General features: G+C 40.6%; 8 protein-coding genes across 13 annotated transcripts; 4 read left to right on the forward strand and 4 right to left on the reverse strand.

Moving 5' to 3' along the window:
• Nucleotides 1–36,893: 36,893 nt before the first annotated feature.
• Nucleotides 36,894–43,312, reverse strand: snap47 (synaptosome associated protein 47). 3 transcript variants are annotated; one of them, XR_014600725.1, is made up of 7 exons: nt 43,033–43,312; nt 42,417–42,932; nt 41,322–41,824; nt 40,703–40,827; nt 38,006–38,189; nt 37,522–37,557; nt 36,894–37,344 (listed from the first exon to the last, which is right to left on the reverse strand). XR_014600725.1 is itself a non-coding variant. In XM_084056433.1 (6 exons), the coding sequence occupies exons 1-5, from the start codon at nt 43,028–43,030 to the stop codon at nt 38,043–38,045; spliced, it is 1,302 nt and encodes a 433-aa protein (XP_083912559.1). In that variant the 5' UTR covers nt 43,031–43,312; the 3' UTR covers nt 36,894–37,344; nt 38,006–38,042. The 3 variants fall into 3 exon arrangements, 1 of the variants encoding a protein (XP_083912559.1); XR_014600726.1 differs by having other exon boundaries at nt 43,020–43,312; XM_084056433.1 differs by lacking the exon at nt 37,522–37,557 and having other exon boundaries at nt 43,020–43,312.
• A 68-nt stretch (nt 43,313–43,380) lies between these two features.
• jmjd4 (jumonji domain containing 4) lies at nt 43,381–47,272 on the forward strand. The gene is made up of 6 exons (XM_084056615.1): nt 43,381–43,896; nt 43,992–44,157; nt 44,415–44,540; nt 45,109–45,376; nt 46,463–46,609; nt 46,728–47,272. The coding sequence occupies exons 1-6, from the start codon at nt 43,644–43,646 to the stop codon at nt 47,061–47,063; spliced, it is 1,296 nt and encodes a 431-aa protein (XP_083912741.1). The 5' UTR covers nt 43,381–43,643; the 3' UTR covers nt 47,064–47,272.
• A 78-nt stretch (nt 47,273–47,350) lies between these two features.
• iba57 (iron-sulfur cluster assembly factor IBA57) lies at nt 47,351–49,627 on the reverse strand. 2 transcript variants are annotated; one of them, XM_084056617.1, is made up of 3 exons: nt 49,565–49,627; nt 48,215–48,564; nt 47,351–48,113 (listed from the first exon to the last, which is right to left on the reverse strand). In XM_084056617.1, the coding sequence occupies exons 2-3, from the start codon at nt 48,498–48,500 to the stop codon at nt 47,725–47,727; spliced, it is 675 nt and encodes a 224-aa protein (XP_083912743.1). In that variant the 5' UTR covers nt 48,501–48,564; nt 49,565–49,627; the 3' UTR covers nt 47,351–47,724. The 2 variants fall into 2 exon arrangements, with proteins under 2 accessions (XP_083912743.1, XP_083912742.1); XM_084056616.1 differs by having other exon boundaries at nt 49,007–49,624.
• An 800-nt stretch (nt 49,628–50,427) lies between these two features.
• Nucleotides 50,428–55,493, reverse strand: gjc2 (gap junction protein gamma 2). The gene is made up of 2 exons (XM_084057388.1): nt 55,325–55,493; nt 50,428–52,870 (listed from the first exon to the last, which is right to left on the reverse strand). The coding sequence occupies exon 2, from the start codon at nt 52,839–52,841 to the stop codon at nt 51,612–51,614; it is 1,230 nt and encodes a 409-aa protein (XP_083913514.1). The 5' UTR covers nt 52,842–52,870; nt 55,325–55,493; the 3' UTR covers nt 50,428–51,611.
• A 10,756-nt stretch (nt 55,494–66,249) lies between these two features.
• Nucleotides 66,250–68,163, reverse strand: LOC311045372 (5-beta-cholestane-3-alpha,7-alpha-diol 12-alpha-hydroxylase-like). The gene has a single exon (XM_084057217.1). It carries the CDS (start codon nt 68,149–68,151, stop codon nt 66,616–66,618), a length of 1,536 nt encoding a protein of 511 aa, XP_083913343.1. The 5' UTR covers nt 68,152–68,163; the 3' UTR covers nt 66,250–66,615.
• Nucleotides 68,164–80,003: 11,840 nt separating this feature from the next.
• On the forward strand, nt 80,004–82,385 carry h2bk1 (H2B.K variant histone 1; the record flags this gene model as incomplete). The annotated part of the gene is made up of 2 exons (XM_084057417.1): nt 80,004–80,117; nt 82,149–82,385. 2 exons carry the CDS (start codon nt 80,004–80,006, stop codon nt 82,383–82,385), a joined length of 351 nt encoding a protein of 116 aa, XP_083913543.1.
• Nucleotides 82,386–84,630: 2,245 nt separating this feature from the next.
• On the forward strand, nt 84,631–92,023 carry LOC311045864 (HIG1 domain family member 1A, mitochondrial-like). 3 transcript variants are annotated; one of them, XM_084057923.1, is made up of 5 exons: nt 84,631–84,724; nt 85,358–85,435; nt 85,576–85,710; nt 91,053–91,156; nt 91,646–92,023. In XM_084057923.1, exons 2-4 carry the CDS (start codon nt 85,363–85,365, stop codon nt 91,130–91,132), a joined length of 288 nt encoding a protein of 95 aa, XP_083914049.1. In that variant the 5' UTR covers nt 84,631–84,724; nt 85,358–85,362; the 3' UTR covers nt 91,133–91,156; nt 91,646–92,023. The 3 variants fall into 3 exon arrangements, with proteins under 3 accessions (XP_083914049.1, XP_083914048.1, XP_083914050.1); XM_084057922.1 differs by lacking the exon at nt 91,646–92,023 and having other exon boundaries at nt 91,053–91,322; XM_084057924.1 differs by lacking the exon at nt 91,646–92,023 and having other exon boundaries at nt 84,637–84,724; nt 85,363–85,435; nt 91,053–91,341.
• A 2,952-nt stretch (nt 92,024–94,975) lies between these two features.
• On the forward strand, nt 94,976–102,431 carry ccdc13 (coiled-coil domain containing 13; the record flags this gene model as incomplete). Its single annotated transcript, XM_084056866.1, has 15 exons — nt 94,976–95,080; nt 95,456–95,670; nt 95,943–96,091; nt 96,176–96,318; nt 96,523–96,606; nt 96,711–96,824; nt 97,218–97,322; nt 97,449–97,619; nt 97,852–98,028; nt 98,449–98,658; nt 99,223–99,323; nt 100,074–100,135; nt 100,332–100,428; nt 102,085–102,267; nt 102,365–102,431. Exons 2-15 carry the CDS (start codon nt 95,459–95,461, stop codon nt 102,429–102,431), a joined length of 1,875 nt encoding a protein of 624 aa, XP_083912992.1. The 5' UTR covers nt 94,976–95,080; nt 95,456–95,458.
• Nucleotides 102,432–126,216: the final 23,785 nt, after the last annotated feature.

Genomic DNA, 126,216 nt, shown 5'->3' on the forward strand with positions numbered 1-126,216 from the left:
CAATTGAAGCTGGGATGTGCAGATGTTCAAGCCTCACAAACAGAGGAACAGGGTATGGTATCATTTAGACTGAGGACAGAATAACAATATCTAAAACAGATGATGGAAGCAAGTTTAAATATGTCAGTTCATCTCTGGTCTGCTGCTCTTAGAAATGCTCGTATTAACTTTACAGAGTTGTACATGTGAAATCTGTGACTCGACAAATATGTCTGAAGACAGTACACAGCATTGTTATGAGATTTTTTTCAAGTTCTTTGATGGCCTTTCATTACATGACTGAAAAGCTGCAATGCATCACACTCAAAATCACTTAACGTTTTAAAAACGTGTTTTTGTTTGGAAGTGATCATAGTACAGCATGGTATATCAAGTTTTCTTTTTTTAAGAACAAAAAGTTCCTAACACCATCTCTGAACTTCAAGCTATATTTGATGCAGTGTTTAATTTACTGAAGATGAATTTTTCCATATAATAATTAAGTGTAGTAAACATGACCAAACATCGAACATAAGCTTTCCTGCTGCTTTCAATCTACTTTACAGTTGCTAACTGAAAGACAAAACCACATATGGATGCATTTAAATAAAATGCTATACCCATTAGAGATGTTTTTCTAATGAGATATGTATAAATTATATTTTTAGAGTAACAGTTCCATGCTTTTTGTGTTGCCACAATTGTTATTCATTTTGACATCAAATCAAATCAATTTCCTCAAATTGTCAGTGACAAGTTAAAGGTAGGGTAAGTCATGTTTTTGGTTATTTTTGTGAAAAGGTTAAAACTTTATATTCAGATACTATAGGGTGTTTGTTCAGTAACAGGGGTCGCCCCGTCTCTCCAGCTCTGTGGGGCTCCTTCTGGTGTCTCAGCTCAGTGGGGCTCCTTCTGGTGTTGTGCCTGTGTGTGTCTTTTACGCTATTGAAATAGTCTGACAGTTACTGTACATGGGTATCCCTGTTTTCTCGCGTATCTTGAAGACCAGGCCCATTGCAAGTTGCTTTACTCTGTCCTCTACCCTGAGCCATCCCACCCTAGCATAATTAGCAGGGGTTATGTGAGTTCTGGGTGTAAGGCCTAGTAGTAATCTGGCCGGTTTTGTTTTGAGAGGTCTGCAGTTTTGTTTTTAATGCCTTTGAGGTGCTAACGAACCACAAGGTGCATGCATAGTCGAAATGACATTGGATGAGTACTCCTGCTAGTGTCCTCAGTCTGTTCCTACTAACCACAGAGGAGATCCTGAATAGAAAACTTGTTCTTTGGTTGACTTTTCTGATTACCTTTGTTGCCATTTTTTCACTTGAGACGTTGGCCTCTAAGATACAACCCAAGTAGGTAATTTCATCTTTCCTTGTGATGACATTGTCGCCCACTTTGACCATGAAGTCTTTGGTCTTGCAGAGGTTTATTCTGGACCCCCAAAATAATTATTCTGTTTTGCCCTAGGTGTAGTGATAGTTTGTTATCAGTGACTCAGTGAGCAAGGTGCAGATTCTACCGAGTTCAGAGCTAAGGGCCTCCTCAACCTGCAATCTGTCCTTGCCCGAGACCAGGAGTGCAGAGTCATCTGCGAACAAGAACAGATTCCAGTCACATGCTGATGGCATGTCGTTTACGTGGACCAGGAACAGTAGGCCCTAGTATGCTTCCTTAAGGAACGCCACAGCTCACTGGGAGAGGGGAGGACAGGGTTCCGTTCACCTCCACCACTTTTTCTCTCCCCTCCAGATAGGATCTCATCCAACCCACTGATGTACTATCAAAACCGATGGCCTTCAACTTATCCATCAGTATGTACTATGGAGTGATTTACAGTGTAAAATGCCTTTTGGCGTTCCAACATGACTATGCCGCAGTATTTGCCTGAGTCCACCTCACATTTGATGTAGTCGGTCAAATAGAGTAGGCATGTGTCTGTGGAGTGAGATGTTCTGAAGCCAGATTGGAATTTGATTTTTTTTTCTTTTTTATTGAGGTACTTTTCAACCTGTTCATACTATCCTCTCTATAACCTTCGAGATAGAGCATAGAATAGAAACAGGCCGGTAGTTGCCAGGGTCTTTGAAATCTTGTGGGACGTGCCCCTGGCTGATGGAAAGGTTTGTTATGTGGGCAATAATTGGGGCAATAGAGGGGGCTGAGTCTCTGAGAAATGTGGAGGGGATATTGTCATGGCCTGTGGCCTTGTTTTGTTATTTAGACACATCATCAGTTGTCACCATGGTGAGTTTAAAGTCATCTTCGCGTACACCTAGATATCTGTAGAATGCTTGGATGTGCTTTACCCTATATAGACCAAAACGAGAGGGCAGTATGTTAACCAGTCTCCACTCCATAGCAATGAGTACTAGCAGAATATTAACATTTATTTCAACAAAAGAAAATCCCTTACTGCACGTTTAAAATGGAAATGTGCAGCTGGAAGTACAACAAAAATAATTGTCATAATCACAAATTTACAAAAGTTCATTCCAATACTTCACATGCAGGTCAATCACATCAAACTGCGGAGGAGAGTCAAATTTCAATGCATCAAAGGAAATCATTTGTATTATTCAAAATAGGAATATGGTTAATTGACTGCATTGTTTATCTTCAAAGTCTTTCTTATGCCAAACAACCCATTTTGTAAGCCACTTTTATTTGTTTCTCTTTTTAGATGTAAAACTGCTATTGTTGTACGATGAGCTCATTGGTACATTGCCACGAGCACACATTTGAAACAGCTGGACTTCTAAATATTTCTTCAGGCCTGACATGCATTCAAGACTGTTGACAGCATGTTCTATCTAGATAATGGAATCACTGGAATGTTGGGCTCTTCTAGATGAACTCCAAAAGAATACCTATATTTACCATGCCTCCTTGTATGGTGGGAGTCTGGCTAGACCACTCAAATACAGCCTGCCTGTTCAGTCTTGGCTGATCTGGGTGATCCGATCACAAGTGGACAGCTCTAAATACAGTGTGTACCCTCTAGTTCTGTTCAAACATAGTGTCTTGCATCTATCTAGATTTATCAAGGTTGTGTCTAGACCTAGTTAAAATATATTGCACTTCACACCTGGCATCAACATACAGTACCACTTGTGATTGGATTTGTACAGTGTACAAGCTCATGATTCAAAAGGGAAAGAAATACATTACAATGCAAATACAAAAATACGTAGGAGTGCAACAAAGGAAATGTAGGCTTATTACAAAAAATAAAAAACATTGGCAAATACAGAAACAGATACATTTCTCTATGCAGTTGATTTATTTAATCTATAAAAAGAACAAATCTAAACATGGGTTCTCTTCTCTCTGTCAGAAACGGTCTTCTTTGAATTAAAACCCAGGGTGATGGAGCTGTTGGTGACAGGTATTTCATGTCTTTTTTAAGTAGCCTCAGCAGCCCATATTTCCAATTTTACATTCTTCTGTCTTCTTCCAGTGAATCTGGCTAAGCAGCTGTCGCAAAAGTGGCTGCTTGTTATCTCAGCTGGCCAACGGAGTGGCCATGCTCACTGTCATGTCCTCAGCCTGTGGTCTCTGTATCTTCAGACAGGAAGATAGATGTGACTGCTATGGGCAGCATCGTTATTAATGAAAAGTGACATCATCGCGTGGTCTGCTAAACAGCAATCAGGCCCCTCTCTCTCTGCAGCACTCAATGCAATCCAGATGTCCATTTGATTAAAGGCTTAAACAAGATTGGAGAGGGTGAGAAGGGGGGGTGGGGGTATACCATAGGTCAACCCCTGGATTCTAAAACAAAGAGTTTTATAAATTTCTTTTAAAATAAAAACACATGCCTGGAAATCCCCCTCCCCACTCTTGCAGCCATGCCCCTTCCCATTTCTTCTCTGCAGACCATCTCTTGGTTTTAAGCAGCAGCACTTGATAATCTGCATGAAAATTCCGGTCTAATTGGATCCACTGTTCATTGTAAGACATTACAGGTTTGCAACTCTAATAGCTGTGGGAAAATCAGATACTGCATCTTTCTTTACTCTTTTTCCTCTCATCAGAAGCTAATTATACGTACTTACCCCGAGGGGATATGAAATCAATCAAGACATTAATCCTGTTCCAAATTTCAACATTGCTATGCATCAATAATTTTTAAAATGTTGCTTCTTCTAGAGGTTTGAACCACGGCAGGGCAAAAGGAATGCTCGCACACCCACACATCAACACATCAGCCCCCCCAGGTATGACATAAGAGCAAAAATAGTCAGTACTGTGCAGCAGTATTGATGGTATGGATAAACTCCTGATAAAATGCATCTTAGTCAGTTTATTCCAAAATAACATACATAAACAGGTTGTCTGAATATTAAGTCGGAGAGGCCTTGAAAACCTCAAAGTGGCAGCAGATGCAGTCATTTGGCAAAGTCACCAAACGTCTGGTCCCCTCTCTTATGAAGGGGATTTTAGGTTTAAAAAGTAAAAAAACAAGAAAAAAACAAATGTACACCTGTCAGAGATGAGGATGAATTAAAGTCTACACCGTTTTTTCCTTCTCACTCCTGCTAGTGCTTGACCTGTTCTGGCCACGAGACGAGCCAGGCGGTTTGGACACACTGCAACCTGAACTGCCACATAAAATGACTCACCTGACACTGACTGGGCGTGACCATCCTCAGCTCACATTTTCCCCCGCCAACTTTTGACAAGAGCAACGCCAAGGCTGAAACTGTAGCATGAGCCGGCCCAAAGCTGTTCAGTCCCATTTGTTTTCTTTAGCGTAGATGTTGCTGATGCAGGGTGGATGGCGGGGTGAAACACGAGAAACCCATGAACTTGCTTTATGTGCTCCATACAGCCCACTAACAGGCATAAAGTTTAACAATTTACCGAACCTGCTCCGGGGGTGTCCTGTGGTCTCTTGTGTCAGTGATGTCATCGAAATCCCCGTAGCATCAGCAGAAGCTATTCCTGTTTTGTTATGATGTCATAGGACGACGGGGATGGACATGCAGTGCTTGAGTGGGACAGTGACCCCTTGAAGACGACGTCGGGGAAACTCCCGCTGTGTGTGTCAAGGCTCTTTGCTGCTCCCTCATAGCCAAATGTTACACAGACTCCAATGGAAGGTACATCATCATTCACTGTCTGCACTGCCGTCAGAGTTGCTATGATGCTATCTGTTGGTGTAAGCCTGATGGGTGCCACACGGCAGCAGGCCTCATTAGGGTGGAGCGCTGCGCAGCACCGCAAGGCAGTGGCAGCGCCGTTGCACAGGGAGAGAGAGAGGTGGTGCAGCGGGAGGTAAAGGAATGACATAAGGCCAATGGGCAAACAGCATAAACAGGGAGCGTGTGAGGCCTGACCTTCAACGTGTATATGTTTGCTTTAGCGATTTATTGTTTGTTTATTTACAGTATGTGCACGCCGTCTGGCTTTATAGTGGCTGAATTATGTCCTGACAAGGAAGCATTTTGAACCCACAAGGCAAAGAACTGAGAATTGTGTCTGTGAGATCATCAATATGTACCTGTACATCTGGAGCTGTGTCACTGGAAGGTCATTTGGAGGTGACTGAATTATTGTTGTTATCATTTGCTTTAACATTAACATGAGCATAATTTTATGAATGAGAAAACATAATTGGTATCCCAAATAATCAAATCAAGAGCCAGGACAATCAGACCATGAAAAGTGGACCCTTATGGGTACAGTTTTACATTCTCAGTTATATTTTCAGCTTGTAGAACTGCTATTTTTGAAACTTAAGGGGGGGAAGGGAACAATTTTGAAAGTCCAGTGTGTTGATGGCACAAAAAGCATAATTAAAGAATATGGTTTTGACAGATTTAATATTTTGGCACAGGGTGCTGAAGGGCAGTATAAAGAGGCTACAAAGCTAATCTTGCCCTTACATCTAGTAAATGGTGGCACACCCTTTAATGACGATCACTTAGCTCATATAATCACAGGCATATGGTTTCCATGCTAATTGGTGAAAGTACCACCCAGGAAACTTCAAAGTAGTATGTCGTCACGCATAATGACGATTATTATTTTTTATGTGCATATTGAAATTGAGATACAAATTGTTCAAGTTAATATCTGATTCTTAAAACAAACTTGGGGAATGGAGGTTCCTTCCAAAATCGCTAAAGAAGATGTAATACAATGAGACCCAATGTGACTATAGGCTATATTCCATGAAGCATACATCAGGGTTTTGCTCTGGGTGGAAAGACGACATGAGAAATGGGAACATACTCCATCGCATCACATTTAGTATTGCTTTTGATTCATCTGGTCCCTGTAAAACATATTTTCATTGTAATCCCACATTTTTCATGGAGTATTATTTTGGTTTCATCAACCATCCTGATTCATCATGGTCAATACGTAGAAAATTCTGCAGTCATTTTGTGTAGTTACATTTTCAACAAATCTTCTCACACCTTCATCACTTTGCATTGTAGTGTGAGAGTGGTGGATAATCATTTAAGGAGCTGTTGATAACGTGTGTGTCAGCAGTAATAATGACACATAAATACTATAGGGTGCTTTATTACCCTGCCCCTATCAATCACACTGGCCTATACTCTTCAACCATAACAATGTTTTCCCTCTTTTACACAACAGCATAGATTTTAGCGCAAGGGTAGGCAACCTTAGGCACGGGTGCCAACATTGGCACAGGGGAGGGTGATCACTGGCACACTGGCATAAGTGTGTGAGATTTTTTTCTTTTAAAATTAAATATTCAAAAAATGGGCTTAGTCCGTTAAATTAAGTACCCTTACATCTATAACCAAATCACATCCTGCACATAATTCTACATTCATTCAAACTGATAACTCTGACTGGTGAGGGAGTCTGGGAGATAGGTGGGTTACTGCTCTTAGTCTAATGATCATTACATCCTGATAAAGAAGAAGAAAGAAAGGTTGTTACAGTGTACAGTATATGGACAATCAAAATCAGTTGGAAATAATACATACAATACACAATACAATTTGATGTGGTGTCTTTGATGTGGTCACTTCATGTCAAAAAGGTTGCCGACCCCTGTTTTAGCGCATGGCAAATGACTCAATCAAACCCAATGCTTATGAAAATACACAAATATAACATTGTAAATGGCTGCAAATTTGCCATGATAAATATTTTAACTGCAACAGTGATTTTGAAAAGATCGCAATGTCAACAGCCTCATTTAAGGCAGTGAAACACAACAAACATCCTCCCGTCTCTGTTTAGACATCTCAAATACATCTTATCAGGGGGGAACTTCTCCTTTCTAAACAGAGCCAAACTTCTCTTTCCTCTCTGGTCTAAAGAGACACGTCAAGCCACCCTCTGGTCTCAGGATGTCTACCCCCCTGTTTGAAGTTTATCTAACTTCCATATGTACTGTATATGTGTTTCCCCCAGCAGAGTAAATAATGATTCCCTCCGTCTACTTATCATACCACCCACTGCACATGTTATTTATTATGAAATGACACCTCACAGTTCCAGGGAAACTTCTGCAATGAACATGATTCATGAACTAGACTATGAGACACTGGAAGACCATTAAAAATATCATCAGCGTTGTCATAGTTGGTAAACTTTTAAGTAGGAACATGCACAGCCGCAGACACAATCTTTTACAGTCACATGTCCGGTAAAAAAATGGTTGACCTGGGTGGTGGGGGCCATAGCTGAATGGGTATAGGCCACCTGGGAAACTGAAGGTTCAATTCCCATTCCGGCAATGTGTCGAGGTGTCCCTGAGCAAGACACTTAGCTGCTCCCCCCTGCTCTCAAGTCTAACCACTTGGGCAGCAATCAGCTGGGTGAAGCTGATTTTCCCCCTTGGGAAAAAAAGGTCTAAATTAACTCACAATACTAAATTAACTCACAGTACAATCTGTGATGTATGCCCGTTTAACCACTTATTGTATACTTCTATCAAAAATACATAATATATTGTACAAGCTCACAACACATCACACTGAGCTTGTAGATCAGATATTTTCGCTATTTTTAAAACACTAGAGATTCGGACCACTATGCGGCCCTCTGAACTATTTCAACTGATATGCCCATATATGGGTGTATCAGAGGTACCCAGGGACACATGCGCAATCATCAAACACTCTCTCCTTATATGTGTGACGGTTGGTTATGTCTGGGTGTATAGCAGCCGTGGGAACTCTATATATGGTAATCTGAGTCATGCGTTTGATGTCATGCTGTCACAGTCAGCATGACACACGCCATATTTGGGTGTAGATGCAGTTGGAACTCTATTATGTCTGAGAGCGTAGCTGCAGTGGGAACTCTACTTATGGTTATGTCTGAGGCATGTCACTTGCTCAAATCTGCATTGTTATGCAACAGTTTCTGTTTGTGTCTGACATCATGCATGTGGTTTATCCGTCACCCACCTGCCAATTTTAAAATAGGATTTTGAAAGTTTTTGAAAATGTTGAATATTTTTGTATTTCTTTCGAAGATATTTGTCTATAATGATATGCTCAAAATAGGGACGCCAGGTTGAAAGTGGTTAAAGTGGCTGAGCTAATTATTAGTGTGAATGAGAATTCAGGCCTGTTTCAGGTCAGCCATATTTACCATTTTGCTTCCTACTTAATAGGCTCTGGTCTGGATCTGATCAAAGAGAGCAATTATCGCTTCAGCCTAATTAAAAATGTTTTCAGGCACATGTGATCCGCCTCAGGGAGCACTGCGTTGAATGGAAATGGCAAGGACTTTGCCGGAATGGCAACGTTCCGAAGTGAAATAGGTTCAGCATCCAATGTTTACAAAAAACAAAGCCTTGAGAGCCTAGAAATTTCAACCTGGTGATAAATTTCCTTTTTGGATTGTTTCAATCTTTGAATGCACTTAGATACGCTTTCTGTCTGCTTTGAAGACTGGTAGTGAACATATGGCTTTCCCTTCCCTCCCTTCAATTTACTGATATATACCAGGTGTTTTGCTTTTCATGGTGCCCTCTCCTGATAATAGATTCACGACTGGGAAGATGTACTGAAGTGCCGCTCTGGAAGAAGAGGCCAGTTTTTTTTTCTCCCACAATGAGAAGTGTCATAATTTAAAATGAATGAATTCTAAAATGCAGCCTAATTGTCTAAAAATCAAACAGTCTCATGTGTCCGTCATATGTTTCTGTTATTAACGTGGTGTTAGGACAATTTATTGCCGTGGAGTTCCAAGACGTGTAGAGAGTCATGAATTTTCTCCTGACTCGTGCTGCAAAGGCCAAGTGGGCAGTGGACAATTTGAACACTTGTGAGACAGAATGTGCAAAATCTCCTTGATGATAAACTGATTTAAAACATGATCACGAGAGGCGCTTTGTCTGTCACCAAGCAAATGGCTTCTGACAGGGTCCAACTTTTGACTTCCTCGAAAGTCAAGTTGTTCACAACATTGCTATGGTCTGCTTTTACTGCAAACCGGGCAAGTTTTGTCAAATTCTGGAAACTGTGGGAAGAAGATGTTCTGCGCTAGGTGTTTTGAATTCGGCATATACAATTACAGCAACCACAGTCTGCCTCATTTACTGTTTTGGTTCCAACCAATTGGTGGAGCATGTGGAAAAATGTTTCTGTAAAGCCTGATTTGTCATCTAATTTCTGGTCTCTATAGATTGGAGTCTGTTTGACAATGAGCTGCATAACATTAACAACAACGTACACTTAAATATTGCTATGTATGAAAAGGTGTCATATAATCCCATGAGGGATGGGCCACAAGGTGGCATGACACTTAAATATAACAATTAATTCATTAATTAATCAAAATTATTTTATTAATTAATCAATTTATCAATTCATTCATTCATTCACTCACTCACTCACAATATGCACTCCAAGTGAATGCTGACATCCACCCGTTTTTGGAGATATATCTTACAGGAAAGAGACTGTCACATTTTATTTGCATAGGCGCTAACACCAAGTCAGTATGATTCACCCTAAGAAATCACCAGTAGGCTAATATCCGACTGATGAATCATTAGTAGCCTAATTGTGCAAAACACTTTACACTTTGGTATAATGATATGTTTATATATAGAGTCTCTCCTCTCTCTTAAAATTGCACACGGAAAAATCCAGATTTAACCATTATGGGGCCATTTTACACTGTCAGAATTAAATGAACACTCTGTAATGACTGGAATTATAGCAATAGTAAGGACTCTGCCCTTTCCAGGAGTAACTTCTACCAACCAATAGAATAAGTAGATGTCAACATTCCTGTGAAGTTTGTGTCAGTGTTTTTCATAATCACATTTAAAGCTTTAATCAGATTAAGCATGTACAATACAAGCTTACCCCATGTGTGGTCTCCTGCATGCCCCCACCCTCTACCCCCACCCCCCAAATCCTATTATTTCTCCATTTTCATTACTGGATAATACCTGTGGGATATTGTATCATTATTGTTATTAATGTTATTAATATACTGCTGATTGACATTTGAAGCACATGATGTCCACGCGTGCTGCCAATTCATAAATAAGTCAAAGATTGTGGATACAATTTGCTACAGTAAATACACAGTTGTGTCATTTGCATTGAAAGGTTGTAAGCCGTTTCCTTGAGTGCTGCGGCTACGCATTCCTCGCAGGTTTTCGATTTATTAGCTGTTGGCGGTCAAGTGTCAGCAGACAAAAAATGGTCCGGTGAGTGATGCTCAGCTGGAGACAACACGTCCGCCCCTTACGGTTCTCATGTTATGTAAAACAGTGAACCGAGGTACGGTTCTTAATTCTCCTTGGTGATTAGCTACACGCTTCATTCCTCACTTTGCTACACCGAACTGGAAAGCATGACTGCTGCATGCCATGTTAAACTGTTAAGTCTTAACAGAGTCAGCTCCTGTTATTTTATCTTCTGCGGGTGAATAACTATGTCCAGTCTCGCTAAATCAAAGCGTGTCTAATGAGAAGGAAGTGACTGTGGGGAAAGGCTGGGAGGTCCGAGGAAACTCAGCCACTGAAAGGTGCGAAGGATGAGGACAGATGTTGTGTTGTCTCCCACAGTGAGGTCACCTTGATGGCTTTGACCTCATAAGCACAAGTCAGCAGGACTCTCACAGCCAACAGGTCATAAATATATGCCTGGAATTGGGAGGCAGACATTACCAACTTAGTACTGCATGACCTAATGATCTGGAAGGCTATAGGCAGCGTAGTGTGTTGTTTTGGTGTGATCACTACTGTTCATTGAAATAGCTCTGTGTGGTGCTACAGTATGCTGCAAAAACTGATTTACTGCTCGATATTGATGCAAACCAGTGCAACACCAATGTATGAAGCCTGATTTAATACGTTGTCGTACGGAGCATAAATTAGGCATTAGTGCAAGAAGTGGGAGCAAATGTTGAGGAACTTGTGATTTCTGTGTAAGATTCATGAGAAAATAATGGATATCAAGTGTGGGACGATTACAGAAGGGGGATCCTTGAGGGAGATCCAGTTGGTGCCCAGCAAAACCACTTAAACTCTATTTTCTACTTTCAAAAATTTCACAATGCATCACTTTGCGACGCACAACTATGACATGCTCAAAATATGCACACCAGGTTGAAAGTGGTTATAAGTTATTTCAACAGCTACAATTTTGCTCGATGAGAGAGAATGTCTATTCAGATTATAGCAGAAACTCTTTGTAAAAGGGTTTTTGCCGTGGTCTAATACACATAAATGTGGGGGTCCTTGACAGAAAAATGTTTGAGAACCACTGGCTTATTGTATGTGACATTTCAGCCTCTGACAGGTGTCAGCTCATGTGAGGTGATGGTATGGGGGAGGGGAGGTATTGTACACAGAATAATAGAGAGACATGAAGAAATATGCCTGATTAATTCCTTCTTCAGGTAAACCATACACACAAAGATATCCACGATGACACAATTGACAAATGCAGACCTACCTGTATGGTGGATAAATATATATTTGCTTCAAAGCATTGTTCCAATTAGACGTCCTTGACCTAATCCTGACAAAAGTGGCAACAAAATCACAAATAGGCCAATTGAGCACTTTAAACTCTCATTATTGTAATTAGTGAATTGGTTTGACCATGACTCCTTGTCTGCATTTAATTGGCTGTGAAACTACCAATGTAAGATTCTTACAGCTGGGTCCATAGGAAGAGACAGTGATACACTGCCCACCATTGGTAAGAATTTATCACTACAATGCGATTACCACTACTCCCTATATATCCATCACCTGACCCTGTGGGGGTTCAGAGGGGGATCTGCTTAGTGTGAGCACTGTTGTCTTTAGAGTACAAACGCGTTTAGGGACCACAAGTCTGATGACGTCCATAGCTGTTCTCATATTCTTCCCCCGTTGTTTTGCAAAATGACTGTATCGGTGATCACGTCCCCAAACAGGTCAGGCAATTCCAGTTGCGAAGCCGCACGGAGGATTTATTAGAACCAGATGGGCTGTGCTCCCTTACAAGCCCGGCCGACTCGAAAAACACTGGGCTGGCTTCTCCCAGGCCTGCTCTGGGGGAACGGAGAGAGGCTGGTCCACCCATTTCCTTTCCTTGCCCTTCCCAGGCATGTCAGAGAGAAGCCAAGCCAAAAAAAATCAGACCTGCAGTGGCTTTTGGACAGGCCAGGACTCGACCAGTGTGGTAATTACGGATGGCAAGAGGGAAGGTGTGTGGTGGAGGAAGGGGGGTGGGGGTAGATGCCAGGCGGAATCATACCATGCCAAGAGCTTTAAAAGACCCACAAGGGAACTGAAAGAAAATAAACAAACAGATTGCTGAAGAGTTAAAAAGCGCTGGAGCTTTATTCCCTGACATTCCCTTGACGTTGATTGTCAAAGCAAGTAGCTGTGGTAGATAGAATTAGCTGAGTCTTTGATGATAAGCAGTGATGATACTATAGAACTGGTAGGGGGTCTACAATGTGTGAGGCAATGTTGAAGAAGCATCACTGTTGATATCAGTGTGATCTGAGGATTGTAATCAGCAGGTCCCGTTGTCTCACCTACAAGGCTGAGGTCCTATCTTGAGCACAGGACCCCTGTGGCCTTTTCCCAATCTGTTTAAAACGCCTTCAATTATTGCCAACAGCAATTTACACTTGTCCTTACAACTCATTCACTTCTGGCCAGCCACCTGTTTTTCATTGGCTAGACATAGTTCTGGTATCCCTCCACATCTCTTAGCTGAAGCAAGCTCTTCGGTCCTATGGCTGGGACTGGCCTGGCAGACATGCAGTTCAGAGTGGTTTACACTGTGCAGAACCCCAAAAATAAATTAGACTTATCAACTTGTGTTGTTGATGCAATCCAAGAGCTTATACATATCACTTGTCTGCTATCTTTATGGTCCTGTGAAAGAATAATGTTTTGATAATATGAGGATTTAATAGTCATTATCGCATATTTTTCACTCGAGGAGATAAAACTTAAATTATATATCTTATATTCTTATGTGATTTATATTCTTGTCTGGAATTATTGTCGTTGAAAGCCTAGTACACAGTTAAATCCTGAGTGAAAATATACTTACTCAGGATTTTATTGTATGTACTCAATCCTGCTTTACATAACGAGAACATAATGTACTGTACTGTATCTGAATATCCTTAGTCATGGAATAGTTTACTGCACAGATTTAGAGGTGTCCAAAAGTTGGGCAGATACAAACCCTGCTGTGGAGTTTGGGGGGACAAATTTGAGCTGTTTACAATTAGGTGTTGGATCGAGCTTTTGGGACATCAAGGCTCAGTTCTCCCACTCTCCCACCGGTTCTCTTTGACATGTCTGCATGAATCACAAACAATATTAGGTGTTACCGCGAGGATGAATCTGCAGAATGATTCATTCTCTCCGGTTCGGGGTGCAGAGAGTCGCCAAACTTTATTTGCTCATTAAGGGCCTCACTTATGATCCTTCACAGGGACCAGAAACGTTTCAAAAAGACATTTCCAAACAGGTGGAGAAACTTATGAGCGTTGGGTGGATTTCCTGAGGAGAAGCATAAAACAGCGCCGAAAACTGGAAAAAGCACTGCAGTCCTATTAGGAGGATCTGGCATTTTCTTATGTTTGTAGTAAAGCAGTGGAATAATCTAATGTTACACAATTTTGTTTTGGGTGGCCTTGCATACACCCCCCACCCACAAACTCCACGCCCCCTCACCCCCCAACAAAACATAAACAGACGCTGCTCAGGGAATGCCCAAACATAATTCATTGCTCTAGCACAGATTTTTCCTTGCAGCTGCCATGTCTGCCATGACAAGTCCGTGTCTCAGAAGGATCATGTAAGAAGAAACATAGGCCAGAGAATACTGTTGATTTACTCCTTGAGTTGGTAAAAATGAGAGGTTTCTTTTTGTTGTTGTTCGACGCAGATTGAGGAAACAGGTGAGCATCAGGGCCAAAACCAGAAAAACAACTTATTTCTTGGGCTACTGTTTCTTGACGTCAAGGACACAGTCATGTCTGCAGTCCACTGGTTTGATATACGGTATGAGAAGATAATGCTGGGACATATGGTAAAGTACCTGGTGTCCTTGAGAGAAGAAAAGAGGCAGTCATTTCTCATTCTGTTACGTTTTTTTTTCTTTCTTTCTTTTCCAGCAACATACTCACAAGTGTACTATTTCAGAGATTTGTCAAGGCTATCTATTCTCTCCTGCTAGACCTACTGAGTCCAGAATGCTCAGATGAGATCAGTGATGTTTTATCTACATACCTTTTAAGTAGATTCTAGTTGCTATAGCAACACACAGTGCCATGCCCACGACCAAACAGCAGTGTAACAACAAGCGAGGGGAAATGCTGTTTGACGAGCAAAAGGGTCAAGTCAAGAAATAAGGAAACTTCAAAACTGGGGTCAGGTTATTCACAAGTTACAGACATTAGAGTTTCAAGTTTGAGGTCTCATTTAAAACATTGGACTCATTAGAGTCAAACTTAAGTGGTTAAGTTCTGCACGTGAAACGTTGTCATCAACAAAAGACCCTTATACAAAAGAGTAAAACGTAGTGAAATGAGTTGCAAGAGTAAGTTGAGTTGAGAAGTACAGTAGAAATATAAAGGCTGCATGTGCAGTTCAATGAGGTCATGAGCCAGTGCTGGTGCGAGTTTCAATGGTTTGTAATTTTACACTGAAATGACCCAAGGAAAAACAAACTTACCAATGAATATTTATATTATGGTAGTCTGCGAAAGTCATTCTTGATCGTTAAATCTTTTCTGTTTGTCTCTGCAGCTTATGAATTCACAACATATCAAGCACTGATAAATTATTAAGATGCCACAGAACAATTAATAGCTAGAGTATTGTGTTACATAAACACAGGAGGGTAAAAAAAGTCCAAACTTTTAATGACCTGCTGTTCCATGCAGGTGTGACAATTATGAATGTAGGCCAAAAAATAAACATAGGCCTAAAAGCTGTTTTGTTTGGGTGTGCTGTGGTGGTACTACTACAGTTAACACTGGTGAAACACAAACAAATAACTTGCAGCTCCTCTCATGAATGCTTAAGCGTCTCCCTCTCCCTCTCTCCTGAAGGTTGGCGCAAGCCCTCCTGTCAAAGCAACAGAGAGCCTCTTGATGTGGTCTGTCATTTCCTCCGAGTTGGCCATGCTACAGGACGGGGGGTTCGATGGGTGTGGGAAAAACCAGTGTGAAAGGGAAGAGAGGAAGTGTGTATTTATCTCTGTTGGTGGGGCATGATTCCCACTTTGATCTGTCTGCAGACCGCCTCCTCTGACCGCCTTGCGGGCAGCAGCCTCCGTAAGGTCACTTTGTCGCCCTCAAAGGTTCCAGGATGATGCCTTCCCAGCACCTGTCTAGATAAAAGGCAAGAAAAATACTCACTCCTTTCCCCTTTGGAGAGGAGCCAGGTTGAGTCAACAGTGTTGACAAAATCATGCAGACTTAACCACTTTCAAACTGGCGTTGCTATTTTGGGCATGTCATTACAGTCGAAAAGAGATGCCCAAAAATCTCAAATTCTTTAGATTATAAAACGTTTTCAATAATAGCAGAAATAAACTCACATTGTGTAACAAAGCGATGTGTTGTGAGCTTGAGGATCTTCTATTTTCGCATTTGTCGAAAGACAAAGTATAATATATAGGGTTTTAATTGGTTAAGTGTTGGGGTGCTGTGTTAAACTATAAATTAAAGCCCTTTAATGGTAAGAATCGGTAACATTCGTGAATTGACGCAATCTGTTCCTCCTGCTTTTAAAACAGATTGTTCTTTTCTGATGACAGGAGAGCAATCATATATGACAAGACAACCGCTGTTCAACACTGAGGGTATTCACTTTAAAGGATATGAAATCATGGGGCTTGGTCTCCCTTTTAGCCATCCATCTTCCATCCATCTCCAATGCTTAGTCATTGAGCAAACAATCCTCTATTTGTTCTTCTCATTTAGCAGGGAGTGGCTGATTAAATGATCTACTTTCCATTGTCTGGAAAACGGTATATTCAATTACAGCACATGCTGCATGTCAACACCTCCCCGAGCAAAGTGGCATGAGATAATGCAGTCGTGCCTTGGAGGGCTGTGTGTCTTCAAGAGCCGCCAGTAGGCTGCCCGTACTGCAGTCTGCATCCAGTCTGCATCCACGCTGATGTGCCAAGTGGGGGTCTCTCTACTACGGGAAGCATGCTTCTCAAGACCGAATCAGATCTCACGATTGTAAGGCCCTCGTAAGGATGTCCAGTCGTAGGTACACACTCACACATGCACACACGCACGCTTGCGCGCGCGGACACACACACACACACACACACACACACACACACACACACACACACACACACACACACACACACACACACACACACACACACACACACACACACACACACACAGCATCCCCGCCTCCTTCTGAGTGTGTATGGAGGAAGTCGGTCAGCGAGAGTGCAAGTGGCACATGGCGGTGAATGGCGGCCAGGGAGCAGATTAGCTGCTCCTGTGCCTATCTGGTGCTGACAGTTCACACAGGCCTTTTTTTCCACTGCCCCTGGGCGTATCAGCTCACAGTTTCCCTTCTCAGAAGACTGTATCTCCCAGCCTCAGTGCTAAAAACGTGATGGGAGATTTCCCTATACGAGCAATATACATGAGTCCAGACAAAACCAAACAAAGGTAGGCTGGATTGGGAAATGAGATGGTCTCACGGCTTCAACTGTATTAATATTAGTAGGCAATATTGCACAGCGCCCATGTAACCACGTGGATTCGATCCCTGGTTTCCCACCTTGTGGTCCCAAACATTTACTGCTCCGCGAAAGGGGAAGCTGGGCTTCTGGGCTTCCGGCAGCACTCACTAACTCAGAAATGGCATACATAGATCCAGATGTCTCTTTTTTGTACGATTTATTTTTGGGCTTTTTTATGCCTTTATTTGATAGGACAGTATAGACTGACAGGAAATGGGGAGAGAGAGATGGGGAGTGACATACAGCAAAGGTCATCGGGTTCGTGATTCGAACCCGCGACACTCTGTCAGGCCAGGTGTCCAGACCGCCACACCAGCGGCCTGGGCTGATCCAGATGTCTCTTTGTTATGATATTACTCGCTTGAGTTTATTATACTGTTTATTATTGATCAAACCGATGCACCTGGCAGCACATAAAAGAGGTGTAAAGAAAATGTAATCATCATCTAGTAGTGACCAGGTGAAAGGGGTTAGGCCTTGAGCCACAGCACACATGACATTCTGGGCACTTTCACAACATGCATATTGAAAATATTGATTCCCCTGACGGGACCTAGCCTTATCTCGTTTCCAATAAATACCTCCTTGAGCAATGGAGGCTAACATCTGGGTGAACAATACAAGCCATCTTCATTTGAATTGGAAACTCAATGTTTAATTATTTCCATATCCCACCCTGACAGAAAAGAATCAGTCCCACATGGCTCCTGGATTCCAATTTATGTTCTTCAACTCATCACTGGCAACAGTTGTTTATTATGCCTTTTTTTTTTAGGTCAAAAACATGCTGTGGTAAGCATCCTGTTTGTACATCAGAGTGGTTCCCACCAAGCCCACTCTACGCCTCCCCCCTCCCTTCTCAGTAAATGTGTCCCAACCACCCCATTAGAGCAACCATCTGCTTCATTATCTTTATTAATGATGTTCCTTTTTCACTGTGTCACATCAGCAGTTTTCACTTATGGTTCTGGTGATACCGGTCATTATGACAGCTCCAAGTGTGGGATCCCATCTGGAGTCTCTCAAATGAAATGTTGACAGGCCACAGAGGTTTGCTGAGGCTCCAGAAAGCTTTCAACAGCCCCCCTCAGCCAGGTCCCTAGGTTGGGGCACTAGGGGAGCCAGAGAGTCTGTAAGTTGGCAATTTACATATGGATGGATCTGTGGTGGTGCTACTTAGAAAAGTCTTCAGGGGCGGAAAATGAATTCAAGATTCAAGCAGATTTATCTGTCACGCTCATACAAATATGTGTGTGAGATATTGGTGCGGCATGCTTTGCCAGATTTTGCTAACAATATAATTATAATAAAAAAAAAAAAACATAATATAACAAAAACAAAGAATGATACGAGTAAAAACCTAAACCGTAATAAAAAGTCTAAAGAGCATCACATTTGTAAAGTGTGTCAGTGTTCAGAGGAATAAAACAAAACAGTATGATGGTGAACTAAGCCGAAACAGTCCCAAAACGTACATGTGCAGGAGATATTATGCAAGAGAATTGTCCACGAAATGCATGAGATGATTATTTACAGATTAAAGGTTATTAAAAGTTGTCTGTATGTCTGGATGGATGGAGGGTTTTTATTTGTTGGGGGTGGGGGGGATCCATGCCTCTGCTTTTTTGATATCCCCCTTTGGTCATTCATTTTCATTGCTATAGCCAGTTTTATCCAATCCAATCCAACTTTATTTATAAAGTACATTTTAAAACAACAGAGTTGACCAAAGTGCTGTACAGTAGACATAAGAACAAATAAAACATAATACAATTAAACATGAGTCCAAATATCAATCTGGGATAAAAGCCAAGGAATAAAAATGAGTTTTAAGATGTATGTATGTATTGTGTATGAATGTATGTTTATCCCTGCAAAAGTAGACCAATCATAGCTCATGCCGCAGCTGCCGCTACGTGCATGACATCACAAAAGAGAAGCACCATGAAAGCTTAAAATGCCTAAAAAAAAAGTTAAAGCGAAACTCATTAAGGTTGTGAAAGATGGGTCATAGTTGAAAATCTAAAAGAAAATCCACTGAATTACTTAGTTGCACCAACATAGTCCTTGTGAAGCGCTTTTGTTGTTATTGGTTAAGTTTTTATAAACATCACTATATCCATTGATCTTGGTCAAATCAGGCGTAGACCATCACCATATAGGACATGCACACATTTGCATAGTGAACAATGCTGTTGAACGGTATGTGTCCAACATCTTTGATGCATTATGAAACTACGTTAAAGCGGCTAAGGGAGTTATTAGACTCAATAGTCTTGTATTACTTATTAACTTATTATTTAAAAACAAAATACAAAAAATACTTTTGCTACAACAAGGTTTAATAGAACAGCCAGTTGTTTCTAATGACCATAAACAATGAGTAATAAATGGTTGTAGCCTTGACAGACATAGGGTTTGGCAAGTGTTCCATTTGCAGTCACGAACAGTAATGTCATTGCTCAATGGGAATCGCACCCCCTGTTAAATTAACAATCACAGAATGCACTGGAGGTTTGCAGAGCAGGTTCAAGCACCTGACATCATAGAAGAGTCCTGCTCACTGCTCCTTGAATCAGATTAGTCATTAGAAGTGCTGGGCTGGAAATGGGGTCCTTTATATAGAGTGGCATGGGTGTGGTGTTGTGGGCTTGGAGACCATTAAACTGTCACCACTCTATTCTGAGGTGGGAGTACGGAGGGCTTTTTTCTCATCCCCTGCCGTATTAGGTAGCGATGAGTTTTGTAAGGTCAATCTGTGTTTTTTGTTTGTGTAATTGAATTTCGAGGTTGTATTTGCAGTTAATGCAACGCTGCAAAGAATCGCTACATGTGTGCGTGTGTACAGCTGTGTATGTGGCTATGTGTGCATATGTGCGTTTGCACACATGCATGATGCATGCCTTTCTGCATGGTTGCATCTCTCTGACGTTCCAAACCTCATATGTGCAGGAATGAGAGAAAAGAGAGAGCAGAAAGCAGGAAAAGGTGGATGAAGTTTCAAAGAGGCTGAAAGAGTGGCACTAGGGGCGATGTAAAAGACCTGCAAGGTTTACCGGGTCACATAAATTCTCAAAATGTCACATGGAAAATCTACATCGCTTTAATAAAGTAGAATTATAGTCCTTCCAGAGGAACAATTAAAACAGATTAAACATAATTACCAGGTATTTCTGTGTGACAGCACAGGGATCTCTGTTACACTGTGTGTGCTGATCGGTTACTATAGCAGCAAATGTTTTCTGTTAATCACTGTCAACTCACAGTTTACAGCTTACTCAAATCAAGGGTTTCACGCCAAAGTGCAGCCTTGCTTTTACTTACCATCTCATTTTGAATCTGGGCCTTGTTGACAAACCTTTCATTTCATCTCGTGGTGTAGGATATTTCAACTTGATTTTGCAAAAAGTTTTTTTTTTCTCTTTCTTTTGCCATGCCTTTGGAGGAAACACGTTTGTGCCAGAACAAGATAAAGACAACAGATAGCGGAATTGAAATATGAACAAACCGATGTCCCTGTACAGACAACTACGGGGAATGCATTAGCTCTCAGGCAGCGCAGTCAGAGTGCTGTTTGACAAGCTGAATCATTCCCATCTGACAGGAAATCAGTATGGTTGCTGAGATCATAAAACAGTCTTGACCTTAAACACATGGCCTCTCCCCTGAGAGATGCCTGTCTGCCTGCCTGGCCGGCTTGCTGCTGTACAGCAACTGTAGCGGAGGATACAGTAGCACCACCTTGTGTTGTGGCAATGACCACTGAGTCAAAGGTTAACAGGCGTTAAGGCTTCCACTTCTCGTCTTCATCTAAGTTGTCCTTCATCTAAGTTGACAATTTAGGAGTACAAGTTAAAATATTATTCTCATGACTGACTGGGGAGAAAAACTTTATATTTGTGTTGTTTCTGGGGATAAAGTTATAAGGTCTACATTTTGATTACATGAAAGAAGATATCAATCACTTTATCGTCTAAGCACTCGGGAGACGTTTCACGAACATATTAAACATCGTGCATGAGAATCCTACACATTGCCGAATGATGTCAAAGCTGGATGCCATGAGGGCATCCCCCTGGCCTTCGTGTCTTACGCAAAAGAGAGGAGTAAAATGGCTTGTGTTGGCTATTCCACCATCCAAATGCAGCCAGACACTGAGTTGTTCTGGCATAATTAGAACCTGCTGCAGATGTTTGAGGTATTACCTCATAGCAAAGAACACGGCTTCCCCCAGCTAACAGCCCCAGCTGCCTGGATCTGGATTGCGTTTCTCCCACTGATCGATGGGGAGCTCCCTGCTCTTACGGCCACCAGTGGTAATGTATACCGAGCAAATCAAATAGGGGGAGAGGTGGTGGGGTGAGATTCCCTCCTCTATCAAACTCTTTGCAGGCGTGAGCACGAGCCAGATTTCCCGCATGAGCTTGGCTGCAGTGCGTGTGTGTGTCAGGGCCTCACGCCCAAGGTCGGCCATGAGACATGGTTTCCTCATCATAGACATGTGCGCTGTTCACTGGGGGCCACTGGACACGAACCCCATGGTCCCTCAGCGTTGTTAATGGCCCTTCCTCGTTAATGGGTGTTTTTGTCCACCATCCTCCAATTGTAAACATAACAACATCCATGTTTAATCTTCTTCCTGTTGTAAACATAGCCTACAATAACAAGAAAAATGAGCCAGTGAGTGAATACATACTGCATAATGTCATCCCTGAAAAGGCACACACAAAATATCATCCCATCATAGTTTCAAGTGCACAAAATTATTAGAGACATTATTATGAGCTCCTCGTGTCATGTAAAACTAGACCTTTAAGCCTCATTTATACTTTGTCGAAGGACCATGTCGCTCTTCGGAAATACCCGATTTTAAACAGAAAAATGTGACGCGATGCTTCAACCTTTTTTATTTGAAGAACAACACGGCCGTGCGACAAGGTATAAATTACCCCTTAGAATAAGATCGTATGAGGGACAGGCTGGGGATCAAGGCTGTCTCCAAGGGCTCCCAACTGCCTGAGTCTAAACTTAAGGTCATTCCTCTGCTGCAGGACCAATTACGCACGCACACAGCTCTGCGGATTCTCATCCAGACGCCTTGGCTGAATTGTTCCAGCACATCCTCCTGTGGGTTTACATTGGAAATATGGGCTGCCAAGGACTGACATTTTTTCTTCCACCACCAATACACAGTAAAAAGTTGGGAGGACAAGGTGGGGCGTCAGAGATTGATTTTGCACATGCCAATTTAGTGGCAGTCGGATGTAAACTTGTATTGTGGGCTTGAGCCATGGACACAATTTTATTTATTTATCCTTTTTCTTTTATCTAAATTTTCTTTTGCAATGACATTTACAACTTTCAGGAAAAGCAAAAAACTAAATCCGGGAATGTCTGAATTCAATATCTGAATATTTAGATTTAGTGAAGTGATTTAGATTTAGTGAAGTTAATGCAATGCATGTATTACACACTCAATTATACAGGTGTGATATAAATGTATATGTGATTTGGAAACTATTTATTAGCATTCAATGACATACTGTGTCTGTGTGTAGGATTGTCATGAAGCCAACACATTTTAATAATTATCCTATCTCCAAGGAAATGTGTGATGACTTACTCTCTGATACGTTCTCGGGGATGTGAATGCTCTCAGAGTCATTGACATCAGGCACACATTGTTAGACGTTGTTTCTTCTTGGTGGGTGAGTCATCTGATCTGTCTGACTGTGTGTTCCATAACCTCTTGTCCCCGTAGACAATCTAATTAAAAGGGAAAATTCTGAGATTGTTTTTGTGATGGGAGGAGGAATCTACATACATGTCAAAGCATGGAAGCATACCGTAGCTGGAAATGACGAGGACACCTCCTGGTGTAAGCGATATTAATGACCAGACAAAAGCAAGGAGACGGTTGTGACAGCAGTGACGTCAAGCCATCTCTTTGATCAGAGGTGTGCTTCTGTTTTTCAAAATATTGAAAGAAAAATCGGATCATGTGGATCTAGAGATCCACATGGGAATGGCATGGCTCCCATGTGGACCTGTGATGCGAGTCGACATATCCTTATATTAAAATTGGGTAATGGGAGAGCTGGCGGGCCGGCTGGCCGGCCGGCGGACCACGGCCAGGTCACACAAGCCCTTTTGTTTTTTTTTGGCCTTTCCGGCACATCGTGTTTTGATTTGATTTGTTCCTTTCTATTTAAATGTACTAGACCTGTGCCCGTCGGGCACCGCGCCTACTCTCATAGTAACCGTCTGTCTGTCTGTCTGTATACCTTTTGTGCCCATATTTGGAGATCTGTCTGTCTGTCTGTCTGTCTGTCTGTCTGTCTGTCTGTCTGTCTGTCTGTCTGTCTGTCTGTCTGTGTGTGTCCCTCTTATGCCCATATATGCAGATCTGTATATCTGTCTGTCCTTGTCCCTTTTATGCCCATATATGGAGTTCCCAGGCCATATATGGGCATACCCATATATTGCCATATTGGGGGGATCGGCTATTCTGGGAATGACTCATTGTGACATCATCATGACGACGTCATGGGGTCAGGCGATCCAGAACTGCCGAGCCAACCAATATGCCCTTATATGGGCATTCCCATTATTGGGCATACTGATCAGGGATAAACAAGGACTGATATATACAGAGATCTCCATATATGGGCATAAAATGGATACATGTAGAGAGACAAAAACAGACATCGCCATATATGGGCACAAAAGGGACACAGACAGACAGAAGATGGTACAACGGGTATTCTGACAAACTTGCAGACGACTCAGACATATTGGTCGGATCGGAGGTGCCACATACTCAAACCTCTAGTGACTTCAAATTTTGGCAAGGTTTCACCCTGAACTGAGCCCGATTGACTTTATAAAATGAAAGTTAAACAATTTTGAATATAAAACACAGGCAAGCTAAGGCAAGTGTATTTGTATCAGACATTTCAACAACAAGGTAATTCAAGTGCCTTACATAAAACATTAAGGATTTGACACGAACACGGAGTGCATTAAGACAAAGGTAAAATAAACACATTATGAAAATGTGAATACAATTTAAAAAGAAGTTAAAATAAAACATAAAATAAAGCATAAAATTACAGTGCAGAATAAATTATACAAAAAACCTCAGTAAAAGGCAATGTTAAACAGACCTGCAGTTTTCCGGGAGTTTTTTCCAGATATGTGGTGCATAAAATCTGAACATATGTGGAAAAGAAAATGCATGGAGGTACTTATTTGGGCTTCTGGCAGTGTGCACAAGAAATTTGGCAGTGATTGGTCCAGTGGTGTTTGAGATTAGCTCCGGACACACACACACACACACACACACACACACACACACACACACACACACACACACACACACACACACACACACACACACACACACACACACACACACACACACACACACACACACACACACACACACACACACACACACACACACACACACACACACACACACACACACACACACACACACACACACACACACACACACACACACCCTCTTAGATAGTTAGCCTCCTACTGAGCCACAACATAAAAAGCTGTTACCTAAAGACTGACTGAACTAAACACATGCAGTAGATAGAGTACATAATTATGGCATATTCCTCGCATTCGCATACAACCTGCTACTGTAGCCTACTTGCATGATTTGACAAGGAAATGCAGGGGCGCATATCATCGCTGTCAGGGGGAAACCTCATATGTCCAAGACTTTTACTTTTCAGGAAATGGAAAAAAGGACTTGTGTTTCAACTGATACAATGTTATTATTTAGTCACAAGCTCTTGTTCATATTTTTCATTGGTCAAATATTTATTTGACAGACCACTTTCAAATTTTCTCACAACTTGTCGCATCGCGACGCGTTTTAGAGCTTGTAGATCAGCTATTTTTCTACTTTTGCGTGACACTGTATTATAGTGAAGTAGGGCATCAAATTATGAAAAAGAAAAAACAAGTTTACGGAGATACAAGGTTTCTGCCCGACAGCAATGATATGCAAAGTCTGAAGTTGGAATCACAACCTAAGCTATCTCAGGCCAGGTTACGAATTAAACTGGCATGGTCATATCATATAGTCTTATAGAGTCGATTCAAGATCAGTAATCTTTGAAAGTTGTTGTTCGAGCACAGGCCCTCTAGACAGAATGGGTAAAGTTGTATTCATTACACTTTATTGGGAACAAACTTTTGGACATGAAGTCCTTTGACTTTAAAATGTGATAATAAAAAAAGAGCAAATTCATTTTAATGTAGTATTAATTTTGTAGCCATGGATATACATACAATGTTTAGTTACTTATTTTGTACTTTTTCCCCCCCTGCAGCTGTTTTTTCCAAATGCAACCTTCTGACATTTTTCTTACAAATTGAGCTATAAATTATAGATTCCCTGGAGAAAAGCGATGTTGGAAGTAAAAAATGCATTGATGTGAACATACATCCTACATCAAAAGCACTAAACCGCTTCTCCTCCTCCATTCTGCAGACGGCAACCACAATTTAGATAAAATCTATTTAACATTGTACGATATATATCAAGCGATTGTATGATATAGTAATAGATACAGAAACGGCAATGAGGATTTTTGTTGGATGTTTGTGGAAATAAAGTGCTAGTCCATGCAAACCAATGAGCTTCATTATGGAAAGTAGGCAGCATTTCTGTACCTGTTTATTTAGGAATTGTGCCAGTTAACTGACATGACAGCATTTTCATCAAACGTAATGAGTTTTTTTCAAGGATCACACACTTGTTTCTTGTTATTAATCTATATATTGCATACAAATATTTAGTTTTCATTTAGCTGACATTTGAGAAATTTAGATGAGAAGAACATCATGCATATGACACCAGGTACAGTATATATAACTACGTGTACATCCTGTGGTGCGCAAGAAAGTTAATTTCAAACCCCATTTAAAATATGGACATGCTGTGCTCCTATTGAAGGCCCCCAGACTGAGTGTGTCCATTATGATTTATGGAGAGGAAATAGTTGTGTTCTCCTTGCGGGTGGGCCTGTAAAACCCATGTCCCCCTCACTCTGGCCTGGCGGCCTTGTGCAGGCTGCAACAGGGTCCCAAATCACACACGAGGTCACCATCCCCAATAGTCAGTCACAAGTCTTAAATTACAGCTCAGTCACTGTAGAGAAATATTCCCAGATGTAGCTTCAGTTTGAGGAGTGAACCAGAAGGAAGGGCTGGATCCCTCCAAACTGTGTGTGTGTGTGTGTGTGTGTGTGTGTGTGTGTGTGTGTGTGTGTGTGTGTGTGTGTGTGTGTGTGTGTGTGTGTGTGTGTGTGTGTGTGTGTGTGTGTGTGTGTGTGTGTGTGTGTGTGTGTGTGTGTGTGTGTGTGTGTGTGTGTGTGCGTGTGTGTGCGTGCGCGCGCACGTGTGTGTGCGCAAGAGAGAGAGAGAGAGAGAGAGAGAGTGAGAGAGAGAGAGTGTGTGTGGATTTTTGCATGTCCTTTTATTGTACAGGATGGAGAGAATCCCTTGGCCACTGATGTGGAGAAAAGAGGGATTATTGGTAAAGCTGGCACTGGTTAGAGTGCTGGAAAGTGTATTTCCAGAGCCCATGTTGCACAATAGCTTGTTCAGCTGATCTAATGATGAAAAAAATAGCAAGGCTTCAGTTATGAGTAAATAATGTGTGGTTATGATCTGTGAGTGTAATAATAACTCCAGACATAGTGTCATAGTAGAGAAAACTCATTTACTGCATCCATGGTTCTGAGTACCTTTTCAGTGGACTGTAAAAAAGCAGCATGTGTCCCATGAACTCTCATAATCGATGCTGGTTATTACCTCCCATAAGACCTCGAGGAGAAAGTATCAGCAGCAGGTGTGCACACATAAAAACTATTCCGAAATCACACATGACTTCTCAAAATGAAGAGACGAAATAACTTAATTCAACACCTGGAAGAAATCATAATAATACAGCACATTGGGTATATGAAACTAAAAAATCACCCAAGGAGGGTAATAGAGGTCTATGGCCATGAAGAGAAATATTATCGTAAAGCACTCCAAACCAGTTCAGATGTGGAGCATTGTCTACAACAAAGGAAGTAATTTTGTCAGGGAGGATCACATCCAAATTAAGCTTAAACAAAGCTGTGACATCTCTCTTGGCCCGATTGTCAGATAGACATGATGTAATTGTGATTAGGTGGTTCGTTTTTTGGTATCACCTCAGAATAATGTTCTCATGCAGTCTCTCAGCAACGTGTTTGCGTGCTCATAGGACCATGGGCCCTACCGGGAGGAAGCTGCTTAATAGCCCTGTAACTGATCTAACAAGTCCAAAATTTATTTTTCATTTTCTCTCTCAAAGGTCAGACATATCTCTCCGGAAAACAAATTGTGAGGACCAAACTAATAAATTCTAGTTTTTATATATCGTGAAATGTTAGAGCCCTATAAATCAAGTTAAGAAACTTGTGACAATGGGTGTGAGCAAGTGACCCACTGAAAAACTCTGGTGTTTCACTTACTGGAGATCCAGCAAACACTGTGTTGCAGGTTCAGTGCATTTGTTGCACCATCATGTGCGAAAACTGGGTTCCAGTATTATTCCAATTCCCTTCCAATTTGTGTTAAATGGCTAATCCTTTGATTTTCTTCCACTTCTACGGTAGTTAATGTCCTCATTTCAACAAATACTTGACAGCAAGGTTGAAATACTGCACTAACTGGATGTGGAGTTTCCTCAGATGTGGTCTTATACTGACAAATCATGGCTGCAGAATCAGGGTCGGCAGCAGAATAATCTAACAGGAGGGTACTCGGTTTCCCCCTATTTTGCAATCAGTACAGTACAGTACAGTACAGTACAGTACAGTACAGGGGGGCATGGTCAGTACATGGTCAATGCTGCCAGACTGTATTTGTACAACATCATCAGGACAGAAAATGACTTTGAATAAACAACACAATAGACTAGTTCACTGCAGTCAATCAGAATTATTTTTATTCGCACATTGGTCTAACTATCATGTCATGCATTACACTGAAAATAACAGCATAGAAACATTTTGTTACTATTTACTCATAAGTATAAAGACGCTATGGAGGATGAGCGTCTTTCTGTGCTGTACGTGTGGTGTTTTTAATCCGGTCGCCAAGAGTTTAAATATTTTCAACTCTGCCCGTTTGGACAAGAGCACTTTGTGTTTTCAGCTGGGGAAAAACGCCTTGGTGGACACACGGCCTTATGCACACAGTCTATTAGCACGGGAGCTTCCCTCTCCCCGGTCCAACAAGGAACACTCCCTGACACTCACAACGCACTGGGGCGGCAGTAGCTCTGGAGGTCAAGCGGCCAATTGGAAATTGGAAGGTTGCCGGTTCGATCCCTCCTGGCTCATTGTCGAAGTGTCCTTGAGCAAGACAATTACCTCCTAACTACTCCCAATGAGCAGGTTGGTGCCTATAGCATGGTTTCCTCCAACATTCATAATAATGATAACAATAATAATAATAATAATGTAGACCTTATTTTTGGGGGGTAAATTCAGTTTAATCTTCACCTAGGTGGTGGCTGCTCAGGTGGTCACATTGAACACTTGGGGGGTGCAGAACTGGGGTTCAGTGTCTTACTCAGGGGCACCTCGACACATAGCCGGGGCCGGGAATCAAACCTGAGACTTTCTGTTTCCCAGGCAGCCTCTCTACCCATTGGCTGCCCCTACGATTCATGTCAATGTGTGTGTGTGTGTGTGTGAATGGATGAATGTAAAGAAACTATATACAGTAAATGCACCATTTACCATTTACTGTCTCCACTGTGGTCATCCACATGGATGCAGATTTCAAGCTCAAATGTATTTAAATGTAAGGCAATTGTGTTGCCCATCATGGGGATCAGCCTCAGGGGCTATAGCTCAACTTGCCAGTATCTGCAAGTTGAGCCCCAGAAGATGGAACCGGGGAGCAAGGGCAGATATGCAAGGCCAAGGACTGCTCCACATCATGGTAACCACTAAAATATTGTGCCACAAGTTCTGCTCTGCTGACATCCAGGACGAGTGCATCATTGAATTGGATCTCGAACGAGTATAATGTCAATACTCAGCATTGGTGGAAAAAGTAAAAGTCCGGTAATCAAAATTTACTTGAGTAAAAGTACAAAAGTATTGACATCAGAATATACTTAAAGTACGAAAAGTAAAAGTACTCATTATGCAGAATGTCCCATTTCACACGTTTTAAAAAAAATCTACAAAATCTACAGGCTCAGATCTGCTATTTTCAAATGGACAAAATATATATATGGCTGAAGTGGTTATTGTGTGTTTTGTGGTAATAATATAAATCTGCAAAGTAACTAGTAACTATAAGCTGTCAAATAATTGTAGTGGAGGAAAAGTACAGTAAAAGTATTGAAAATTGGAAATACTCCAGTAAAGTAAGAAAAGTGTACTTAAGTACAGTACTTGAGAACATGTACTTAGTTACTTTACACCACTGATACTCAGGCACCTCAGGCACAGCAGAATGCTTGCCCAGAACAGCAGCCAGACAAGACATTGTTTCACAAGCCCAGCCACCTGCCCACAGTGGGATGGAGGTGAACGGTGGGTTTCAAACACCATAGACAATCAGTCATCCACCAGCACTTGTACCATCAGTATAGGGCCCCTTACTGGAGACTTGTGCAGCAGTGGTTGAGCTCTTTGAGCGGGGCAACAAGGACCTCTCACCAGCCAGCCAAAAACACTGTGCAGTATAAAACACATTTCTATTGCACCTGCACCTGCAAATGTGAGAATAGTGGCTATGGCTATGGATGAAGCAGGTGCAGGTGAATATCGTAACTGAATTCAAAACATCCAAAGCATTTGTCTAATAACATTATGAGTAGAAAATACTATCATGTATTATTCTTATTATTTATTGATATTACCGTTGCTTCTTGACAGGGTAAAGATCCAATGCTCTGATAGTCCAGTCTACAGTCACTTCACAGCCAGTGGGCAATTGAAAGGGAAACCCTCATCGCTGTCATCCTGTTTGCAGTTGCAAGCGATATTTAATGATTTACCCCTCTAATTTTGAGATTAAAGCTCACCACTAATGATAGAACACCGCAGTAACTTTGACTTAGAATATAGATCTCTCCAGTCCAGTAAACCACAGGGGAGGAGAGAAGGGCGGAGAGTGACGCACTTTGTCATATATATAGACAGGGTGATTCCACCTCTCTTTCGCCAGAGTGGAAAGAATGTCTTGATAGGTCCACCCCATCAGGCACACACGTACAAACATTATATATAAAAAAAAATCAACAGCAAAAGAAAACAGTAACAACGTCAGTATTGGATCACAAATTAATGTGCAGCTGTTTTAGTAGGCTAAATGTAAAGGTTATTAGTCATATTGATTACAAAGTAATTACCCACCAATCAAATGAAGATGTGTTAAACAAAGAGGAAAACATTTGTCACTGCAATGCATGTATAAACTGACATAGTATGTTTGTTCAGCGTCTGTTCATGCGACTACGATATTGCTGCATAATTGTGAGTTATGCTATGACATAATACAGAATGCGTAAAAAAAAAGGTTGTTGTGGGCTGTGAAAACAATGACATAATATCCTTCCGCAATCTGCTAACTTTCAGTTCTGACATGGGATGATCTAATCAACGCACTTGGCATTTTCATTAATTATTACCACAATATGTAGCTGTGTGACGTTTGGCATTCAGTGACATCGACATTGGCACTGATTTCCAACCCCAGTCTCCAAATTGTGTTTTTATGTTTAAAAATCCATTGAAGAAGGTGGAAATTGCAGCACTCCAAAAAATACAAATGCAAGAACTTAACTGCAACAACTTTCTTTAGAGCATAGTGTTTGTATGTAGTGTGCAAGCTAAATCAGGGGTGTTCAAAACTCATGTAAAAACTGATCCCCAAAGATACATTTTTACACTCCGAGTTAAGGTTAACACAGATTTGGCTGGATAGGATCATGCTGGTTTGTCATAATAATGAAGTCGAAACATTGTTAACTGGGTAATGATGAACCACAAACTGGGGGAATGAGACCTTAAGGCCTCACATCTGAATACAAACCCTATGCCATTGTCCCAGTCAACCTTATATGGTCAGATGCAGTTTGAAATTGTTTTGGGATAAAGTTGGATTTCTCCTCCTCAAAAGAAGACGAAAAAAACACAAATATTCACTGTTTCTGACTCTCAAAACATCGGTCTACCACAGGTGCAAGTTTTCCATACCAATTAGCAAGTGCTCCACCCACAAATTTTCCATCAAAATAAACTGGGAAACACATAAAAAAATGCACATTAAAATGGGAGTGATTGTCTTTGATATTCAATGCTTTAATTGAAACCAGGCAGCAGAATTATAGAGCTCTTGTTTTGACGGCTCCATGGTTTCCATCAGTAAAGGGGATTCCTGACTGATATCCTGAGGAACGCTACATTTCCTTCAGAGGAAAGCCAACCGACATAGCACGTCATTGTTTTCCATTAGCTTCATGGTCAATAGGCATTATATTTTTTCTATCTGTAATAGACACTGGGTCAAAGGTTCAGACTCTCCCTCTCTCTGCCACTCACACATTTTGCACACAACTTTCAGCAACCACCTCACATATGGCAGGGCTGGGTAAACATCTGGTAATCTTTGTTTCAGCTTCTCAATAGCTCACCAGGCTATGGTCTCTATGTGTACTCAATCTTCTCCAATTACATAGTTGCTGGCTGCTCCCCTGAGGTTACGTGGACAAACCATTTGGGATTGCGGAAGGAGTTTCCACAAAATAGGTGTTGTCCAAAAATTCCTTGCAGTTATGGAAATAAACCCACAGTAAAGAGAAAGAGATATGGGAGACTTGGAGAAAATGGGGCCGTGTGCATGGCAAATGTTAGCGTGCTCCTTCTTTTGCATACATTTATCATGGAATTGTTTGTTTTTTTCTATTTCAGTCTTTTTTGAAGTAAGACTACTGTAGTGACAGAATCTTTCAACAGACATCCAAATACAAAAGGCCAACACAAGACACTGCTTGGGAAAAGTAGAGAATTATGTGAATGCACGTCAAGAAGCATCTCTGTATGAGACCTGATGAACGGAACCTTTAACAATGCTGTTTTGTTTGTGACCGTGCCAAGGGCGAGAACACAGATGAAATGATGCACTTTGAAAACCTTCGGATCGCAGACATTTCACTCCGTTCCCAAATTAAACCCATTCTCAGCCCAAGGATGGTTATAATTATTCTTTCCGTTTATGGTTGTGTTCAACTGAAAGCTCACAGCCAACAGTATTAGGCTGGCGGCTTCCTTTTGGAACTTCTTAAAAGACCATGTCACAATTATTCCAACCTGACCTTGTTGGTCCACACCCTCATTATAGGCAAAACCTTTTGTCCTGGCACAGAATGTAACTTTGTCAAACCTTCTCCCTGCATTCTGCTGTTGCAATCCTGTCTACAGGTCTTTTTTTAATTCATTTGCATTTAAGAAGCGCTGCATCTGGACAGTGACTTCACAGGTCCCACTGTCAGGGCTGTTCTTACCATGCTGGCAGGAAGCCAGACAATGGCTGCTGGCCCGGGCTCCTTTTCCTAAGTCCCACCCAGACGCTGCGTGCGCCGTCATCCAGCTGAAATGTAAACCCCAGATTCAGCTGTGTTTGTTATGGTTGCGCCGGGCCCTCTGTGAACACACAACGTTGTCACAACGTAGCTATAACAGCGGGGCGATATTTCAACAACAATCTATTTGGTCAGCTGCAATTACATCACTAGGTGGTCAAGCTCACAAGTTTGCAAGAATGATAATTAGGATTATTTTGCGGGCAACCTTAGCAAGGGAACTACATGCCGTTGTAACGCACCTGGATATTTAATACAGAAGTTTAAGTCAAGTACTTTCAAGCATGTTGTCACAGCCTTTGAAATTGACCCCAATGGACTGTGTTCACAGAAGCACCATCATTACTTTGCTTGATGGGGGCATTCAATTTTACAGCAGAGGCCTACAATGCAGCATTGCATCTTTTAATCATACAAGTATAAACAATACTTTGGATCAGAGGGTGGTATTGCCCCTAAGATCAATGGCCTGTCACGCTAATGACTATTTACTCTCCAGAGAAAATGAATAGCTTAAACACTCATTTCTATCCCAAAATGACCCTTATCTCAACCCCAAGGAGGTGGTAGAGAATAGACACACACACACACACACACACACACACACACACACACACACACACACACACACACACACACACACACACACGCATATGGTCAACTTTAATCAGACTGCTGTCCCTGCAGACTGCACATCAGTGCAACAACCCTTGGGTCATAAAATGTCTTTGCTGTCCCCTTACTCAAAAGACTCTCAGTGTCACCATGATGGGACTATTTAGAGAAAAACCTATCTGAATATGCACAACCCATAGCCTGTTGTCTGTGACTAGGCGAGTGGCTGAGCTGGGGGTCTATGCAGTGTGGCATCACTCGGGTGGGTAATTTATTGTGGGAGCTAAGTGTTTCCATTTGCAGCAAGAGCCACTAAAAACAGTCTCGCTGAAGGTTTCTGGGGGGCCCACTCGTAAAAGTACTGATGCGGTGTGAGCTGGCTTCTGGCCTGACAACCTGTTTGGGGAACTGTATAGATGGGATTTTAATGAATACATAATCCAGTCATCACAAAAAAGGACTCCTCACACTTGCCAAAGGTACACTCCTGACCATTGTGTTTTTATTCACCCGATGCAGAGGAGTGTGATGCATTTTTAGTAGAGGTTTCAGAAAGAAAACAAGACCTGCAAAGAAACGTGGGTTGGTGGTTTCCATTACTGCGTTCACGGTAAATTTCCGAAAAAAGAAAGGATTAAAGTGGGGGGTGCAAGCCTTAATTTGAAATTATGACTAAGGCACAAATGAATTTGCAATGGAATTGAAATTATAGAGGGAAAAAAATATTGGTGGCTGCCTGGCTGGTAGCAATATAGGTGACAGTCATTCATTGTCCAATATACTGCATACTATATTAATCCAATTGATCTATCACAGTAGCAGTAGGACAACAGAAATGAATGCTGTCCTTACCAGCAGCAGAACATTCTGAGTGAGTGTTTCAGTTTTGGTGATCATCAATTAAATTTCATCATCAACTCACTGCTGCCCCCTACTGAATCTAATAACAAGTGACAAAATCATTACATTATAACAGTGGGTTATAACCTCAATAACATCCACTGAACCAAATCAGTCAATCAGGAATCTTTTAGAATAAACTTCTAGTCCACCACAAACAGGTGCAGCACAACTTCTACACAAGTGATGTGGTATGTTGTTATAAGTCAGATATTTTAAAAGATTTCTTTGGAACTCCACCAACGTAAGTTGCTAGAATTGCAGGTAGAACCCAGTGTTCTAAGGTGACATTTCAGTTGGATCTCATTTAACTTCTGAGAAATAATTAAAATGTGATACACATTTAGCCTGGCTGCCTATAAACCTGTTTAAACAAATGTGTGACTCTGATTAGGAATGTTTGTGGATCAAAAGATGGACAAAATAGATAAATAAAGTGCACAGCCAGGACCAAAGAAAACAATATATCGACACGGCACAAATGAAATCATCATGTTGCTCAACATCTGGGAAAGTATCAGCCATACAGAGGGCATCTTTAGGTTGACCGACCACAGAAGAAAAATGTATCCAGGCGTGCAAATCTGACCAAGATGCATGCAACAAATGGATAATCTATTAAATAAAAACTGGCAAAATGTGAATGTGCAATAGAAGCTTGACAAATAATGAATATGTTTAATGTACAGTAAATGTTACTACAAACAGAATGGTATTATATTTTTTTCTTATGTCCCGATAGCCTTATGGTGATGTAGTGTGTCATATCTCTTTCTTTTGGAGACTGGATCCAGCCCCCTTGGTTGGACGCAGGCACCTTCCTTCCAGGAACTTTTTCTCCCAGTTCTAACATTAACCAACAGGCCTTATTTCCTGAAACTAGAAACTCCCTCAGCAAAAGGAAACGCAGCAACACCTGCACCAGTGAGAGGCCAGCCAGGACATGAGTCAAAAATGAGGCCATTACAGTCAGACATGCTTTAAAAGCCTCGTTTATACTTCGTAGCATGACGGTGTCACTCTTTTCTGTACAAATTATAAATCATTATCGGTGCGCTGAAAGTCAAAATATGCATTTCTGATTAATCATTAAACTGTTTTAAGTCAACAGCCTATATGCGACACTGTTAATTAAATACTGATACTGCATGCAGCCAAATATAATGTATAATCTAAACAACGTGAGGGTGAGGATCACAAACAATTGTATTACATATTGTTAAAAAATAATAAATATAATTCATTTCTAAATAATTCTAAATTCATTACAAACATAAAACAAAAGGCTTGTCAAGCAATGGAAACCAAAGAGTTTACCAGGATATTGCAGGAGAAGATGTCAAAACATCTCTGAATTCAAGAGGATATTTTCCTTAGACGAAAAACAACTTTTGACTCCCGATGGGAAATGAGATGACAACTCTAACTTAGTTTGTATTACAATCACAAAAACTCCTTATTTTGGAGCAGAGTGCAAGCCACATGTGCCCTCACAGAATCCCACAAGCCCAGGCTGCCGTTTCCCAGCGAGAGTTGATTGATTGGCCATCAATTGAGACACGCTCCTTGTATGAGAGCACTCTTCACCACAGGACTATCAAGTAAACAGACTTGGAAGTCAAGGCCAGCAGAATCCCTTGTGTCTCCATACCATCCGTTAGGAAGGCAAAGCCGGATCTCATGTATCTGTGGTCAGACAAGACCGCCACCACTTCCTCGTATTGCAAGGCTGCTTCTAAACCACGCCAGTATGTGCTCTATTTCCCTAACCTTTTTTAGGGGTTGGAATTCACATAACCATGTGGTATGCTTCTGGAGTTTGGGACTTCCAAAATCTGACTGTTTATCACTCAAATCAACAAAAATAAATGGTCTACAGTGAAAACATATTCCCTCCGAGTGAAAAAAAAAGAAAAAAACTTCTCAGCACTGCCATGTCCGGTCATTCCTTTGTGTCATCCTGTGCTTAAATGTTATGGGTCTCTTTCACATCTATAATGGTGGGCTGTGTTTAACTGAAGTGATAAGTTCATAATGACTGGGTTGAGAGCTGTTGAGCGAGGCTGTTGGTCCTCTTTCACTCCCTTTTAAAGTAAGGCTTCTTCCCGAGTCATAATTGAAAGTGCCAACTGCTTGCCAAATCAAATGAATCTGGGCTCTTAACTTGCGGTGGTCCCCCTTTCTCGTGAAAATTGCCCAACAGAGGTGGTGAACAGAATGCCAATCATCTGGAGCCAGAAGAGTGTTATAATAGCAGGCAGGTTTACAAAGGGAGTCATATCCATGAAACAGTACTCATGGCACTAAGAAACAGTAAATAACTTCCCAAATAACTTCCTTTTCCATTTAGCATGTGTTTGACATTCTCCATGCCACTTTTTCATATGGCAGCCCCGTTATGATGGGTGTTACCTAACCAGGAATATTTTGAGGCTTCAAAACTTTTTCCATATCAGTTCCAGATAAATAGGAGTAATTGCCATTCGAATGACCTAAAGTACGTAGACCTAAAGTACCGATAATTATATCTTTCATCCATTTTATTACCAGGGCAGTCAAAAATGACACAGTTAAAGCTCTTACAGATATATAAAGAATAAATAACAGATTGTTACGAATTAAATTAGCACAACAATAAAATGACAAAAGGAAATCACATAATTACAGTATTATAGCATGTCATTTACACATAGATTTATATTAAGAAATATTAATCTACATTATGTTGCTGTAGACTTCCCCTACCCAACATCATTTTATATTTAAATTAGAATATACAGTAGAGATGTGTTTTGTAGTGTTTTTCAAGACTTCCTGGACATATCTGCACATTTATAGTCTGCTTTTTTTACACTGATAATGATATAATATTTCCCTTTGATGCAAAACACAACAGTAACACTGGGACATGCAAGACGTGAAGCCAGGGTGACACTGTGTCCACAGAGAATGAGCCTGGAACCCAAGGACCTGGATAGGAGGGGCATTGGCAGACAAACAATTACCAGTTAAAATGGAAAGATCAAAGTTATGGATCACAAAATGGAACACTAACGCCATTGACAATGTTATCTGCTATTGGACTACTCATTTCACATTAATATTTTATATAGAACACATGCCCAAGTTTCTGGGAATGTTACAGACCTTTTCCATTGGTGCAAGTATAATCTCATGCACTTTCTGCCAAAAGCATATAGAGGAACAGCATGAAGATGATGTGGCAGGATAACAGTCACCCATTACCTCATGAAAAGGATTAGATCAGGTCTGTCATGCACTTTTACAACTGGATGTGTCACTTCAAATACATGTGTTTGTCTAGTTTTGGAGCAACGCATATTGAAGAGTCTGTTAAAACTGGACTCAAACATAATGCTGAAAATACAACTGCTTTTGTATTTCAATGTGTAACCCAGTGGCAAATTTAGGATTAATAATTACATTATGAAAGAAAGCATCAAAATATCATTTGAGCAAAGTCCCACATTGAGTTAAGGGTTTGTGACTGAGGGTTTTGGCATGTTTGCTCTGAGAAGCGCAGAGCACACGAGAGTTCACTGTATTGTACGTAAAACGGAAATAGATTGCATTAGATTCATAACAGCGTTAACAACGATAAGAAACTTACGGTGTATTTCTTAGCTATGCCTGGTAGGTTGTGTCAACTACAGCAATCTTTTCATGCGCGAGGTGTGCTTGTCAACGTGCATGGTGGCCCGGTCTGTGGAGCTGGTCAGCACATCCAAGACCTCGTCCTGGCGCTCCAGCTCCGTCTCTGCTTCCAGAGCCAGGTTCTTCAGCTGCATGAAAACCTACACCCCCCCCCCCCCCCCCACACACACACACACACACACACACACACACACACACACACACACACACACACACACACACACACACACACACACACACACACACACACACACACACACACACACACACACACAGAAACACATGCATATAAAATGTTTAAACACAAACACACACACACACACACACACACAAAGAAAGACAAAGTACATGTCATTAGTTTGAGAAATCACACTCCAGCCCCCACTGAACTTGGACGAGCATGGAGGGGGCCACAAATAAAGGAAGGGGAGATGCAACACAGAAATGCGGGGGGAGATGGAGGAAGCTAGGGGAGTGATGAAACTTAGACCATATGTAGAGATAGACCATATACAGATGGGGTCAGCGAGTTAGAAAGGTACTATCTCAGTGGAATATAGAGAGTGAGTAGAAAAAGGGGTGACAGATAGGCAACTTTTTTCACCCTTTTTTCAGAATTCTCCCTTCTTTCCCTGGCCACACAGAAAATGGGAAGCTAATAAAAATGGCTGCAGACGAAATGTCAGCATTACAATTTGACACCAGCTGTGATACAATTATAGCTACCAATATGATAGCTATAGCTAGGTATATGATAGCTATGGTGTCATGTGATAGTATACAGTATGTGATCATTAAAAGACACCGGCTGGTCTCCTGGGGTCACTGATATCTGACGGACAATAACATTTGTTGTCTTCATTTTAGTGCGTTCAGTGAATTATACAACTACATCTCCACGGTCTAACAACTGTGTATGTTATGGTCGATGGAACAATTTAAATAAACCATGATGTGTGCCAAGCAAAACCTAATAAACACTCACTCCAAACCCCACCACCATGGTTTCTAAACTAATATTATGTTCTCCTACTCACGCTCACACACACCCATTAACATTATGTCAGTTTTCACTGGCCAGCAAACGTGGACATTGCAGCAGCGCACAGGAACTGGTCCAGACAGGAGTTAGAAAACAGATAGTATTTCTGTACACACCAAAGGACAACTGCATTCCATCTCTCAGGTCGGACAACTATGTTGGATTGTGATGGAAATACTTTATAAGTTAAACTAGGCTAATATGACCTAATCATGCCATATACCCTTACATTTGCAGGAGTTCTGGTGCGTCATTGAATAAACATAGAAATGTACTATTTTTAGCAACTGCTTATATCATGGCTAAAAGAAGTAAGTCATGTAGAAACCCCCAAATGTAAACATTTAGTCTAATGTGCTATTACAAAAATAAAATAAAAACTCTTGTCATGCTTTTGAAATAGTTAATTTCAAGGACATTTTCAAACAATATTCAGAGTGATATGCATGGACAAAGAGGGGTATTTGCTAAAGCACTTAGGGCAGAATATTAGACGCTCTTTACCCACTGAAGGTTGTTATATTGACATGAATTACATTAACAGTAGGGTGTGTCCAAAAGTGTAGCATTATGTCAAAATTGGTAGCCTTTGAAGTCTCAGCTATTATAACTTATCAGCTGTAGACAATAAGCCATTGATAGAGACTATAGACAACCAAAACTTTAACACCGAACTAGTTCTAATTGTTACTGCCATGATGAATTTGTTTGAATAATGATTATATAGACAAGAACGATAGCGAGTTACACTAAGATAATAAAAAAACTTTTGTTGTCCCTGTTATAATGTATAATAGTTAACTAGATAGCCGTTGTGAAGTGCTCACAAAGCCTCATTCAAGATATGTTTTATTGGCTATGATATGGAAATGTTCCCATTTAGTCCTAGAAAGAAACTATTGGCATAAGCTAATGCTGACTATATTGAGACCAAATGCATAATGGAAACTGTTTATGAAAGTAATTATGTATGGGTTAGCAAAAACAAATGTGCACTGAAGTTTTACACAAACCTTCTCATTCTAAGCAACCTGTAATAATGTCGCTAAATGAAAAATAATTGTCCTGAATTTGCGTCACTGTTTGGGTTCTGTCATCACAGACCGTGCATCTAAACCCAACTCAATGTTATATGGTCCTGAATGGAAAGACTTTCTGCAGTCTGACCAAATAACTGACCATGTCTCTTTCCCTCTCTTAAACCCAATACAGACTTTGGTTTGTGGTCTCACCAACTAGCATTTAAAACATACGGGATGAAAAATAAAAATCATTATACTGAATCGTGGTTTGGACTGGAAATAAGATTTGTACTCTATAACATTCTGCTGTTCTTCAATTTCACGTGGAGGGCAGCTTATTTTCTCAAACTTATTGTCGTGACATCAGTTTTACATACCATAAAGCGAATGCTCATCATAATATGCTTTACCGAAACTCGAGGCTGGTTTACAGTAACAGTAGCCATTATTTGAGGCAAAGTGTATAATTTTCTGCCCATAGACATAACATTTGTATGACCCTGCCCTGTGCCGTCATATGAGTATGACCACGTCTTAAAGGTAACAACGGTGCAAGTCATATATCTATAGAGGCTGTGGGAGACCTCACCTGTCTCAATTCCTGGGCCTCAGCCTGGCTGACAGCTGGCCGGAGCACATGCACCTGCACCTGGGAGAGCTCCCCAGCTGGGATCTCCATGGGGACCTCTGTCTCCTGGCACATTTGCTGCAAACCTGACTCCATGGGTGGAGATGGAAAAGAAACAAACATAGCCCACCTTGAAGTGCAAGTGTCTGTATGTGTGTGCAAGTGTGGAAGCCAAAGAGTAAACTGGTGGTGTGGCAGTATAGGGCACCAGAAATGAGGCGATATATTCATAAAAATACATTTCTGTAAAGGAAAGACACCCAGAACCATATACAGTAATAATGTGTATTATGTGTTGCAGCTTACAGTTGTCATTTTGTCAAATTGAGACTGCTGCGGTGCTTGAAATAACATTGCAGGACTATTCCTTGCAAGCATCTTCATTACAGCGGGCTGTAGTTGAAAATGCAGACCTTTAGTGCCACATGGTGGTCAAACTTTGCAGTACATTAAATACACAGTGAGGAAACCAAACAAACATCCTCCATACAGCAAAATCCAGAGTGGTGATTTAACTCTATTTTTATAGTTAGATAGTTAGATACTTCAGATTTCACTGTGCACTGTGATGTCAACTCACCTTCATTCCACACTGAACCCTCAGTGTCAATCGGAGAAATGGCAGGACTTGTCTTGAAGGCAGTATATTCGCAGGTGTACTCCACCTTCTTTTTGTACTGCATCTCCAGCACTGCCATTGCCTCTGGCATCTTGGCAGACAGGAGCCGGTAGCAAATATCTGGTTTACCGATGAAGCGCTGCCTGATGCTGATCTCATAGGGGTTGTGTACCCTGATGTCATCAACCTCACTCCTTTCAAAGCGGTGAAGGAGATGGTGATTCGTATCTCGCACCTCCAGAGAGGACACAAACACTAACAGACACCCTGGCTTCAGGTCCGACTCCCCACCCCTGGACACCACGGCAGGGATGCTACTGATCACCTTGTGCATACTGGAGCCCTTCCCAGCAGCAGCAGCAGCAGCAGCTCTCTCAGCGTACGCGGCCTTGGCTTCCTGCTGAGCCCTCCAGGGCAGTTTACCAAATGGCCACCAGGGAGGAGACTCAAGTTCTGTCAGCAGCCTGCAGCGAGAAGAGACGGAGATTAGAGGAATCCTACTCACGGAATGACAGTTCACATTCAAATTAGGCCTGGGTTAACCCTAACAAAGCATCCAACCACAACAGCATGGTGGAACATATTGTAGGTGCAAGAATACAAGACGTTAAAGGACCGCATACAACTAGGTCTGGTACTGTATGTTTGGCCTATTAGACTATGACACACAATATACTTGACATTACTATCGACCATTTTCCAAAGCATACCATGGTTTGTTTGAGTTTAGAGTATGCCTCTGGATTCCATTCATGTAAGTACGGTATGAAAATCAACTTGCAGATATGAAAGATTGATTTAATAAGTCCATAGCTTATTAACCGCACAATGACTTTTACTAGTCAACACTAGCATTGACTCAATGATGCAGGTAAGTTCAGTATATAAATTACTTTAAATACAAACACAAAATCTGAAAATAAAGTACTGTAGGAAAATGGTCTATGTGTAATGTGTATGTATGGCCTAAGCTGTGAATAAACAATGACATGTCATGTATTGACAACTACTTTGATCATTAAGTGATACGAAGCCAGAGAGTATTTAGGCAATTACTTGTCTGCAACACCCAAGTCAGAGTCAATCTTTTCCAGTCCTTCCATCATGTTATCAAACTGCTCTCCCTGGTGGTGTAGGACCATGCCTGTGTCCTCCAGTCTCCTCTGGGCCCCTGTCATTAGGCTGATGAGCTCTCTGCCTTTGGAGGGCCGAGCCTCAGCCCCCTGGACTTCTGTTGAGGGAGACAGGAGACGCTCTCTCCAGAAATGCTCCAGGACATTGTAAATGACCACCCTGTTGGGCTTCAGAGAACCAAACCAGTGCTTCACGTTGCCCTGCTCAAGGACCGTGAGGGTGCTGAAGATGTAGCTGGACGACTCCATCTTGATCTCCATGATGCAGGAGAGACGAAAGCTGGCCAAAGTCTCCTTTGTCTGGTCAGAAGTGAAACGGACCGTGGTTCGGGTGAGGGACAGGGTACCATTTTCCCACCGTTTCTCACAGTTGATGTAATAGGCACCCTGCCAGCTGTGGATGGGAATGTCTCGGCTCATTTTGGATAGGGTTGCATTCCTAGCATGAAAGAGGCACACAACAATCAGTTCAATGGTTAAATATGAACCAAAGCACATGCAATAATATACTGATTAATATATCGACCTGTTGAGCATACGTTTTTTAACACCGTGATCCGAATTGAGCCCGGGGAGGGGAGGGTCCTGTAAAATACTGGACCAGGACTGAGAGACGATTAACACTAACTTTTAATGGTAACGTAGGCTAACGTTAGCGAGCTGGCTATCAGAGTGATTTAAACACGACATTACCGTCATTATAATACTATAATAAACGTATCTGAGTCTGAGCAGAGCACTTATTCGCGTTCACACCCAATGACACACTAAACCCAGTAGATCACCTCTACGTGACGCTAGAAAATCACAACAACACTGTTGTTTATTACGGAAGTGACGTATGATGCATGTACAGTAGCTTTTACTATCCGGCTAGAAAACAATATCGTAGAATGTTTTATTCCACGACGTGAGAAAGTAATTAGGAAACAAAGACACGTCTTGAAAAATAATATTATTAGACAAAAAAATAGAAAAGGTGTCGTTGTAACACGGCCATTTAAATGGTATGGACATATTGAAGAGCAACAGTGAAACAGAGAGGACGTTGTCATTTCAAATCATGTAGCAACTAGCAAGCTATAGCTTTAGCTTATTCTTACCTACCGTACCGTGACACAACATATGGACAGAGGTTTTGTTTACAACCATGGACAGGGAGTCTTACCATAACTGCTGCAGTCTGGTCAAAATACCAAGGCAGTCTTATGAGCAGTTCTGGTCTTCACACTTTGTGGATTATATTGACAGGGACTTGAGTTATTCAAAATTCTTCAAAAAGTGCTTGCTTCCTAATCACCCATGTATGTTTTCAAGAAGATTTACTGAGGACTGGAAATGTAGAAAACAATGGGTGACTGAAGAGGGGAAACCTAATTTTCAGAAACTGCTACAAGAGTTTGGTAAGTACAATTTATTGCCATTGTAATAACTAATACACACGTTGTCAATGCATGTAGTTGCTGCTTGTAAATGCTTTCTTTATTTTTCCTTACAGATGAGACCCCAGTTCCTGTGGCAAACTGTAATGCAAAGGAGTACAATGCAAACCCCAAGCAAATTATGCCTTTTAAAGAATTCATACACTACTGGAAGGAATACATTCAGAATGGACACTCATCACCCAAAGGATGCCTTTACCTGAAAGACTGGCATATGTCAAGGTCTTACATTGATACTGATTGCATTTTATACAATACTATATTTACTTTATATATACCAATGATGAACATGAATCCTGACAATGATTGATAATAGCAGAGGACCATTAACCACTTTAACCTGGTGTCTCAAAAGAAAAAAAATATTCTAAACGTTTCAATCTACAGGCTCATATCTCGAAATGATGTGAGTTTGTAGATCAGCAATTGCTATTTTTTAAATAGGGCTTGAGTAGTTAATGTTTGGTATGTTTTGACAGGGATTTTCCAGAGCATGGTGTTTACACCACACCAGTGTTTTTTTCCTCTGACTGGCTCAACGAATATTGGGATGCACTTGAAGTGGATGACTATCGGTTTGTCTACATGGGGCCCAAAGGTTCATGGTATGAAAAATGAATTAATTAATTCATCTAGAGCCGCGATTCTCAAACTCTATGTGGCATGTGTGTGTGTGTGTGTGTGTGTGTGTGTGTGTGTGTGTGTGTGTGTGTGTGTGTGCGCGCGCGTGCGTGTGTGTGTGTGCGTGCGTGCGTGCGTGCGTGCGTGCGTGCGTGCGTGCGTGCGCGTGCGTGCGTGCGTGCGTGCGTGCGTCCGTCCGTGCGTCCGTCCGTCCGTCCGTCCGTCCGTCCGTTTGTTTGTTTGTTTGTTTGTTTGTCTGTTCAAATGGAATACACAGACGGAGAGTGTACAAATGGAACAAAAGGGACCTATACAGTTCCATTTGTACACTCTCAGAGTTAAAGACCTGTAAGTGTCCATTTGGTTCCTAACTATAAATAATTTAGCTGGGGACGTCCTGGAACCCGCACAAGGACCCCTGGGGGGGTCACTGGACCCCACGTTGAGAACCACTGATCTAGACTAGAGCACTAAAGAGATATTCACAGACAGCTGTACAATCCTCCTGTACAATTCTTCAGAATGACTCACATTTATAATATGTCTTCCTAGGACTCCATTCCATGCTGATGTGTTCAGATCCTATAGTTGGTCTGCAAACATCTGTGGGAGGAAGAAATGGCTCCTCTATCCACCAGGTCAGGAGGAGTATTTACGAGACAGCCACGGCAACCTCGCTTATGATGTAACTTCACCTGATCTTCAAGATAAAGGGCTTTTCCCACACTTTGATGAAGCCTGTCAACCTCTTGAAATCATTCAAGAGGCTGGGGAAATTATATTTGTTCCCAGTGGTTGGCATCATCAGGTTTATAATCTGGTAAGAACTGTAAAGATAATGTTCTCTACTCACAGTCTCATCGGTTTTGTTATGATCTGGGGCAGAATTCTATAGCTTGATGCTCCTCTACAACACTGCAGAACATTTCTCATGACTTGTTTTCATTCAACATTCAGTATATGTGTGGGTAACAGTATAGGTGGGCACCAAGGAAGAGTGGGCACCTCGTGTTAAATTGGCATTTTTTTCCAAAATGTTAAAAAAGTTAAACTAAGTAAAGTATACATGATTAGAACATGCTTAAACATTCAGCAATTAAGGTCTAATATTTCTACAATTGCTACAAATTGTTACAAAACCTGTATATCCAGTAATTTTGGGGTATACCGTAAACAAGAAGTTGAAGGATAAAATTAAGTCTGATGATGATGTACCGTGCATGTTCACATCATGTATACTTTTCATTACTTAAGACCATTTTTCAAATATTTTATTTTTTAACATTTTGGACAAAATGGCCTGTTTTACATCGAGGTGCCCTGATGTCCTTAGTGCCCACCTATCCTGTGTATGTGCTCATAGAACTGTAAATCAGTGTCACATAATTTATGTCATGTTTCGTGTCCTAAAATATGTATTATTAAGAAAAAGGTACATTAGACTGTTTTTACGGCTTGGCTCTCTAGGAGGCAGAGCCGTCTAGAAGATGTCTGTCTGTGTTTCTGTCTGTGTCTGGAGCTAATCACGTACATCAACCAAGGCCACAGAAATACTTCCACCAATTTTCCACGTATGCTTTATACTTGAAATATGAAATATTTTTAGTCAAATGTCATAGATATATCATAGATGACTGACATCAAAGATGAAGTCGTGATCCACATTAGAGCCACGGCCCCATGTGGATCTCGAGATCCACGATTCAATTTATATTATGGATTTTGGTCCTTTATTTCTTTTTAGAGTAGCCAATTAGTTTTGACCCCTTTTTTACCTTCCTAATGTATTTGTTATGCCAATTCATCATCCCCACATACATGGATTTGGTCTTTAGGAGTAAAACAGGTGTATATTGGTGTGACGTGTGTTAACCTCGATTGTGACTTTCATCTACCCGTCTTGCAGGAAGACACTATCTCCATAAATCATAATTGGTTGAATGGCTGCAATGTTGACATAATGTGGCAGTTCCTTCAAAACGAGTTGTCTGCTGTCCAAAGAGAGATAGAGGAATGGAGAAACACCATGGATTCATGGCACCAGCACTGCCAGGTACTTGGAGGAAAACATTTTTTATCAGTCTACAGTACGTGCTGTTATGTACTGTATATACAGTACTGTATTGTATTGATGTTTGTCTATTGATTGATATGTTACTTTACTTTCCCAGGTCATCATGAAGTCTTGCTCTGGTATTGATTATGTGGAATTTGCCTCGTTCCTTAAAATAATTGCTGATAACCGCATGTCCTTCTTGAGCTCTAGCACCTCTGGCAACTCCTCCGATTACCCAAAGCATTTGTCAGAGACCCTTGCCACACTTGGACCTCACCATGCTGCCTTTGATCTACAAAGAGTGGCTCATATTCTTGAATGTCTACTTTGCAATGAGGACTTTAAGCGACTGGATCCTACAGCGCTGAGCTCACAACCTGAAAGCCTGTTGCAGCAAATTCGAGAGACCATACACTCCACAAGAGGGCAGCATCCTCCTTACCAAGAATAGGTTGCATTAATTAACTGCCTATCTCTGGCCCATGAAAACAACTGGTGTCATGAATAAACAATATTACAATATGTCGAAGTGGTGAAACTATGCTTTTGGCACATCTCATCCTATGTTTTGTATGCACATTCTGGGAGGTATTCAATTTTAAATGTGGCTGTGAATGTTCATATTTGCACTGAAAGGCAAATGTATAAAAAGGAAAATGAATAAAACATTAGTTAGTGTCTCTGAATATTTATTAAACATTAGTTTCATAAAGTGTATATACTGCTTAAACAATTCTGTGGTACAACTGTTTAATCACTTTCAACTTGGCATCCTTATTTTGGGCATGTCATAGAATCATTTTAAAATAAACATTTCAGACTAAACAACTAAACATATCAGATCTACAGTATAAACTCACAATGCATTGTGACGTGAGGTTGTAGATCTGTTATTTTTGCAACCCCATCGTACAACAAAGTATGTACTATAGGTCTTAAGTGGCAATATTATTTTGTAACTGGTTGATTTATTTGCAAAAATAGAATATCTGAAGTGGATGAATGCCACACAGGTGGTGAAGGTGAAACAACCATGTAAGATTCTTTGGAGTATCCACTATCAAGCCTTTACTTAATATGCACACCACACTTGAAGCAATAAAACATTTTTGTCACTTGATTTTGGAGTCTTTTGGCCACCATTCTGGCACACTGGCCTCAGCAGTCACTTCGGTGCCATCAGAAGATGTGACTGATAGCACCTCTTTGGCATGAGCTAGGCGGATTAGGCTCAGACCGAGATCTCCGACCCCTGCCCTATGTTTACCAGCAGGCTTGCCAGACTGTGTCTGTAGTGTTCCTTCCTCGAGGCCTTCGACTGAGGCTGACAGGCGCACTGGCATCAGGCGTTTCCGTACCACACCAGTGTGATGAGTCCTGGCTGTGAGCTCCTGGCCAATGTAACAGCCTTTACTGAAGCTGACGCCCTGCATGTACACTAGATTGGATTCCAGGGGGAGTGCCACGCCTGGAGGAAGGTCCTTAACTCCTTCAGGAAGTCCTGGAGAAAAACGATAAAAGTTTTAGGAGCATGTGCAAGGAATGAATACCCACACATTTCCCTCTCATTACCTTTTGCAATAAAAATCAACTTGGCCTTACCTATTGCATAGCGATGTCTATGATAGTCTTCTGTGTCACCTTGCTTGCACGATGCAATGATATTCAAAGGGTCAATTTGATTGTCCACCACCAGTCTCCAGCCCATGGCCTCAGTCCGTGCGTCAGCCTCCCACACCAGAGCTTTTTCTGGGGAGGAGATATCTGGCTTAGCCAACGTTTGACTTGTTTCTTTCACCCAAGGGAGCACTGCCCACACAGAGAGTTCTGGACAGGGGTTCAGGTTCACCTTCCGCCGAATCTTGTACACCTTCAAGTGCCTCAACATCAAGTCTTTTACAGTGCTGTCACACTCGAGGAGAAAGCTGCAACCTGCCTCTGCTTCTTGTATACTGAAAGACAATAAAAGTGAGAGCCTTAATTAGGTGCTGATGAGGAAACAGTTTATTCATTTAGATTATTATGCATAAATGTTTGCTACTGGGAGCCATTTCAGAGCCAAAACGCATGAAACTTGCTTTACAGATAAGCAGTGGTCACGCCCACCTGTTAACTACTTTGGCTGATAAGTAAGTAATGTTACTGCTATCACATGACATGACCATTGCTGGGGTCAAAAACAATTAACATTAACCACTTAAACCCCAGCATCTGTATTGAGGGGAGAGCTTTTGCTGAAAATAGCAGATCGACAAGCTCACAATGCAACGCGTTGCATTGTAAGCTTGTCGATCGGCTATTTTCAGCGAAAGCTTTCACCACAATGACAGAAAATACACTTGTATTTTTATTATTTGTATTTAAGTGTTTTTTATATGGCATCAGATATATTACCTGTACAACATGATGTCATATAGTGTCCTTCCCTGTACATTCAGCATGTGTGCATACATAGCTCTCTGTTGTTCCTCTTCTTCAAAGAGCCCCATGTCATTGGTTATAATTCCTTGGAGAAACGCCCCAGTATCTTGTCCTTGGATCTTGATCAAGGTCCTATGATGAAGGTTGTAACACACATACCGTGGCTGTACAACAGGATCACGTGCACTCGCTTCTTGACTGTACTTCTTGATGGGGATCCACCCTTTATTTGTTGTCACACATCGATACCATCCGTAGAGTGTTCGAGAAGGACACATGCAACCACGAAGCAAGCTGCTGGACCCAAACGTGGCTTTAGCCAAATAACATATCGCCACTGTATTCATTGTGAAGAGTGTTCTATTGTCAGCTAGCAAATCTCCATGTCAATCTCTGCGTGTATGACTAGTATCTGGCCTTCGGACGTCATATTTAATGACGCGAGATTCGACGCCGCTTTAAATAGTACGTCAGTCTTGCCGAATAATGGAGTTAGTTAACGAGCACTGCACTACTTGTGGTAAAACGTACCCTCGTTACGACACTGTCTGTAGGGGAGTCGAGTTCCTCAGCACACCCTCCATCTTGAACTCCCACAATGCATTGCTTCATAATAAGAACACGTGAGTAGCGGTGTATTTCATGTGTTCTCACTCTCTCTTACTTGTGGTCAGTCAGTGTTCTGGTTTGCAGTGTGCACAGTACAACATGTGCCAACTCTGTTTTATTGGTGCCCAGATTTCCTTAATGCGAACTCTTTTCCGAGGCCTATAGTGCCCACTCTGTTTTGGTGCCCACATTTCCCTAGTACTCACTCTTCATAGGTGCACGTCAAATAATTTAAAGTGTTTACATATTTAGTTATATAGTTAGTTTTGTATTTGTGTGATTGTTGTCTCCGCCAGGCCGAAAGGCATGGCCATTCCGTCTGTGAACAGCTATGTCCGGCACCGTTACTTCATCGCAGCGAAACGGTGCATACACACTCCCTGGATAACAGAGCAGAAGCCCTGCCCCAAATTTTTCACATGGGCCTGTTATAGCACCACCAGGAGGCCACTGATTTCTCCTTGATCTCTAGGGAGTGCGCATACAAAAGATCTGTACAGTTATAGGTAAAAACACGAATCGACTATAGCGCCACCATGAGGCTGATTTGAAAAATCAACAATTACCACACCCATGCCTATTTAGATTATTGTGTGTGTGTGTCTGTGTGTGTGTGTGTGTGTGTGTGTGTGTGTGTGTGTGTGTGTGTGTGTGTGTGTGTGTGTGTGTGTGTGTGTGTGTGTGAGAGAGAGAGAGAGAGAGGAAACAGTCTATTTGATAAAGCAGGATTGAAATTGGTTTATTTTTATGAATATAACATTTCAACAATCTTTAACATTTGAGGCACTTAGGACTAGGAGTAGGCTATGACGATAGTGAAGGCAGAATTAGCTATTACTGAAACCACTTTGAAACATTGATTCAAAAACAGAAAACATTGAATGCTCATCAGACGTACTGTATAGCATGCCTAAATATGAGTTAAATGTGATGGGTCTTCTACTGTTGTCTATGTGGGTACTGTATGTGCACATTTGCAAAGCATGCATTATCTGCTTCAAATTGCAGAAATCAAATCATCAGTATTTATTTAACAAATAAGTATTATTGTCAATATAGTTAACTTACCTTTCCCCTTTCGAAGGACCCTGCAAGTCTTTGTAAAGTATAGGTGGTATTTTGCAGTCTGACCAATGCAGTGCAGGGCAAACCTTTCATAGCTTCTACGGTACCTTATTTCAATTTTAGTTTTCTCTGAATATTGTATGACAGTCATACATACTACATCCCATATTAATTCTTCAAGTACATGCATCTTTACAAAATATCTTAATAAATCTATTGAACTGAGGCGGGTCCATTTGGCAAACAATCATTTCATCAATTTGTTACGAATAGTCTTTGTGCAACTATGCAGCATTTTTGTTTCGCACTGCATTGCTTAAATTTTTTATTTAGGCCACAATTCAAGAGACAAACTAAGTAAAATTTCGAATCCAGTTCGACAGCAGATCAAATAAATAGTTTGAAGCAATAAAAAAACATCACTTTACCTTATGAAGTTACAGCAGAAATTAGAGATGTTATACTAAGCATAGATACATTAACCATGTCAAAAAGCAGTGATATGTGAAAATGACACACTACAGTAACAAAGAAGATTCATAGCACGGTATCTGATAATGTGTTGCGGATTGAGAGATGCATATGGGAACAATGAATCTCAATGTCATGTACGACACGTGTATGTGATCATAAAAAACATGAACTTGAACTTGTGTTCATGTTTGTTTTTCTTATTCCCTCATTTCCCCAATACACTGTTTACTGTTCTAATGTCACTTGAAAAATGGTATGCCCATCATCGTCCAAACCCCACCATTGTGTGGGCTTTATCAAGCCATGTGATTGATAATATAATATATTCCACCCTTATTATTGTCTAAAGTCTCTTCCAACATGTACAACTTCTCCAGTTGTCTCAGTGTCATACAGGAGTTTGAAGTGATTTGCAGTGTGAGAGTTGTTTCTAGATCCAGACAGAGGACTTTCCATTTTTAACAATGGTCCCACCTTTCTCAGTGGCTGATTTTGGCCTGGCACCTTGTTTTTCTTGGACTGCGTTGACCCTATTTTGTTCTGCTATGGTGCCTCCAGACACAGGGCTACTGGTTCTGGAGGTTGGCTGGTTGTTTTTTGTACTATATGTTTGAAATGCCATGTCAAGCTGCTCCTGTGCAACTCGTAAGTGACGGTGTAGGCTCGCAAGGTCAGACGGGATGTTCTCATCTGGACTGATGCACTGCTGCTCCTGGGCAACATTGGCCATGTTCTGCTCGTGAGTAATGAGGCTGTTTGGAATTTTGTTTGGCTTTTCCTTCATGACAAGGTTGTACCCTGGAGGGGAAGCTGGAATGTTACGGGAGAATGGGTAGCCCTGAAACGACGTCCTCGTGCTTCTCTTCCTGCGAAGGGCGTCCCGAAAGTTTCCAATTCCTATGTGCAACATTTCACACAAATTTAGGAGTAGACAGAGGCAGCTTACCACGTACATTATTAGGAGGAAGATGGTTTTCTCTGTGGGCCTCGAGATGAAACAGTCCACTCGATGAGGACAGGGGCTCCTGTTGCACACATATGAAGGGTTCACCCGAAAGCCATAGAGAAGATATTGGCCTGCCAGGAACGCAACTTCAAAGATTGCCCGAGACATGAGCTGAAGGACATAGATCCGCATCAGGCCCTCTTGCATGATCTTTCGGCGGCCATCATGTCTCACCTCTAGGCCGACGACGACAGGCTCTTTTGCTAACATGGTGTCCTCATAGATCATGGGCTCAGCATCATCATCCTCTCCCTCCTCCACCACATCCTCCAGAACATGGTTCTCTCTCCACCTGGTGTGCGGCGGCTTCCTGCGTATCCTGTGGTGTTTCCTCTGCTCCTCGTCCTTGATGCGGGCTATTTTGTGGATGGCGTAGCCCAGGTACATGATGGAGGGGGTGGAGATCATGATGATCTGGAAGACCCAGAAACGGACATGCGAAAGAGGAGCGAAGGCGTCATAGCAGACATTGTCACAGCCCGGCTGCTTGGTGTTGCAGGTGAACTTGGACTGCTCGTCCGAGTAGATGGACTCCCCCCCGACCGCCGTGAGCACGATGCGGAAAATGATGAGCACCGTCAGCCATACTTTGCCCACAAAGGTGGAGTGGTTGTGGATCTCTTCGAGGAGACGAGTGAGGAAGCTCCAGCTCATGTTGGTCTTACAAGCTTTTTAACTAGAATCTGTGGAGAGAAAACATAAAAGTATTGATGAGAATTTGACTGCAAAGTAAAGCATGAAATGATGTGCCACATAGGCAGGGTTCGATTTGTGAAAAACTAAAACAAAACAAAAAACAGAGGGGGACATTTTACACTTAAACCTTATATACTTATTCGTACGACAAACAGCGATAATACCAGATGTAGTGTTATAGATGAAGAATGTAATAGAAGCTCACAACACGGCTCATTGTGGCATGTTGTGAGCTTGTAGATCTGCTATTTCCACTAATTTGGAAAAAATACAAATAAAACATTAAAAAACACCACCTCTAACCACTGCAGATGTTCTCGTTATACCACACAGATCGGTTAAAATAATGTTTTATTCATTAAAATCAGTTCGAGATTGCAGCTTTCAAAACCAGATGTACACATCACACTGCTTGTTAATGTTCACAGCTTCTATTTTCATTGTATTTCAAAGACCAAGACTACACAGCACAATCTGATCAGTGTCACTCTTGGAGTTACAAATGGTTAAATTAACACTAAGGATTTGACTGTGAAAACAATATGGCCTATGTTCTTAATGCATGTCAGCACCCAGAATGATGTCAGCCAGTCCTCACTGCCCATCCCACAATGCATCATGCAGCATGCTGTGTTTCTAGTGAAGTCATGTTCGGTGTACTTGTGACTAATCTGATCCTCCATTTACTCCATAACAGAGACTAGCCTGATTCCAATGACAAGTATTTGTGTTTGTCGCCTGGTTTAAATTGCACATAAAACTAATAGAAAAGTGTGAACTAAATATAATTGTTAACAGCTAAAGTTTATGCCCATAAATTGCTGGCAAAATGACAGATTTTTACTTGCAAGATTTTGGCTTCTAATCTAAATATTTGAACACTATGCTGTACCTGCCAGGTCAGAGTGTCATGAACAGTCCAAGAAGGTGACAAATTGAATTATAAAAAAATATTCTCAGCATGTCACCACTGAGTCAGTTCAAGATGTTTTACTATGAACAATCATAATGGTGTAAGGGTAAAAAATCAAGCTGTTTAAAGTCAAATAACCGTACTACTGCAGATTATACTCCCAAAGTATATTCGCCAAAAGAAGGACACACACACACACACACACACACACACACACACACGCACGTGCACGTGCACATGCTCACACACACACACACACACACACACACACACACACACACACACACACACACACACATGGGCGCAAATATTACATTCAGTCTAAATCGGTAGAGATGCTATCATAGGTTTTCTACAAATAAACGTAGTCTGAATTAAAGTTAATGTGTTCCTTAATGTTAGAGAAAATCAGTCAAGTAATATTTAACAAGCTAGAAATGTTAACTCCTCACATCCACTAGTTGTGCTCAGACACAAGTTAATCTGTACACTGAGGAGATAGTAAAGTGCTTCTGACTCCTCGTCCTTCATGTGTTGATCTCATGACTGTGGCACTGTGTTCCCTGGTGTGGGAAGTGCCATGTCACCTGTCATCTGAGTAAACAGACGAGGCTTGTTGGTCTGCCACAAGGCCTCCCCTCCAGGCCCAGCACTAATGACACTAGGGAGGGGCACAGTCAAGACCGATGGCATCTATGATGGGCAACCCAGATACCATATGCCCCAGGATGGCAAGATAGGACGGTTGCTTCACTAAAGATCTAACACATTTTGCAATGTCTACAATGTGTCATGGAACGTAACTGACAGACATTTTTGAGTGGGGTTTAGAATTTCCACAAATGTTAGTGGTGCCTAGGTTTTTCTTTTAATCAATTATATTTCATGTTGAGTGCATTGTTATGTTAGAATTACTGTAGTGCTCTTACTATACATAATTCTTTACAAAAGTGAATAATTGAAACAGTTATTCACAACTTTCATCTAATGGTCAGAACAAGGATTCCGCAGTTCAGACACATTGAACAAGCAACTCTTTAATTTCATCCAGTGTGTCAAGTAAAAATGTTAACTATAAACTGAAAAGCGAAAACTCATTATGTTTTGACTTCATTAGTCACTTTGTTAATATTGATTGTTAGAGTTTAAGTTTGATCTGCTTTAAATAACACATTTGTATTTGCTAATGCAAAAGAACCATTCATGTGTGTGACCATAAACTAAACAGTATATTTTGGTGGTGCTGCTAATCAACATTTTTGCTGATTAAATGTATCCATATTACAAAATGTCTTAGAGCTGTAAACCGTTTATGCTGACATTTAAAAGCTGAATGATTATAGGAATTGTATTTTGTAATGGGCATACCTTTTTTAACAATCTATTTCAACAGGCATACTGTAAATCAGAAATTAGTTGACACTTGCAAGCAGTCACCAATCCAGTTTTCCCATAAACAATTTTCCTGATGCAACTCTGACATGACAGAATAAATTGCATCATAAAACTTAAAACCTGATAAACCCACCTGGAAAAGTTGCACATGCCTTGCCCATCCTGAAGGTTGTCCATATCTCCTCTGCTCTCCTTAAATCTCCCATGCAAAGTCTGATACACCGAATAGACGATCCATGATCCTAATGCCTTGGCACCTGCCCTCTAAATAATTGCTTGCTTTCAAAATCGCAAAATGGTATACTCTCTCAACTTTTTAGAGCAAGTTACTTAACTTGAACTGATCCTGTTTTCCGTACGCTATGAACAAGTAAGTTCTTGCTGAAGTGAATGCCTCACATTCTGACTCATGTCTGGTTTCTATTACACCAGCCTTCTGCCCAAGAAGGTATTAAAACAAAGGCAGGAAAAAAAATCCTCCTCTGGCAAATGACCCTCTTCCAAGGGGTCAGACATGAGGATATCTTACTGCAGATTGAAATGAACACCCAACCGGGATGGAGCTTGTTAATCGCAATGCAGTCGACCTCCCCCATACCCACATGTTCACCACTTGTAACACAGACCATGATAGTTTATTTGTTCCCCTCTCTCTCTCTCTCTCTCTCTCTCTCTCTCTCTCTCTCTCTCTAGCTCTCTCTCTCTCTCACCGTCTGATTTCTCTCTCGCTCTCATTCTCTTGGTTACTCTCCATCTCTGCACGCACGCACAGCTGCATAGTCTGAGCTCCTTGCTCGCCTCCCGACCACCTATATAGCAACAACTATAGCTAGCAAAATGGTGATATATATTTGAGGTATACGTCACACACATACATGTGTAGAAGTGCAACAGGGATATGCCCTCTGATCTCTCTCTCACACACACACACGCGCACGCACACGCACACGCACGCACACACACACACACACACACACACACACACACACACACACAGGGGTGCACTGTATTCTAGATCAACAGTTTCTATATAATCTTTCAGTTATAAGCAGGTGGCAGTAACATCGGGGAGAGAAAGACTGGGGGTTTTGAGGACATTAAGTGTCAAAGGGACATGAGCCACATTGCCTCAGTAGATCCGCTAGAATGTATCCAACAGGTATGCTCAGTCATATCAAGTGTCATAATATTTAGACCTTCCATCCAGGCAAATGGCCAGATATTAGACCAGTTGACAGCTTGTACTCTGTTCTCCACTCCATGTCTTTTCCGACTTGGTGTTTATACTTGAAGCTCTCATCTCTCAGTCCGTGGAATGCAGTAGCACACAATGGGATTTTTTTCACATGTCAAGAATAATGCCTACATGTGTACAGAAATGCTGGGAATCTGAAAATTATGTAATCTGCATCTGTACCTACATGTGCATGTACATGTGCACACTTCCTCACTGGGTTCTGTATTTTTTTCCCTAGATTTTCCCAATTTCAATCAGAAAGGACAAGAGAAAGCACAGCAGGGGAGAAATGATTCATGTGAGATTAAAATCGGAAAGGAATTCCTCCATGTCTGTACTTTGTGCCAGCCATCGCTCTGAAGTTTGGGAAGTCATCTAAACGCAACTACTTTTAATAGACAACAGATAAACGGTTTAGTGTCTGGCTTGCATTAATGAAATGTATCTGGTCACTGTCATAATGGTCATATTACCATCTTATTTGTACTAGCCCTGCAATAACCCTTAATTATATCCTGCAAAATACTAATACAAATGTTGCACAGAACATTAATTGCCAATTGAATATGAACGGTCTTCATTTATTTAATAAAATTGATATTCATTCATTGACGTATGATTTTATATTGTATATTATATATATATATTTTTTGTGGTATAAAATTATTGTGAGTGTCACAAAGGGTTATAAACTACGCCAACTTTTGCAAGTTTGTTTGATTTGAGCGGTGTGCTGACACTGAAGCCTGACTTTACACTATACGCATGGAAAATAGTAGATCTACAAGCTTGCGACGCATTGTCAGCTTGTAGATCGGCCATTTTCGGTGCGCGCCACCTGCATGCAACTAAGTATATAACTCAGGCTTTAAAACAAGCCAGCTGGGCCTGCAGGACTCATCCTCCAGAGGCCTTGCCTCCAAACATTCCCTCCTCGTCTGACTGAAGAGATGTGGCGTTGCATGCACCCATGGTGCAGCATGGAGGAGAAGATGCTGCTGGAGAGACTGGAGCATTTGGGATTCAGCAAGCCAGACATGTGCTGTCCCTAAGGGGTCATACGGTCACGTGTTGATTCATTGCATTGCTCGGCCCTCCAAAATATTACCATATTGCCACCCAAAAGACAGATGGTCCTGCTTTGAATATTACCATGTTTGAAAATTCTGTATGTAGTCTATTCAACTGTATGAGAGAGACAAAATACAGTCTGTCCAAGGCCAGGAGAATATCATATATTTTTTTCCCCAGAAAAGACATTAAGACGTTGTTTGACATTCATCTTGATACAAGAACTGGAATTATGTATCAGCTATTGTAAGTTTGAGTTTTCAATACTAAATGTGTAAATGGCATGACTTGTGTGCTTTTAAAAGAGTGTAATATATACCTACTGTACATTTTGATATACTGTAGGATAACATCTAAATTATGTTTATGTCACATCTACAAAAGAAATACTGTATTATCAAACTAACAAGGAAGAAATCTATCTATCTATACGAATTGAACAATTTAACACAATAAATGTTGATTCTTGTTGAAAGAAAATAAAATAGTGTCCTATACAAAACAGCAGACTGTCACCCCTGATTCAATTATTCTTTCTATAAAATGATATGTTTGTACCAGAATCACACCACCTAGAGAACTAGGTCAAAAATAATTGTGTGCATACATTTAGAGTGAGAGTTGAAATACTGTGACAGGATCAACGCTTCCCAGTCTGTGTCACCTTCAGGAGGTCAATCATGTGGGTTTTGCGGCGCTAGTGAGTGTCGAAGCGATGCAACAGTCACAGACAACATGGAGAAGTGAATATCTTGACATATCTCCTTGGCCCCACCAATGTCAGCACAAGAGTTTTAGCAACACATAATAACTGAACAAAGTTGATGTGAGCTGACCGAGGTCTCTTTATGTAATAGATCAAGTCTGATCATGTGACTTGGATGTCCCCCCTAGAGAAAAGAGTGACACAAGACACCAGAGCAAAAGCATGCAGCTCAGTGCTGGGCTCCTCTTTTCTCCACCACATCCAACTGCTCTTAACCAGGATGTGCAGGGCTATCCCATAGGCTGCCTGAGAGTGGTGGCAGTCCTATCTCATTTGTTCATCTGTTTTCTCCCTGTTTTTCAGTCAAGCCTATTCTACCCGCTGGGTGAGAACGTCTCTTGCCAGTTTAGACTAAGGCTGGACTCCACTGAAGCAACTGAGATGAAAAGCCTTGAGGTCGATGGCAACAACACCCCAGAAGAACATCTTCCCTCAGCTTGGACTGTTTGTCTGTCTTCTACAAGTGAGACTAGCAGCAGGCAGCTGATTTGTATATATTAGTATTGTGGTACAAAAAGCAACAGAACATTTTCAGGGTAGATTTGAATATGAATCGACTATTGTCTATTACAACTCAGCTGATCCTATAAAGTGCTTGTGTGTTTGGAGTGATGATGTGTAATGTCTGTAGTTTAATTTAGCAACTTGTTAGCAACTGCCTTTTTAAGACACAAAAGCCTCAAAATTAATGACTGGGGTGTTTTCTAGCCTGTTTTTGTTGTGAAACTAAATATGAAAATCCCTATAAAGCCTGTGTTGTTAACCACAGATCTTATTTCTGGCATTTAATCAAAAACTAATTTAAAAAAAACATAAACTTTGAGAGAGAGAGAACCAAGGCAATATGGTTTTGGGAATACAAACTATGGGCCACTCTATGGGCGACAGAACTGGCAACGCCATAAAAACGTGATAGACGCACCACCCGGTGTCCAAACATAAATAAAAAAAGGAAAGAAGAAACAATATTCTATGATGGCTAATTAAAAGGGCAAATTTCACTTCATTAAAGAAGATATTTCCGTGCTGTCAGACTGGTAGGGCATACTGTAGGTGTATTTTCTATTGTGAAACCTGCAGTATGAAGTGCAGGGGTATAATAGCAAACATGTGGAGTGATACTAGTCTCTTCATTTATTTCTTTAATGCTTTAATTTAGCCATTAAATGTTTGTTTTATGTAACTACGTTTTGATGATGGATTATACATTGGTGGAACAATATGTGGAAAAAATAGGCAGTATAAAACAGGATGCTACAGCATGTGTCATCACTTAAAACAGTACACAAGAAGCGAGGAGTAAAATGTCTTCTCTAATAAAACTGATAAGGTTCCGCTAGAAAAGGCCTGTTATCTCTTTCTACTGGAGGTTTTGGCTTTACTGCTCTGCAATATTCTAAACATGCTGGCTATGAATGTGGCTCAGAATATCCTCTCTCCATATGTATCCGAATAGATGTTGTATTGAAGACATAAACACAGATGAAGACTGATGTTCCCTCTAGTGCACATTATGAGCTGGAGCATAATATATATATTTCATTTACAGTTATGTAATGTTGTAGCTAAGCTGGTTGAAATGTAAAAAAAAAACATATGCTATAACATATCTGTTCTGGGTTTGGAATTAATGTACTGCATAAGCGCTGTATCAGACTAAAATGGATTCATAATGCAATGGTAAAATAGCAAAGGCACAATTGATAATTAACCTATAGTAAAACGTTCTTATTATTCACAATAACCTTCTGCTACTCAATATTACGATAGAAATATATAAAGCCTTTATTTTACCAGTCCTATTTACATTTAACCTATCACAAAATAAATATATTGAAAAGTTTCAAATTTAAATGTTTTATTTTCACCTGTAATGACATGCCCAAAATTGGGACGCCAGGGTTAAAGTGGTTAACAGCACTGAGGTGCACTGAGTCTTTTCAGTTTGGCATGGCCCCTGTCGCTCATATCAAAGACACTCAAAAGAGCTTCATGTAAAAATGCATGAAACATGCCAGCAATGAACCCAGTTTTCCATTCACCGTGGCCAGGAGTGAAACCTTCTATCAAAGAAAAACATCTGCAACTTGAATGAAGAAGAGGGAGAGAAAGTGATATGTGCTGCTAATTACTCTGGAAATATGTATCCAAGAAATACAAGTCGGAAGTTAGTACAGTTAGTAACTTCTGCAAGTTAGTGTAATTGTTCTTACTGTACAGTAGATTCAAAGGACTTAAATCTACTGTTCATTTGAATCATCTCATCTCATTTCAATCTCTTTTTTTCTTCTTTTTTTTTTTACATGCATTTAACACAAACAACTACAGTATACATACAATCCTCTTTGTCGCGGTCATTATTTTCACACTCAGTGGGACCTTTTCAGGACAGCTGCAACCATTCTCCTTAAACAACAAAACAACAAAGCTTTTGCTTAGGGAGCTGGGGGGTCTTAACTCTTTGACATGATCTTGTCATAACTGCCCATGTCATGGGCTGATCTGGGGCAAGCCCCTAGGAGCAGCAGACATAGTCAGGGTCATTTGGACTATAAGAGATACATGCTAACTGAAACTCCTTCCAGACGCCTCACTGACATATCCGTTCTCCAGTGCAAGAACAGATCCACCAACTCAGTGCACTTCAGACACTGACAGCAATGCTGCAGGCTAACTCATAACAGCAGCACTCTCTCTCTCTCTCTCTCTCTCTCTCTCTCTCTCTCTCTCTCTCTGTGCTGATGTCTTATGCAACAGTCTCACACTACAATCATGCTTGTGCAGTATAATTCTATAATGTTGAAGAAGCATGGTATGTAAAGCACAAATATGGCACTTGTGATAACAGTGATGGCCACCGCCCAAAATTTGCCTGGTCTGATTTGGGGTCATCCCTATTTTACCCGGGTTCTATGTTCCCCCACCAAGGTTAGGGTTAGGTTTAGGTTTAGGCCCTATGTTCCCCGCTTTCCAATAGTAGGCTATATGTGTTATAATGAACATTTTGAACAATTAGGAGAAAAGTCTGGAATGAGAATCTAAGCTATAAATCTTCAGGCACTTTTAGAGTGCCTCATTCTGCAGGCTTTTTTTGTGCACTTCATGAGGATCTTAATGTCATCTGGAGTTGTTGATCGCCGTGTGTGTGTCGTATGTGTGTGTGCGTGTGTGTGTGTGCGTGTGTGCGTGTGCGTGTGCGTGTGCGTGTGCGCGCGCGCGTGCGTGCGTGCGTGTGTGTGTGTGTGTGTGTGTGTGTGTGTGTGTGTGTGTGTGTGTGTGTGTGTGTGTGTGTGTGTGTGTCCACGGAAAATGTTATGTTGGATTTATTAATTTTGTTACAGAATATAATCATTGGATGTGTTTTAGCCACAAGATGGCAGTAAAATCGCAGATTTTCAAGAAGAGTGCAAACCACGATTGGTTTGACCTGATGTCTGTCTGTCTGTCTGTCTGTCTGTACAGATGATATTAGGATAACGCGATCGAATTAGAATCCAAATGTGAATTATAATCATGCCATTTATTAACAAATCAATCGAATGATTTTTAGCCACCCAACACCACATTTAGTATTATTTTTATGGATGCAGGTTAACTTTAAGAACAAAATGTAATTTAGTTCAATTGTATGGTAGAGTATACAATACAATTCATACAATTGGGGTGGTTGTATTTTGTCACACTGCTCTTCTATTGAGACATTTAGATTGTGTCAAATAGTCATGTCTCACCTAAAGACACATGATCTGACAAGTATTTTGACCTGACGATTCAACCCTGAGCAAGCACTAGGCTCTATAGCTAAATGGTAAAAATGTCAGCTCTTGCACAGGAAACCGGGTTCAAATCCGGGGTAGAAAAGGAAAGTTACATGCAGCACATTTTCTGGACCGTTCAACATACTTGAAAAAATATATTTGAATAATTTCATTGTTAGAAATTATTTTTCATAATTTTGTGGTTCTTGCTTAAAAAACAAAATAGCATTCCTTGAAAGGAAACGTCCTAAAATATTAATAGTTAGCCTACATATCTAATTTCTAGGACATTATTAGGGAACTAAGGGAACAAGAGATTAAAGCATTAACCTCCTTCTAAAAAAAAGCCCTCTGCAAGAGTGCATATCTTTCTTTCTTTCTTTCTTTCTTTCTTTCTTCCTTTCTTTCTTTCATTCTTTCTTTCTTTCTTTCATTCTTTTGTATAAAATGAACAAGCAAGCAAAACTTCTGCAAAATTAATCGCACCACTTTGATAATAGAGAGCAAAAGGTTGAACCTACCTTCCATGATCGCTATAGAATACCCAGAATACCCTGGGCTAGGATCCAGAGGCATGGTTTCACTGTTCAAGCTCGGAAGCCGGATGAGAGAGACAATGGGTCATTTTTCTTCAAAACCCCTCACCACCAAGTACAGGCAGGACACTCAGGAGTCCAGCATCCTCCCAATGGGCCCATTGTTCTCTGGTTGGTTCGCCTCCATCACTAGAGCTCAACTAGTTGTTTATTTCATTCAGGATGACTTCTGTCACAGCCTTATTCATTCACCCAGAAGCTAACACTGATACTTCTTTGGACCTTTAGAACCCTGCATGTACAGTGTGTGTGTGTGTGTGTGTGTGTGTGTGTGTGTGTGTGTGTGTGTGTGTGTGTGTGTGTGTGTGTGTGTGTGTGTGTGCGTGCGTGCCTGCCTGCCTGCCTGCCTGCCTGCCTGCCTGCCTGCCTGCCTGCCTGCCTGCCTGCCTGCCTGCCTGTCTGTCTGTCTGTCTGTCTGTCTGTCTGTCTGTCTGTCTGTCTGTCTGTCTGTCTGTCTGTCTGTCTGTCTGTCTGTCTGTCTGTCTGTCTGTCTGTCTGTCTGTCTGTCTGTCTGTCTGTGCGTGCTTGCGTGCATGCTTGCGTGCTTGCGTGTATGTGTACAGATCTATAGATTTTTTATTCCTCTGGATTCCCCTTTGTCACCAAGGGAAACAGTGAAATAAGTGTAGCCTGCAGTAAGACTCAAAAGTGATATGGGTTTTCATTGTCTTCTTGGCTAATGAAGTATCTCTTCAGCCTTGGAAAAGGGCTAGGAATCTAGTACAACCTGTTTTGAAGGTAGTGTACTGTAGTAAGTGATATTATTTTCAGTCATAACAAAACATTTTTCAGGAGGTATCCATTTATCCGCTTCAATTGTATAGTGTTCCAGTTTCAATTTTGTCAGGGCAATTCTTTGTGTCATCTATTCCAATTTCATTTGCTTATCCTGTTCTCTCTCCTGATTGGATGAAATTGGTATCCCGACTTGAAAATGTGTTTTCTGTTTACTAAAGAGCTGGGGCAACAGGGAGACCCCCTGTTATTGAACACTCTAAAGAAATGACTTACTATTACTATCATAATATAGAGCTATTTAACTCTTATTTTAACTAAACAAATTACTTACTGCACTTTAAAGTCAGAAACACAGCCAAAACTTGATCCTATTATGTATATTTTGTATTAGTTTTATTATTTTTTTCTGAATCTTGAATCATGTACAGTACATTTTCTACAGTATATATATTATTTTTCCAGCTATTGAATTCAATAAACAGCAAAAGGCAGTTTTCGAGCTTAGAGCTAGAAGCACATTTTCATTGTTGCTCTTGCGTTGCTTTTGTTGCCTCATGCTCAAGTTTGACCTCTTACATAAAAGAGGGACAGATGCTTGTCATTATCACCAGACCACATCTGTTGACCGTATATGTGTGTGTGTGTGTGTGTGTGTGTGTGTGTGTGTGTGTGTGTGTGTGTGTGTGTGTGTGTGTGTGTGTGTGTGTGTGTGTGTGTGTGTGTGTGTGTGTGTGTGTGTGTACACGTACAAGAGCACATGCAGGATTTGTTGTTGTGGATTTTTCCATTCGTTTTCCAGCTAATTCGAGGGTTTTCTTCCCGTAAAAGGTTTTCTTTTTCTTGCCACTGTTGCCAAGCGCTTGGGGGAATGTTGGGTCTCGGTAGAGATCTGGACCTGCTCTGCGTGTAAAGTGTCTTGAGACAACTTATTGTGAATGTATTGATTACTTGATTGATTTAATTCCAGTCTTGTGTCAGATGATGGATTATTTGCATTTTAAAACGCCGTCACTGTGCAACATTCAAAGCATAGTTTGTGCACTATTGCAGGAGATAACAATGCCTTTCCTATTATTTCTAAAGAATAAACTTGAGCAAATCTTCAATGGATACTGAGCATACTGTACATATATTATTTATATGTATTTTAACAAATACAACTGAGTCCAGAAGAGTCAATACTATGTTTAGAGTTCATTCTCTTCAGAAAGTCAAATATTGTAAGCCAGGGGTTAAAGTCTGAGACAGTGGGCCTGAGTCAAGGTTCAGAAAGTGTTTGTTCATCTGTGCATAACTCAGTGTTTCTCACACTTTTTCATGTCAAGGACTCCCAAATAAATTTGTATTTGGCTGCGGTCTCCCAGCTGAAAGTGTTTTGTGCCAGGGACCACATACAAAACTAGTGATGTTAAAATGTTTCAAAACACTTCCAGATTTTTTTTAATAGCAGATTTCTCATTTCAAATATGTGATGTACCTGTACATCGGTTTATAATGGTTGAACTGATTGTTTTGTACAAACTGATTTTGATGCAATGATAACTATAATTTAGCTGGGCACCTCCTGGAACCCCCTCCAGGCTCTAACTGTATTACTAAAGCATAATTTATATTAAATGACGTTTTCCAGAAAGAACACACAATCATGTGATCTATGAATTTATCACTAGAATACTATTAAGAGACACTCTCGATGAAGGTGCAGAGGGACCGAAACATCAATACTTGAATAAAATGGATGCTGCTGAGCAATAGCAGTGTGCAGGATTTTTCTTCATGAATATTTCTTCATGAACTTATTCTGTTGTCTTACTTTATCCAAACTTCTATATTAAACTCACGTTAACTTATATACTGATTTGTAACGTATGTACTGTATAAGCGAGCAGACAAATGTGATTATATGGGCACATTTGTTTCTAATAATGATGACTCAACCAGGAAATCCGGCACACCACTCCAGGACCCCAACGGAAACGTCCGCAAGGACTTTTTTGGTCGGACCTTTTAGACAAAAGTAGGCCTATTATAAATGTAACTGTGTTGTTTTACATTCTTTTGCCTAATAAAAATTTCAATCAATCACTTCCCCTTTTCTTGAGATTCTAGACATTGACGTATCATCTTAGGTCACCAGGTCATTTAGTGCACTGTTTCTCAACTAGTGGTCAATTGCATCATTACTGGTGGTCCATGTCTCCTCGTGGCTATGGTGGATAGGGACAGAGTCTCGTGTCATTTTCTGGCTCCAACCTTGCCCTGTAAACATTCTTCAGGTATGCCAGCATGAATACCACTCTCACAGTGATATGGAATAGTTACAAAAGGTAAAATACATTTAGCTTTTACCGTAAGCTCTGGGAATTCTGCCTGCCAACTCATCCAGAACTTCACAAGGTACTGTGTTTCATACATGTGCCTCTTGATAGAGTCTGGACATGACCATGAGCTGACAATGAGATGAACCTCTTTTGTATAGTTAGGCTTGAAGTGCTTGTGGAATTGAAGCATAAGCTTCCTCAAATGACCACTGACAATGATGATGTCTGTAATTCCCCTGTCCTCAAATACCAAGTTACTAAGCTTCTCCATGAAATAATGAAATATGAAAAGAGGGGGGGGGGGGGAGGGAGGGGGGGGGGGGGGGTCGTCACTTTCCTACATTACTGAATGGTCAGGGACGACATGCAATATATTCACAGACCACCAGTGGTCAGTACAGTATGTAGGATCTAACCTGGATTCTCAAGCTTATGATGGCTTGCTAAAAAAGAACAGATTTTCAAGCTAACAACAATCCCCTGAATTTACCTTGCTCCACTGCATAGAATGTTATACTTTCAATATTATTATAATGTCCAGAGCATGACACAAAACCTTGAATGATTACTGTTGCAGATTTACACATTTTATTATTTAGGAATCATACACAAACATAATAAAGGAAACAGCATGATAACTATTATGATCACAGCATGATATCCTATTTCTGTACCATTTACAGCATTGTATGATTTGCAATAAAGTGAAGTACAATAACTGTGAAAACAAATGATTATAATATTGGCAATGAGCAAAATGCTAAACAAAAAGAACAAGGGAGGTTTATTAATATAAAATTAAAATAAAATGTACAATGTTTTCATCAAAAGACAGATTACAGTTATAAGAACAGTCAGTACAGCAATCAATCTGGCATGATTCATTTTATCAAGCAAAAGTGGACAATGAGAGATGGCACTTTTGTGATTTCTAGGATTAGAATCTGAGCCTGTACCTGAACTGAATGTCGCTGCTAGGCTGCATGGATCCAAAACCCCATCGTTTGATGTCAATATCAGGCATCTCCTGATCTGGATTTTTCAGCTCAAAGTCAAAGTATATCAACATGAGGAAAATGAACTGCTTTAGCTCGTTGGTGGCAAAGAATCGCCCAGGACACATGGTGACCCCAGCTCCCCACGGCATGTTATAATACTTCAGCTTCTTCCCTGCTTTGTAAAAATCTGTTTTCCTGCTCCCATCTGGGTTTAGAAAGCGGTCGTATTTGAATGTAAGGGGATCGGGGTAGACCTCTGGGTCTGTCTGAACAGCAGTGTAAGGGAAAAGAGCCACTCTGTCGCCCTCACGAACGGCGTACTCGCGTCCATCGGCCATCTTGAGGGTCATGTCCTGAAGCACAGCTCTGGTGAGGACCGGTGCGGCAGTCAGGCGGAGGGTCTCCTCCACAGCACTGTCCAGGACTGGTGTTCTCATCAGCATGTCTCGGGTCAGGTCGATGAGAGGGCCACTGCGCTTTACTTCTTGCCCGGTTTCCCGCAAAACCTCCTCTACCTCTACCTTGACGGCCTTCATGGCCTCGGGGTGCTTCATGAGGTAGAGGAGCAGCCAAAAGGCACTAGGTCCTGTGTTGCCCTGGGACGCCCACAGGAGGAGGAACATGAACCGGTTTTGCATAGACTCCTTCATTCCATGCTCCTCCCTCAACTGTTGCTGGTCCATCACCCAGCCGCTGATATTGTCCTTAGTCTTGACCTTTTTCACCGACAGAGTACTCCAGAACAGTTTCAACAGCCTCTCAGCCTCCCTCTTCTCACCAGGTGGCAGCACGCCGTAAGCCAGTTTGGGAAAGAGCTGGTCATATTTGCGAAACTCATAAAACAGGTCATTGGATTCGAGTCTGTCTATCTCTTTGGCTTTCTCCAAGCCCCCTGACCTCTGGGGTGTCTCATTGCCAAACAGAGCAAGGTATCCGGCCCTAAAGACAATGTTATAGCTGTACATAAATAGTCCTTCCTCCACCCAGTCCTTTTGATCAGCTCCTGAACCCACGCTGTGCAGCATTAGGTTCTGCAAATTACTCATCATGGCTTGTGTCATTACAGACAATCCATCCCCCATTAGGTGCTTGTTGTTAGTCACTTGGAGAAAGTTGCCCTCGTATTCAGATGATTCATATCCGAACACTCTGGCTACCAGATGTACTGCGAATTTTTTAAAGTCTAGTTTTGTGCGGGCCTCCTTAGTAACAGCCCCAAAGGACAGGGGGTCCATGATAAACGTGAAGTAAAACCCTCCCAGTTGTACCGTGAAAATGTCTCCATACTCTCGCTTCATCCTCTGCAGAAACTTTGCTGTGTCCCTGCGAAACTCTAGGACATGGCCCAACCAGGGGATAGGTCCCCTATCCAAAGGTGGCTCTCGGGGGCGCCGCCGACGGAATGCCCCTAGATAATACAACCCTCCGAGTAGACAGGCCAGCAAAGCAAACAGGATCGGCAGCAAGACGCCCATGACTCTCTCCTCTTGCAGGCACAACACTATCTGAGGTCAGGCTCAAATTTCGGCTGGGAAAAAACTAACTATGCTCCTCCCCTTGTCATTTCCAGGAACTATGAACCAGCCAGCTTTTAAAGGCCTGTACTCTTACACAAGCCTTTTCAGTACTCTGCTGATTAGTGATTACACCTCTAGTAAGGTTGAAGTTGGGTGGAGCTATACTGACAATTTTATCACCATAACCATGAGCCAAAAAGAATGATAACATGTTCTGTTCTGATCTTGCACTTTTACTCTGACCTTGTAGTACAAGTGCAAGGTCAGATTAATTACAAATTCACTCTGGATGAGAGCGTCTGCCAGTGTTGCATTGCTCATTGCTCGCATACCATGGCGTCCAGCCAAAGATTTTTCTGGAGCACGTGCACGTGCACGTACATGCACCGATTAAGAATTCAATGGTCCATTGTGTGACCTGCTAAATCCTATAGTGTGTAGGTATTAAGCGACGTGCGGGTGACGTCATTAAAATAGCATCCCACCAAAGATAAAATCACCAATGCAACACTGGCGTCTGCTAAATGGCAAAAATATTACAATGCAATTGTAAACTGGCCTGCCCTTTGGTTAAGCTAAATTAACCGGAGCATGATGGATCAAACCTACTTTGTGCACGCCCACACAGCGCTGAGAAGAGATGCGTTCAGCCAGTGTAACTGAATCCACCTGTACGAGTATTGAGGGCCATTAAATAATTAATAGTTGAGAGTTTGAATAAAAAACAAAAAAGGAAGAAAGAAAATGATGATGCATATGCCCCAAAAAAGCTTATTGTCCAGCTGATTGTTTTGTACTGCAATTATGAAAGTGTCAGAGTGATTCTAGAACGTCTTAGACTTTAAATTGTCCGCACCTACTCTGTGCAATTATGCATTTCATACACTAACCATTGGGGAAATACATGGCTCTGGCTGGAATAACACTGTTGCTGTTGTAACCATATGGTCTGCACACTGACTGACTATTCACCTGTGTGCCACATAGATAATATTTAATGTGAATTTAATCAACAGCTACAGCTGATGGTGATAAAAGCAATAATTATTAGGCTCTCTGATGCAAGATCTATGACAGTAAAAAGCATTCATCATGACTGTACAGGAAACAATGCCTTTGAGTCATGAAACTCTTGAGTCAGGGCACGCTCACATACCACATCATGGTATAAAAAAGGCTTTTTAACAGATCTCGCATAAGAATGCCTCGGATTTATATTTTACCTGCTGCTATTGCCTTGTACATTGTACTTGTATATGGGTTGAAGGTACATTTGAAGGCACATTTTTATGTGGTTAATATTTTTTATTCATAAGGACAATGCAACATTATGTTCTGTGCTGTGGGTTTATGATAAAGGAACATTACCCCCACATACCTGTACAGTAAGCAGTCATAATATTATAAACAGAACAATATACTGTAAGATAAGATAAGAGAAGACTACAGCCATGCAGTTGAAGATAAACTATAGTAGAAAAAGCAACAAAGTTGAAGTAACAAGAAATGTACAACATGTTGAAGTTCTTTTGAACAGCTTTCTTGTACATTTACAATAATCTACCACCAGGTTTTTTTGCGAAAATATATATATTTTGTTTTTGCAGAGAAGATTTCCTAACTGTCTGGCCTATACAATGCCTTCCTCCCCATTAGAAAGTTATGAAAGTAAATCCCTAAATGTCCTCATGCTATCCTTCTGCCCAAGGGTTGTATAATAGTTAGTCACAAGAATTAACTATTGACAGTCTAACAAACCACAGCAAACAGTGTAAAAAAAATCTAAAATTCAAAACAAAAAACAAGACACAGACATTCAATTAAAATACCATCATCAAAAAAAGCAAAAACAACTAAATAGAGGCCATATAATAGAGTCCTCAGATGAGTCCAGATCTCTAGTTAAAAGCCATTCTAAAGAAGTGAGTCTTTAGACGAGTTTTAAAACTGGCCAGTGAGGTAGCCTGCAAACGCTCTATCCCTTTCTGTAACAATTAAGGCTTGTTGTTTGGACTTCGAGTAACAGCTGGTCTGACGATCTAAGGTTGCGGGAAGGGATGTAAGGGGGGACAAAAGGTCAGAAAAATAGGCAGGTGCAAGGCCGTTTCGTGATTTAAAAGCAAACAATAATATTTTAAAATCAGTTCTTAAAGCCACAGGTGCAGTGAGGCCAGAACAGGGGTGGGTGATATGGTAATTGTTTCTGTTTCTAGTAAGAACCCTATTGTCCCTTTTTAAGAAGAAGAGATGGGAACGTGTCTGTGTCTACACAACCACCCTATACATGCATGGCCATAGAATAATTGGTACAGAGGCTGTCTGGGAAACAGAAGGTCCCCGGTTCTCCCCCCAGGCCTGGTCTTTGTTTGAAGTGTCCCTGACCAAGACACTAATCCCTAACTGCACTGTGGCCGCTGCATTAATGACACCCACTGATCCTAATAGTTAGGTTGGCAGAGGACACATTTCATATAGGAGTGGGGACCATATTATTAAAATCTTTTTAATAACCACATAACCATTAGGCTATTGTTCCCTCAACCCTAGCTTCCCTCATGCTTTAGGCGCTCATTTTATCGCTTGGGGTAGGAACCTCGGTATCCACATGCTAATGCTGAGGGTACCCTTTTGTGTACCATGTTGACGACGACAGAATGTGGACCATGTCAACTCCATTTGGAAACAAACCTTGTGTACTTTCCAAATAGATTATAACGGATTACTGCCGTATTGGTATGCAACTCGGACGTCGCTCGACGTGGGCACTCGCTTGGCTAATGTCACACTCGGGCGCGCCACAGGGGGCTCCAGGTCGCTTCTGTTGGTATCCCTGCCTTGTTATCAGTACCAGCATATTTATTGAGTTGACATGGCAGCAGGGCTGCATTCCTTCGGTGTCAACAACATGGTACACACAAAGTTGTTGATGTTCCGCGCTAAGTCTGCATTCCTTTGGTACCGTGGTATGCAAAAGGCTGGCTCTGATGGTGAGGGCTGGGGCCTAAACTGGCTTCATGTGGTTATGCCCACAGATTTACGCAACAGAGGTTGTGATATTTATTATATACGTATTTTCGTTTCAAGGGGCACTTCTTATTTTCAGTTTCTGTATTGGTTTGTCATAATCCACCATTCAAATAGTGAAACAAAGATGGGTTTCTATGCATGCACTCTAGTGTGCATTCATCTGTAACACACGCAATTTTGTCTCTAGCTTGCTGGCTTTCAGGGACTGGTCTAACCAGAGATTATAATCTTTAATCCAAATGTCTCAAACAACACGTTGACCTCAACTCTGACCGGCATCGCTGGAGGTGTTGTTGCTTTGTCATAGATGGAAGTTAACTCCAATGAGCTGTTAATGTATTCCTCGAGAGATAATCAGTTACCTTGGAGGGCCTGCACTCTGTACAGCTCAAAACACATGCAGCTCTATAGAGGAAAGGAGAGACCTGATACTAGGATTAGTTTTGTCCAACCTCGAACTTCATAAAATCATAAGATTGGTAGGCAAACTTGAGTTATGCCAAGACGGCACACTGAAATAGGATATGATGGCATATATATCAATATTGTCCACAAAATACATAGTTTCTCTACCAAGACTCTAACAAGTCCCCAGTTCTTGTGGACAAGATTGGTAGATGACGTCGAAAGAAAATGTAATTAATTAATATAAGAAAACACATGTGGACTTAAATACCTTTATACATTTTATTAAAGGACTGTAAGGGCAAAAACAAATGTTATTTATTCAGATAACATCCAAAGGGTTCACTTCTTCAAAAAGGGCTGTACTGTTTATTCGTTTGGAAGCAAAATTGTTATATTTCATGAGTAAATAATCGGCGTGAGTAGGATGTAAGAAGGAGGAAAGCATATGTCAGTACATAGATATCTTACATAGACTATAGAATAATTAGAACAGTACTATAAGTGGGTTCTATATGCTGTTAAATGAGAAAAATGACATCACCTCATAAGTTCCCAGAATAAGGTATTATAATTATGAACAACATCAGAATTGGTCAAACCTTTCTTTATTTTATTTTATTTTGAAGGCCATCCCTTGGCAGGATGGCAGGATCCAATTTTTTTTTTCTTCAGCCGTCTGGGGGTTGTTTTCCTGAAAAGCCCACATTAACACCACCGGGGAACACCGGCACCGCTCTCGAGTGTGTAGTGAGCAGTTATCTAGATAGCCCCTACTGCTGCTCGAAACAGTGTGTGGGTTGATTGGATCTCGGACCCTTCATCAATGACACCATAGGAATTTAACAACCTTATTACCAGTGGCCTTCTGGAAGCCTTAACCTATATTCTGACTGTGCATATCTGAAAAATATTTCATACAACTTTTTACAAAATCATTTATAGCGAGAAAAACTCACGTGATGTCTCTTTACTCACACAGACGTATAGGACCTACTTTTCCTCTTTGAGCAGGTGAGAGGAGAGGCTTCTGTCACTCAATTTAACCAGGAAGATTATTTAATAAAGGTTGTCCATCGGAGTTTGAGACCCTCAGTCTCCCCTGGGGAGGTTTTGTAGACTTCAATGACTCCTGGGGCAAGATCTGAAATGGATGAATGTGACTAAGACTGTAAGTTAGTATTTATCGTTAAATGACTATGATAAATGACAAAAAAAACGAAATCAAAAAGATATTAAGCAAATCACATTTAAATCAAATATTCACCAACTCCCTCCTCTTGAAACAATACTATATATGTATTCTTTATATATATATATATATATATATATATATATATATATATATATATATATATATATATATATATATATATATAGTGTGTCAGAAACAGGAAACCAAAAAAATAAAAATTGAAAAAAATATATAAAATTGAAATATTTAAAATAAAAATTTAACAATGGAAAATAAGGAATAAACATCTTTGTTCTGAGGTACATTAGAATTAGATACAGTACACAAAAATACCCAGAAATAAAAGCTTTCCAAAAAGAAAATAGCAGATCGACAAGCTCAAAAATGTTTTAATTTAAAAATGATCAAATTTTAAAAAACGTTTTAAAATAAATCAAAATGACGTTATCATTTTTGTAATATTATGTTTTGATTGATCAATCAATCAATAATATTATGTGTTAATGCTTTCTAAATAATATTATAACATATTGAATCTTATTAGGGTTAATTCGACTGATATATGTTTTAAATTTAATTCAATGGAGGCTATGTCGTTAGGATGACATTGCCATAGTTACGTGTTAGTTACCAGGGAAGCTAACACTGCCTGTAAGGAATTATGGGTAATGGAGTCTTAGAGACCAGATAAGAGGTCATGTTGGAATGAGTTGCCATAACGTGGCTTTTACAGAACGGAACGGAAACGGAAATCTCCACAAGGGATTGTGGATATTGAAGTTTGCTTAACAGTTAAAGTTACTAAATTAGACGAACAAACTCATTCACACATGCAAACATAAAACATCTGAGGGAGAGAACAAGAGATAAGACGAGAGAGATAGAAACTTTCACTCCCACACACATACCGTAGACATCAGGCACTCGTGCCTTGCAACGAGACACAGGGAGAAAGACAGAAAGAGAGAGAATCATTCATACAAACAGACAGACATATGACAGAACATATATATTTCACTAAAGACTCATTTTGGAATCAAAAAGATGTTATCCTGAGTGGTTTACTTATTATATTAAATTACATTTAAAACAAATATTTAAAGGAAAGTGGGTTCAGTAATATTAAGTTATTTAAAAAATATATAGACCAATATTTGTTTACTAACATTGAGACTGGACGCACAGGTGATTGTTTCACACAATCAATTCCCAACCTGTTGTTTCGGGGTGAGCTTGTTTCAGCACACCCCAACCCCCTCTTGTGTGTTGGCTAGTGAGGCGCGTCCTAGCGAGACCTGATAGAATGGGTTTCATTGCGCGCATACTGGTTGCACGCATGCTGGTTCTTATCAGTGTGACGTCGTCTGTTAAGGGGTCTATTTAAAGATATTCAAAGGAAAGTGAGTTCAGTAAGGAAAGTGATATTACATTATATATAGGAATGTAAAACTTAATATTAAGGCTACATATATTTAATGGTTGAATGAATTAGAACATAATTATTACCAAAACAGTCTTAGATAAAAAATTAAAAAAATCATGCATTCACACTTCCCATTTCTGACGCATGAGCTGTATGTGTCAGAAACCGAGTTTGGGCAAAATAGATGTAAAAAATGAAAGTAAAATGATTGTTGCTGAGTAACCTGGTCACATGTGTCTGTGACCATCTGATGGCGCTGACATTATGGCAAAAATAAAGGAAATAATATTAATAATAGGCTGACAGTAATAAAGCTGATATTATATAGATAGATAGATATTGCTATAAGGGAGTTACTGTAATTGGAGGGAATGGGTTAAAGTTATATTGAGGCCAATGGCCCTGACAAGGTCAGAATGTTCTCAGAACAACAGTTTTAAGTTAACATATTAAATGAATGCTAATAATACCAAATGTCTCGGGTTCAAATAAGATTATGCACAAGACAAAGATGGCGAACCAAGTGTATGTAGAAAGAGTTTCCATGAGCTACATTAGTTGCAAAACACTCTAGGTTATGACCGTCAATCAGGGTTTGAGACGAACGTAATGGTCTATTCAGATGTGATAGCCCAACACACAAGGTCTCCCACCCATCAGAACTACAAAGGGGGGTGTAACTTTGAAAGTTACACCCCCCTTTGTAGTTCTGATTCAATGCGATCAAAGTTTTGCCAGATTCAAACTTTTCAAAACAAGCCTTCATAGTATAATATTATAGTGTTAATGTAGCCTTCTCTTTGAGCAATTATTAACCATAGCCACTTTGTTATGAGAGCAGCTCCGAACAAGAGAATGTAAACAGATAAGTGAATGGATATGAATTAATGAAACTAATCAAATTGTACCAGGATTCATGAAATGCAAAATAGCAGATCTTCAAGGACTAATTCCTTTCCTTTTAAGTGTTTTAAAAGTTAGGACACATCAAGTTCATCTATCTCTGAATCAATTTTATCTATGTCCTTTTCAAATTCATCAGTTTGAGGGCAGTGTGGCTTTGTCCGTTTAAAGGGAAGTTCATTGTTTAGGTTGTAACACCTTGCCTGGGTGTGGCCATATTTTCCACAACTATAACACTGAATGGTCTTATAATCTCGACGCGGAGCCTGACTTGTATTTTGTGAGCCCTGTGGCCCAAAGGTTAACTGGGTGTGTGATGTATTACCTTGATTCCATGGTTGGCTGTGCTGTCGGTTTGCCCCGGAACCCCATATGTGTTGCTTGTGATGTGGTTAATTGAATGTGACCTGTCCTTCCGGAGTAAAAATAGCCTGTATCTTCGCTCTAGGTTTTGGTTCAGCAACGCAACGGTCAAAATGCTCAATCAGAGTAGTGATATCATCTATAGTTTTTGATTTCCATAAGGGATCATAAGTTGTTATGGCCTGCTTTAAGTGAGGGCGCAGACCATCCATTAAGAGGTGGTTAAACAAGTTTTGATAGCCCACCTGGCCACTGGTTAGGCCTGAGTGGCGGTTAAACTGGGTTTTAAATTTCTGAATGAATTCTGAGACATCCTCTCCGTCAGTATCAGTCAGTATCATGTCAACAGTCAGTATCATGGTCAGTATCATGTCCAGTATCATGACAGTATCATAGTCAGTATCATGCCAGTATTATGGTCAGTATCATGTAAGTGTCATGGTCAGTATGATGGTCAGTATCAGGTTGGTATCATGGTCAGTATCATGTTGGTATAATTGTCAAGCATGTCAGTATCATGATGAGTATCATGATGAGTAACATGTCAGTATCATCAGCATCATGGTCAGTATCATGTCAGTATCACCCCAAGACTGACAGCTCTGGGTAGGCAACCCGGCCTGGCGGAGATAGGCCTATACATTCAAAGGAGGATTGCACTTTTCTACCGTAGTTTGTCCCTGGTGGTATTATCTTTTAAATGACACTGTGTAATTCTATGTTTCTTGTGTAGGCCTACTTTGTGTGTGTGTTGATGGTGGTTGTATTTGGCTGTACAACAAATTTGATAATAAACCTTGACCGTGACGTATATTGGCAGTGAGCAGGTTCAGTGATCAAATAGTTGATGAAGAAATTACAGACTCAAAGGGCAAAGCACACTGACAGCCTATTAAACAGTCCTATTCACTACATCAAGGGTTCCCAAACTAATATTTGAACTAGGGACGCTCCACCCTGACAAGCACTTGGAATTGTATTAAATTTAGTTTGACTCGGTTCCACAGATAAATATTGTGAAAATAGCCGAACTACAAACTCACCACAAGCTCTGCTCTTGCACATTAAGCTAATCATCTGGGGAACCCCCAAAATAATTTAATTAGGAACCTCGGCATCCACATGCTGATGCTGAGAGGGTATCCTTTTGTGTACTATGTTGGCAACGACGTTATGTGAACCATGCCGACTCCATTTGGAAACAAACCAGGTGCAATTTCCAACGGATTACTGCCGTATCGCTATACAACTCGGACGTCGCTCGATGTGGACACTTGCTCAGCTAATGTCACACTCAGTGCGCCACAGGGGGCTCCGGCCTGCTTCTGTCATCACCCCTTGTTTGCAATAGCAGCATTTTTATTGAGTTGACATGGCAGCAGGGGTGCATTCCTTCGGCGTCAACAACATGGTACACAAAGGGTTTTGAGTAGTTGTGTTCCGCAGGTCCGCATTCCTTTGGTGCCACGGTATGCAAAAGGCTGGCTCTGATGCTGAGGGAACATAGGCTGAGGGAACATAGGACCTAAACTGACCTCACTGTGTTTATGCCCACTTATTCACGCAACAGAGGTTGTGATGTTAATCATCTAGACGAGTGCAATATATGCACATTACTATATATGGGCATAGCGGTTCAGATCTGGACAAATGGATCTCTGTATTTGTCAGTCCTTGTCCCTTTTATGCCCATATATGGAGATCGCTGATGTGTTTGCGGGTGATGCCATGACGACACATTGAGATTAGACAACATACTCCATATTTGGCCCTCCCATTAGCCAATATTATTGTATATGGGCATATCGGTCGTATCGGCGCTTCTGGACAACGGCCAATCCAAGCGACTCGATGTGCGTGCCGAGTTTGAAGTCGGTCGGTCCCATATATGTGAATGACCATATATGGGCATAATGGTCGGAATCACATGCTGCAGGGCGCTCTATCACCTTCAAAAATCCTGTTTTCACTTCTTCCCATACAGGGTGGCACAAACGCGTGAAAACTATATTTCCCCCCGCAGCTTCCTCATGTCCTAATGTGATGGCTGCACCCCACGACTGACACAACCCTGGTAGACAACCCGGCCAGGGGGAGATAGGCATAATGCATTTAGAGGAGGAGCACACTTTTCTTGTTTGTCCCTGCTGCTATTTTCCTTTTAAATAACACCATGTAATTCTATGTTTTTGTGTGCATTGACTGTGTGTTGATTACATTATATTACATTACAGTCATTTAGCAGACGCTTTTATCCAAAGCGACTTACAATAAGGGCATTCAACATAGGTAAGGAAGGAAAGTAATCTTCAGAAGTCTTGTGCATTCTTTTCTAAGACAAGCAACTAAGAGTAGGCTATGTTAGTAGGGGGGGGGGGGGTTCACTGTTTTAACCCAGCAAGCCTATGTAAATTACATCACTGCTGAAAAGCATCCCAGCCCAAACAGAAAAGTAACTAATAATTGGGCTGTGCAACCTGGAAATGACCGTAATAATCCTAAAACGGGAGCAAACGGCCCACCGGCCGTTTGCCCTGTCTTGGCGGCCTGGAATGGCGCGGCCGTTCTGGAATTGTCCCAAATTTCCCAGTGGCCAGCACGTCCCTGGTTGATGGTGGTTGTATACTGCTGGCTGGGCAACACATTTGATAATAAACCTTGACCTTGACTAATATTGGCATTGAGCAGGTTCCGTGATCAAATAGATGATGACGAAATGAGACTCAAAGGGCAAACCACACTGACAGCCCTATTAACGTACATGATGGGAGAGCAAGTGACCTTGTGAATTTACGTTAAAGTTTGATAGAATTACCATTTTAATTGTTGAACAGGACTGCTAAAATAGAAAGCTTTTAATCTATGAAGATTATATATAGATTAGGCCAACTTTATTAGCCTTTCAGCTCCATTAAACCGTCTTTGTTTTGGTGAGTAGCGAAAGTGTAGCCTACTTTTTATTTTGACTAAACACGAGAGGCTGCTTAGTCTGTGGTGCGAGCGCGTGGGGACCACTGTTGCGTTGGGAGGGGTGATATGGGTGTGGTGTGGGGGGAAAGGGCCTAATTTAATTTGTTAATTCGAGGTGAATTAAATCAAGTTCTTAACGGCAACTTATGTACACGTCATTATACGTACTGCACTGTTTCTCAACAAGTGGTCGATAAAATAAAATACAAATCTTCACTTTCACCTAATCTAAATGCATGGTCAGGGACACATGCAATACCTTCACGGACCACCAGTGGTCCACGGACGGCCAACTGGAAAACCCATCTTCTAAAGCAGGGGTTTTCAACAGGTGGTCCATGGACCATGTGGTCCCTGACCATGTTGCAATATGTTTTTTTCTTCTTCCATGGAACAGTGCACATTATCGACCTGGTGAGTGGTGACCTATGATGACGTGTCAATGTTGTCAGTTTCTGGGAAGTCGGAGGTCAAGAAATTCCACAGAAAAGGGAGTTCGAATCTCAAGAAGGGGAAGTGTACCGGATTGCCTGATGGAGTCATCATTATTATGTGTCTGTGTAGTCCATGGACCACTGGTTGAGAAACAGTGCAGGATGTATCATGGGATGCATGCATATAGCAAGTGTTAGCAAAGCACTAATCGTAGCTCTAATCTCACCCAACACAACAGTGGTCCCCAGGTTGATTCTTAGTCAGGGTGTGGTCCCTGGTTCACAATCAGTTGAAAACCCCTGTTCTAAAGCTATGGACCAGATCTAGGCTACGTACACTCTACTGACAGACTGGACTAGACAGTAGACAGTCTAAAGAAATAAAGAGTTTCTGAGTTTGGCACTTCAAAATGAAAAATATATATTGTTTTACTTCTTTATCGTTTGTTATGATGATGACTGCAACTTGACTAGGCACATTATATACAGTAGGAGTAGCCTTCATATCTATCTTGTAACTGTTAGATGCAGAGACTAAACTCGCTCTTGCATTACAAAGTCAACTACAGCAGACTTGTGACATAGCCTACGTTTACAATCAACTAGTTTATCAACAGCGACATCCAGTGGACTGAAGCAGTAGGTGACACATGGATGAAAAGAAAATACAGGACTTATTCATCGTGCCTCTTTCTATGGCAGTGGTGGAAAGTAACTTTATTCAAGTACTGTACTCAAGTACATTTTGAATACTGGTACTTTAAACAGAGTATTTCTACATTGCAGTATTGATACTTTTACAGTTTTACTTAAGTAAAATATGTGAGTACTTTTACCACCACTGATGGAGGGCTGTCTGTCTCACATTCTTGTATTTCACCATGTATATGGTTGTAGCGGCTTCGACAGCCGCCCCACACACCACCACACGTGAATTGAATTGGACTAATTAAGCCTAATTGAATTAGTCACACATATAAAATCAGTCTCCCTGCTACCTGTAAAGTTGGGATTATCATTCCTAAACGTATACGTCATATTGTGACTATAACAAATATAATAACGCTCAATTTTGCCTCTATTTTGGAAAATGACAAACGATATAGCCAAAAAGAGGGGAAAGGGTTCTACTGATAAAAAACCGAGAAGAAAGGTTAAGAGAAGAGAGACGTATGCAATGTACATCTACAAAGTTTTGAAACAGGTGAGTGGAAGTGTCTGATGTTTGCTGAACGGTATCCAAAGTAGCTATTAGGCTACACTTTGTAGATGATACATGTTTGGTATCTGTTGCAGCCTACTTAAGCATACTTGTTTTACTTCAAATACAAATATTGTAGGCAACTTATCATGTCTATGAAGGTTGTTACTTAAGCATGGCTTTGAAGTCAGTTGAATTTTGAATAGATTGACCAGGCTGGAATTGTCACCTGTCTCATCTGTCAGCATTTTTGACAAGTGTTCTAAGTTTTTCAGTGCCAAGGACCCCTTATAGTCAGGGAATATTAGCAGAATATTTTCCAATCTTGGAATAAATTCCTTACCCAAAAACTCTTCACCAATGTGTTTGTAAAGGTGTCTAGTAAGACATCTCACAAAGACTGAAATGCAGTTTCCCTAGGAGAATTTTTGACAGCTCCTTAAAGTTGGGGTACCCACCATAACCTTGGTTAAAAAAAATCCCCCCCAAAAAATCAAAATGTAATTCTGTTTTAAGTAGCATGTGAGGGGTCAAACTAGGGTGTCTTTATGATTCTGAATCCATTGCAAGCATTTGTTTTGCACCAAAACCACTCCTTTGGCTAAAAACGGCCATAGCCATCCTTTTCCAGGTATACTTTTTGTGTAAAAAGCCCATTGAGATTGGGCCATTTTTAGCCCAAGGAGTGGTTTTGGTGCAAAACAAATGCTTGCAATGGATTCAGAATCATAAAAACACCCTAGTTTGACACTTCACATGCTACTTAACAGAATTAAATTTAGATTTTTTTAAAGATTTTTTTTTAAACCAAGGTTATGGTGGGTACCCCAACTTTAAGGAGCTGTCAAAAATGCTGCTAGGGAAACTGCATTTCAGTCTTTGTGAGATGTGTTACTAGACACCTTTACAAACACATTGGTGAAGATTTTTTTTGGTAAGGAATTTATTCCAAGTTTTTTTTTAATATCCCCTGACTATTAGCTGAGAGAGAGAGAGAGATGATGAAGCAGGGACCCCCACTACATTGCAGATTAAACCTTTTCATAGATGGCTTCATAGACTTGTTTGACAGCACTATCATCAGTGTTGGATTCATGTTGCTGTGTATTTTCAGACAGTTAACTACTTAAACCCCAATACTTAAAATTGTACTTGTACCCACATCAAACCTCATTGTTCCCCTCAGAAAAGGAATTCTAGGGTTCAAGTGGTTAATGTAAAAAAAAAAGGTTCCTATCACACAAACATTTGGTGTCCCCCCTGTAGTTACTCTGAGGAACCCTAGGCGTCCCGGACCCCTTTTGAAGACCCCTGTTCTAAGGCATTAGTTATCTAATCATCTTTGTGCTGAAAACAGTGTGGTAGGGGCCATTAAAACTAGTATTGTAAATGGGATTAGGTTGATGGTCATGATGTGGTGTTTTGTGAGGATAGTTCATCTACAGCAATTCTACTGGCTAATGCACTACTATACAAACCACACCTTTTTGAATAGGCTAGTTTGATTGAATACTTCATTAACAGTTGCAAATAGTGGTACGATATTACAATGATTGCTAAAAGGATAACACAAAAAGCCCTAGGGGCTTGTTTCCAATGTGGTCCTGTGTATTCAATTCCTCAAGACATTTAAAGACATACAATAATAAACAAGACATCAACATTAACAGCAATACACATATATGGGGGGGGGGGGGGGGGGGCATTTCTGGTGTTAAGCTTAGAGGACTTTTCACTGTTCTAGTATTTTTATAAGCAACTTCTGAAGTAGGCTACTTAACTCTCACTCTACACAGTTATGAGGCTCTGTAGATGCATTGTGAAAATGATACAGCAAGCAGTGGATTGATATTAAAAGAATATATATTTACAGTATCTTTGAAATCAAGTACTCTAGTACTTGACTTACTTGACAGTAAGTGTTTTTGATTGAGCAACTTTCACTTGTAGTGGTGTTGCCTAATATTTGAGGAGGCTGTCTGATTTGATTATAATGGGGTTGTGTATACTTAATTTCAACTCCTTTGCTTAAAGGTCCATCCAGACACGGGTATCTCCAGCAAAGCCATGAGCATTATGAACTCCTTTGTCAATGACCTTTTCGAGAGAATTGCTACTGAAGCGTCCAGACTGGCCCAGTACAGCAAACGCTCGACCATCACCAGCCGAGAGATCCAAACGGCTGTGCGACTGCTCCTACCCGGGGAACTGGCAAAGCATGCCGTATCGGAGGGAACCAAAGCTGTCACCAAATACACCAGCTCTAAATGAACCCTAGGCTAAAAGGGTTTAGGTCTGGGGCATGTACAGATCTGCAAGACTGCAACTTGCATCAGTTATATGCTGAACAAAACCTTAATTTTTATTTCCCCCTCTTTTTTTGTTTTTTTAAATAAATGCAAAATGTGATCCAGTCTGTGTTTTTTGTCTTGGTAGCCTTTGCCTGAACCATACTGTAGACAATCAGGTTGTCTTCATTAATAAGAGCAAGACTGTCAATGTAATGTTCAAACTTGAAACTCAATAGTTTTCAGTTCACCACTGAATTTTAATATCAATTAACTGTTTACTCGGCATGCACTGTGATTCACTTATTATTGTGGAAGAACAAAAGGCTAAACTGGTTGTTTGGTATTCTCAAGGCCAGCATGGCCAGGTCAAGGGGACAAGACTGCCAGGATCACATGGTAACTGCAAAATGATTTTATTTTCTATACCAGTTAGAGGTCTTAGAATTTAAAACATGTTTATCTAGCATTCACATAGTGTGCAATATTATGGAACGTATGTGAAGTGATAAAGGTAAATGCACTGAATTTCTCCTCCCTTTAGCATGATGGTAATTGCCATAGGTCTATATATATATACCCCCCCCCCTAGTAGACCTATGGTACTGCATATGGAGGGAGAGCTAATCTTTCAACAAGACCTGCAATCCTTGTATAACAAAGTGCCACAGATCAACAGACTAGGCCTATAGTTTCCTGGGAAAGATGAGTTGTTGTGATAGTGAGGTAAAGAAACCCTAGGGGGGCTTCTAAGAGAACCTCACCATTTACAATACATTTTTTCTTTTTTAAATGACTAAGGAAAATAAACCAACACAAATATAAAAGTACATACTGGGAAGAAACATTGATAAAGCTAAGATCCATTGGATGATGGATACATGATGGATACATTTTGATATCCTTGTTTTATTGCTGTTAAAAGGTTTATGTCTAGGTTCAATTTGAAGTGGGGGTTGAATCATTTTGAGTGCAGCTGTATATTCTGATAGTATTACTGTGTTTGTTCAGCAACAGTGGTTTTCCTGTCTCTCCAGCTCTTTAATGAACAGAAACTAAATGTTAATGTCAGGAGATAAACTAATAGCATACAGGATGAAGGAAGGATGAGGAAGTGAATTTGGAAGTGATGAAAAATAATACAATAAAATGAGAAGACAAATGTAGAACTAAGCTGATCAATTTGATCTTTCTCCTAATTGGATGAAATTGGTGTTCTATAGTCTACCTGCAAATGTATATTCTGTTTATTAAAGAGCTGGAGAGACAGAAAACCCCACTATAGAAAGTCTACAGCAATGATTGCTATCAGAATATAGAGCTTTAAATAAATACATTCAAACGCTTTTAGTTTGAACAAACAAAAAAAATCCTCCACAGCGAGGGAATCGAGATTTGAATTCCCACAAAGCAAAGCAGAATCCCAGCTGTTATATGAACTACAGCTTCATATCACCCTGGCTCACTTGTTTAGAATTGTATATTTTTTGCCTTAATACTCATAGGCTATGTGAAATCACCACTATCTGCATTCTGCAAAGTTGCAAACATTTATAAATATGCTACATGTACATTCACCAGAACTCCAGGTACGAATATTATTTTGCTGAGTGGTCTTATAGAATTGAACAGATTCACTGTTCAGTCTATACTTCACTACAGTACACAGTTATCGAGGCTGTTCCTCGCCCCTAGCGTTTGTATGCGAGAGCTGGCGAAAACTTCTGGGAACTCGGATAACATCGAGGCACGTGGATGAAACCATGCCAAGCCATATATCTATGTGCCAAGCGCCCAAGCCAAGTGCATAATCTACGCAATATCACGCCTCCCGTGACGTATGTAGGCTACTATTGAATTATGGGAAATTGTGTTTTAATGTAAATGGAACTGGAAAGATAATTCAACTCAGCAATACTATATTTGAAAAAGAATGCTCTTTAATATAGTGCAGTTTAATTTATGCTCAGTGGTTTAGCTTTGGTCGTTAGGTTTTCAGACATAGCCTACATAAAAAAAAGAGCTTGCTTCCATGCTTTTATATTTTCTCTAATCTACTTCCGCCATCAAATATCGCATTTCCTATAAATATGCCTGCGTACACAATGACCAGATACACTAGGCGGGCTCTACACGGGAAATGAGAGAGAAGTGACCTATGGCAGTGGCTGTGGGCTGTGGCAACGGTTACGTCATACGTGCGTGTAGTTGTTACATCACATGAGAAATTTCAGCCGGCGAGGTAGCTGTTTCCTTCCAGTAAATCTGACCACAGTTTATAGTTTCTTCAGAGGCAGTGTGAACACCATAGTCTTTACAAAGGTAAGAGTATGTATTTGTATCCTGTTAATTCACAAGTATTTATTTTTAAACTACGGTGGAAGTAGAAGTACTCTTTCCATGTATTTTATCCCTGTGAGTGCATGGGTGCCATTGTTCGACCTTCGATATGTTCGGTCTTATCTTGTGTGCTATCTAGGATGTAAAGTTATGGAAGTAATTGGGTTCAGCATTTCACAAGAATAATGACGTTACTTATGCTGGCCTTGATACAAGGCTGGTCATGTCATTATGAGTTTATGGCCGATGACCGTCTTGATCCAAGGCTAGATCATATGCGTAGGAGAATGTATGAAGGCACATGTGTATATCGGGCCAAAGTTACTGCATGTACCCTTGATGTCTAACCTTTGTTCCATCAGGTCATGTTATATAAATATATATACATTACACAAATGCTTGGTTTAGATTACATGACTTGGATCAAACTGTGCGTGTTTATTTGGATTTTGTTGAGCCCTATGTAGACCATAAAGGTGGGTGTGTCTGGCCTAATGAGATGCACCACGACAAGTGACACACACACGTATTGATTCCTATTATTTCCTAACACCATAACGTTCTGTTTTAGATTACCTATAACTAGTATTATTATTATTTATTTGTTTTTTCTAGTCAAGATGTCTTCCTCCTATGATGAAAATGAGTCCAAGTTCATGCGAAAGGCAAAGGAGAATCCGTTTGTTCCTGTTGGTGAGTACATTCAGTACCCCACATGTTACATCATCACATCATCACATACATTTTACAAAGTTTAAAAAAAGATTACTTGGATAGTTCTGCTGGTTTATGTTATGTATTGTTTTAATTAAAATGTGTCTGTCTTATTCAAGGCATGGCTGGGTTCTTTGCCATTGTTGGATGGAGACTTATGAAAATGAAGAGTCGAGGGGAGACAAAGATGTCTGTTCACCTGATACACATGCGTGTAATGGCTCAAGGCTTTGTAGTGGGAGCCATGACAATAGGTATGTATAATGTCGGACACATTTGAATCACAGAACTGCATGTATTCAAATTGCATTATCACCAGAGTATGTTTGCTCAGCTGGGCTGGGTTGCACCAGCTGAACATAATTCCAAGGTAGGGCGTAAATTAATAGTATCAGAAACTACATTTTGTAACTAATGACCTAGTACGAACAATTTTCTACACAAGGTGAAAACATGAGATTTATTTCTTGAAGAAAAAAAATTACAGCATAGTCATTGCCTGTCAGAGTTCCTCTCTGTTCCCCAGCTGCCCCCCTCAGACTCCCCAACTCGAAATTCAAAGGTGCTTTATTGGCATGAGAAAACACATTTACATGACATGACAAAGCAAGTCTCAAAATAAACCCCCTCTCTCTCACACATGGCTTAAATGCATCTCCCCAGCCCAGGGACCATCCAGACCCCCCTAGGCTGTGTAAACAAGCATGTCACACAGATGGTCAACACACCTTCTGGCCTCAGTGTTATCATAATGTCTAATCAGCTGTTCAATCTGGTTACATGTGCAGGGTATCTGCGGGTCCTTTAAAAAGTATTAATTGTATTACATTTGTTTTTAAAAGGTCTTAAATATTATTTGAGGGGATGTATTCACAATCCGACTGAGTTTTGTCAAGTGATTAATAAGATTGATCATGGAAACCTTTTTTTCAATCCGCAAAGACCTTGGTCATGTCACTGCAATCAAGTCAAAAGAAAATAGCCTACGGCTTTTTCCTTTCTACTTCGGATTCAGTCCATAGAGGTCACACTCTGCATTCTATTAAAAACGTCATGGATCAATGCAAGTTGAATGATAAATGCCTTGAGAAACTAATTCATAACCTGGTTAAAATCAGTGCCCGGTAATGTCTCTGAAGCCTGATACAGTATATGTCGCATACTCGCATTTCAAACATTTTAAACTTGATATAATGGGATTAAGGGTGGTAGAATTCCATATAAGTGAGAAGGACAAACCGTATGAAAGAGCACGCAGCAGACTCCTGTTGCTACGTTTTGCGTAACTTATGTTACTGGTGATGTTCCAACACAATCACTGACATGTGCACCCAACACAGAGCTGAAGTGATTTGGATAGGGACAATTCCCTCTTATCACGGGAATTGACGATGTCTTTCACTAAAACAATGATTCCAGTCTCAGCTTGTGTAGAGTCAGACATTCACATGTGGAAAAGGCCAGGCCAGAAGAGTTGAATGACCCAAGAACAGCCAGCACATTGGAGTAAGATCCTGATAATAGTTTCTTCTTCATTTAGGCATACTGCTCTGTTTCTAGAGCGTCGTGGTTCTGGAACACTAGAACCACTCCTGCTAACTTAATTCTTGAGAATATTGCATACTCGGTTGCGAGAGGAAAAGTGATACCTGTAGACACCCCATTTAAGGTGCAGAGTGGAAGACCGGTGAGGGGACAGATTGAATATTCTCCACCCATCTAAATAGCTCCCCATAAACACAGTAGTCCAGAATCCAGACCAAATGGCAAAACAAAATAATTCAGTAACATACACATTTGGCATTTAAAGGGTCTACACCATGAATTTTAACTTTTTCTTCATTTTTGTGTGTTTTTGGTCTCCCCCACCTCTCTTCTGTTCCAAAAAATGCCAGACTTCGAGCATGCAGGCTTTCATGGCTATCTGTGGTTTTGATGTAAATTGGTCTGAAAACAGTCCGTCAGATTTGTTCCCCCTGCCTACGTCACGTCAGGGAACAATTCATCCCGTTTTTCAGTTCCAACCAAAAAAAAAAAAAAAAATAACATGCATACAAAATGGCTCAATAGCGCGCCGTGCCAAACAGGACAATGTGGTATTGCAGGTGAAAGTGCTTTATAAGCCAGAGAGAAGTTAGTTGGAATGAGTATATCTGAGGCTTGATTTAGGCTCAAACCTTTTGAAAAACGTTTGAGGGACATAAACAATATGATATTAAATATTATTATTATTTTTTAAATTCATGGTGTAGACCCTTTAAATATTTTGATGATAGTTGCACCACAACTAATTATATGATATTGCTTTATCAGCTCACACTGAAATTTGTCTTGCGACCCAGCAGCCATGTACAGTGTATGCAACACATACTGTAATACACACATTTGACATGACACCGAAACAAAAATAAATAAATAACATGTATAAAAACACGAAGACAAGAGCAATGTCTACTGCTCGCTACCCCTGGCCAGACTCTAGATTAAGCTTCAAAGTTGACAAAGGACTTCTTCAGTCTAACCTTATTGTATATTGGAACACCACATCTCCTTCCTGAAGGCAGCAACCTATATTCCCCATACAAAACATGGCTAGTGTTTGAAGTGATATTCCTTGCCAACCTTAGCATACTGTTGTTATATGTAGATGTTGTCTCTCAAGTGGTTGTCCAACAATCTTTGAACAAATGTTCAGTTGTTGCAGCACCATCTGATACTACTGAAGAACACTCATAATAACAGAAGTGAAAAACTAAATAAGAATCTGTGTACTTGCACCACAAGGATCTTAATTATATAGATACATTTAATACATTCTTTGCTTTTTCTTACCCACTGATTCAATTTAGATCTTGGTGTATTTCTAGTGGTGCACCAAAAACAATCTCTTCTGTGTTAATGAGGAGAGCGTCTTTACTCTGTGTTGGTACAGACCAGGATCACTGACACTATCTAATAGAGAAATCAAAACTGTATCCATACTCTGTGTGGAGTTTGCATGTTCTCCCCGTGTCTCCTAGGGTAGTTAATACCCTCACAAAAAACATGTAGTAATCCTGGTCACTATACCGCCTCCCCCATGACAGCCGGGGCGCCTGATGGAGGGGAAGGGAACTGGTTGGAATAACGTGTTCCTTCCACGCGCTACGTCCAACCAGGGAAACTCCCCCCTGTCAGGTGACAAGAAGGTCAGTTGGCTCTCATGCACTGAAGGAAGCATGAGCTCGGCCCTGGCCTCCCTGGCTGTGGGGGACTGGTGTAGTGCTGGTGTAGGGCTGGTGTAGCGCCCAGGATCACTTAGGAAATTGGCACCGGGTGAAAAAAATGGGTTACAAAAATCGCGGGATAAAAATTATAAAAAAAAAAAAAAAAAAAAAAAAACTGTATCATCAGAGTACTTTAGAATGTATTGGTCTTGTGTGTCAGTGCGACATTGAGTACAACTTTGTCAGTACAACAGCTGTCAGTATAAAGGTAGTACAGCTGAGCTTATAGAACCCTGGGGAGCACCCACATTCGTAGTTAATGCTGAGGAAAGGGTTCTGTTCACTTTCACCCTCTGTACTCTGTTAGTCAGGAAAGAAGCATACCAGTGAATTAAGTATGGATTCAGTTCCAAGTGTACCATATTTGACATTAGAACATCAGACTGTATTGAAAGCTGAAGAGAACCCTTGCATGATTCTCATTAGACTTACTATATCTAGGTGTTTCGTGATTAAGTGGACCAGTGTGACAGCCGCATCCTCTGTTCCGCAACCCTTCTTACAGGCAAACTCTTATGGCATTGTGGCAATATTTGTCTAGTAGTGCCAACTCTTGCATAATGATACTGTTCATATTATAAAACAGCATTGACTATGTTGAATTAATATTAAATGTCAATGTCGTCATAAATATCCAAAGGATGTAATCTATCATGCAAAGTGCAATGGCGAGGATGGCTATATTCCTTATACAGTATTCATTTGTGTGGTGCCACAACTTAAATCTTAGTAATACTTACTTAGAAGCCATTTATGCTATAACTAGGCTAAATTTGTATTTGTGTGAGGTGGTGCAACAAGCCTCTAGTGGTTTTACCAAAGCAGTAACAACTAATGCTGGTCACTCGGGATAGTAACCACCAAATGTTTGATTTACGGTCATATATATAGATATACAGTGGGGCAAAAAAGTATTTAGTCAGCCACCATTGTGCAAGTTCTCCCACTTAAAAAGATGAGAGAGGCCTGTCATTTTCATTATAGTTATACATCAACTATGAGAGACAAAATTAGGGGAAAAATCCAGAAAATCACATTGTCTGATTTTTAAATAATTTATTTGCAAATTATGAGGAAAATAACAAAAGTTCATCTCAATACTTTGTTATATACCCTTTGTTGGCAATGACAGAGGTCAAACGTTTTCTGTAAGTCTTCACAAGGTTACCACGCACTGTTGCTGGTATGTTGGCCCATTCCTCCATGCAGATCTCCTCTAGAGCAGTGATGTTTCGGGGCTGCCGCTGGGCAACACAGACTTTCAACTCCCTCCAAAGATTTTCTATGGGGTTGAGATCTGGAGACTGGCTAGGCCACTCCGGGACCTTGAAATGCTTCTTACAAAGCCACTCCTTCGCTGCCCAGGCGGTGTGTTTGTGATCATGGTCATGCTGAAAGACCTAGCCACGTTTCATCTTCAATGCCCTTGCTGATGGAAGGAGGTTTTCACTCAAAATCTCACGATACATGGCCCCATTCATTATTCCCTTTACACGGATCAGTCGTCCTGGTCCCTTTGCAGAAAAACAGCCCCAAAGCATTATGTTTCCACCCCCATGCTTCACAGTAGGTATGGTGTTCTTTGGTTGCAACTCAGCATTCTTTCTCCTCCAAACACGAGAAGTTGAGTTTCTACCAAAAAGTTCTATTTTGGTTTCATGTGACCATATGACATTCTCCCAATCCTCTTCTGGATCATCCAAATGCTCTCTAGCAAACCTCAGACGGGCCTGGACATCTACTGGCTTAAGCAGGGGGACACGTCTGGCACAACAGGATTTGAGTCCCTGGCGGCGTAGTGTGTTACTGATGGTAGCCTTTGTTACTTTGGTCCCAGCTCTCTGCAGGTCATTCACTAGGTCCCCCCGTGTGGTTCTGGGATTTTTGCTCACCGTTCTTAAAAAAAAATTGATCCTACGGGGTGAGATCTTGCGTGGAGGAATGGGCCAACATACCAGCAACAGTGCGTGGTAACCTTGTGAAGACTTACAGAAAACGTTTGACCTCTGTCATTGCCAACAAAGGGTATATAACAAAGTATTGAGATGAAATTTTGTTATTGACCAAATACTTATTTTCCTCATAATTTGCAAATAAATTCTTTAAAAATCAGACAATGTGATTTTCTGGATTTCTTTTCCTAATTTTGTCTCTCATAGTTGATGTATAACTATGATGAAAATTACAGGCCTCTCATCTTTTTAAGTGGGAGAACTTTCACAATGGTGGCTGACTAAATACTTTTTTGCCCCACTGTATGTGGACGAGTTAGAATTTGTACTCTGTGCTTTAAACTAACCTTTTCTCCTTTTCTCTGTTATGTTTTTCAGGTGTCCTCTATTCAATGTATAAAGATTACATTGTGAAACCCAGAGAACTAGCAGCCCAGAAAGCATTGGATCATAAATGAGCATGGACTTTTTTCTGACTTATATTAACACATTGACTGCCATCGGCTAATCTCAGAACGTCCATCGTAGTGCCAAGCAATTTCTTACCTTTTTTGTTTTTTTGATTCCGTCATAGGCCCCGCTAAATCCGTTTAAAATCCGCGTTCATTTGGTTCGACACAAACACGGGACCCGACCGAACAAAACGCTGAAAACCGTGCGGCGATCCGACACTGCATTCTGGAGAACGAGAGGAAAACGCTAAAATGGTGGATGCGGTGAGAAAAACAACAAGCCAGAGATAATGGCGTCCAAAGTTGACCGCTAGACAGGAAACGGAGGCGGGAGAAAAACCGGAAACAGTATTATTTCGTTTCCGGTCCGCCCACTTCGAGACCGGAAGTGCAAAAAAAATCCGGAATCTGCACCTGCACGATTTAACATGGGAAAACTACGGGACTACGGGCTACGGGAACGGCAGTTAACGGTTGGATTTAACGGCCCGTAGGACTACGGGCCTGGCAGTGGATGTGTTAACAGTATATCCCTTAATATTGCCTCATATTAAGGTGTTGTAGAACATTTATTTTTGCAGATGTGTACACTTTTCTATTCACATCCTTCACAACACCCCACCACTGTAAATAGTTCTAAGTTATTGATTATAGGTATTATTATAGGTAAAGATATTTGGATTTTTGGATTTAATTTGAAGCTTAAAGATTCTCTTCAGTGTTCTAGTGATGTCTTTTTCATCAGATAAACCTCCATCCCTGGGGTGGGGAAACAGGAAACCCAGAAGTTATTTCCGTCATACAGGAAACCCAGAAGTTATTTCCGTCATAAACGTTAACGTTATTTCCGTCGTAGTGATGTCTTTTTCATCAGATAAACCTCCATCCCTGGGGTGGGGAAACAGGAAACCCAGAAGTTATTTCCGTCATGGACTCCCACCACAGATCCCACCACAGAACTCCTAGGCTTATGTTAACCACAGACATTATTTTCTGCATAAATCACAATTGTGAGGGGGGTCTTTGGAAATCTGTTAAAGAAACCCATGGCTCAAACACAAACTAGCTTCTGGGTTTTAAGACTAAACTGACACATAAGAGGATAAGTGCTACTACTCATGTGAAAGAGCTGTGATAATCTGAATTTGTTTTTAAGATTCAGTGATATAGTGATAACGCATTTGTGCAGCAGAGATGTACAATTGTCAGAATCTTTGCATTGTTAATGTGTGGGGACATGAATTGAATTGGGCAATTTCATTTTCTTAATGAGTGATGTCAAAATGAGAATCTTAATTATTTGAGCATTGCAAATATTTAGATTTGGCTTGGTGTGCATCATTTTGTTACAACTATGAATGAAATGTTTTTTGATTGAATACTTCATTAACAAGTTTGTTCACAGTATGGCAGTACAGTCAATTTCACAGTGCAGTATCCAGGATAATACCACAGTATATATTATTTTGCTGTATTTATTTACCCCCACTTTTAATTACAAACTATGACCCATAGGAAAAAATACATGGTTGCTTGATACCGCAGTATAACTTAAAAACATTATACCGTTACACTTACTGTCACAATACCTACTGGTATCTTGAAACTTTTTTTGTTACTTTTGTTGCTTTTTCTTTTATTTGTTTTCCCTCAGATTTATTGTTTTCTTTAATTAGCTCTATAGATTTTTGCCAAATGCAAATTGTATGCACCTTAGCCTACTTTTCTGAAATGGGCACACAATGGGATACTCTGTAAAGATGCCTACGCTCAAATGGCCAAAACAAAGTAGTACAAAAATTGTGTTGATTCAGCTTCTTAGAATTTTTGAAGAAGCCATAATTCGGCACCAAAGGGGAGTTTATTGTAATAATTATTGTTAGTGAAAGAACCCTGTAAACATCTTTGGGATTTTACTACATTACTACTAATTGGCCTATGTCTGAGGTACAGTATTTGAACTTTGGCTAATGGCTATGGATTGTCAAAAGGCCCAATTTATCATTCTCAATATGTTTCAGTCCTGTGTTTCAATGTCAACATTCTAACTGAAGTCACAATCACGACAAATGGAGCTGTGCAATGATGACTTATCAATAAGTACAGTATATACATTTTGTGATTTGCTTGAAGACTTGTTAAAATTGAGTTGCATGTCAGTGCGCTGATTGTAAAATTCAATTAAAAGTATTTAAAAAGATATATAGGTAAATTCTATCGTCTGTATTTTTCACCTTAAAAGTAGTATTTAGACCATTAGCAGAGGGATTACATGCGTGCCAAGTGTGATTGATTTAAATTTATACGGTTACACAATTGCCATCTATAAAGTTAATTTGTGCACTTACAGGGCGAGACCACTTTGGTAGAGGTTTGGGTTGTGTATTTACCTTGGCATGATGTAACTCCAACGGTGGACAAGAAATCTAAAATAATTGCTCCATTGATTAGAAATTGATAATTCTAAATATGCTCCTCATTGACTTAAATTGTACGCTGAAACAGCTCTCAAAGTAATCTTTTTAGCACGTAAACGAACACAAACAAAGCTGATTCAGACAATATAGAACATCACCAAACCCAGTACTGTTTATGTTTTTAATAAAAATGTCAACTTCCTGTTGATTTTGCTATTTTTATTAGGAAGAAAACCCGGACTGGATCCACGGATCCAGATCCGGATCTTCATCTAGTAAAATCAACAGGAAATTGACAATTTTATGAAGAAAACAAACAGTACTGGGTTTGGTGATGTTCTATAGTGTATGAATAAGCTTTGTTTGTGTTCGTTTACGGGCTAAAAGGGTGACTTTCTGAGCTATTTCACTGTACAATGTAAGTCAACGAGGAGCTTAATTTGAATGATCAATTTCTAATCAATGGAGCATTTTTATTTTATTTCTTGTCCATCAGTGGAGACATTAAGGCAAGGTAACTGCACAACCCAAACCTCTACCAGAGTGGTCTTGCCCTTTAAAAAGCTCAAAACCACAGTTAAGTAGCAATAGCATCCTTCATTCTTTATGTCACAGGACAAACAGAATAAAATGGTATAATGGGGGGAAAAAAGTTACAGTTTCTAAAAGCATTTCAACATTTTTATTATTATTATTTGACAATTTGGCCAATGTTTAATCAACAAACTATACTATAAAACTGGTCACTCTTGATGCAGTAATGGTCTTTTTTACATTTCATTTATTCTTATTATTTTTATTTTCGGACCACTGCTCCACGGGTTTGTTTATTTAGGGTTTGTAAACATTGATCTTGGCAGCAGAGTGTATATGCCCCAGGGTCCCCCTCCTCCCCTCCCTCGCACATTGGCACATTGTTGCATTCTCCCGCGAGACTTGGTGGCCCTGATGCAGTTGCCAAATGTTGCGAGAGAAACAAGCAACCAGGTCTATGAAAACAAGCCAAAAAGAAGCGACTAGGCTACGGCTACTCCGAGGTGGAAAGCCTGGTGACGCGAGGGTAGGTTACGGCTATTTGAAAACGCGTCGCAGTTGTGAACTTGTAGATTTGCTATTTTCAAAACGATTTTTAGGAATTTGGGAATATGTTTGAAACATTTTTAACAACATTAATCTGATACGGGTGTCCTATGGGACAAATACATATGAATCTGGAACATATGGAAATGTTTAAGCAACGTTAGGAAACGAGCAAATACACTTTAGAAACAAGCCCAAATAACAGCAACCCGCAAGATGCAATACCAATATTTACAAGCAACTTTACATAAAGACAAGCCCAAAGTCGCTTATAATAAGCGGACATGGCAACACTGTCCTGATGTGTCTCGTAAACAGGTTGCTGTCAATGGTTGCTATGGCTACGATAGGCTATACATCATGGTGCGGTCAGCGTCAGAGGAGATGAAGTCCTGATAGGAGGCTACTGAACATCTATCAACACAACAGTCGCGTAATCGAGCAGTTTAATTAACAGGTGAGCTATTTTGTACGATGTATGCCTAACGTTTGCAAGTTATGGGTTGCATCGATTGACATCTAACATGCATGCAATGCTTTAACATTAAACTTTCTACAGTGTTGAGGAGGCCCCCACTTCTACGGTGCCTTCACAGGCCTACTACTACTACTACTGACCGGTCTTGGCAGTCTTTTTAAATGTAAAATCATACATAGCCACTTAATTACACAAGCTTTGGCAATGTCACTTTGGCTTTGATAGTATTATTCTTTAATTTAATAATTAAGTAAAAGCCATTCTTTGCCGTTCTTTGCTCATGGGATCAAAATATGGGCCTTCCTCAGCCATCACCAGTATTTATTGTCTTTAAACCTATGCAATGACCTGCAGATCATGGAAGACGATGGTGGACTGAATGACAGTTTAAAGCACCAGTTCCAAGCTCTGCAGAAACAGCAGGAGGAACGTCTCCAAAGAAAACTATATAAAAAGAAGGTTAAAGAACTGGACAATTCTGCCAGTGTGACCCAGGAGACCCCCAATAGTCTCGATGACTTGAACCTGTCTGATCTAGACACTTTTCACACAGAAAACCTTAATGAGAGGTGAGATCTATGAATTGATTCCCAGAATTGATTTCCATAACATGGCTTCTCAATGATAATCTGCATTATGGTATTCTTCATAGCAAATCCTTATGACATAGACAACATTTGATTTGAATATTCAGTGTTTTCATTTGCGCAGGCAGTACATAATGTATGCCGATATCTTGCGTATTGATATTATGAGACATGAAAAAAAATCTATCTCTAAAATTGTGATGAATTATTCTGCCGTCTGTTCCCATTCTGAGTGTTTCACTTAATCCCTACAGACTTCTACAGAATGAAATTCAACAGTTACTAGATCAAGTGAGGGAGCTAACTGATGAGAATGGTCGTCTCTTCAAGCTTCTGAGTGAAAAGGATTTTGAAATAAAGCACCTGAAAAGGAAAAGAGAGGAAGATAGACTGGCTTTAGCAGGTACAGTATTAAGCAACAGCAAACAATCGGTTGAGTTGATATTCTCTAGCATCATGCAAAAACTTTGTCATCAATGTTATTCAGGCACATCTGGCTTGGCAGGGGATGCTGCAGCCACCAAGATCGTTGAGCTGTCCAAGAAGAATAGAGAGTTATCAGCTGAAATTGAACAAGAAAAGATTAAAGCAAAGCAAAGCAGCAACAGAGTCAAAGAACTGGAGAAAGAGGTGATGGTGGCATTGGTGTTAACTGTAATCATTTCAACCCATAAATGAACACAACCAAATTTGCTCTAAAACTCACCACTATGTATGTTTTAAATCAAGTTGCATTTGTGATAATATTGGTTGCTGACTGAAATCTTAGTAAATTAAGAAGGGAATGTGTAAATGAATGATGATTTATTTTTCCTTTTATACTTTTGGCCATAGCTACAGACTGTTTCATTACTCTCTCCACCTGGGAAAAAGATTGACACAAAAATACTGGATGTGAGGTCATCAGATGATTGCGAGGTATGTAGGAAATGTGACAACTGAATACTAGGAAATTGAAGTTATCATATTACTAAATTATAATAATGACAACCCCAGCATTGTGTCTTTTTCTTCACCAACAGAACAATCCGGTGATGAAATCTCTGCAGGACAAATTAACTGCTGCCCAGTTCAAAATGACTGAATATCGCAACCAGATTCAAGCTGTTAAACAGGAGCTGAAAATAGCTCATAAGGTAGCAGTGGTACTGATGTCCACCCTCCACCCTATAATGTTGTATCACCTATGGTATTAAGTATTCAACAGTTGAGAAAGGCAAAAACGGTATCAAATATGTCTATTTGTCATATAAATGAATGTATAGCCTAATAGAATGCTCTGTTCACATGCAGTAACACTGTGCTTCCGTGTCAAACACCTGACACATTTGTTCAATATGAAGATGTGTTGGTTAAATAAATACATCCATAGCAATAAGCATCATCATGTCCCTTAGCAAAGTGGCTGTGAACATGGAAGTATAGGCACAAACATGCTGTAGTTTATACAGTACAGTTATTATGAAAAATTACAAAATAATAACGATAAAAAACAATAACAAAAAACAAGGCTGCTATTTTTGTTACAGGTATTGATTAGTGAGGTTGGAGAGGAGTTCAACATCCAACAGGTACTGAGCTGCCCAGGGGGCTTCCGGGGTCGCTCTCAGCATATTTTAGTTCTTCAGGCCAGGGTAAGATGGCTGAATTCATTGAATAAACTGATGTTTTCATAACGCCTATGTATTCTTACAGCCAAGAGGGGTTTCACTTAATACATCGACAGGGGAGACAGGTTTGTCTAATTTCTTTGTGTCCAGGTCCGGGACCTTGAGCAGCAGTTGAACCAATCAGCTCAACGGAAGCAGCCGAGTGAGTTGAGTATCGAGGAAGAGTTTTTGGGGGTCAGCACCCTGCAGAAAACACCACCTCAAGACAGGAACCTCGGCTACATTCGCACCATTGAGAGAGAGAAGAGAGAGACATTTGAGGTGATATAATCATAGATATAATCACTTGTACATGAAGTTCATGTAGGCCTGCAAGCAATCTGGAACCCATCGTCAAAAAAAGGAAAAACAGATATGAATGGTATGAATTCAAAACATAATATCTCAGTTGAATTGGTTCATTTACAGTTCATGTCGTGAACTAATGAACTAATTCAACTGAGATATACATTTTGTTTGCGTACTAGTGTCCTCATTTGTTTTGACTTGGCAGAGGATCACAGCAGACTATGAGGCACTCCTGAGCGACCATGAAGAAGTGAAGAAGAAGCAGGAAGGCTTTAAAGCCAGAAACAAATCTCTGACTGCCGAAGTCAAAACCCTGAAGGTCCAGATATCCACTCTCCTGGATAAGGGCAAGCATGATGATGAACTGGTGGATGCCCTACTCGTAAGTCATGAAAAAAAATATTAGCCATCATAAAACAAAATTAAGTGTACAAGTCTACGGATAGCCCAACAGTTTTGATAGATTTTCACAGTAGATACAGTGAGCCTGTCAAACATAATGTTTATTGCATTTCTCTTTGGATCTGTTAATGGGGCCTCCATGGTTGAGTATGTAACAGGATTATGAGCCGGCCTGGTAGTGTCTGTTTCATATAAGACCTGTCTAGCACTTCTTATAAAGCCCTGGAACAGAGTTAATTGGTGATCAAAGTAGTCCACCACCTTGTACTGCAGCTAACGTCATAAAACACGGCCATGCAACAAAGTGTAAACCAAACCTTATGGTGTAATATACATATCAGTTTTTGTATCGACTACATAAATTAGGCTTAAGCATGTCCGTCCTGTGTCCCTCCTGCAGAAGCAGCAGACCCAGATGCAAGAGGTGTTGAGCCGGCTCAGCCAGCAGCAAGACGCACGGAACCAGGAGTCCCAGAAGACCCCGGGACTGCAGCTGAGCAGTGAGGCCTCCAGGCACAGCACCCTCGTCCTGCAGCTCAAGCAGATGGTGTCTGAGAGGGAGGCCAAGGTTAAGGAACTGGAGAAGGAAATCCAGAAGATTTCCTTGAAGGTAAAATACTTTAATTGGAACCAATGGCTGAAAATAGATGCTACCATTCCCAACAGTCAGCAAGCGGTGTAAAATGTGAGTTGAAAATTGAATGTCACTGGTTCGATTCCGTCAGGACACGTGTGTTGCATAACTTTCCCCCTATTTCCCATCAGGTTCCTGTCTGTCTCCACTGTCTAAATTAAGCAGAATCAAGCCACATTTAGCCACTAACTTGAGGATTATTTCTTTTGTATTTGTATTTCATTAAGTGTTCATTGCAATACAGATGAAATAGGGACAAACGTAACATACCGTATGTTAACTGACATCTTCTGTACAATAAGCAAATTATAGTTCCATTATTTGAAAGAGAAGAGCTAGCCCATGAAGATAGCATATGGATAGAAACAGCAGTAAATAATAAATAATTTCTTTCTCTTTACCCAACTAGTGTTTTTGTTTTTGTTCCCATCTTCCTTTCTCCTTCCTTTTTTATTTCAAGTTCATCATATTATTGTTTGTCACAGAACACAAAAAAGCAGAAACAAATATAAGAGAGGTCATTTCAATCCTATGTTGCAGAGGGAGGATGGAAGCAGTCAGGCCGGCTGCATGACAGCTGCATGCAGTTCCACATCTCCCACAGAAGAGGGAGACAGTAACAAAAGAATGAGCTCTGCATGGTACTGTATGTGTGCTAATAATGATCATCACATTACAAACTATTATATAAAAAAATACTATTATGAAATATTGTTTGCTCCATTGGAATTGAGCATTGGCAGTGCAATACTGTGAGTCTGGTGTCTTCTGAAAAAAAAGCTACAGAAAACTGCCCAGACAGATGCTTTACATAAATGATCTTTGACAGCTTTATAAATAAGTGAAAATCAAAATATTGATGCAAACAGAGATGTTGCTATGATGTGTGTTAAAGTGTCAGCCTATTGATTTAGTTTAATGCGTTATAGCTCTGTGAATTTATCCTGTAATATGATGTTCTATGACTAAATAACTTCCTCTCTTCCAGTTCAGTTACAAAACTTGGCCATAAACTGGTGCCGTCTGCGCCAACTAGTTTAGATGTCAGGTAGGCTCATATATCTGTTCCATAGCTGTTTTTTTAACATTGTTATGCATTTTTGTGTGTGTGTTTTTACAGCGTGGCACTGTAGAGCTGTCTAGAAGAGGCTCTGTGAGTCTGTGTGTGTGGCTGGACCGATCAGCGCACATAATGTTTTATACGTTGAAATAATGAACTTTTAAACAAAATTTATACCGGAACGGGAATCAATGGAGGTCGGATTGGGCTGAAACTTTGCCCAAATATGTAAATGACTAACATAATACTACTGATGTCGTAGATGCCTGACATCATACACTGGCCACATGAAATCTGAGATCCACATCTTGTTTTTTCTCCCTTTGTCTAGTGGTTTGGGTCCTCCTAGATGTCAACATTGTCCTGCTGAGGTGAACTCTCTTATGGCCCAGTGTACCGAGTACAGGACTTTGTACCAGGCTGCAAGTGTAGAGAAAGACAGACTCCTCGTCGTGGTCAAGGTCCAGCAGGCAAAGTAATACACAACGTTCAATTCAATGTACCGGTGCATTATCCTTGCTGTTTACTTTTCATTCAAAGCACAAGCTCTGTCTATTGAATCCCTCTCTGTCCTTCACCATCTGTGTAGGTGGATTGAACCGTACTTTCTATCACCACAATGTGTACAATGGCTTCTTTCTTGACCAAGAACAGTCATTGGCTAGTTTGCCATCACATAGAACAGGGTCATTTTGTATGTCTTTAATGTACACCCTCTTCCATATTTTTCTTTCTTGACCCGCCCCGTGTGACCCAGGTGTTACGAGTCGACCCCTTGTATCACTAATTGGCATTTGGCATTTATTAAAGACCTCATTATACATTATTTGACCTGCCCCACCAATAAAGTGAACATTTCTTGACCCGCTGGGGCCTCTGCACTTGGACCGCACAGGATTTGTATTGTAATAATGATAACACTTTATTATTATTTTTTTTTGGGGGGGGGGGGGGTTACCCCCTTTTTCTCCCTAATTTAGTTGTTATGCCAGTTGATTCTTCCCCACACACATTTCTGTGTTGTCACTGCTATTGTATCATACTAACCTACCAGTGAGGAGTGCTTCGTGCTACTACTCTTGCCCAACACTTCCTGCCGACAGAAGCCGGAAGGGGAGGGTGATAATATCACTGTATGTAATCCTACGGGCTGTGTCGACACAGCCCGTAGGATTACATACAGTGATATTATCACCCTCCCCTTCCGGCTTTCCTTCCCCGAACACGGGCCAATTGTGTTCGTATCGACACTCGACAAAGGCAGATGCACGGTGGATTTGAACCCACAACCTCCGTGGTGGTGGGCAGGCACTTTATCACTGCACCACCCGAGCGCCCAGGATTTGTATTATGTATGAGCTGTTAACCACTTAACCACCGGTCACTTACATAGTTGACCGGTGGTCCCCCAGGGTCTATACTTGGTCCACTCCTTGTTTCCATCTAGTCTACTCCAAATATACGCCACAAATTGCCGATATACGTACAAGTTAACAATTTTCTGAGCTGGTAGGTCTGCTATTTTCACTGAATGTTTGCATATTATGACATGGCCCAAATTGGGACGCTATGGTTCATGTGGATAACAGGTATAAATATAAATGTAGTGTAAATTCTACTTGAACTACCCCCAGTATTCTGGGATACCGGTAGGTAAATATATACAGTCAATCCACTGTAGATTATGAGGAATATTCAATCTATCAACGGAAAATATTTCATAATGTGTGTGTGTAAAGTTATAATTACTATAATTACTTATAATTATAATAAGTCAATAATTGCACAGTCTGTGCCCCATTTCGATCATCAAAAATAGAACTGCGCTCTGAAAAGCTAGCCATTGGACGCCTCCAGTTAGTCTGCATCCGTTGAAAACAATGGGTGTGTTAGCAGCGTTACTTGATGGGAGTGTCTGAAACTTTCAATTTGTCAGAGCCTCAAGAATGAAAGTTCATTCTTGCTGTTGATTTCTGAGCATGCGAGGAATGCCATTTCTTATCGTGACCTCCATGACGTGAATCCATTCTCACCAACTTGAATGCATGGATATTGATAATAGGATGCTATGGAAACACAGACTAAAACAAATTATCAGAGAATTCTGAAATGTTAAATCTTATACAAGGAACTGCATCTAACATGTACACTACATACAAATCTTTTCTCCAATGACCCCAAATGAATAGACCATGATCCTAAATATTCTTCAAAAGGAATGGATCAGACTGGCAGTCAATATCAGAGCCTCTAATTCTAATAGATGCCATGCTTATATCATTGTGCTGATATTTCTGATAATTCAGGGAGAAGCTGTATTGACAGCCCTTCTCTTTTAACAGAGAGAAAGAGATGAACCAGAGGTGTGTGGAGGCGGAACAGAGACTCCAGGAGGAGCGTCGCATGGCAGTGACATTGGAGCAGCAGCTAGGGAAGTCAAAACTGGACTTGGAGAAAGGATTGACACTGCATAATGCAAGCGACAGGAGTCCAATCGGTAAACCTGAGTGCTCAGTGATGACATGGTGTGATCCAGATTATGCTCTTTTTTTTGTGCAATGACTCATCGATCCCTCTCTGTTTTTTTCTTGTCTGTTGCCGTTATCTGTACTCCCCCCTCAGGAGCTTCCACCAGCCAGACAAGAAACTCTGGGAAACAGGGGGAGTCGACCCACTGACTGATCGATAGACGCACCACTGAATGAACTAAGTATCCAATGAAACTGAGGATGTCAGTACAGATGCTATCTCTTATGTATTGATGCCTTAGTGCTTGCTCTGAGAACGTTAGGAACATTACTGCTTTTCAACTGCAAAATCTGAGAGTATAGTGGACACATAGTGTGGCTCAGCCGTTTTTTGAACGGGTTCCATGCCTAGCTCAGGACTTGTGCTGCATGCCATTTCTCCTGTTTCTCCAGTCTTCACTGTATCTAAATATAAATGTAAATCTAAATAAAGCAAAAATGCTATGAAAATATAGATTTTTAATTACATATTCAAAAACAGTACTAACTCCATATATGGTGAACATCCTTTGTGGAGATCTTTGTAGAAAATCTAATCATGTAGGTGGATGGATTGAGGTAGTAACCTTGACCTACTGCCAGTGTGCACAAGAAATGTGGAGCTGATCAGTCAAGCGGTTTTCAAGATTAGCTCCGGATACACACATGCACGCACGCACGCACTCATGCATGCACACACACACGCACACACACACACACACACACACACACACACACACACACACACACACACACACACACACACACACACACACACACACACACACACACACACACACACACATCCTCATACAGAGCCACGCTGTAAAAATCCTTCTATAATTGACCAAATCTCTGTGTGTCAGTCTGTCCGGGGCATAACTCGGAGAGCGTCTGATCAAACGGTCTCAAAGTTGGGGTGTGTGTCTCATATGACCCCGTAGTGGTGTGAGGAGCCAAGTGGCAATTGGGAGGGACCAGCGGTTTCCGAGAACCGAAAAACCATGCATGTCAGACATTGTCTATCTGTCTGAACTTTGGGCCTGAGGAGGCACCGATTCTCTGGGTTTCCGGAGATTGCATGCATCAGCTTCCTTGATAGGGCTATCCTATCTGCTTGAGTGATTGGCCGGGTTCATGTGACGTTTGTGCCACATTGTCAACAAAGGTGACAGTGAATGCAATGGCTGAAAACGCCAAAGCGCTTGCCTAAGCGGCCATGTCCACTGAGGCTTTTATTCCCGGCTGAAAACGCCAAAGCGCTCGCCTAAACTCGCTTCTAAACGCCCCAGTTGAAAATATTTAAGCTCAAACAGTCAAGCAGCTTCAGCTGATAAAAACGAATGTGAATGTACCAGCGCTAAATAAATGTTCAATTCAAAGCTCTGCGCTCAGGAAAAACATCTTGGTGGTTACGGCCCCTTAGGAACAAGGACAAAGGCAGAGCTGCCAAACGGAGGAAAGAAACGAGCGAGATATGTGCGGTGCGTTTGAAAGCCAACCGCGAGAGCAACGCTCGCATACATAAGAAAGAGATGGACAAAATGCATGCGGAGCGTAAAAGGGCTGACGGCGCACGGCATCAGGCAGTGCAGTGCATATTACATGACTGAGGGTAGCAGGCAAAAGAGGACGCAACCTTGCAACCACAACATTGACTTTTTCCATGAGACGTTCATCACGATTGCAGACACACATATATATATATATATTGTTTAAAAGACATTTGTTAGGCTTTTCTGCCTTTTATTGATAGGACTCAGTGGAAATAGACAGGAAACAGGGAGAGAGAGATGGGGTATTGTGGTGCTTTAAAGGAGAAATCCGGTCATTTTAAGTGTTATGTCTGATGTGTGTCAAATCACTTACCAACGTATAAATGAAAATCGCGTTACTCCACAGAGCCCCCTATCAACCCCCACCGTTGGCATTATAGGAGGATATAGAATAGCCCAAATTCGCCTATTTTAACCAATGCAAAGTCTGTTTTTTTGCTTCTAGTACTCATTGTTGAGTCCCATGATAATGTAACAGGCGCTAAAACTCCCGACAAGCTAACGGCTAATAACAAACGAGCTAACGCTGGGGCTGCTTATCTCTCTGCATGGCAGCCCCAGGTTGCCAGGTCGGGAGAGAAACCAGCAACCAGCATTAGCTCGTTCTGTTATTAGCCGTTAGCTTGTCGGGAGTTTTAGCGCCTGTTACATTATCATGGGACTCAACAATGAGTACTAGAAGCAAAAAAACAGACTTTGCATTGGTTAAAATAGGCGAATTTGGGCTATTCTATATCCTCCTATAATGCCAACGGTGGGGGTTGATAGGGGGCTCTGTGGAGTAACGCGATTTTCATTTATACGTTGGTAAGTGATTTGACACACATCAAACATAACACTTAAAATGACCGGATTTCTCCTTTAACATGGAAGGAGGAGGTAAAGGGCTTTTGCTGTAATTCTGGAAAGGTTGTTCTTGCATATAACCCCATAGATACTGAACCTGGCTCGATCCCACCCTATCTTCCAGAAGCTATAATGAAAATGTTCCGCAATTGGAAATTTGTAAAAGATACAAGACAATACAAGAATGCATTAGCAATGGCAAGTATCAGTATATAAGAGGTTCATATACCTGGTTAAGATATGACACAATCACCTGTCGACTTGACTGATTGGCAGACCTTCGTTTGTGCCACATGGTCAATGTACTGTAAGTAAAAGCCTAAATAGGCCGGTGCTGTCCCAGTATCACCATAATAATAATCCTTTCTAGTTAATCGGAATTAGATTCCCCTATAGTTTTAATTAATCTTTTAAATTAAACAGACTTCTAACAGATGTATGAGAACCTCCTATTAGAGAGGCAGGTCTGTAGCCAATGATTTAGTTGATCAGGCAATACCTGCAATACCACAGGACTAAATAGTCCTAGATGATGAAATAGTAATAGATGATTTTCATGTTTTTATTTCTGCCTTTGTGTCTCCTGTGAGTCCTGTCTTTGGATTTAAAACAAAATTATTATCCTTTAAACCCCTCTGCTCTTTTGCTGCAGAACAGGAAGCCCCTGAAAAACGGACAAAATCTTTTGCTGAGTAGCGACTAAACATATTTTAAGACCTTTCATGTAAAGATACTGAACTGAAATTAAATTAACTCATGTGTGAGAAGCATGGAGATGTTGATTTGACTCCTGGATGCTGTCATCTGGCTGCTCATTTATCTGGAGGAGGCCCTAAGAGCAGAGCTGAAGGGAGCACTCCAGGCCACAGAGCGAGACCTGTACCTCAATGACATGATGAGCCAAGTCAAGCACGTCTCCCTGCAGGCACCGTGACAGCACAAGATACTAACCAGGGGTTACTAGCTGGGCCCTGCAAGACCGCACGTAATTGCCAATCCCCCTACACATTCTACTGTCACATCTGCCGCAAGCAGGGACGGCCTCGGGGAAACAGACATGTCTGGTTTGGCCCACAAAATGACATTTGGTGATTTTCCATGGCCTGTTCCTTTGACACCATCAGCCACAGAAAGCCAATTACGTGTTTGTGATGTTCCCTTTTCATCACAATCGGCCAATCAAGACAACAAGGCCCCCCTGAGTAGCACAGCTTATCAATTGTCTTATCAAGAGACAGTTGATTGTAGAAATGATTGATGCTTAGAGGCGAGAGCACATCTTACTGTAGGTAGGTTAGGTAGTTACTTTATACATCCCAGAGGGGCAATTCATTCATTTCATCAGCTCACACAAACAAACAACAACAAAATAAGAAACAGTTGAATAACAAAATAAGTGACAATTGAATACGATAAGACATCTGAAACACAATAGCTGCATAGTAAATACAATCCAGTAGATTTAACATCCCCCTGCCTGATATATATCTTTTAATTGACAAGCTAGATGGGGAGTTGTACAGTTGTACAGTACATTGCATAATATACAATCTTCTATATAGCGCTCCTGAGTCCTTAGTGCAAGATAGTTGGAACTAGAAAATGTGCTCCTCGGAGCACAGGTCTCCGCCAGGTCAGGTAGATTATTGGTGGGCCAGCAACGTTTGGAATTCGCCAATCAGGATGGAATATGAGAAATCGGATGGATCCATTTTGACAATTGACTATAGAGATAATGTGTACCGATTTGCGTGATGTTTGGACAAAATTTGTTGGAGTAATAGAAAGAAAAAGTTTTACATAAGTCGGCCTCCTGGTGGCGCTATAAAAGGCAGATGGGAAAAATGCAGGGCAAAGGTTTAGGGAGTGCGCATACAAAGTTTTACACAGATCGGTGCAGTTATAGGTAAAAACATGAATCGGACTGTTATAGGGCATAGCAGTGGTTTGTTTTCAATAAATTATTTTCACAGAATCAAGCGTTTTATGGTCATGATTTACCAGGACCCTGGATGGCTTGATTCTAGGCTTAAAATAATTGATGTAAATATTTTTGGAAATCTCTATGGGAAAATGAATGGCGTGAATTTGAGTGGAACCACAAAATGGCTGCCACTGCTATGCCCTATAGCGCCACCATGAGGCTGATTTGAAAACGTTCAACTTCCTCGGCCTAGTGGGAACGTGCGTGCAACGCACAGTTCACGGTAATTGCACGCTGTGTTCACGAATTGAGGCATTTTGTTCAAAACGGAGCACTCTTGCAAACTTTGGAAGCCATTCTTAGCCAATCAGGATGGAATATGAAAAATCTGAAAGACCAGTTTGGTTTAATGACTAGAGATACTACTGTGTACCGATTTGTTTGATGTTTGGACAAAATCTGTAGGCGTACTGTCAAAAAATGTGTTTAGCAAAAAGAATTTGGGGCAGATGTTCTGCCCTGTTTTCCAGGGAGTGTGTGTGCACAGTTCCGCCTTCGGCGTGGCATGGCGGAGACAATAATCTGTTTCTAAAGGACAGGGACGTGCACAGATAGACTCTAGGTGGTGCTAGAGCACCTGCCCTTTGCCCTCTTGACCAGAAGTGCCCTTTTAAAAAGAGGGCACAGCAGGGGTCTTCAACAGGGGGTCCGGGACCCCTAGGGGGTCCTCAGAGTTACTACAGGGGGTCCGCCAAATCTTTATGTGATATGATTTTTCTTTTTACCATAACCATGTCTCCTCAGAAAAGCATCCCTTTTCTGAGGAGAACTTTAGCCAAAAATAGCAGATCTACAAGCTCACAACGCCTCGCGCTGTGAGGCGTTGTGGGCTTGTAGATCGGCTATTTTTGGCAAAGAGGTATAGGTGTAGAGGGAAACAAGAGCAGACCAAGTAAACAAAAAAAGTATAATTTACTTGAGCACCTGCCCCTCAAAATGTCTGTGCATGCCACTGCTAAAGGAGCTTCTCTGCCACTATGTCACAGGGTGAGAGGGATTGTCAATGATGTCCAGCAGTTTGGTCCCAATGGCCACCTCCTCCACAGATGACAGAACCAGCTTTATTAATAAGCTTGTTCATCCTCCTGGTGTCACCCTCCTTGATGCTGCCCCCAGCATATCACTACCTGGTAGAACATGTTAACCCATTAAGGCCTGAGGTCAGGGCCGCTGGCATGGAAAATTACATAGGGGGACATTAATGTGGGCGTGGCCAGACGGTGAAGTCTGACGCTGTCAGATTAGACAGCTCCAGAGTAGACTAGTGTACAAAATGGACTTGTCTCCTCTGTGTTTAATTAACTATACAATACGCACTTACGTGTGTTATGTGTAATGTGTTGTTAGAAGACAATTGTAAACAGCTCTCTGGATAAAGACCACATTGTAAATGTAGGAAAGTCATTTTCTGTCTTTCTATTTAAAGGAAATTGCTATTACAGATATCTAATCTTCAATGCTTCAATGCACAAAATTGACTTTCTCATCAATTAATATTCACATTTAGATATTCTGTTCAATTGATTGATTGATTGATTGATTTGTTTTTTATTGACATTTTTTTTTACGGCTCTAGCAGTGATTCTCAACCATTTTAATTTCAAGGACCCCCAGTTTAACATGCATTAGGGCTACGGACCCCCATTTAATGGCATTTATATCTCTGGGACCCCAATTTAGAACAGCCAGCCAATATGCAACGATTTGCGCATTCCCCACAATGGGACCGTAGTGAATCATAGGGGGACACAGTAACTTTTAATTCAACAGGCAACGGCACCACTGCCTGAGGTTCCGATTCTACAATATGTCTTCTAAACTTTCTTTCTGAAAAACTTATGTTGCTATTATCAGTGGTGCTCAAACTTTTTCATGTCAAGGACCCCCAACATTATATGTATTTGGCCACAGACCCCCATCTCAAAATATTTTGTTCCAGGGACCCCCAGAAGTAAATATTTGAGTAAAAGAAAATTGCTTAAAAAAGTATGTTCAAAGATTTGCACAAATTTTCAAGATTTTTGTGGCTTGTAGATCTGCTATTTTTTGGGGGAAAAAAATCAAATGTCAAATATTGATGATTCACCAGGAGCCTGGATGGCTTGGTTCCAGGTTTAAAATGATTAATATAAATATTTTTGGAAATCTCTATGGGAAAAATGAATGGGCTTTGTATCTGTGGAACCACAAAATGGCCACTGCTATGCCCAATTAGTCCAACACCATCTCCTTTGTCTTGCTGATGTTGAGTAGTGGTTCTGCTCCCACCACTCAACAATCTGTCCTCCTGACACATCCCACAATAGTAGGGTCGTTCTCGTACTTCAGTAAATGGCAGGTATCTGTGCCTTAACCACCTAAACCCTATACTTTGTACATCAAATAGTGAAAATAGCCCATTTACAAGCTCACAATGCGATGTGCTATGAACTTGTACATCTGCTATTTTCACCAAGTGTTCAATTTCTGCCAAATGTTTGTGTATTATGACATGCCCAGAATAGAGATATGGTAGTGTTCATGTGGTTAAGAGGGACTGTCCCCTGGGGGGCGCCTGTGCTGCTCAACACCCAGTCCGACATACATCCATGCAGCTGTACAAACTGGCCTGTTGGTCAGGTAGTTTGTATTCCAGGAAACAATGGGGGGGAGTCCACCTACATCTTCTTCATCAGCTTATCCGCAAGTAGTAAGAGCTGTATGTTATTAAATCCATTGGTATAGTCAAAGAACACGAACCTCACAGTGTTGTCTTCAGCGTCTCATCTTCTTGCTGTTTTCTAATTGTCATATCTGTCAGGTTGTATTTACTCAATGTATACAGTATATTTGCTATATACTGGATTAGAGAGCAACAAATCACTACTTATTTGTGATGGCTACATAGGTCTATGAATTAATGTGATCAGGTTCATAGTTGATCAAACGTAAGGAAACAAAATCTATTGGCCATGACATTTATGTGTTTTTAGCTTTTCTTGGCTCCATAATGCGACGTGTGAATATTTGACAACCCAACCAAACAGTAAACACAGTTCCTAAATACTTCATAATTCCTTTGAAATATTACAGCTAATTATTTTTGACTTGAAACCAGCTTTGTGGGAATAGCGGTTTAAAACGAATGCACACTCAAGCTAGACAAACTCCCACTTTGCCCCTCCATATGTTCCCCAGAGCATGGCCAAATGTATATACAGTTTAACCTGAGCTTCTTATTCCCAAAAGTTGTCTGGTCTGTGTATCTTGGTGGGAGTGGCCGCTACATTCATACTAACATCCGAGTTATTTTCTTCCGATGTAGCCAAAAGGATTTCAGCAGAAAACCCCCTCCTCCTCTCCTCCACATCACGCTTAATTTAAAACCATGGCTGAGTTAGTGTACTGCTTCAAATACCGCACTATTTCTTCCAGAACCCTGTGGGAGATTGGCAGGTCCCCACTGGACTGAGCGAGAAAGTGCCACAAGACAAAAATATCAGACTTTGGACGTGATGAAGAAAGCCTTTATGCTCAGAGAAACAAAAAACAGCTTGTGTTGAATACCTCCTGGATTGCAGGTGAGGCACCCCTCCATATAGTATACCACTCACTATTGAGATATGTCTTTGGAAAGAAAAGATATAACAGCCTTACAGCTACAGTACAGGGTGTTGATGGAGCAAATAGCCATGATCCCTAACGGCATCACAGTCCAGGAAGATTTTGAAGTTAGTACATCTTTTTGTTTTGTTTTCAATTAAAATTTTGAATGTGAGTTCAACATTATAATGATAACTTGGAATAACTTTATTCCACTTTGGTTTCCATTTTCATTTGGGCCGTATTCTCTCTGACAGGAGCGAATAGCAATATGCATACAATATTTCCATTTGACAAGACAGTGCTTATCCCAAATTGAAATGAATGCAGTTTTCAAGAAATGTCATTCAGCATGTCTCAAAACCAATATCTTAATTTCCGATGACTTCAGTGATTAACCACTTAAACCCCATATACTTTGTTGACCGGTGTCCCCCATGGGACTATACTCTGCCCCCTACATTTTTCCTCTACACCAAATCTCTTTGCCCAAAATAGCCAATCTACAAACTGACAATGTGTTGCGTTGCAAGGCTTTGTGAGCCTGTAGATCTGCTATTTTTGCAGAATGTTCGCCTATTATGACATGCCTAGAAAAGGGACGCGAGGGTTCATGTGGTTAAAGGGTGTCATCACTTCCAAATAAATTGCGCTTTATGAAACAGTTTTAATATTGTTTTATGGAGCTGGATTACGCAGAAAGGTGTAGATTTATTCCAAAATGCCCAATAACCCACCAAGCCAAACACAAACTTATGTAAACACAGCATACGTAAACAGCCTCACCTATTTGTCATTCCAGGTTTGAATGACTCCTTTCTCCATCCTACTCCTCAGAGGTATTCCCTCGTTCTGGACCAATGCTTCCTGCAGACCATTGACTGCATCCAGAAACTAAAGTAAACAGTGGAGCTGTGAACGCAGAGGTTAAAGTTAGCCATCAGTATATGAGGGATCTGTGAACTTTTCTCCGGGCTGAAAACGGTTTGTGTCTCTATGAGTCCATTCACCTCACAGTTGACTCGAGACCCCTCATTTACATGTAATGGAAAGAAAATAAACAGACGAGCCCTAATGTGCTCATTTACCGTAAGTAGATATAATGTAACAAGCTGTTATCTTTACTCAGAACAGAGCAAGGCAAGCAGTTTCACATCAGTCAACGGAGAATGTTCAGCACGGTTTCAAGTAGACACCGAAATTGCTGACACTGATATATTGACATCTGTGAAAATAATGCAAGAGGCATCCTTTACTGTCAGCCACAGTCAAAAATATACTGAACCATTTTGTCAAGATAACTATTGCTGCCAGACTTTGATCTTATTTATTTTATAATTATTATCATTATATCAAAAGCGAGTTCCTTTTCTGTTGTTAAAAACTTTATACCCAGGTATTCCTATTTTCGGCATGTCATTATTGGTGAATATTTTCAAAGAAATTCAAAAATGATTTCCTTTATTTTTACTTTTTCAAATATTTTTTAAAATAGCAGATTTATAATCTCACAACGTATCATAATGCAATGCATTGTGAGCTTGTAGATTGGCAATTCTGGATTTTTTGGAATAGGGCTTAACTGGTTAAACATTGTACAGTTAGGTTCAATCTCTGTCAACATACAATGTGCCTCACTAGATGGCAGTGTGGTCAGCCCTGTATGTCCATCCCTTTTTACATGTGTTTGAACCGTGAATTATTATTCAATGTCCTTTAATGACTGTCTGACAGTATGCAGAAAAGTTCAAATTTTACTTGTGTTACAGTACATAATCTTCTGTGTCATGTACTGTATAAATGAATCTGCTATTGTAAACAGACATCGCCTTCATGAATGTGGTCTTGATTAAATGATGATGATGATGATCTCTCATATAAGCAACTAGATTTTGACTGTACGCACTGACACACATACAACTAGGACTAAGAGAACTTAAGATACAGTGCAAAGGGACTGCAAGCTGCCCCCAAAATCTTGATTGCAACATGTTTTCATAATTGCATTAACCTTAACTTCACGCTGTCTCTACCCTCCTATGACAGCGTTTACCACTTGTCTGTCTTTAGTCATGACTCACAATCTGAAGAAGTCCCTTTTCTTCAGGGAATATCTTCCCTCCTGCTCTTTGCCACTTTCTTTTCTAGCAGTTAATAATAGCCTACATTAAACCTGTATGGCAATTTTGGTACTCTGATCCTCGATTTTGCTCTTTTCATAAACCACTCTTTTTCAGCTTCACATTTATTTCTATACCTAGCACTTCACCATAATTGTATAATCAATTACGGTGAAGTGCTAGGTACAGGAAAAAAATATTATTCTCGAGAAACAGGGACGTTTGGTGTTACATTAGTTCAGTGATTAAATTAAGTTTAGGCTCCTGACAGATGGGGATCCGATTTTTGCTTCCTGTCACTCTTGTACAAGAAGTCAAAGTGACAAAGAAAAGTACCTCTATATTAGAATTAGTCTCTCAGAAAGCCTTATTTTTGTTTACCTATGTAAAATGTTGTTTTTTGTGAGTTTTTTTGTCTTAAGTGATTGTTAATATTTGTCTGTTTTTGAATTTTCTATGATTAATATTATTCTGGGTATTACTAATATTATGGTTTTCGTTATCTTGTGCCTGCTGGTGGACAGGCCTTGGGAAGGGTGGGAGGGTAGGGAGGAAGGGTAAAACAAAAGGCTCTAAACAAATGGTACAAAAAGAATGACTGTACTAAAAAAAATGTATTTCTAAATTTCATTTTTTTGATATACTGTACATCCTCTGTAATGTGACTACGGTGTCAATAAACATAGCATTAAAAAAAAATTAGCTTGTCATATTGCATTGTGTTTTTCTCAGATGATCTGGTGAAGAATGCTTAAAATGGACAATGTACAGTAGTACATCAGTAAGACATTTTTGGGATGAAAGAGGTTGAGAATGCATGAGAGCTGGAAGTTTGATTCACTGGCTGTGTTATATGTGTCACTCAAGTCATGTGTCCGTGAGTGTGCCGTAGTCGCTGAAGCAGATATCCTTTTTATTAGACCCAGTTGAGTCACGAGCAGCAGCAGTCAATTCTCAAAACAACCGTAACTGCATGGTATAGAGAAGCAGTAGGAGGTTAGTCTGTTCATGTCAAATGTCACTGACCTTCTGAAGATGTGTGTATCGCTGGTCACGGGGGAGTGGCTGCTTGTATTGAATGCTTGAATTTTGCAGCACTACCTGTGCATGAACAATAATTGCTAATGTGAGGCCCTTTCATTTTCAAATCAACAATTAACAATTATCAACCAATTAATCCTCATTGGTCCTGCATTCTTTTGCCAGTACGGTCATTCACATTAATGGAGTGCAGAGTGAAGTGCAGAATCTAATCATGTAATATCATGCCTGATAGAACTGGAGAGATTAATAATGACTTTGAGTACTTAGAAATACGTTATATAAATCTGAGGTATTATTAATAATTCAAGGTTTTTCAGGCAATTGAAGAGCTCTAGGGCAATCAAGGGAATAAATGATTAGAAACCTGAGCAAACTTTTCCCAAAGTTAATCATCTTTAGAGGTTCGGTTTGACAATGAGATTTTTTGGGGACAGTTTGTATATTCATATTATGATATTGTATCATTATTATGTGGACCTCGGGATTCTAGAGTAGTCTATTCCCACCTCCACTTCCATACAGCAGAAAGAAGAAATGAAAACATTTGCAGGCCCTAAGCCCTAGCACTTTGGCTTCTTCTACATCTCCTGTTGCCATGCTTTAATGGACCTGCAGTGTGTGCTTCTTCTATCACGTACAATCTACTTCTGCAGAAGGGCCAGAGGAAATGTCATACACTCACAGTCTGTCCCACTGGGAGGAGCCTTTTGAATCCCAACAGTACAATCAGATAAGGTGTTTGACCTTAGTTTTTTTAGGCTGGTTTTGTGGTTTGATGCAGCCACACTGCAGCCACCTCCTCCAGAGGGGAGGAAGGTGGTGCACAGGTTGAAGGGGGTGACAGAGGTTGTGTGCTATCCTCAGTGCTCTGTGAGTGATTGCAGTGTCAATGAGGACAGGCAGGGAGGTTGAAGGACAATAGTTTTAGAAGGTGTGTTAGTCATTTTCCGGAGCTTGTTTCTATTTATGGGGAAATAGCAGGTGGAGGAAATAACGATTGCAGGAAATGTGAAATAACAAGTATACTGTCCCTGTTTAAGGCAGTGGTTCACAATCAGTGTCGAGTCACACTGGTGTGCTGTGAGACAAGATATTTTGTTTACAGCTACGTTTCATTGCAATATATACCAAAAGTTATGAATTATTTATTTCCTATTATACTGTTTTTGCTACAGGTGTGGCTTGACATTTTGACTTGCCTATTGGTGTGCCTTGGGCACAACACGTTTGAAAACCCCTGTATTATTTTGCATTCTAGTAAGATTTGTTCTTGACCTGGCTCCAGCCCCTCAATTGCTAGCCACGCCCATTAAAAACAAATATTCTGGCGATTGTGAAACAAAATGAAAATTCAGGCTGAGTGTCAGGCTAATTTGCTCTAGGCTGGTTTGACTAGAGCCACACTGCTCTAACCAGAAGTAATTAGGGACAGATAGCAGATAACATAGGGGGCACAGAGGCCAATAGTAAGCATCTACTTACGTGTTAGCTGTGACGTGAGAATGAACAAGCTGTGTCCTCGCTCTTAAAGTCTTTCGGTGAAGGTTCAAGGTTTCTTCATTGTTACATCACATGTACAAGTAAGTAGCCTATAGCCTACAGTTCTACAGAAACAGAAATGAATGAAGTAACTGATGATGAATCATTTCAGATCTAATAATCTTTGGTGGCCACTGGCCAGTCAACACACTATCACCCACTGCCTACAGAACTACCATATTCCAATGCCACATGTGAATGCCAATGCCAATGACATTTACTTTAACAGTCTGTACACAATTAAACACCCCAAACAAGTAAAACTCAAAACAGGGTACAAACAAGACAAGAACATCACAACACCACAAGTATGTTAATGTTATACAGTGTTCCCAGGTGATTTAAGGCATTGTTTTTTATTAGCCTTGTGTAGCCAGACTATATCACTGCGTGGATATGAGTCTGGTCCTTCTATGAGGATGTTTTTTTTCCAAGCGGGTGGGATCAAAACAATGGCTCTGGACGCAATTGGTTAGACCTACAACCAACTACCAATCACAGTCTTCCATATTTGAATACTGGGCACCCCAGACTTCTGGAGCAGGAAATGGATTCACAACAAAGCGGTGCTAGACCCAAATCGCAGAGGGTAATTTATTTTTGCACTGGCAGATTTGTCTGGTCCCAGGCTAGGTTTTTATGGGGTCGTTGTCTATCATCAGCCCGAGCCTGGGGAGGAGGGTGAAGAATTGGGTTGAAGGGGTGACAGGGGTCATGTGCTCTTCGTGTGATGGCAGCAATTGAGGGCAGGCATGTTGGGAATGGGGAGACCAATTATTTTAGAAGATGTGTTAGTAAGCTTGTTCCAATTGGTAAAGGTGAGTGTGGTGAAATGGCAGGTGGAGGAATGCACTTATTGTAAGTCGCTTTGGATAAAAGCGTCTGCTAAATGACTGTAATGTAATGTAGGGGAGAACGGGGTAAGATGAACCTCTGGGTAAGTTGAACCACCCCCTGTATCTTTAAAACTATACACATGAGTTGTCATGTGACCTTAAAATCAGGACACACCCATCATTTCCACCTGGCTGTGAAGTTGAGAGATACATGGGCAAAGTGATGAGCATATTTCTACACAAAAAAAGTGTTTTTTGCTGGTCAAAGTTAATTTTTTACTTTTCTGGTATAATGTTTTTTATTTTAAAGCAAATGTACCCAGGTTGAAACTTATATATCATGCATGTTGGTGATATTCCAATGTATAAAACCATGTGAATCATTTAGCTAAGAAAAGCCTGAAGCATTAATTTAGCCAGGTTAGGTCAAAATGGTGGCCATGGGGCAAGATGAACCAAATGCCTTGGGGTAAATTGACCTAATGTTAATCACTATCCATATTTTTTTATTATGTCTTTGCTTCTCAAATGATGCTGTATGACCTTTCATTTGGATGAATACACTCATTTAAGAGTAAGTTTTCAATATTGTATTAACACTTGCAAATATTAAAATGTTCTGAATAACAAACATTATTTAATTGGTTTTATATTGTTTAAATACCATTAAGACAATAAATAAGACTATTTGCAAAAGGGAAATGTGTTATTAAATTATTGTTGATACGTGAATACATTATTTGTTCAAGTTCAAAACTTCAAAATGCAAAATATCATATGGGTAAATTTACCCCTTGACTAGGATCAACTTACCTGGGGCAAGTTGAACCACATTACTACTTTTTTTTTAGAACCCATATTTTTACAACCATTTGTCATAGATGCACACTCATGATTTCAATTGATAGAAAACATCTTGAAGTTTTAGTAGATGTTTAGATTTTACTTCCATCTCATTTTTCCTTGCCTAGAGGTCAACATAAGTAAAAAGTGGTTCATCTTACCCCGTTCTCCCCTGATGTAGGTCAAATGGCAAGCGAAGGAAAAGTAGGCTACATTGTGCCGGTCTATCAAGGTAAGTAGGCCTACCCTACGATTTGCATACTAGTCAGATTTGGATCTTGATTTTCTAAAATATAAACAAAATAAACCTTAATCAAGCTAGCATTAGCCGCTAAGCTAGCTAGCAGTGGCTGGTACATTTGAAAAAAAAAGATTCTCTTTTCAATTTAAAGCACATTGTGATCTACTGGGTAGACAAAAATAGCCTTAGGGACAGACAGGTTTTTTACATGCTTATACAAAACGAATTATTGTATTTAAAACATTAAAGTCATACTATGTAACTTTCATTTTTGTTGTCTTTTTGATGACACCTCTGGTCATTTCAGTGTCTGATCGAACTGCAATTCCCAGAAGTCCGTTGGAAAATACAATATTGTGGTTTGAGAGTGGAGAATATTTTGGAAAGCAACAACAATCTCATCAGAAACGGTATGTATTTACTTCATGGATGTATAAAGAAATGATTTGCTTGAGCAATGCCAATACACATTTACAATTCCAAAGCACTTTCTCTGAGTGTGTGGGGGGTAGATGCTCAACAAAAAAATGTGTTTAGAGAAGTGGTCAAAAACACATTTATGTGAAATGGTTATTGTGAAAAAAGAGCAAGTGAATAATGACGGACAGATACCAAGATCTTCATACATGGGCATACAAGGACAGAGATAGACAGACAGACAGGTACAACGAGTATTGCATTATTGCATATGGGGCATGCATTCTCAATTTGCATCGTTCCTAGGAAGGCCATAGTAGTAGAGTAGTAGTAATAGTCATAGTAGAAATAGTAGTAATAATAATAATAATAATAATCATCATAATTGGAATAATGTACTCACTTTTTTCTTTATGATTTAATCTATGTCAATTACATTTCTCCTTCATTGTCAACAATATAGGCTAAGTGGACCTGAGGTTGCTTCACACCACCGTGGGGATTCTGTGTTCAACATAAAAAGCATACTGTACAAGGAGCTTCTTCATGAAGGTTGAGGTCAGGACAAGTGTTCTCAGGTGTTATCATTATCCCCAGCCAATTGAAGTTAAGGTAGGTAGTATACGTGTCTGTATAATATACTTGTCCTGTCATCCATGATCAGAAAAATCGGACAAAATTGCTTTGTATATTAATAGCAGTATAGGCTACCTTCCATCATCAATATCTTTAGAGCATGGGATTCTAAAGGGGCCTATGACCTTCAAGGGAAGGTGGACTACAATAGTTAATCAGTATTTAAATTAAAGGAGCACTTCACCCATTTTCAACCTTCATATAATTGGTCTTCACTACTGCTCATTAAGATGGCACAATTTCCGTCCACTCACACTGTGTCTCATTGGTGGGCTGTGGCCAGTTCAGAACCCTGCCTACCAATGACATCATTAATAGGGATTCCAGTAATTCCAATAGCTAATAGAAACTATTAGAATAGAAGCTATTAGAAAGTCAGTAAGTAAGTACATTTGTATAGCACTTCTCACAGAGAGAACTCACAAAGTGCTTTACATATAACAGAAATAAGAACACAGCAAGAAGCATTCAAATTATTAGAAACAACAAAAACAAACTGTACAATACATCTCAGGAAAACAAAACATCAGACACATTTCAAACCGGGAGGAGAAGCTCAATGATTTCCCCAAATGCTTGTTGAAACAGTAGCGTTTTTAAGTGGTTCTTAAAAATATCCACAGACGCTGCTACCTGGAAAGTTAGCATGCTGAAATAGAAGGCATTGTTATTGCATCAATAAAAAATGCAAACGTCTTTGAAATCACCAATGACAATGTCACTGGTAGGCAGGTTTCTGAACTGTCCACAGCCTTCCTCTAAGACACAGACCATTTAATAGACAAAAATGGTACCATCTTATAATGAGGGTAAAGTGGTCCTTTAAGCACTGTTCCAACAAGTGATAAGTGGTGGGTGGGGCCATTAGTGTGATCCATCTTTGATGATAACCAACCAATGCAAGGCTTATGGTGAATGTCAGGGACCGAGTTGGTCGGAAGGAGGGACACAGGGAAACCTGGTTGTTTGTTTAAAAAAAATAGTGTTCTTTTTGTCTTTCTTTTTCTTTCTTTTTGTGCTTTGGTTCAAAATAATGTTTTAACAGATAACAAAAATAAGTCAAATCAACTTAAATAACTAAACAGAAACTGAACTGATCAACACATCTGAACTCACACTGAACTCTGCTAACTAGTGACATGTGAGGTGGACATATACTGTAGGGACGGGTCAGACCACTGTTAACACAAAGGGGGAAAATACACAGACTACCACTTAAACACACTGCCCCTCCCCATGGTGCAGAGAGACTGTGGTGTAGTCCAATTGTCCACATTAGCTGCAGATCTGGAGCAGCTGATCCCCATTCCTTTGGCCAGCCAGCCCATCATCTCCATTTCTGTCAGCAGCTTCCCACAGAACTGGTAACTCAAAGAAAACTCAGTCAACTCAAATGCAAATAAACTCACAGAAAACAGCTAAACAATAAACTGTTATTTAAAATATATATTAGATTGCATGTGTGTATAATATACAACTGAAAATAAACATGAAATAAATAAACCAAAAGGAAGAGTTACCATACAGTATAGTCTCAGTGGCTGCTGAGTCAGCCATCACAGTGAAGAAGCTCTGAGGCTAGATCATGATGTCCCTCTCCAGGTTGCTATAGTCACTGGCCCTCAGTTACCTCACAAGACAGATAACTAAGTTCTTTGTGTGTCCACGGTAAATCAAGCCCGGCTGATGCCGTATAGATGACGTGGTCACACATTTTTACAGACAAAAATGCATGTACATGAACATACAGTATTTGTGCTGTATATATCTGTCCAAAGGATAAAGCACAAACAATCTTGAGAGTTTATTTCCATTGTGGTCCTTTGAAACATCATATCAGTCTATTGCAGGCAACATTTATTCTAAACCCATGATGTATGTAAATATAGGGTTAGAGTGGGCACAAATCCACTGATACAATTTACAGCATGGTAGCCTACTGTATTACTTAGAGTTTCTTTCTTAACACAGAAATGACTCTGAAAACCAACTGCTTAATTCCACTGAATGAACACTAATTGCTCCTTGGGCAGGCACCTATAGCACATATTGTTTGCTCCATTGCACACGCGCTCATCTTCGCATTTGCTTAGGATGTGGTCATTATAGATTATGTCACAGTCATTTTCTACCTATAGTTCTACGTAAGCAAGCCTCAGCTGACTCGATAGCTTGCCCATCCCCCATGCTGTCTTCATCTACCTGTTCCCAGCATAGATCAGACCAGATGTAACCCACACCGGGCCACCAATTAATTAATTAATGAGCGCTGACTACAGGGTTGCTGCTCCCTTCAAGGTAGTAGAGCAGTTTTAAACAGTCAGCAGGGAGGACTAGTGTGTCCGCCATGTATTCCTGTGTTGTGCAAGAGAGGCAAGAGGGGAGAGCATCAGGCGACAATGCAGTAGATGAGAGGAAGCAGTCAGCACCGTAGTCACCATCAATCACCCAAGGCCATTGTGGTCCTGTCCAGTAAACGGCACCAGCACAGACAGGCAAGCAGAGGGAAAGACGGAGAGGGAAGCACAGAGAGAGGGGGCAGGGTGCCTGCAGGGAGAGCCAGGGGGAAAGAATGGCAGGGGGAAAGAATAAGCCTGCATGTCCTCAACTGGTGCTACTGGGCTGGGGCAGTAGGGCAGTGCTACTGTCCTACTGCCTGTCCTCCGTGCTCTCTCAGATTCCGGATCCAGAGGTAAGAGCCTGATATCGCACTCTGTTCTCCACTGGTTCTCCTAAGGAACGTCATTTGGGATATTCTGTGATGGGTGCGGGTGTCCCGCTCGCTAGTTAAAAGGTAGATTTATGTGTTGATGCACAATGTCTCCTTGCCATTGCTGTTGTTGGTACACCCGGCCCCATTTGACGAAGACCAACTACATTTATGGCGAAACCTGATATATTATGAGGTTCGATGTGGTACGGAAAAAGCATACGTGTTTTAATGGGCTACAATATGTGAGAGTGAATACTGCATGGCATCATTGTTTTGTATTGCATTGTTGATGGCCTGGGACAGTGCTTTACTCAATTATTATGTCAAATGAGAGTCACCATGACAAAGTAATCAGCAGGTTTGTGTAAATAACGATGCATGTCACAAGACCACTGTACTGATCTAATTACACAATGGTTACTGTAAACCAATACAGTCACTGAAAGACTCAAATAACACACTTTGGGGGGAAATGGGTCATTTGCTAGTTTACTGAAACATCCTTAAAGAAATGAAAAACACATGTCAATTACATATATCTTTGTAAATCAACATAGCTACTACTAAAATAAAATTAATATTCTGGGCAGACTGGGCACCTTTACAACATTCACACAATAACATCTCCAACTGTTTATTATTCTATTGTCAGATCAGGATCTGTTCAATTATGTAAATTTTTGTTGACTTCATGCCATCCCAGAATAGCAGGGATGCAACAAAAGTAAATGCCCTGCCAGTATGGAACCATAGAAAACACCTGACATATGCAAACCAAACCACATTTTCAATTAGGAGGGAAACATTCAGTTGAGGGTGAATTCCTGTCAGAATAATTATGTCAAAACAAACAAACAAACAAACAAAAAGATTATTTAAGCAACAAATGAAAGGTAAAAAAAAATGACTGTAATGAGTTCAACATGCCTCCAGTTCTGTATAGTGTAAAAAAAAAAGGAGAAAAAAAGCCAACAATCCCCCAAACATGCGTCCTTTCCTCCTCTCAGGAGGATAGGACTTTGCTTATGACTTTGCAGCAAAAGATTCTGAATTATGTGAGTTAATCATACCGCTACACATTCTCTTTAATTTGTATCCATCAACATAATTGGTTTAAAACAGGAGCGTGCACTCACATAGAATGTTCTCATTTCACATTATGTGTTTACCGTTGGCACATCTGTTGCTTTTGTTTACCTTGCAGAAACAAACACAGATTTTAGGGATCATTGCCTTGCGATCTGGCTGGCTGGGCCTGTGACGTCTTGTTATACATGTTGGCTCACTAAAGCCAACCAGGTCTGACACACAGCAGAACCAACATAACATTTCATCTCAGGCACTGAGAGGCTCACTTTGTGCACAGAAGAAAACTTGTGAAGATCTTTGAAAAAGTAAAAAGCTATTGCAAATTTTACAACAACATGGATACATTTGCTTCCTTCTCGCATTAAGTCTATGACAAATATATTAGCATGAAAGTGTTATTCTTAGTTGCTTGTTACTTTTTTCACAACTTAACTGCATTTAACTTTCTTCTCCTGTCCTGTCCCATGACGTATACACCCTCAATCAGAATCAGAATCAGAATCACAATTTATTGTCATTATACAAGGGTATAATGACAATATATACAAGGGTATAATGACAATGTGATGTCCTTTTGTGCTGGCGACTGAATGTTCCTCACATGATCAATAAAGGTCTTATTTGATCTTATAACAAGATCCCATAATAGCCTTGACTACTTGAACCCCAATAGCCCCTTTTCGGGGTAACATTAGCCAGAAATAGCAGATCTACCAGCTCACAAGACAGCACGTCGTAGTTCGGCTGTTTTTCGCAAAGAGATTAGAAGAGCATACTAGGTAGCTGACCTTCATTTTATTTATGTGTTCAAACTGTTTATAACCGCCTCTCGTCATGTACAGTAAGAATCCATTCTCCTGGCATTCCTTATTATGCACTTTGCGTATGGCACGAGCGCGCCCCCAATGTATCATGCTTGTATGTGAATATCAAACTGATATGTCAAAATGTCACAGATGTCTGTTACTTACTTACTACGCCTATTACCCCTTCTGGGCCTTAGGCTGTCAACAAGAGTTCTCCAAGCATCTCGGTCCTGAGCCAGCAACATCTCTAGCTGTCCCCAAGTGTTGCCCATTTTCTTGGCATCTGCCTCCAAGTCTCGGTGCCAGGTGTTTTGTGGCCAACCTCTCTTTCTTTTTCCTTGGGGGTTCCACTTGAGGGACTGTCTGTCTGACTGTCTGGTGTTTGAGGCTGGTTTACGGAGAGTATGGCCTATCCACCTCCAACGCTGTTGGAGGATCTCTTCGTCTGCTGGTTTTTGGTTGGTGCGTTGCCACAATTCTTTGTTGCTGATGGTGTTAGGCCAGCGGATCTGGAGGATTTTTCGCAGACAGGTGTTGATGAATGACTGGATTTTGTTTGTAGTGTTTACAGTGGTCCACCAGGTCTCAGCACCACTGACTTCACGTTGGTGTTAAAGATGTCTGTTAGACTTGAGACGATTAGGGTATAGTGACCGCAGTAATGGCCATGCACTTGCTTTTGGATTTCTCTCATTTCAATGTTAATGTTTCTGTGAGCAGAAACCTTTTGTTTCACCCGTGTCTCCTGACACAATGTATCACATTATTAGTAGATTTTAAACTTGCGTGCTTCACTTCATGCAGGACATTGGTTTTGCTGCCAGGAAAGTTTTCTGTGCTCTTTTGATCTCATCACGATAGCTCTGCACCTCGTGCGGGGCGCAACCTGTTCTTAAAGGTAATGGCACCCGTTTGATTGGTTTTATTAACGTAACGCCCAAGACACACCCAGGACAAATTCAGGTCTGTTTATCGAGCGACGGCCATTTTAGCGCTGTGTAAATAGCAACATTGCGCTGGACACACCCACACGGCACAAGTTAAGACCTCGCACCTGGCGTTAATTAGCGTCCCATAGTGTTATATTCAATTATTTCCTTATTATTTCCTTACTTTCCTTACTATTTTTATATACGTAACATGAAACCTTTTTATTTGGATACATAGTACTGGTCTTTTTGCCATGGCATTTTCTATTTCCCCACATAATAGAATTATCTACAAAGGCAGCAACACCATTTTGACCAATCCGGTGTTGTTGTTTTTTGGTGAGAATGATAGTCTCCAGAGAAAAGGATGAAAGGGAAAATAACACAAAAAAGCAAGCCATGAACGTAGCCGAGATGAAACCCCTTCTTTAGATTTGATTAGGGATGCATCAGACTAGAGTGGTGGCTCCAGCAAGCGTAACAGTAACGCACGCACGCACGCACGCACGCACGCACGCACGCACGCACGCACGCACGCACGCACGCACGCACGCACGCACGCACGCACGCACGCACGCACGCACACACACACACACACACACACACACACACACACACACACACACACACACACACACACACACACACACACACACACACACACACACACACACACACACACACACACATACATTTTCTACAATATCCTACAATGTCGGAAAGAAAAATATCTTTGCAGACTGTCAGTGACACATCGCCCATGATTAGTTATACATCACTGGGCTTTCAGTTAACGATCCATATACAGCATGATAACATGGTTGGCCGACTTCTAGAAATGTAAGACTGAATGTTGACACATGCATAATATCCTTCAGGAGACTTACTTCTAAATCCTGTCCCGGATTGCAAAACATCGTCTTTCAATGGCAATCTGCTTATGTATGGCCATTTGCAAAACATAGTTTTTCAATGGCAATGCCAATTTGCTTATGCATTACATATAATGTTCATGACCTTGTATTTACCTGGTAATTATCGCACTGTAAAAGGAACAGTTACCCATGGGGTTTCAATGGCAATTTGCTTATACATGGTCATTTGCAAAACATAGTTTTTCAATGGCAATTTCCTGCCATAATGTTGGAAATATGGCATTCACAAGATAACCTTTGCCCTGCTAACACAAAGAATACATGTAATACATGTAATGTGTACTAGCATTAGCTTCTCAATATTGTGTGGCTTATTGATGCTTATTCTGCATCTGCACTGAAAAATAAGGACAAGGCCTGGATGGACACTAGAGGATCATTGTTTTTATTAAAAGAATGTGTGCAGATCTTTGCTTTTATTAATGTGTTTGTTTTTTCTTCTTGTCTGCTTTTAAGATGTTTTTGTATGTGGATTTTTTTTAATGATTATTATTATTTTACTGCAGCATGGATGAAAGCCTAAGCCCAATTTTCCACTTCGTGGGACAATAAATGTAATCTTGAATATTTATTCAAAACCATTACTCGTTTACTCATTTAGCCTACAGTTTTATCAAGGGTGTTAACCACATGAAACCTGGGGTCCCTTTTCAGGGAATGTCATAATAGGTGAACATTTGGCCAAAATAGGCAAACATTCATCCAAAACTGCAGATTTACAAGGTCACAATGCATCCCAATGTTTTTATGCTTGACAAGTATACAGTATAGTGAAATATGTTTCAATAGGTGTTATTGAATAGACGCAATGTAACACGTTGTGAGTTAGTAGATCACAGAGATTTTGGTGCGGGACACTATTGTATGACTAAATATAAATAAGACTTTGACTGAATGATGTTTTCTCTTTCATAGCTTTTACCCACAGACCCTCCACCGAAGCCACCCGAAGTCACATCAGAGACTGTTGTATTCTGGGGCCTACGGCTATGGCAGGTCATCGGCATCTTCTCAATGTTTATTCTCGCAGTCAGTAAGTGATGAAATAACCTTTTCATGTATTTGGCTGCGGACCCCCAACTGAAAAGATGAAAGCCAGGGACCCCCATACAAGACTTGTCTGGTTTCAAACATATTTCCACATTTTGTTTCATGATTTTTCAAAAATAGCTGATATAGGGTTAATTTGGTAAAATTGGTCAAATAGACTTTGATGCTATATTAACACGTTTTGCTGGGGCCCCCCTGGAACCCCATCAAGGACCCCACTTTGAGAACCTCTGCCCTACATAAAAAAACAAAAAAAAACAAATTGACCCTGATGCAAATTGACCCTGATGCACTGGCAGATGTCGCTGGCTTCCATTGAAAATGAATGGTAGACTGTATCTTTGTAGCTGCCAGTGTGCACACAGCATTACAGGTAGAGATGATAAGACATGGAGGTCTGTTGTGTTATTGGCAGGCCACTGATTATTGAATTAATGGGGATTGGGTTGGTTTCAATTGGTGTCAAAGTCGATTAGCACCTACAAATCACAATTCCCGCTTTTCATCATTGGCAGCAATATAGAGTAGATCAAGTGGGAATTATACGCTGTGTTGCAATGTACATTCTGCATCCCACATCACAGCAGTTGTTTTCTCAGAGCCAAGCCAAAACATACTAATTTGCTACAGCACATAAACATTAGCATTAGTGGTCATTTATGAATCTTTAACCAACAAATCGTCCAGGGATTCATTATTCCATTAATGTTTAGGCTGTTATTTATTTGTTTGTTTGTTCAAGATTCACCAATACAAAGAGTCTAATGTGATTATGCCTCACTTTAGAGTGAGTGCCAACAT

The sequence above is a fragment of the Gymnoscopelus microlampas genome, assembly GCF_963454915.1.
Source record: "Gymnoscopelus microlampas genome assembly, chromosome: 5".
NCBI classification, from domain to species: Eukaryota; Metazoa; Chordata; class Actinopteri; order Myctophiformes; family Myctophidae; genus Gymnoscopelus; species Gymnoscopelus microlampas.

What these genes read in the sequence shown, in the direction of transcription:
- snap47 (XM_084056433.1), bottom strand. An exon ending in GGGTTCAGTGTGGAATGAAG is followed by an intron (nt 40,828 to 41,321) that starts GTGAGTTGACAT and finishes CCATGGAGTCAG; the next exon opens with GTTTGCAGCAAATGTGCCAG. An exon ending in AGGCCCAGGAATTGAGACAG is followed by an intron (nt 38,190 to 40,702) that starts GTGAGGTCTCCC and finishes GGGGGGGTGTAG; the next exon opens with GTTTTCATGCAGCTGAAGAA.
- jmjd4 (XM_084056615.1), top strand. Translation starts at nt 43,644, where the DNA reads ATGGACAGGGAGTCTTACCATAACTGCTGCAGTCTGGTCAAAATACCA. An exon ending in GAAACTGCTACAAGAGTTTG is followed by an intron (nt 43,897 to 43,991) that starts GTAAGTACAATT and finishes TTTTCCTTACAG; the next exon opens with ATGAGACCCCAGTTCCTGTG. An exon ending in ATGGGGCCCAAAGGTTCATG is followed by an intron (nt 44,541 to 45,108) that starts GTATGAAAAATG and finishes ATGTCTTCCTAG; the next exon opens with GACTCCATTCCATGCTGATG.
- iba57 (XM_084056616.1), bottom strand. Translation starts at nt 49,380, where the DNA reads ATGAATACAGTGGCGATATGTTATTTGGCTAAAGCCACGTTTGGGTCC. An exon ending in TATGACATCATGTTGTACAG is followed by an intron (nt 48,565 to 49,006) that starts GTAATATATCTG and finishes ATTGTCTTTCAG; the next exon opens with TATACAAGAAGCAGAGGCAG. An exon ending in TAGACATCGCTATGCAATAG is followed by an intron (nt 48,114 to 48,214) that starts GTAAGGCCAAGT and finishes GTTTTTCTCCAG; the next exon opens with GACTTCCTGAAGGAGTTAAG.
- gjc2 (XM_084057388.1), bottom strand. Translation starts at nt 52,841, where the DNA reads ATGAGCTGGAGCTTCCTCACTCGTCTCCTCGAAGAGATCCACAACCAC.
- LOC311045372 (XM_084057217.1), bottom strand. Translation starts at nt 68,151, where the DNA reads ATGGGCGTCTTGCTGCCGATCCTGTTTGCTTTGCTGGCCTGTCTACTC.
- LOC311045864 (XM_084057923.1), top strand. Translation starts at nt 85,363, where the DNA reads ATGTCTTCCTCCTATGATGAAAATGAGTCCAAGTTCATGCGAAAGGCA. An exon ending in GAATCCGTTTGTTCCTGTTG is followed by an intron (nt 85,436 to 85,575) that starts GTGAGTACATTC and finishes GTCTTATTCAAG; the next exon opens with GCATGGCTGGGTTCTTTGCC. An exon ending in AGTGGGAGCCATGACAATAG is followed by an intron (nt 85,711 to 91,052) that starts GTATGTATAATG and finishes TATGTTTTTCAG; the next exon opens with GTGTCCTCTATTCAATGTAT.